This window comes from Furipterus horrens, unplaced genomic scaffold (assembly GCF_987537825.1).
Source record: "Furipterus horrens unplaced genomic scaffold, mFurHor1.1.pri manual_scaffold_6, whole genome shotgun sequence".
NCBI classification, from domain to species: Eukaryota; Metazoa; Chordata; class Mammalia; order Chiroptera; family Furipteridae; genus Furipterus; species Furipterus horrens.
In genome coordinates this window covers 176784313-176928491 of record NW_028327176.1, presented here as the reverse complement: position 1 = coordinate 176928491, position 144179 = coordinate 176784313, and the positions used below count along the sequence as shown (strand labels likewise).

The window sequence follows — 144179 nt, the reverse complement described above, 5'->3', positions numbered from 1 at the left end:
TTGCAAGAGAAGGAATTAAAAATAAGATTTTAAATGCAAGTACCCACCTTGATCCTGAAAGAAAACAAACCAATGGCAACAGCAACAATTGAATAGTGTTGAGGTTAGAAACCAAATACAACTCCCTGAAGTCAATGTGAACAAAGTTGAGATCAACTATGTAAAACACTGTATGTACCATAAGAAGCCTTTTAATCAAGTACATAAAGTATGTGTAAGTTTTAAAAAAGAAAAAAAGCATATGTATTATACATATACTTCTTGAGCTTTCATTAGTCAACTACAGCAGAGATATGGTGATTCAATGAGAAGAGTATATAAAGTACCTTCCACAGGAGTGTTTCTTTCATTACATTTGTCTTCGTTTATCAGTCCTTTGGGGACAAATTATAAATCCATTAATCTAAATTGCAGTAGTATTAATAATCTATATAAAAAGCAAACACATAGGGCTGGCAGAGCAAGCAAATGTGTAACCTGAACACATATTTAAAAAAGCCATTTATTGATTTTGCAACCTGGTAGTTCACATGGAGCAGGTGTAGTTTCCAGGGCCATGGGTTTGCCGTGGTACCGAGCTGGGGAAATTTTGCAGTGAAAATTCAGAAATACAGGTATTTCTGAGGCACTTTGATCTCTCATGGGGGATTTTTTTCCTTTTCTTGTGTATACAACCAGTCATAGTAATATATTTCCATATTAATATTTGTAAGGTGGGATAGTGGAAAATCCGGGGACTTGCAATGTGGCAGAATTAGGTCCTGGGTGACCCCGGGCAAGTGATACGACTTCTCCATGCCTTCGGTTGTTTTTGAGCTGTAAAACTGGCCTAACGTTTGTGCATGAATCAAGTTCCACACGTATTTAAAACACCTGGCACACAGTTGACAATCAGTGTTACTTCCTCCCCCACCCTGTGTCCACCTGGCCTGTTACAAGGACATCACTCCGTGGAGAACACCTGCTGAGCTTGCCAGGCCCCATTCCAAGCGTTTCACAAGGTTCACCTCATTTAATTCTCGCCTGAGGCGCTGGACGCATAAAGCTGAAGTGTGAGCCTCGGGCCTCTTCACTTGTACAAATCCCTTCCAAAGCCCTGGGGCTAACTTTGTATTTTCCTTTTAAGAAGGCCGCCTCTTCCCCACGTTCAGTTGCAGGCCCCACAAAATCTGGATTTGCCCTGGTTGGGTGCTACCTTTTCCTCACTTTGCAGAGATGAGTAAACACGTTGTCTAAGGTTACACTCTAGTTAGTGGAGCAAGATTTTGACCTAAGTAGTCTGACCATCCCAAACTCTTAGCCACTACAAGTAATAACAATGGTGTCCTTGGAAACCAGACTCGCCAAGGCCCGGGTCCCTCGGAGCGGCTAACGCGGGTGGGCTGGGGTCGGAGCGGGTCGCCCCGCCAAGGTTCCCCGCCCCCTTCCACCCCTTCCTCTTCTTCTCCGTGCTGCCTGCCTGGTGGTCGCCCAGAGTGGCCCGCTCCTCCCCAGCTGCTGTGCCTGGCCTCGGGGTCCAGCTCGAGACTTTCCAAGGAGGAGAATGTGAGGCACGTGGCGGGACACAGCTGCCGCGGGGCCGGGGCGCGCCGGGCAGGACCATCGCCTGGTGGCGGGTGGCAGGTGCGGGGCGGGGCGGGGCCGGGCCATCGCGGGGCTGAACACCCACCAGGCGAGGCCACCCCACGTGCTACATGCGCGGCCGCCTTTGTGCAGCACCGGGCGCGCTTCCCTTTTCTCCGCGGCTCTTTGCTTCCTCGGGGGGCTGAGCCAGGCCCAGCGGGAGACGGTGACCAATGAATGGAGGAGCGGCCACCTCCCGCCAGCCCAGGGGTCCCCGGACAGGGGGCGTGTCTTCTCTGATCCAGATTGTGCGTGCACTGAGGCTGGGGAGCCGAGGGCGCGGGGATGTCTGCGCCTACTGCAAAGTAATTTGGGAACCACCCCAAACGTGAGAATCTCAAGTTCAAGTGTAGCCAGTCCCCAGAGGCTGAGTTGACGGGAAGAAAATGACCAAGTGACAGCAGGGGAAGTCCCCGCAGACTAAAGGGAGAAAAGGGACCGGGGCCGGTGGCGCCCCCAGGACCCTAGGGGACCTAGAGGGAAGAATCAAGGGGGCAGGGTGTCCTTGTTGGGTGGCGGGCGGGGCACGCTGCCCGCAGCTGTGGTCAGGATTGCTTTTGCAGGTGTGCAGCTGTGTTATTTTGGAATCAACGTTGGCGCGGGGCTTCCATGGTAGTATTGGGAGGGGACGTGCTTCCCTGAGTGTGAACAGGCCAACCGGCCACTGAAGGAAAGAAGAAATAACTCCAACGTGTTCAAGGAATACATGCAACATTACAAGAATTGCGGTGTCCGGTTCGGCTCCCTAACTTGAGGTGCCTCCCAGAAGCATCAGGAGAGTTTTTCAAAGTACACCTGCTGGGCCCACCCCAAAAGTCCGGAGTCAGAAGTAATGGGCTGAAGCCCTGGTCTGTGCATTTTTGTAAAACCTTCCTCTGGGGATTTTGCTGGGGGCTCCTGGTTGAGAATCAGGAGGCAGAAGAACTAGGTTCTTACTCAGTGTGACTGTTACACAAATGTTAAGCACAGTTTCCTCACCGATACAGTGGCCCCTATGAACTTGTTATAAAGATCACATGGTAAAGGACGTGTGGAAGTGTGTCAAAAGGCTGAAATTGGTTTGGTGGCAACAAAAGGACAGCTTGCCTTGGTTCTGCAAGCGATGTTTGGGTTAAGTGAGAGGGGAGTGGAAGAAGAGCTTTGCCAGGGAAAAGGGAAGGAGGGTTTGTTTTCACGTGATCATATCTATAACAGTGTTGGAGTAAACTGTAACTCAGAAAATCAATCTCATCGGGGTAAAAAGGAAGCAAGCTGCAGCCTGAGCCCTGTCTATAGATGGTTTGAAAAACGCACTGTGCACCTTTCCTCTTCTCAGGTACCAAAGGCTTTAAATTATTTTTATTTAGGCAAATCAAGAGCCAGTCATCACCAATGTGTCCTATATTGTGGTAACCCTGGTCCGTTTGAAGGCTGCATGTTTTTCTGCTAAATATGAATTTTTGTTCCATTATTCAACAGATCTGCCTTGAGGATCTTGATGTACTAGGCATCCTTGAAAAACAAAGATGAATAAAACGATGGGTATGCCCTAGCCATCTCTGTCTAGTGGAGGGAACTGATGTGAAAACAGGCCACAATATGACCCAGTTATGATAATAAGGGTACAGAATGAACAAAGTGTCATGTGGCTCAGAGGAAAGAGCAGCTCTGTCAGCCTCAGGGGAAGGGCATCAGGGTAAGTGACGTAGGAGCTGGGTAAACAGTGCCCTTCTGTAAAAAGCTTTGAGAATTTAGAATTCTGTGTAAAGTCAAATCTATGTTCCTATTTTTAAATCTGATAAAATTCTGGTGTAATCATATGCTGACAATCTAAAGTAGAAATGACTTGGTTTCGTGATGACTCGTAAACATTTACTAGGCTTTCTGTCATCTTTGTAAAATGTCTAAAGTTAATTCAAGAAAGGGGTTGGCAAGAAAACACAAAAGAACACTTTTACATGTCCTGCATTCTTACTAAATATTTAATTTCACTTAAAATATAATAGGTAGATAAGCCTTTTAATTCATGCACTTTTAACAGTAGTGCTATTTTTGGTGGGTCTCATCATGTTTCTTATGAAAACTGAAAATGCTTTAATAGAGGAGAGGGGCACAAAAGGAAAACTGAAGCCCTGGCTGCTGTGGCTCAGTGGATTGAGTGTCGGCCTGTGAGCCAAGTGTCACTGGTTCGATTCCCAGTCAGGGCACATGACTAGGTTGCACGTCAGGTCCCCAGTTGGGGGCATGAGTGAGAGGCAACCACACAGTAATGTTTCCCTCCCTCTCTTCCTCCTTTCCCCTTTCTCTGAAAATAAAAACAAACAAATTATTTTTAAAAATTATGAAGTAGTTGTTAAAGAAAAAAGGAAAACTATAAGAGGAATAAAGAGGGGATAAACAGAAGAGAGACGAGGGGAGGAGAAAAGAGATTGATGAGTGTGGTGATGGGAAGAGGCAGAAGTAAGCACTATTCGGTGCTAACCTACAGGTAGAAGGCTTTTCAATGTGAGAGGCAACAAGCATTTATTGAGATCAATAAGAACAGCTCTTCAGGAATCATTAATTCAGGCAGAAGCCCAAATAGTATTCCAAAGAGGAGAAAAAGGCAATAAGTATGAGAAAGGGAAGGGCGACAATCAAGTCACTAGAAGGAAGGCATTTTTAATGATACAGATAACATAACAATGATGTTCATTCTAAGCAATTTTTTAAAAGTTTTCCATCCAGTCATCTTCAGTTCAGTAATCATAATAACTGCTTTTTTGTTATCTCTGCCAATAGTTTTTCAGGAAACAAGGTTATTTAGGCCCAGTCCAAAGGTTATTTTGCCCCATCTTAACATTGCGAAGTTTGAGACATAAGACATGCAAAAATAGCTCTTCTGGCACGGCAACTCCAGCTCCATTTTAAAGTGACTCATTTCTTTTATGATTTACACTGGGAAACGAGAGGAGGAAATAAAGGGGTGGATCAAACATGGCTGTCAGCTCCTTCAGGGATCCATGATCTTTTACACATTTTGATTGAGGTTGCATATAGACTCTTACTTTTCTAAGTTATTTCAAATGTATTTGAAAGGGAGGCAGTATAATGTGGTAGTTACAGTATGGATTCAACAGCCCTGAATTGGAATAAGTTCTGGCTGGAGGCTTTGGGCAAGGGTCTTAACTGGCTGTGTGTGCTCGTTTGTGAAATGCGGGTGATATCTCCAGGAGACCTGAGAGAATAACAGCTCGGAGGCTTAGGAGGCACCTGGTCATGATAAACCCTCTGTCAGGAGCGGCCTCTGCTCCTGTTCTTATCTGACTTGACCAGATCCTCATGGAAGCACTGGTAAGCTGTCAGATAACACTGTCCTGCAGGGGTTGGGAGAGGCTGAAGTGAGGAGCTGTGACTTCCGCAGTGTAGTCCTGTGCATCTCTCCTGCTCCACGCACACCCTTGCTCTTCTGTTATGGTTGAGGTGGACTCCCCCTGGAGTTTAAAAGGGCAAAACTAGAATCATGGGTGTCTGTGACAACTGTTCCACTCCCAGCATCGCCCAGAGACTCTCCGCTTCTCATCGTTGATTTCTGTGAAAATTACATTTTTATTTCAGAGGCTTATGGTGGGAGTCAATTCCTGCTTGGGGGGTGGAGTGAGGAGACAGTGGGAAAGCCATAAGGAGGTCATATATGGAAACTTTAAAGGGGGAAATCCCTCTCTCCAATGAATAGTAATGTATTGTAATGTGATTAGAAAGATTATCAGCTTCATTGCTCAGCAACTTAACTGCTTTTATCTGCAGCTGATGGTTCTGGTGCAGAATTAGTACTTTCTAGCATACGCCCTTTCACATATGTGTGGTCCCTGGAGAGGTGGGGAAGGGGATCATGTCTTTATAGAGAGCTCATGGATGTGGGTCAGATTTTAATTAGAATGTTAATTGAAAATTTGCCACAGGAAAGTCTGACCAAGAATCTCTTCATTGTACAACAAGGACACAGAAAAGCATGAAGGAAGAATGGTTTTGAGAGTAGCTCCCAATGTTGTTTGTTTTTCTTAGGAAGGATCATCCTTGGTCTTCATAGACCACCTTTCTCCTTTCACATGCAGGTGGCCCCAATTTCATAGCTTTCAGTGCAGCAGTTTTAACCTTCACAGTCAAGCAATCAAAAAATGTTTGTGCTCAGAATAGTGTTGGGTGCTACAGGTGATACTGGAAGGTAGAAAGTCAATATTTAGCCTAGGAACAGTGGGTTTAAATGCTAGATGGGTGCAGCACAACATATCCTCCTGAAAGGAAAAGATCAGGAGGTTCTCAAAAGGTTGGAGAAGGCTTCCAGGAGAAGCGGAGGGGACTCACCTCCCTACTGGGGAAAGAATGGCCTTTCAAATCTTGTCCATAGGGGCACACAGGAACCTTGGGTAGCCTTAGAGACAGAGATGAAAGAGGAAAAGTACAAAAAGCTGGGACCTTGAGGCTGATCCCCTGGAATTGCCCCAGGTATCCCAAAAGGCTAAAGCAGGTTTATGTGCTGGGCAAGCCTCCAGGATGATGCCTCTGTCAAGCTCCCTGAAACTCACAGGCGAGATATAAGATTTAGTGAGCGGCCATAGTAGGCAGTATCTATTTGTTGAATACTTTTGCTAAATACAGGGTGGGGCAAAAGTAGTTTTACATTTGTTCACATGGAAAATAATGCAATACTTAATAAATAATAATACGAGAATAAACTCTGTATTTCTCATACAACTGTAAACCTACTTTTTTTTTTCAAGTTATAAGAGAAAGTTTATTTAGAAAGTTACAGGGGTAGTAGAATGGCCCTTGCAACTTAGGAGAGACAAAGGAGAGGTAATGGCTTAAGGGAAAGAAACGGAGGAAGGGAAAGGTGTGGGCAAGCTCCCTAGTGGGAGAGCCCGCCTGTATACCTACTTTTGCCCCACCCTGTATATCAAAAAATATCTGGGAAATTTAGAGTTAGAATTAAGGGTGTGACTAGCACTTGTCAAAACATAAATGATTGTTGTTTTTTTTTTTTTTCCCTATTAGTAGGAAAATGGGTTAAGAGATCAACAAGACACAAGGTTCCCAGGAAAGGGAACTGAAGCAGAAGCATCTGGCCATAACTTTGATTGGGATTCTTGTTAGGCAGACAACAAGGTCCCCAAGTCCTGTGCAGATGTTGGGTGAGCCTTAGAAAGGCCTGTGGGTCTGAATCACACAAAGTAAACTCATAAGACTCTGTCTAACACATCCCATTTTCAGATTATTAATTTACATCTGGAAGACAAAAGTGCCTGATAGGCTCATTTACTTTTTCAGATAGTAGGTGTAAGCATTTTCATCACGGTAGGGAAACCAGTTAAAGGCTGGAGGGCTGCTTGTTGAGAAAACAGAGAAGAAGAGTTGACTGATTGTCAGTGAAAGCCCGTGAAGCCCAGGAAGCCTATGATATGTCCTTCACCTGTCAATGAACAGAGACGTCCTTGTTGGCAGACAGGCCACGCTCTCCCTTGCACTGTGGTAGACACATTGACTGATAAATTGCTCCTCTTCAAGTTTCCCTTTCCCAGACTCCCAGATCACCACCAGCCTTTGATTGTTTTTCAACCACATGTCAGAAGTTCATGATTTTGATTTGTTTAGTTAGATTGTCTTCTCGTACACACCCGACAGGGGATCAAACCCGCAACCTAGGTATGTACCCTGACTGGAATCAAACCTGTGACCTTTCGGTCTACTGGAGGACACTCCAACCAGCTGAACCACACTGACCAGGGCTATTTGGAGTCACTCTTAACTAGAGATAATCAGGTATTGGCTCAGCCTAAATTTGCATTGACATCTAGCTAAAGATACAATTGTAATAATAATAGGTTCCCTTGGGCATTCATTTGAATGAGTCCACATACCTGAAGATTTTGAGTGGAAGGAAGAGAAAAGAAGCATCTAAAAGTAACATAAAGGGGGGGGGGATGGTATGGAGGGGATGAAAAAGGAGAGCATTTGACCCCTACCTCTGCTACCCCAACAACCCCTCCACCCCCACCCCACCGCTGCCCCCACAACAACCCTTACCCCAGGGGCCTAATTACCTAGACTGAGTTTTGGGGGAAAGGTGCTAAAAGCATGAGCTGATGAAGCTAATTTTTGTGGCATTTTTGTTGGAGGATCAAAGGGAATATAGTGTCATCTAGCAACTTGAAGATTGGGCCTGAGGGTACATTGGGAGGTGGCACCAGGCAGGGAAGGGTACAGTTCTCTGGAGCCCTGTGAGCAGAATGCCTGATGAAACCAGGGCTGGGGCCTGCACTCCTCCCACCACTGATGGAACAGTTCTTGGCCCCAGACATGGGTGGGGTGTATCTGTGATCAGGAGAAAAATTATGTTTAGTATATACATTACCCGAAACAGAAACTGTCGACGTGAAAAATGTCCACACCTGTAGAGAATTTTTATAAATGTTTATCTGAGCCAAACTGATGACATATGCTGGGGAGCAAGATCCCCTGATGCTCTGGAGAATTACAGTTTTGCAATTTCTTTTATGCATTTGGAATAGAGGGGATTTAGGGAAGATTACATGAAGGTGAGAAAAAGCAAGGCAGAGATTAGATCACAGTGTAGTTAACAAGATTAGCTGCTCTCTTGAGGGTGGTTATGGTTTATGTCAAAGATGTTTTAACCTAGATACACAGAAACAATGGACAAGGCTTACTTAATGCAAAGATTAACCTTTTACTGAAGAAGTTATGTGCCTGGGGTGTGACTACCCACCAGGACCTGCCCACTGAGGCATTTATGATCATAGCACCTTGTGAAGATACTTTCCATAGAATGTCTTTCTTTTTTGTCCACAATATTTATAAACATGATTGTTTGAGAAACATAAGCGTATGAAGTTTTTAGCAAGCAAGAGATAAATAGAACACTACCCACGATTAACAGTTGGCAATGTGTAAAATGTCATTTATCCTGTTTTTATATAAATGTTGATATTATGTAATAAAGATGAATGCACAAAATACATGAAGTATTGATAGTTCAAACTGGTTCGGTGAAGTTCTAGGGTTCCTCAGGGGTGCCCAAAGCTGAGTGTGTGCTGGGAGAAGAGAGGAGGGAAAGTAAAATGAATATGTGTTTTTTACCATGCTGGTGTTTCAATTCACCTGCTGTACTTTTCTCTGTTTTATGCTTGGGCTTCTGATATGATGATATTGTGAAAAAGAGTGTGCCTACTTTCAGAAGTAAGAGCACCACTGTTATAGAAGGTTTCAAAGGTTAAATTTTAGCCCGAATTGTAGGGCTGCCATGTATTTATTTGGAACATGAACCTATCTCTGTGAATATTGTACTCAAATCAAGACACTGACTACATAATCCTTTTTGGGGATCAAATTCTTTGTCCCAGGCCTTGTTACCATGAATAATAGAAATGTACCTTTGGTTTTCCTCAACGCACCTGTGCTTATGATTTATCTCTTTGACAACCGTGGCTCCCAATCTGGAGATGCGTACGTTCAAATTTCACTTTTTTGAGCCTCAGGATTTTGCTAAGGATGAATATGAAGAGCAGGGTTCTGGGAAGAGAACAGATGGGCCAGCAGGAGCGTCGCCCATGGAAGAGACTGTATAGAATCCAGTGTGGAGTAGGGAGAAAGAATCGCAGGCGTGAGGGTAGCTGGGATAGAGGCAGTCGGGGTGCTGAGAAGTGAGATTTGGGGACAAAGGCAGTTGTTTTGAAACCATATAAAACGTCATCTATATAACACAATTCCTCGTGATAAAGAATGCTGAGAGACCGTGTGGTTTTGTACAGCAAGCAAAGTAAGAGGGAGTGAGTTGTGGCTGAGGCTCTGCCTCTGTTCTTGGCTCTGTGATCTTTGAAGCTGCTTCCTTATACCTAAAATGAAAGCCTTATTATACTAAGCCTTCTGCAAGCTTCCTTCTCTGCTAAACAGCCTGTTTTCCGGGCAGGTGTGTTTTCATGAATATCTATGGACATGAATATCTATGGATGTACCTTTCAGAGCTCATTTCTCATATTTCTCATAAAATAAGAAATTAGAGATTTCTTTTTCCATATATGTAGTAACACCATATGTTTAGGATTATTTTTCAATAGAGAGGTTTATTTCTTGGGCTTAAACAACATCTGGGGTGAGTCTTTCATTATAACAATTCATGATTTTAAAATGCTGGGATAATAATTTATTTTTCCCTTGTTTTATTTTGACACTAAGCGGTGTTGGATGTAAAATAAAATGGCATTAAGACAAAATAAAATGGCATTAAAATTGCATTAAAACAAAATAAAATGGCATTAAAATTTGCATTATCATTCATCTGTTATTTAACTACTGTATTTCACTTACGAATTTAAAAGTTGCTAGAAATATTTTGGTAAAGAATGTAGTTCACGCATAAATACACACACATATTTCTTTTTTATTGTGTAAATATAAAGAAGGTTTGGAAGGACATTTGCCTAACTTAATCATGGTTACTTCAGAAGAGCTGGTAAACTTTCAACTTTTACATTGTTACAGTGAACATATATTAATTTTTGTAATTTCATGTAAGTGGTTTGCTACAGATTGAGCCTTCATTATTATAAAGTATCTTACTTTATTGGATTTGTGGATACAATCACCATTGGACCACATAGAGAAATGAGTACCTCTCACTTCACGGGTTTTGGAATTGAAGGTATACTTTTTTGGTGTTTTCTTGGACAGGACTCATGTGATAGTTAATGTAAACACTTTTCTCCAACCACATAAGAGGCTTAAGACCAGACATGAAAAAGAAGTTTCATCATATTTGTGGCTTCCTAGAGGGATGTGTGAGAAGGATCCCAAGGTCATGTCTGTGTTCACTAGGCAAGAATACCAAGATCAGTAACTGGCCTGACATAGGTACCAAGGATGAAGAAAATAGCTGATCATTTGCCTTGTAATTCTTGAAGTCTAGAATTTTAAGTAATAAATTTCTTTTTCTTTTTGTTCAAATCTCTCAAGGACTATACTCTTTATTATACTTACTCAGATAATATTTTGCACAGTTCATGGACAATTTTGTGATAAATCAAGTTAAGATTTCAAGGACTGGAATCTTTTGTATTTCTCATAGAAGCTGGCATGATGCAATACCCGAAAGAACTACTCAAAAATTAATGACTAATTGATATATTTTGGCAATGTGAAGTTATAAGTACTAAAGATAAACCAAGACAATTGAACATGAACTAAAATAAATTCATCCTTATTGATCAAAACATCTGCCAGTATTGATGTTAAGCTGAACAATTGAGTATTACGACTTTCTTTCTGTGACTCTCTTTAATCATCTCAGTTTATGATACCAAGAAAGAATAAAACGGCTTACACACATGAAGAAGGAATAGCTTAAGTTTCACATTTGTGGTTTAAAAGGGTACCAGTGTTGCACATACCCCGGATGTGGAGAGAAGGGTACCTATACTCTTCATTTTCATAAGGACTAGCTGTTGGAAAGGAAAAATACAGAAAGTTCTCCCTTCCCTTTTTGTCTTGAAAAAAAAAAAGAGAGAGAGAGAGAGAGAGAGAAGCACTTAATCACACGGTAATATGAAGCTGCCAGCATATTGGGTCTTCAATTAAACAGACTGAATTTTAAAACAAAGTCATGCATTTGGATGACATCCTGCTTGCAGCCAGATGGACAAGATATTTATTCATCCAGTCACCACGCACTGTTCCAGACTCCGGGAACAGAGTACAGACAAGAGACTGAGCCCTTGCTCCATGTCGTTCATTACAAATGAGGAAATTAAATCTCTGCCACGTATCTTGACCAGCACAGTAGAATTGGGACTTGACTCTAAATTCAGAACTCTATCCTCTACATCACATCATTTTGGAGGACCCTGGTTGAACGTCAGTAGGATGGATCTGTCTGCCTTTTCTTCGTGCTTCTTTTGGTGGTGGTCTACTCTTTTCCACCCTATGTGGTCTTAGGGTGAATCATATTCAATTTCGGAAAAGCAATCTAGGATTGTGTTATTAAAAATAATATGGGACTAAAGCAGTATTTTTCCAAGCTCTTAAGTTTTAATTTGGTAGAATGAAATCAGAATTTAAAAAAGGATAAAACAATATTAGAGTGCACCACAAAGTAAATATTATGTAAAACTTTTATTCCATGAATATATCTTTGTATTAGGTTACAACATGACTATTTCCCTTACTGTTGATTGTTGTCCAAAACTTTTGAAACATTTTGATTTAAAGAGCATCAGGGAAGATATTGTTTGTGACAAAAAAATAGGGATATAAAATTATCTTTACCATCATTTGAGTGTGCGTGTTATTTAACAGGCTCATAGCAATAAAGTAGAATGTGTCTGATGAAGTTCTATCAGTTATTTGTCCCCTGAATATTTGCCTGAACAGATTTGTTTTCATTAAACACACACAATGCAATTACTGGTTTCCCTGTGTCCTATGCTTTTGCTTATTGTGGTTTCCTGTATTGAATGGTTTCATTATTTTTTGAAATACATTTATTTTGTAATTTAATTGCATGTTATTTAGAGAAATTTGGGGAAATAAAGTACCAAACTGAGGCAGTATCCTACACATTATTTGATTATGATGAAGTCTACAGCTGATTAGACTTTAATGTAAGTTGTTAAATATTATATATGAACTTACTTTAAAACTGATTGAATATATTATTTTTCATCTAATTTCTAACTGTTGGTGGATTTTGCCTGATGATACAATTTGTAAGAAAAGAATAACAGATATAGTTTTCTAAGTTGTGGTTTTTCATAAACTATAGGAAAACATCATTAATCTGGAATTTGTGATAATCTGGACATGTTGGACCAATACTTTGGAAATATGAGAGCTTGCTGTTAAAAAATAAACTGCAAATACATTTTAAGTGTTTTAAATCTGTGTAAAGTACTTTTTTAGAGGTGCATACAAATCTACTTTTGTATGTTATAATTTAATTCAGAAATATATGTAGAGTCTCAATTATTGAGATGACCAGTATGGAGATGTATTTAAATATTTTATGTTTATTTTTTGCAAGAAGTTACTCCCTAGAATACATTTATAATATATGAAGACAGAAACGTAGAAGAAAGGCTAGGCTTGAAAGAATGTAGAGATATTTTTCTCTACAGAACAGACAAGGGATAGAACGTAGAAAAGATTCAATTTCCTGGAGAAGGGCTCTGGGCAGAAAAGCTGAGTGAGCTCTGGTTGCTGGTATCAAAGACCTGACAATGCAATTGCATTACTGGCACATTAAATTTACTTGAGTTCAAACAGTCAAGGTCAAGAGAAAGGAAGAGAAGAACAAACTGGTTATCAGTTCCAGAGGTACTAGCATTTCGTGCAGCTGGGTGTATGTCCTGAAAGAGCATGTCCTGGAGGATGTGAATCTCTTCTTCCTTTAGTTGGTCTCAAGTCCACTCAACTCTCACCAGATACAGAAATAATTTTAGTTCAACCCAGCCTGCACCCCACTTACTCCACACAAACAAGCTGACTTCTCACCTCATTCAAAAACAAAATGGCAGCTGTAAATTGTGAGCTGCTTCCTTCCCATTCACCCTTCCCCACCCCTGCCTGTTATCTTCCTCTTCTCCAGCCTCAGAGGTATGTGTCTGAGACCTGTCTTCTCTCCTCCAGGACTTGGCCCCTCAGTTACATTCTCCCTGTCATTACTGGAGGCAGTCTGCACAGAGGATAAAAATCCTGACTATGCAGCAGAGCCTGTCAGGTTGGGGTATGTTTTTCTACTTTCTAAATGTATAACCATGGGCATGTTGCTTAACCAATTTGTGCTTCAGTTTTTCCATTTGAAAAAAAAATGGGACTAGTTAATAGCATTTACCTTAGAGTGTTGAGAGCCTGCCATGAATTAAGGCAAGCGAAGGGCTGGGGCCAGTATCTGGCACAAGCTCTCAATGAACGTTAGTTTCTACTGTTCTTACTACCATCATTAACCTACAATCTCTAAACCTCTCTTGTTTTGCACCCCTTAGCCCATATATTTGCTGAACCATTTCCTACTCAGGAAAAGAATATAGCTAGACCTTCGCTTGACCCTGGTTTCCTTCTAACAACTGTATTGTCTTCTCATCCCATCCAAAATTATCCAAGGTTTTCTTCATCTCCCATTTGCTTTTATTTTCTTTTTAGAAAAGTTTTAATAAGATATTAAATGATAAAATATGTTCTATTCTGAGTACTCTGAAAACTTGTTTATCTGCTATGGTGCTTCCTATTAACTTTGGAGTCCCCCTGTGAGTCCCTCCCTAAATCCTTCCTTCCTCATTTCCCTTCCATTGTTTTCACTGCCCAGCATTCTATACTTATCATTCCCTCGCTTTCCTCATAGATTTACCTAATATTTGTGACTATTTAATTTTGCATATTGTTAAGCTTTAAAGTAAAATTATATAATATAAATAATCGGGAAGCTTGCTTTTTTGAGCCTAGCTGTAATTTCATTCATTTTTTTATTGGCATAAAGGATGTCATTATATGCCACAATTTATTCATTTTTCTGTTGATGAACATTTGTTTTTGAAAGATTTTTTTAAATTTATTTTTAGAGAGAGGAAAAGCAAGGGAGAAAGATAAAGACAGAAACATAGATGTGTGAAATATACCCATTTATTGCCTCTCTCATGCCTCCAACTGGGAATCTGACCCACTACCCAGGCATGTGTCCTGACTAGGAATCAAACCAGCAGCCTTGTGGTTTGCAGGCCAGCGTTCAATGCAGTGAGCCACACCAGCCAGGGCTGATAAACATTTGGATCTTTTGCTTTTATAAACAGGCTTGCTATGAACATTCCTGTATATATATCCTGGCACACATATACTCAAGTTTTTCTAGTATACATACCTAAGAATGGAATTTCTGGGACATTCAGTATATACCCCTTTGTATTAACTGAACATTAAATATTGGTGGTCAAAGTGGTTATGCTATTTGATTCTCCCATCAGAAGTGTAAATGCTCTGTCAGACTTTTTAATTTGGGGCTGTGAGATGGTATCTGACATTTTAAAATTACATTATCGATTACTGATAAAGTCAACCATCTTTTCTTTTGTTTCTTGACCACATTTTGGTTTCTACTCCAGTGATGTGCCTCTTTATATGTTCTGCTCACTTTTCTTTCAAGTTGTTTATCTCTTGCTCTTATCTATTTATTTATTTATAGAAGTTATTTATAATATGGGATCATCAGCCTACCTCCAAATTTGTGGTTTACCTTTTCACTCTCTTTATGTCCTCTCTCTATCCCTAGCTGCTTTTGAAATATTTCTCTTTGTTACTGGTTTCCAGAAATTTGATTACAATGTGCCTTGATGTGGTTTTCTTCTCTTTAAAAAAAAAAACAACTTACTGAGATATAATTCATGTACCATACGATTTACTCACTTAAAGTATGTAGTTGTATGGTGTTTATATTTATAATGTTGTATGTCTATCTCCATAATCAATTCTAGGCTATCTTGATCACCTAAAAAAGAAACCTCGTTTCCCTTAGCCATCATCCTCAAGCATTCCACCTCCTCAGCCCTGGGCGACCACTAATCTGCTTTCTGCCTCTCCATTTGCCAGTTCTTGGCATCTTATATAAATGGAATCACACAATGCGTGGTCCTTTGTGACTGATTTCTTTTTTCTGCAGAATAATGTTTTCAAAGATCATGCATGTTGTAGTGTGTATCAATACTTGGTTTCTTTTTGCTGCCAAGTAATATTTCTTTGTAAGGCTATATCATATTTTACTTATTCATGAGTTGACTGTTCCCCCATTGTGGTGTCTTGTCACTCTCATAAAAATATATATATATATATCAACTGGTTGTAGGTGCATGGGTTTATTTTGGACTTTTAGTTCTATTCTATTGACCTACATCTAGTCTTATGCAAGCACCACAAAGTATTGATTACGGTAGCTTTATAGTAAGTTTTGAAATTGAGAAGGCTGAGCCCCCCGAGTTTGATCTTGTTTTTCAGGGTTGTTTTAGTTATTCTGGTTCTGTTGAATTTCCCTATACATTTTAGGAGCAACTTCTCAATTTCTGCAAAGAGTTTAACTGGAATTTTGATGGGGATTGTGTTTCACTTGTAGATGAAATTCAGGTGTGGTTTTTTTTTTTTTTAATTTCCAATAACATGCTTCTCATTTCCTTGATTCCTCACTGGTCGCACCTTATTGTGCATATTTCTGATTGTCTGTTCAAAGAACTCTAGGCTTTTTCTGTCACATTTCTCAAAACTCTTCCAGACTTCATGCACTGCCCAATTCCAAGGCCATTCCATTTAGGTGTTCATTATAACAGCACACCACTTCCAAGCACCAAAGTTTACATTTATTTTTCTGTTGTACCATAACAAATTAACATAAGCTTAGTGGCTTAAAACACTTATGCTATTACACCACAGTTCTGTAGGTCGCAAGCCTGAGGTCCCTTTACTAGCTCTTTAGCATTATCTCTGGCCATTCTTTGTGTATTCTAGGCTCTAGTGATAAACCGCTGCTAGGTCCCTGAAGATATCATGCTATTAACATATCTGGGCGTTTCTTGTGGTCTTCCCTTTATCTAGTGTTTTAGTCAGTTTGGCCTCTTGTAACAGAATACCATAGCCTGGGTGGCTTAAACAAACAAGTAAGGCTGGAAGTTCAAGGCCAGGGTGCCAGCATCATTAGGGTCTTGATGAAAACCCTCTTCCTGGTTATGTCCTCACATAGCCTTTCCTTAGTACTTGCATCCAGAGAGCAAGAGAGCTCTAGTCACACTTTTCTCCTTATAATTTTTTGATAATTCAATCGTCAGGGCTCTACCCCCGTGACTTCATCTAAACCTAATTATTTCCCAAAGTTCCCCCCTCCAAATACCATCACATTTGGGGGGTAGGCTTTCCACATATGAATTTTGGGAGGACCCTAGTTTTCAGTCCATAGCATTCCACTCATGCCTCCCCCAAATTCATGTCTTTCTCACATGCAAAATTCATACATTCCAGCCCAACAGGTCTAAAAGTCTTAACTCGTTCCAGCATCAACTTTAAAGTCCAAAGTCTTATCTAAATATCATCTAAATCAGCTATGGGTGAGACTTGAAGTATGATTCATCCTGAGGCAAAATTCCTCTCCAAGTGAGAACCTGTGAAACCAGACGAGTTATGTGCTTTCAGACGACAATGGTGGGCCAGACATGAGATAAAAAACATCCCCATTCCAAAAGTGAGAAATCAGAAAGAGGGAAGGGATGGTGGGTCTTAGTTTAATCCACACCCTAACAAGGCAAACTCCCTCAGACTTTAAGGTTCAAGAGTAATCCTCTTTGGCTGGAGGTTCTGCCTTAGGGATCCTCTGGGACAAAGGTCTTGACCCTTGGCTCTGCCAGGCAGGGGTCGTGTCTCCACTTCTCTGGGTGGTTCCACCCCCACGGCTCTGCTGGGCAGTGGTCCCACCCTTTGAAATGAAGGCTGGGGAAGCCTTGCCCCCACCCCGTGGACCCACGCTGGGTCTGTAGTGGGGGTGGCATCCCTGGTAATCTCTGAATCAATGAATCCTCAGCATCGTTATTCCTTTGTCTTGAAGAATAACTCATGTTCACGACTGAGTAACTTCGTGGCCTGGTCCCGAAGGATCTGAGAAGTCCAACAGCCTCTGTTCACTTGTCCCATCTCTACTCCCTTTATTTCAGACCAGCAGTGTTCCTGCTGGGGTGGGGGATTCGGTCCATGATTCATTTCATACTCATCTCCTTATCAAATGGTTGGTCAGTCCCACCCTGGGTATTCTCTTCTGAACATACTTTCTCATTTTTTGCATTGTGGATAATCTGAGTGTTTTCTAAATCTTTAAGTTCTGGTTCCTTCTTCAATTCGTATCTCTCTTTTGCATTTTACTATAAGCCATTGGGAGGAACCAAGCAGCTCCTTCAAAACTTTGCTTAGAAATCTCTTCAGATAAATATCCAGTTTTATTGCTTGAAAGTTCCACCTTCCACAAAACATTAGAACACAAACACTGTTGAGACAAGTTCTTTGCCACTTTATAACAAGGATAACCTTTCTCCATGGTCCAACAGCCTGTTCCTCATCTTCCTCTTAGACCTCATCAGGGTGGCCTTTACCATGTACCTACCAGCATTCTGTACCGCATTCCTTATGTGTCCTCTAAGAAGCTAGACAAAGACTTTTGTACTGTTCTCTCAGCTTTTTGAGCTCTCACCACAATCTCCTTTAACAATGTCTTCACAGTAATACCAGCTCTTCTAGCACACACCTCAAAAGGCTTCCAGCCTCTACCTCTTCCCCAGTTCCAAAGCCCTTTCCATATTTTTAGCTATTTGTTCTATATTTTTTTGGTATTTGCTACAGTAGCACCACACTTCTCAATACCGATTTTTGCCGAGTCATTTGGTCTTCTGTAAAATAATACAGTAGACTGGGCGGCTCACACAACAACTTACTCCTCACAGTTCTGGATACTGGAAGTCTATGATCAGGGTCCCATCTTGGTCAGGGTTGTAGTGAGGGCCGTCTTCCTGGTTATGCCCTCACATTGCCTTTCTTTGGCGTGTACATGCAGACAGACAGAGGGACAGAGGGCGAGAAGGAAAGACAGGGAGCTCTTGAGCTCTGGTTTCATTATTCCCTCATAAGGGCCATCGTGGGGGCTCCACTCTCAGGAACTTCTCTAAACCTAATTATCTCTCAAAGACCCCATCTTCAGATACCATCCTATTGAGGATCAGGGCTTCAACATACGAATACTGGGAAGACACAAACATTCGGTTTGTAGCACCTAGCTTGGTAGGGATGGTTTATTGGCTAATGTCTTTATTTTCTAAATTAATCATGGAATAATTTTGCCTAAAAAACTGAGCTCTGCTGCCAAGTTGAGCTAAGTGACCTGACTTTGTGTGTCCATAATAGCATGTGGTCCTTCATTTTCACTTTCCATGTTATATCAGAATTACCTAACACGTCAGTCACCCCTAATAGACTGTACCTCTCAATTCTGGACTCCCAGGGCTTAATTGTTGCCTGGCACATAGTAGTAACCAAAGAATGCTGGGAACTGAAGTAGACTGAGGAAATTATGACTATAATTGACCATACAAGAAGTTAAAACTTCTGTAAAGCAGCTAAAAATCGAAAGACAGATAAGAACTATTTTTTATAAAGTTACAGAGAGAAGGCTGACATCTTAGGGAAAACATTGTCCCCAATAAATCAAGGGGGAAAGGCCATGACTAGGTATGTCACAAATTATTAAATATGAAGACCTTTCAAAATGTGAAAAATGTTCAAACTGATTTGTAATCTAGATATGTCAATCAAAATGATGCTGTTTTTCTAATCACTTTATCAACTGTGAAGATCTTATGTTGACTGTAATGCCTACGAAAAATACTCACGTACTGCTACCAGAAATAGAATTGGGGAAATCTGGGAAAGCAGTTTCACAGTCAAGAGTCTTACAGTGTTTAAACTCTGACTGGATAATTCTACTTCCAGAAAGAACTAGGTATCTTTTAGATACCTATCCTAGAGGAAAATTTAAAATTTTATTTTTCTAAGAGGAATACATTAAAATGTTTTTTTTTTTTTTTAATTCAAAAGGTGCTAAAGGGTAGACAATGAGTGTCTATAAAAACAAACAAAAATGCTTTCTTATCTTTTCAGAGGTATATTGAGCATTATTCACCCAGATCCCTTCTCCACACTCCAATTTTAAACAACCGGTTACATGCTATCTAAACTGGTCAGTATTTTGATTTTTTATTTGCTACTACATTGGAGCTTGTTACATAAAGAGCTTCCTTTTTAAAAAAATATGTTTTTATCAGTTACATGTCAGTACATGAAGAGCTTTCTCTCTTTGTTTAACCAGCTGCATCCTATTCCATTGTATGTATGTATGAAAAATTGTATCTCTTATTGGGCTTTTGCTATTGTAAATAATGCTTTATTGCCTAACCTAGCAATAGAGCATGCTAGTTTATCTACAGGATACATTCTTAAAAGTGAAATTGTGAGAGTAAAGGTACACACATTTATACTTTTAATAGCTATTGCCCAATTGTACGGCTCTATGAATTTATATCTCCACCACCAATTCATGAGGGGTCAGAGTACCTCTCTCCAAACTCTTGCGCACAGTATGTGTTAGAGTCTTGGAATCTTTGACAATCAAGTAAGTGAAAACTCTTAGCACAGTTTTAATTTGCATTTCTCTTATGATGAGCATCTTTTAATAGATTTAAAGTGCTCTCTCTCTAGTCTTCTGAAGGAACTGTGCCTGTTGACATCCTTTGCTCACTTTTCCATTGAGTTGTTGGTCTTTTCCTTTCTAATCTATAGAGGCTCTTTCCTTATTAAGGAAATTAGCCCTTTGTCATGAGTCACAGCTCATTTCCCTGTTCCCCCTTGCTGTCTTGTAACTGTGCTTATGGTGTGTTTTGTCATGCAGAAAATTTGATTTTGTTAATATGGTTGAATTGATGTTTCTTTTCTTTCATGGTGTTTAGAATTTGTATCAAACTTAGGAAGGCTTTCTTTACCTCAGGAAGTAATTTTAAATATGTTGAAAGCTTTATATATAATGGTGTTTCTTTAATTCTTTGTAAATTAAAAAAATTGATAACAACATAGAAGTTTAATAATTGTTGAATTGTTGTGATATAGCTACACATGTATTACTATGCAACCTGTATAAATAATATGTACAAGAAGTTGCTCACATGTTTACAAATGAATGTCATGAGAAGATGTTTATGTTCAGGTTGAGACCAGAATCAAGACTATATTTATTTCAGATCATCTCAATAATGTAAAAAATGGAGAGGAAAAACACAAGACATATTAATAATTGTAATTGAATAGTGAGATGATGATGATAATTTGATTCGATTTTTTATTTTTATTTCTTTGATAATAATTTTAAATTTCCTCCAGCTCTTTGTAAATTTTTAAAAGTGAGCTTTTTTTTTTTTTTATTTACAATAAGAAAAAAGTTACAATGTGGATGGCCCTGTTGTTCCACTCAAATCATAGACTACGTGCTTTGTAGGATCCACTTGCTTTGAGTACTTGACATTCTCCACACCCTCAGCAACCCAGAAGTTGGGCAAAGAAAACAGATGGTTGTTTGTCCTGAATAGAGCTAGTTTATCCAGATTTTCTTCTTTTTTCCCCTTCTATTGTCAGATATCAGGATCTCAGGGAATGTTGTCTTTTATGTATTTCACTGTAGGAAAGGTGCAGCTCAAGTTACAATGGTACCCTAAAACGAGCACGTAATTGTGAATTTCTATTTCTCACGTTTAAAATCTGAATTTCTATTTCTGACTTTAAAATTCTTCCTCCTATAGTCGTCTGGCTTTCTTTTTTAAATTATCCTTCCACCCCCCCTTTACCCCCCTTTTTTTTTTTTGCTTTCTATATCCTTATGACACATCATAGAGCCTTCCCCCGCCTCAATTGGCTCTGTTGAGTTATAATTTCCAAACAATAAAATGCAAACAATCTTAATGTGCAACTTGATTTTGACAAACGTGTTAACCCTTAGAGCTGTCACCATGATTAAGATAGAACATTTGCATCAGGAGAGGACAGAGACCTGAGTTTTTAAAAATACATTTAAAAGAGATGATGTGTTTTATACTAATATATTCTGGAACAGTTACAAAAGTAACAGTTAATTTTAGATAGAGTGTTCAAAAGAGGTAAAGATTTTGAAAACTTAATGGTTTATACAGTAACTGTATATAGTTCAATAATTAACTTCACAAAGAAACCCTTGCTTTGGTTATAGTATAAAATAGAAATAAGTAAATGTGATAAAGAACCATATGAACCACTAGTTGGTTGAATTCTTTCAGGTGCTGGGACTTTAAAGGAACAGTCCTATGCATTTTGGGAGTTCTGATTCTTTACATTTCCTGCCCCCCCCCCCCCTTTAAAACATTGTAAGGCATTTGTTTATTCTCATATCAAAATGAATGATATGAGGCCATAGGGGATCACCAGCAAAATTCTTTCTTTAGGAACTTATTAGATGTGAGTCTGTATACATATCAGCGACACTAGAGACATTGAGATAATTAGAATGGATATGTAATACTAAGTTTAGCAAACATGATTCAGATTTCCCCAACACAGCAAAGTGTTTCCCAGTAAAGAGACTGTTTTAAATATCTAACCTCATTTCAAAAGAGGAACACTTACAGAAGCTTTCATCTGTGGGAGCCAGAGGTTATGTTTGTGTAAATCTAACCATTGCACAACCTCAATCTAAACGTGAGACTCTCCTAGATTCATCTCAGCGTGTGCGGTTCATGCTGTAGCTTGGGGGTAGTGGGGATCAGTGCCGCCATTTTGACTGCTTTCCTTTTGTTCCCTCACATCTGAGTGGTTTGTGTGCCCTCCTGTCTGTTTCACCCATTAACTACTTCTCCCCTCTTCCTTCCTGTTCTTGTGTCCTGTTTTCTCTTCCTCCTTAGCCTCTTTTCTGGAAACTGCGGAAGAAACGAAAAGGAGGCTCTCACTCACAGTTTCACTTTTTATCCCGAATCCTTCAATTTCACTTCTTAAAAAACTTTCTACTTCAGACTGTTTTATTCATATGCTTAATCTGAATTTGGGAAGCCTAAGGTGAATTGGTCCAACCTGGAAATCTTAAATTGAAAAATTACTTCTTCAATCTTTAGATAGAAAATTTTCCATCTGCTTGCCAGTAGTTACAACGGTTGGCCGAGCATCCAAAGGCTAAAATGCTGACTGATCTTAAGCATCGCTATGTGCTTGTGGAACTGACCTGGAGATTAGAAATGTATGTATATTCTGACTCAAAATAGCAGCCAGATAAATTTAGTAAGCCAATCTGAGCCTTGGGTACAATTGAATTATTGAAAAACCATCAATGTTTGTATTTCTGTAAAAATATACCACGAGTCATGTTTTTAGTCCATTTGTAGAGAAAATTTGTACAAGTGGTGTTAGGTCTCTAAATTTCAAAGCCTGGGTGACTACCTTAGCTAATTAGCTGCCTAAATTCCTTTTGGAGGTATAGTGGTGTATTTGTCTGCTAGGGCTGCCCGAACAAAATACTACAGACTGGGTGGCTTAAACAACAGAAATTTATTTTCTCACAGTTTGGAGGCTTGAAGTCCAAGATCAAGGTGCTATCAGGGTTGGTGTCTGGTCAGACCTCTCTTCTTTGCTTGTACATGGCTGCCTTCTCATTATACTCTCCCATGGCCTTTTCTCTGTGGGTGTGGAGAGAGAGAAAACTCCAATGTCTCTTCCTCTTTCTATAAGGACAATAGTTCTAGCAGATTAGGGACCTAGCTTTAGGGCCTCATTGAATCGTTATTACCTCTCCAAAAGTCCTATTTGCAAATATAGTCACATTTGGGGTTAAGACTTCAATAAATATATAAATTTGGAGGGAGACACAATTTAGTCAATAGCAGGTAGAATGAATGGTAAGTGAATAATTATACATTTGCAGCAATAGGCTAGATTGTGTGAACTGATTAGGGTTGTACTTTTTTTCTTTTTTGTAGGAATCACAAAAAAAACAGTTTCATTATGCTATAGTTAAAAAAAAACAAAAAAAACTTTTCTCCATGATTTACTTGACTCTTTTCCTCTACAAAAGCTCCTTGAGGCCAGGAACATAACATAATGGGGTAGCTTTTGACTTTAACCTATATTACAGAATTGATTTACTGTCATAATCCAAGATGAGCACACACATACCCAAAATAATTTCCCAAAGCAAAACCTTGGTATGTAAATTGCATTTGTATATTTTTTATCCTTTCATTTCATTAGGAGAAAATGACATGCTATTATGAATGCATATTTTACTAATATTATATTGTTTTTCCCCCTAATGTCCTGTATCTGTTCAAGGATCCCATCCAGGATAGCTCATTACAGTTAGTCTTCATGTCTCTATGGGAGCCTCTTGGGAGTGACAGTTTCTCAGTTTCCTTTTTCAGATCACCTTGACACTTTTCAAAAAGTCCTGGTTAGGTAGTTTGTGGAGTGTCCCTCAATTTGGGTTTGTCTAGTGTGTTTCTCATGGCTAACTGGTATTTTGGGGAAGACCAGAGAGATAAAGGAAAAGGGTACGTACTATGAACAGGGCTTATCACTGTTGATGTTTACCTTGATCGCCTGGCTGAGGTCGTGGTCATCAGGTATCTCTCCTGCAGCGTTACCTTTTTGTGCCTTTTCATACCGTACACTTTGGCAGGAAGTCCCCGTGGGGGTGGTGAGTCAGTTATGGCTGATCTTCTTGAGAGCAGAGTATCTACACAAATGATTTGGAATTCTTCTGCACAGAATTTGTCTCTACTTATTTATTTAATCATGTACCTTAGTCCATACTGACATAAACACTGATATTGATTTTATACCTTGGCTTGATCTTTGGGAACTCTTTCAGGCTAGCTCCCGTGTTTCTTTGACATGAGCCATTATTGTTTTGTGTCTGAGCGCTTTCTTCCTTTCTGGCATTACAACATGCTCTAGGTTCATCTTGTGCATTGTGCACCCCAGCCCTAGAATGAACAATTTCTCCAAGGGGGCTGGCTCCTTTTATTGGAGAATGGTATTAGAAACAAAGACCTGAGTACTGGGTGTGCTTGTTGCTATGGGGTGTCATTGCATCTGGGTCTCCTCAACAGACAGGGCTAGAAATCTGAACCTGTGTATCACCTATATCTATAACTATTTCTATATCCCCTGTGTTGTTCTTCAGCTAAGCATGAGTTACTAATGACTTCTTCAACTCTAATCCAGTAATACATAGCTTATTTTAGCCTTTCCCTCTTTCTTAACTTCTGTCTCCGAAAGTGAGAGAAGCCTGGCTTCCTCCATTTATTTTACTAAGTTTTCAAGTATACATGTGCGGTGGTTTCCGAATTATTCACTTGTACCCCCGTGGGAATCAGCTTTATCAAATGGGGTGCAGTGCTTAGGTGCAGTTGCTTTTTTCTTTAGTCATTTCCAAAGCTACTTAGGTCAACACCTTTTTTCTCCGTCCTCCCTTCATTGAGATTATACCATACATACATTAGTAATATATAGTTAGATTCTTTTGTCACAGTCTGCATTACATGACCTCCTGGTTGATATTTTAAAAAATGTTTGCATACATTAATATTTACTTTTTATGCTGTATAATTCTGTGGTTTTGTGAAATACATAGTATTATGTATCAACTACATAACCATACAGAATACCTTCACTGTTCTAAAAAGAATCTCTTGTGCTTGACCTAGTCAATGCTCTTCTCTTTCAAAACTGGTGAGTTTAATCTGTTTTTTATCTCTCCAGAGTTTGCTTTTCCAAAATACTATCTGAATGGAATCATAGTGTTTGTAATCTTTTGAAACTCTTATTATGCATTTAAGGATATTCCATGTTGTTGTATGAATTAGTAATTCATTTCTTCTTATTGTTGAAAAATATTCCATAGTATGAATGTATCATAGCTTGTTCATCTATTAGTCTATTGAAGGCTACCTTGGTGGCTCCCAGTTTTTGGTGATGAGGAATATGACAGTCATAAATATTTATGTGCAGGTTTCTGTGTAGATATAAGTTTTCCAGTCAGTTGGGTAAATACCAGAGAGGACGATGGCTGGACGGGATGGGATGGGTGTGTTTAGCTTTGTAATAAACTGCCAAACTGTCTTTCCAAGTGGCTGTTGCATTTTGCATTCCCACCAGCAATGATGGATTGTTGTCCTGCATCCTGGCCAGAATTTGGTACTGTCAGAATTTTGGGTTTTTGCCACTCCAATAAATTTAGGGTGGTATCCTGTTGTCTTAATTTGCATTTCCCTGATGATAAATAATATTGAGCATCTTTTCACATGCTTTTGTGCCATCTATATATCTCCTTTGATGGATGAGTGGTCTGTTTGGATCTTTTCCCCATTTAAAAATTGGGTTTTTTTGTTTGTTTGTTTGTTTCATTTTAAGTACTCTTTGTATATCTGAATACAAGTCCTTTATCAGATATGTGATTTGCAAATATTTTCTCCAAGTCTGTGGCTTGTCGTGAGCATGAGGGTTTTAAAACTTCTTTGGGTGATTCTAAACCCCTGGTTGAAAGTCTCAGATCTGATTGAGGGCGGAGAGCTGGATCACCTCTACCCTCTTCTCTCCCTTTCCATTTCTTACTTGTCAGCCTCTCTGGCTCTTGATGGCCTCATCTGTAAAATGAGGAATATTAAGTTACCTTCCAGGGAGCAGGTATCTTTCAATTTTCAGTTCTATGATTCCATGAGCATCTGACCTTTTGAAACCCTCCTGGAATGCTACCAATATACAGTTAGATCCCCTTTCCTTTCTAATTGCTTTCACAAAGGAAAAGAACTGCATGATCCAGACATTGAGAGTCTTTAATTTCTTTGTGGAATTTTATTACTGCTACTGCCTAAAAGCTCAACTGTTATGATGGTGTGCCAGGGTGAAATAAATCTGTCAATAGGAGAAAAATGACAATAGGAGAAAAATTTACTGGATCATGTCTAGGAGGTGCTGCTCACAGAAGTGACCTCCATGTTTACCATGTATTACAAACTTTGTACATTTGTAGGCAGGTGAAAAAACAATGTGGCAGTTTAGAATTTCTCTATATCCTTCCTCTGTGCAGTTACCACATCAGTAAAAAGCAGACCCCATTTTCTGTAAAACTTGTGTTCTTTTTTTCCTCTGCAAAAATGTCCCTGGAATGGCAGAACAGGAAAGCAACTAGAAGAGATTAGAAAGATTCATAAAGAGTGAGGGTATAGTACTTTGAAGACTATCTACAGATGGAATAATTTTAGAAAATATATTAATAAACCTTACAACAGCAACACAAAAATAACAGTGGCAATTGCTAAAAATTTCCTAATGAAATAGAACTTGTAGAAGCTTATACTCGACCCCGTGGTGTTATTAAGTGACTACAGAACATGAAGTTCTTTTTCAACTTCAGTTTCAGTGTAAGGCATTGGGACTCACTCACACCTCATACTCATGATGTCCCATTACCCGCTGACTTTTTGTTTGGTCCTCTGCCATTATGCTTATGTTGTCTTAATGGTTTTGTGGGAGTCACATAACACAGGCTCTGGAATCAAAAAGAGAGGGTTTTACACCTTATTACTTACTGACAGAGATTTTTGATAAGTTCCTTACCTCCCTAAATGTTCTTTCCTCATGTACCATGTAGTTAATATAATAGTACCTACTTCGATTGCTATGTCAAAAAAACGAATAAAACTTAAAGAGTGCTTAGGGCAGTGCCTGGCATATACTTGTTGTATCTTCTGATAATCATTAGTAACTGTTGATAAAGCCACGGACCAAGAGCGCAGGCTATCAGACTGCTAACACCAAATGGAAAGAGAAAATTTAAGATGAACAATGAAGAATATGATGAAGCAGACATGCAACTAGTGCAAAGTTTGTTTTATTTAACCTTGTAAAATGTTTTTAAGTTTTTTAATAAACATGTATAATTGATTGAAAACCAAATAATATATATGGTGCCCAGTTCAGGGTTTTTGTTGTTGTTGTTAGTTTTTTTGGGGGGGTGGGGGGGGGGGTGGGAGGGTGGTTGTGGAGTAAATTTTTGTTATATTAAATGTATTGGATAACATTGGTTAATAACATTATAGAAGTCTCAGGTTTATGATTCTATAATTCATCATCTGCATATTGCATTGTATGCTTACCACCCAAAGTTTAAACTCCTTCTATACCCATGTATTTGACCCCCATGACCCTCTAATACAGTGTTGGTGGGAATGCAAAACAGTACAGCTATTCTGGAAACAAATTTTTTTATAATGTGAAACATACAGTTACTCTATGACCCAGCAATCTGACTCCTAGGTATTGATCCAAGAGAAATAACAGGTCTACACAAAGACTTACACATAAATATTCATATTAGCCCCAAAATGGAAATAACTCAAATGTCTGTAATAAAATGAGCAAATTTTTGATCATTTCATAGATAAATCTAAAAATTATTATGCGGAGTAAGAGAGGCCATGCATAAAAGAAAACATACTCTGGTCAAGATGGAGACACTTTGCCTCCTTGCACAACCATAGAAAGAATTACAACCAGGACTCAAAACAAATAACACCCAGAATTGTCAGAAAAGTGAGCTGTGTGGAAGTCTGACAATCAAGAATTTAAAGAAGCTACATTCATCCGCATGGATAGAAGGGTGTGGAGTGGTGGAGACATGCAGAGAGGTCCTGTGGCATGGAGAGGTGGTGGCAGTGGAATGGACAGTCCTGTATTCACATATGGTGGATAAAAATCAAGAGGGATACCCTGAAAGTAAGCAATCCCAGCCCCAAGCCAGATTGCATAGCCCAGGATTCTAGCACTGGGAAGATAAATCTCGATTACCTCAGGCTGTAAAAACCAGTGGCAGCTGGAGTGGTGGAAGAAACTGTCAGTGTTTTGCCACTTAAAGTTCCCTTTAAGACTTAGAACGTATGCAGACCTACCCACTCTGTGATGCACCACGAGGGCAGCAGCTGGAAAGGTGCCAAACACATGTGAGAAGTGGGTGAAGTAACTGGAAATGGAGTGAATGCCAAACAAACCTCCAGAAACCAGTCAGCACCATTGTCCTTTCTCTGAGTCCTCCCCCCACACAGAGCCACAAAATCAGTAAAGGAGGTTGCCCCACCCTGACAACTACCAAAGGCTCTGCTCCACACAATTTATAGGTACCTTTTCTACCTAGGCCATACTACTAAAATGGGAAGTAAAAGCAGTTCTACCTAGTACACAGAAACAAACACAGGGAGGCTGCCAGACTGAAGAGACAAAGAAATAGTGCCCCAAAGGGAAGAGAACAAAACCCTAGAAAAAGAACTAAACAAAATGGAGATAGCTAACCTATCAGATGTAGAGGTCAAAACACTGGTGATTGGAATGCTCAAAGAACTCATTGAGTATGGCAACAACATAAGGGAAGAAATTAAGGTTGCACTAAGTGAAATAAAGAAAAATCTACAAGGAATCAACAGTGGAGAGGATGAAGCCAAGAATCAAACCAACTATTGGAACACAAGGAAGGAAAAAGCATTTAATCAGAACAGCAGGGAAAAAGAGTATTCAAAAAATTGAGGATAGGTTTAAGAACCTCTGGGACAACTTTAAACATACCAACATCTGAGTCATAGTGGTACCAGAAGGGGAAGAGGAAGAGCAAGAAATTGAAAAAGTATTTGAAAAGAATAATGGAAGAAAACTTTCCTAATTTGATGAAGGAAATATACATATAAGTCCAGGAAGTACAGAGAGTCTCAAGCCAGTTGGATTCATAGAAGACCACACCAATACACACTGTAATTAAAATGCCAAAAGTTAAAGAGAGAATCTTAAAAGCAGCAAGAGAAAAGAAGAGAGTTTTCTACAAAGGAGCTCCCATAAGACTATCAGCTGAGCTCTTAAAAGAAACTTTGCAGGCAAGAAGGGGCTGGCAAGAAGTATTCAAAGTGATGAAAAGCAAGGATCTACAACCTAGATTACGCTATCCAGCAAAGCTACAATTTTCCCACACCTTGGCATTATCTGTCTTAAATTTTATCTGTTCCATTGGGTATGTAGTGGTATTTCATTATGATTTTAATTTGCATTGGTCATTGGGAAACGATGCTGTGTGTCATGCATGTACTTATTGGCCATTCATATCAACTTTAGTGAAGTATCTTTTGAAATCTTTGCCCATTTTTATTGCATTATTTTTCACATTATTGAGTTGTTTGAGTTCTTTAAATATCCTTGTCAAATATATGTATTATGAACATTTTTCTCCTAACTGTATGCCTTGACTTTTCAATTCCTTAATAAATTATTTTGATGAACAGAATGTATGTTTATTTTTTTATGGACATTGCTTTTTGTATCCTACCCAAGCAATCTTTGCTTATTCCTACATTTTCCTCTAGAACTGCGCTGTCAGACAGAAATACGGGATAAGCAAAATAGATTTACAGTTGTTCATATGGAAAATAATACAATAACAAATAATACAAGAATAAACACAGTTTTGTGTACTCACAACTATAAACCTACCTTTGTCAGCTACATAGGTAATTTTTTCTAGTAGCTACACTAAAAATAAGTTGAAATTAATTTAAATTATATATTCTATTTAAACCAATATATCCAAAATATTATCATTTCAGAATGCAGTCAATATAAAAATTATTACATTCTTTTTTTAGCCAAAGTCTTTGAAACTTGGAGCCTAGTTTACATTTACAGCACCTCTCAGTTTAGACTGAACACATTTTAAGTACTCAATGACCTGACTAGTGGCTACTATATGGGACAAGGCAGTTCTAGAAGTTTTATAGTTCCTGCTTTTTATTTAGGTCTGTGATCTAACTTGATTTATTTTTTTGCATATGATGTGAAGTGTAAGTTTATTTTTTCTCCTTATAGATAACAAGCTCCTCCACCATTTATCTTTTTCCAATGGAGGTTGTACTTTTATCTAGAATCAATAGATCATATATGTGGGTCTATTTCTGGACTCAATATATTGTTTTTTGTTCTTATGCCAGTCCCATCATGACTTTATAGTAGCTTTATAGTAGGCCTTAAAATCAGGTAATACTAAGTCTTGCAACTTTGTTTCTCTTTTTCATTTTTGTTCTTCTAGGTTCTTTCCATGCTATATAAAATTTAGAATCTGCTTGTCAATTTCCACAAGAAAGCTGACTGGGATTTTCTCCATTATAGAAGGTAGAAAGATGGCCCACACAAATCTACAAGGTCTGTCTGAAAAAAGTCTAGCCACTGTTAATATAATGAAAACAGATTGCATGACATCAATGTAACCGGACAGCCAAAAAGAGTGGACTGGAATATGTGTCTGTGAACAATGATGACTTCACTGTACTAGTCAGTGGGGGCAGTAGATGCCATTAAGTAAGCATGTATACTATGCGGCCGTTGCATTCAAAATAACTGAGTGAGTAGAGCAATGAATCTGCATCCAATTTTGTGTTAAGCTTGAATATTCCTCAGTGGAAATTATTCAGATGATTCAGAAACTATTTGGATGATTGGCAGCTTCATCATGACAATGCGCCTGCTCATACATCATGTCTTGTGCAGAGTTTTTTGGCAAAACATCAAATCATCCAAGTGACTCAGTTCCCTACAGCCCAGATTTGGTGCCCTGCGACTTCTGGCTTTTCCCGAAACTAAAATCACCTTTGAAAGGGAAGAGATTTCAGACTGTCAGTGAGATTCAGGAAAATATGACAGGGAAGCTGATGGCGATTGGGAGAACTGTGTGAGGTCCCAAGGTACCTACTTTGAAGGGGACTGAGGTGTCATTGTCCTATGTACAATGTTCCTTGTATCTTGCATCTTCTCCAATAAATGTCTTTTCATAGTACATGGCTGGATACTTTATGGACAGACCTCAGATGTTCATGTCCTAATCCCTGAAACTGTGACTGTTGCCTTATTTGGAATAAAGAGTCTTTGCAGATGTAATTAGGTTAAGGATCTTGAGAAGGGGAGATCATCTTGAGTTATTCACATGCGTCCTAAATCCAACGACAAGTATTCTTGTAAGATAAACACACAGAGGAGAAAACACAGGACACATACAGAGGGGAAGATGATGTAAAAATGGAGGCAGAGGTTGCAGTGATGTAGCCAGAAGCCAAGGAGGTCAAAGGATGCCACCAGCCACCAAAAGCTGGAAAAGGCAAGGGAGGATTCTCCTCCAGAGCCACTAGAGGGAGTGAAACCTCACTGATATCTTGCTTTCGGACTTCTGGCCTCCAGAATTGTGAATCAATTTATTGTTTTAGCCACAAATTTGTGGTAATTTATTGCAGCAGCCATAGGAAACAAATACACTGTTATCAGGTTGAGAAATTTTCATTCTTTTCCTAGTTTTTTTTCCTCCAAGAATGGGTGTTGGATTTTGTCAGATGCCTTTCTGCATCAATTTAAAAATATTTTCTCCACATATTTTGTTAATGTGATCATAATCCATATAGATTCTCTGCTCACATGGTATTCATTTTAGCTGGATCATAGCCACCACCCTTAGGAACACCTGTTTGTGAAAGCTCTGAGTCCTGACATGTTGTATCAAATTGTAAATGTGTCAGCATGAATCTTCTTGCTTTATATTTGCTAAAGTCATTTTAAGAAGTCATTGAGGAGTCTGTAGAACAAAACTGTATCTCAAAATACTTAGAAGAGAAAAACAGCAATCATGGAATTTATTTTGAGTGGTTCTCTATAACAGGGGCCAAATGGGTAACCCTTGGGTCCAGTTTGGCCTCGAGAGATACTTCATCTGGCTTCCGCAATGTTTCCGAAGTTAGGAAATTTTATATTGAAATACTAGATATCATGCCTGCCCTGAAAATTATACAGATTTGGCAACACTGCCCTGAATTCCAGGATGGCAGCAATTGGCCCGAGCTGTACAACATCTGCTCCTTTCCCAAGGAGTGTTCTTTTCACTTTACCATAATTTAAGTCCTTATTGTTTTAAACTTCATGGAGATTTGAGTTTGCAACTTCTTCTGTAGAACCTTTGTTAGGGCACAGCATGATACCAAGGCATACATTACTAAGGGAAGACTCAGGGGGAAGGAGGGTGTCATAGTTACCAAGTTAACTTATTCATGTTTGAGGAGAAATTTGTGGAAATGACCTAAAGATGACAAAGGATTTTCATGTAATTCATGATCAACAAGACAGTCTGATTGACTGCCTATGGATAAAGATGGTACAAAGAAGCACTAATATATCAAAAACAAAACCCTAAACCACTCAAAGAAAAGAAGCTATGATAAAAAAAATACCTCACCTGCTGTAACCAAAGAAAAAAAAGTTCAACCTTATAACGTAAAATGTGAGAAGTGATAGTAAAACAAAGATACGAAAGACTCTGAGGAGAGGTGTGCCTACCACCCTCCCCCCAGCTCTTCCCCACCCCTGCTGCAAGACATATCAAGGAAAAAGATGATCAGATTAAATCCTGAGAAGTTTCACAAATGTCCTCCAATTGGGAAAGAAGTCTGTAGCAGCTCTGTGAAACCTTAAGGAAACTTTACATACCATTGTTGATCTTGGCACAGCAGGAAAGTCTGCCACTCTCTAGGGTACTGTGCTGAATTGGTCAAATGAACTGAAGTTCGTGGCTGGCTTGAAGGTGGGCTGGTGGGGACTTAAGGAATCTCAGAGGTGGTGGCTACTTCCCCCAGCCAGCACTGTGCTCAGTCTCAGTCTGAGTTTAGGGATCCCCCATTGCCTCCGCCCTTGTCTGAAAACACCCAGGTCACAGGAAAAGTAGAAACAACACACAGCCCCCAAAACTGAAGCTCAGAATATGAAAGACAGACATGTCTTGGGAATTCAGTTGCAGTATATTTGCGTAAGCAAGATACATGATATGATATAGCTGTTATGCAAACATCCTATAGTGTGGGAGATGGGGGTATAAAGCTAGGAAAATAGCATACAGAAAACAGATGAAGAACCAAGTCTGGAAGAAGACAGAATAACCAAGAAACAGAAATTTATGTTTCTTATATGTGCTTCACTCTACAGGGAAAAAAAAAAAAAATAAGAATGGAATCCTCAGAATAGCTCAATGACAACATGAAAATGCAATAAAAAAGGAAATCGCAAAGCTAAGAAAATTGAGATTCTAAACAACATGACTTTAAAATCTAGTAAACTGAAAAACCAATAAACAGAGTATTTTGAGAGTATCAGAGTGAGTTTAAATTTTAAAAAAAGATGGATGCCGAAGAGAAAGATTAAGTATAAGGATAAATGGTGACTGAAGTAGAAAACCCAACCAATGAAAGATAAACTTATTCAGATATATAATATAAATGAGATACTACAGTAAGAAAAAAAGAATGGAATCCATAAACTGAAAGATAATACTATACACTCGGGAAAAAAAACTGATATAGAGTAATTGGCACTGAAACATAGCCCAGATAAGGACATAAAGTATACTTTAATTTTTAAAAAATCCTCACCCAAGGATATGCTTATGAATTTTTAGAGAGAGGTGGGAAGAGAGAGAGAGAGATCCATGTGAAAGGGAAACACTGGTCGGTTGTTTGCTATATGCACCTCAACTGGGAATTAAACCTGCAACCTAGCTATGTGCCCTGACTGGGGACTGAACCCACAACCTCTGGGGTACAGGACAATGCTACAACCAACTGAGCCTCCCCGCTAGCACTAAAGTGTACTTGAATGGTAAAAAAATTCTTAAGGCATCCAGGAAGGAAAATCACATCACCTAGTAGGGAAAATCCACATAGGATTCAGTTCTCTCCTTGGAAATCTATCTCAAAAATCAGTGAACCAATGGCCTTCTTGTTCTATTACGTGTTGAAGGAAGGTTTCAATCCAAAATGTTTACCCCACAAAGTTTTTATTTACACATAGAGCTAAACACACACAGATAAAATGTTAAGGTACTCCATGGCCCTCTTTAAGAAAACCTCTTGAAAAAAAGAGAGCAGTCCACCAAAAATAAAAAAAATTTAGCAATTAATACTATAGTGAACCTTGAATTCTTTTCGATACAGAGTTGTGACTGAACATCTGGGAGAATAAGGTCGTAGAGCACTGGTAAATGTCCGAAATGCCAGTAAGCAAGAGTAACATAGGCAGCGGGAATCGGGAGATTGCCGTGAAGATGGGTGGACGTGTAATGTGCTATTAACCTCCTATTTCAAACCTTGGAGACACTGAAAAAATGTACTGAATTCCTTATCTTTCTAAATCGTTTTCTTGATTGTTTATAGGCCTCTTAGGAATGTGTATCTGGTAAAGAAGAACGTGACCGCTGGCGATTTGCTTCAGTTGTTTTTTTTTCTCTTAAATCCAAAAACATTGAAAAAAAATTAAAGTAACTTAAAGCCTATACAGTATGATACCATAATGATAAAATTATTTCCATGTGATCTTTCTGTGCCTTAGTGTCTTCCTCTGCAAGATGGGAAAAACAGTATTTCTCACAGGGTTGTCGTGAGGAGTAACTTATTTACCTGCGAGGGGCTTAGAATGAAGCCTGGCTCGCAATGAGTGGTCCCATCTAAGCTGCCACTATTTCTGCACGGCGCGAACAGGACGTAAGTTAAGTTCGGCCTGTTCTCCTAACATCTGCCGTGCTTCTTGTTTCTGCTCTGACTCAGGGCGGCTCATCTTGGTGGTGACTTAAGTGAACAGTCTTCGATCCCGTACGGGGCTTCGGGCTGGTTCGGGGCTACCTGCGCCAGCGCCGCACCTGGGCGACCTTGGCTTTGCCCACACGGATGACTCAATCGGCCAGGCGTCTGGGCGCCTGTGCTCTGCCTCCGCCCAGGCCGCCGACCCCCTGGCTCCCCAGCGGGGCCTCCTCCTGCCACGTGACGCCCCCGCCAGGGGCCCCAGCGCCCTCCTCGCGGACGCGCCGTTCCGGCTCCCGGGCTCCGCCTGTGCGCGGCCTCCTCAGCGCAGCCATCCTCCCCGCTGCTGAGGGCGGCAAAGCCCACGGCATCTGCCATTTGTCACTCAGCCTGTTGGTACCGCCCCGAGCCTTCATTTAGGCACGTCTGGGGCGTATTCTGGCCTCACTCGCTTGGTGGACGGACCGAGGCACGGACGGGGCGGCTCTCCTCCTCGTCCTGCGGACCACGGGCCTTGGCGCGCGGGGCGCTTCCCCAGGTTGCAGTCATGGCCGCGGAGGCGGCACGCCCGAGCTGCCTCGCCTGAGTTCCGGGGCGCTGCTGACCCCGAAGGGTAGGTGGTGGGCTGCCCGTGGCCAGGCTCCGTGGCCGTGGGGCCCGCTGCGGGCCGGGGTGGCGGGTGGCGGTATTGCCGCGGAGCGACGATTGTCGCGGCTCCGTGCCGCGCTGGGAGGGTGTGCCGGTGCCGACGCGCCGCGTACGTGACGGGGTCCGGGCTCCTCGGGACGAAGTGTGAAACTCTGACAAATTGTCACCGGGCAAGCCCGGTCGACTTGAACAAAAAACGCTTTCGCCTGGTCGTTTTAATTGCTACTTTTTGGAGCATTCGCGTATATTGGGCATGCAGTAAATAGACTTATTTTTTGAAACCTGGCACTCTTAAGTTTGCTAAAAGGCAAAAAAAAAAAAAAAAAAAAAAAGTGTTGAAAGTAATAACGTGAGTAAACACGAAATGTTTGCATGTTTGTAAATGCATTGTGGAAAATACGATTAGTTTTATGCTTTAATGGTATGGACTGTATCAGATAGACTCTTTAAAACTTTTAAAATGTGGACTCTTAAAATTTTTCTAGATTTGGATGACTGATAATGCAACTTTGGTTATTTATTCTCAGCATCAGACTTGGACGCTGGTGGGGATTTTTACTTCTTAATAAATATACTCCTGTAATTTTGACGTTTTTTCCCCTTCCCAACAAATGTGTTACTTTTATGTTTTAGGAAACCAATAAAAATTAAAAATAGAAACACTCAGCTTAGGTCCTCCTTCTTCCAGGAATCCTTCCCTAACCCCTCCCTCCCCAGGCAGGATCCGAGCCCCTCCTTGAGCTTTCTGGGGCCTCACTGGGGTCCTGGTCCCTAATGTAGCCCCCCCGCCCCCCACCCCAGTACATTAACCCATCAGTTTGGCTCGGAGCCCCGTGGATCCTCTGCACATGGTAAGTGATTAATACTGTTTAACGACCAAAGGAAACGATAAAACGTCCTTATGTTTCACAGTTTTAGCTCTGAAATTATTCAGTGGTAAATTTCGAGAACATCTGTTTAGAAGTTAAGGATCTAGCAAAGTTGACAATGTCCGATGTCCGTGTTCCACGTCTTAGCAGTCCCACTTAGGTATTTACCCTAGAGCGATGTTTTTCAAAGTTCGAAGCCCATTTTAGTGGGTCGTGCAATCAGTTAAGCGGACAGTGATCAGCATTTGTAAAACACGAATTGACAGAATAGAAAAATACCCGAATGGATCTCAGGTGATAGGGTGTTTGTTTCATGAAACTTTTTTTTTTCCTCTCAGTTTTATACATACAGAGATGTGTGTCATAATGTAAAACGTCATTCCTTGGTATGAGTCACGGTCAAAAAAGTTTGAAAGCCACTGCCCTAGATAAATTTTCATACATGTACACAAGCAGACGTGTACACGGTTTACTACAGTGTTGTTTATAAGACCCCCCCAAAGCTGGAGGCAACCTTCCTGCCCATCTGATAGGAGAAAGGAAATTATACTGTAGTCGAAAAAATGAGACCCACCCAGTACAGTGGGGAATGAAGTAGTTTTGTGTTTTTTAATACAAATGGGTCTCAAAGTTGAGCCAAAAAAACCCCAAAAAAAACAGTTGCTGAAAAATACTGTATATCATCTATGTGAAATTCAGAACCTGTTGAAATAAAGCTGTTGTTAAGGATGCATGCATAGGCATTGAACGTAGTAAAGAAAGTAATACCATAAAAGTCAAGTTAGTGGTCATCTCCTGGGGGAGTGAGGGCAGCTGTGAATGTGAAGGGCCACATTGAGGGCTTTTAGGATGCTGGAAATGCTTTATCCCCTGACCTAGGCAATGGTTAGTTCGGTGTTTTTGCTTTATAACTCTTTGCTAAATGATACATATGTCTGTATATTAAATTTCCCCCAAACTATATTGAAATATGGGCATCTCAAAATGAAGAAACTTGAAGCCAGAGCTCTAGTCTATTATTCATATTTTCCAGCTGCTCTAAAAAAAAAAAAAAAAAAAAAAAGTTGTAACCGGAGACCAGTATCTAGGAAATCTAATATTAGTAAATTTTATCTCATAAATTTTATGGTAGATACACCAATGCTCATTACATTTTTAAATGTTTTTATATCCTAAATAATTTATAATATTTTTTAAAATCTGCAGAATAAAATTCAAATCATTCACAGGTAATTGTGTAAACATTTTGGTGTGTTTGTTTTCTAAAATGCAATTTTTGTGTATTTTTCACAAAACTGAAATTATATTTTATATAGTAATTGAAAATAAAATTCTTTTGTGAAAAATTAAATACTGAAAAGCATATAAAAACATAACAGACCTTCATCAAGGATTTTAAAATGCTAACATGCTGTCATATTTACTTAAAAAATTTCAATTCCTCAGTCACTCTGGGCTACATTTCATGTGTTCAGTAGCCAAGTGTGACTAGTAGCTATTATATTTTATTTTATTACTTTATATTTTACTATACGGTTTTAACAGAACATTTCCATAATTGCAGAAATTTCTGCTGGAAAACACCGTTCAAGATACAAACCCTTTGTTGGTTCTATAAACTGCAGACAGTCTTTTCTTTGTGCTTTTGTGTCTATAAAGATATTCTCTACTATTAAGGTAATATATTTTGAAAAATTTTTCTAAAAGTTTTGAAGTTTGTACTTTTTACATACTTAAATCTTTAATTTACCTGACATGTTTATGTATATATGTATAGGTAAATGTATAGTTTTTATTAATGGTGTGAGATTAGATTAATCTGTTTTCTGTTTCCTGCCTGGAGCAGCCCCAGCCCCAGTGGTCTGCAGTGCCACCACTGTCACAGACATATGCTTGATCTCATTTCTGGGCTCTTTACACCGGTTATTGATTTATCTCTGCAAATTCTACAGCTTTTTTTTTTTTTTTTTTACTGTTGTTTTATATTTAGTTTATTTTTCAGTTCTAAGAATTAAAACTTTTTTCATTATATTTTTTCTTTTTTTTTTAATGAGATTTTTAGAAGTGTTTTCTGCTTCCACACATGGAAGGTTTTGTAAGTTTTCTTTTTGTTACTGATTTCTAACTTACATTGTAGTCAGCAATTGAGGGCTCTCCGCTACTGATTCTTTGAAATTTGAGAATTGCTTTATGGTCTCATGGTTACTTTTTCAACTGCTCCTTGAATGATTGAGAAGAATATGTGCTCACAGACATTTGGGGGCAAAGTAGGTGTGTGTATAGACACACACACACACACGCACACACACACATGCACACACACACATATACACACATATCTGTGTCCTAGATCAAGCATAAGAATTGTGGTGCTCAGTCTTTAACCTTACTAGTATTTTGATTTCATCTATCAATTACTGAAATAAGTGTAATAAAACCATCACAATAAAATAACACATTTTCTCAATTTCATCTTGTAGTTCTGTCTACTTTGCTTTATAAATATGGAGAGTATATGCAAGTTTGGAATTGCTGTAGCTTCTCCGTGGCTTGGACCCTTTGTTATTCTATAGTGATGGTTTACACTACCTCTCCCAAAAGTCTTTTTACCTTATAATCTCTTGTTTTAAAATACTATAGTCACACTTTTTTCTTAGTTTGTATTGGCTTAGGGTATCTCTTTCAAATAGGTCAAACCTGATTGTTTTTCTAATCTGCACTAACAATCTTTGTCTTTTAACTGGAGCTCTCAAACCCAATTCAGTTTAATATAATTACTGATATATGTAGGATTAAAGCTACCATTCTGTTTTATGGTTGTTTTTATCCTATCCTTTTTTATTTCATTTGCAGCTTTATTCCGTTTTTCTGCCTCTCAGCTAGTATGAAAATTATATGTTTGATTTCATTCTTTCAGTAGTTTCCTATAAAATTTTAACAAATAAGCTTAACTTACTGTAAAGTTTATTAATTCTGTTCTTCTTCCAAATAATTCAAAAAACCAAGTTTGCCAGACTCCAGTTAATTTCCTGGCTTTCATGTTATTGTCATTCAGAGTTTTAGTTCTGTCATAATTTTTTCTCCTATAAATTTTATACTTTTCCTTTTTATGGATCCTTTGCTTGTCATTCCTTCTTGTATCTCAGATCTTTCTTTCTTCCTCAAGTATATATTTCGGAAGCTTGTTCATTAAGAGGCTCTTGATGTCAAACTTTATATGGAAATGTCTTTATTTTGCTTTCATTCTTAAATAATGGTTTTGTTTGGTATACAATTCCAGGTTAACAGATTCTTTCTCAGCCCTTTGGAAGTATCATTTCATTGACTTAGACTTCAATGTTATAGTTCAAATAACTGCTATTTGTTGGTAATCTTTTTTTTTTTTTTTTTTGTCTGATTTTAAGATTTCTTTTTGCTTGTATTCTACAGTTTTACAACGGAGTGTGTCTAGGTGTGGACATTTCATTTATCCTGGATTGACTGTGTTTCCAGTATCTAAGGTTAGTCTTTCATCAATTCTCAAAAGTTTTTTCCTTTATCTCTTTTAGTATTGTTTGTCCTTCTTTCTTTTCTTTCCTTTAAGAACTCCGGTTTGACGTCTGTTAGGCTTTCTCATTCTGTCATCCATGTCTTTTAATTTTAATCTAGTTTTTATATATTTTTATCCATGTTGAATTCTAGATAATTTTATATCTGTGTTCTGATCTTTGTCTAATTTTTATTTTCTTCTCCAAATTGAGCTATAATGTACATACAATGAAAACAAAAATAATGTGTATAACTTAATGAAATTAATATATGTATATGCCTGTGTGATCACCATCCAGATAAAGATGTAAAACATTTTCTTCCTGCAAAAGTTTCCTCCTCTTCCTTCCAACCAATAGATCCACTCCTCTCCCCGAGTCAAGGACTCTCTTGACTTCTACCGCCATGGACTATTTTGGGGTGTTCTTGAACTTCCTATAAATAAAATCATATGGTTTATTCTCTTTGTGTTGTTTTCTTTTGTTCATAGGATATTTATGAGATTCATCCGTGTTACATACATCAGTAGGGTTTGTGGGTTTTTTTTTTGTTTTTGCTCTATAACAAGGGGTGGCAAACTATGGCATGTGGGTCAAGTCCAGCCCAGAACATATTTTATTAAAATATTATTAGACATAGCTATGTCTATTAATCAGAGGTGAGTAGTAATAACAGAGACCATATGACCTGTGAAGCTTAAACTATTTTTTATTGGATCCTTTAGAGAAAAACTTTGATTTATATGGATATACCACAGTTTATTTATTTATTTTTCTCTTATTGATGAACATATGAACTGTTTTCAGTTTTTGGCCATTATAAATAAAATTACTACAGATGTTCATGACACTGCCATTGGTGGATATATACTTATATTTCTTGAATATGTACCAAGGAGCTGAATTGATGGTCTTTGGGTAAGTTGGTTGTATTTCTGTGAATGTTAATAATGTTAAACATCTTTTTATATTTTTATTGGACATTTAGATCTCTTTTGTGAAGTGCCTGTTTAAATCTTTTATTAGGTTTTCTGTTTGTTAGTGATTTTTAGTTCCTTATGTAATCTGGGTATGAAACCTTTGTTATGTTTGTAAATAATTCCTACCTGTGTGAAATCTGTCTAACCTCTTCATGATGCCTTGGAATGAGCAGATTTACTTTTATGAATAAATATCCCCAATTTATCAGTATTGGGCAGGGTGAGGTATTAGTACTGTTTTCCACCCTGGCCACAAATTTTCTCTCACCCTCATATTTGCCCTCTCTCAAGGTCCTAAAGACATTTGTCTATAGTTTCTTCTAGAACCTTTATTCTTTTAGTCCTCACAGTTGCCTCTTTGATTTATCTCTAGTTGATTTTTGTGTATGATGTGAGGTGAGAAACGATTTATTTTCCACATGGACATCCAGCTGCTCTACACATCTATTGAAAATTCTTTTCTTCTCCATCAAGTTGCAGTGAGGTCTTTGTTAAAATGAATGATTATATTTTGGATCCTTTTCTGGACTCTATTCTGTTTCAGTTGAAATATTTAGTAATTCTTCCATCAGTACCACTTATAGTAAGTCCTGGCATATGGTAGCGTAAACCCTCCAATTTTATTCTTTTTTATCTATTTAAGTGCTTTGCATTTCTATATAAATTTTAGAATGATCTTGTTAATATCTATTAAAAATTGTACCAGACTTTTGATTGCAATTGCACCATCTTTACAGAACAAACTTTGGAGAACGGACATCTTAACAGAACCTTTCAATTTATGAACAAGGTATATCTCTTCACTGAATCAGTTTTTCAATTATTTATAGCATTTTGTGTGTGTGTGTGTTTTAGTGTAGAGAACTTGCACATTATTAAATTTATTTCCAAGCATTTGATTTTTGATGCTATTATAAATTATATCTTTTTCTTAATTTTATTTTCCAACCATATTGCTGGTATATAGAAATACAATTGATTTTGTATATTGAGTTTGTATTCTATGACCTTGCTAAATTTACTCTTCAGTCTGGTAACTTGTAGGTTGTTGGGAATTTTCTAAATGTACAATCACATCATCTGCAAAAAATAAAATTTAATTTGACTTTCTAATCTCTATTTCTTTTTTCTTTTTCCTGCCTTATTGCACTGGCTGATAACACTGGAAGAATATTTAACAGAGGTTGTTAAAATGGACGTTCTTGCTTTTTTCTAAACTTAAGGGAAGATAATTCAATATTTCACAATTAAGGATAATGTTTACTGTATTTTTTCTGTAGTTGCCTTTTACCAGTTGAGGAATTTTCTTCTATTCCTGGTTAATGGAAATTTGTTTTCAATAATGGGTATTAACTTTAAAACAACCTTTTTATTATTAAATAATTTTAGATTTATGGAAGAATTGCAAAGATAGTATAGAGTGTTGCAAATGTCTTGTTTCTCCTTTAAGTTTGCCACTAATTTTAGCATTCACCTGATCTTGTCTCCAGCAATTATTGTGGTATTCTAATAGTGATCTTCCATTTTCTTCGTTCTTTCTACATTTTATTAATTGAAATTTTGACTCTGGAGCCAAATTGCCTGGGTTCAATTCCTAATTCTGCCTCTTCCTCCTCTACAGTGTAATCTTGGACAACTACCTCTCTATATTTCATTTTTCTCATCTATAAAATGTAGGTAAAAGTGTGTACCAAGAAGGTTGTTGAGATTATTAAATGAGCTCATACTTAGAAAGGGCTAAGAATTGTACTTAGTCCCTAGGAATGTATTTTTTTTTCTTTTCTTCTGTATTTCTTAATATGATAGGTTATTTTAATTATTTAAATATATAAATTAATTACTAAATTATCTTGTACTCCTGGATAAACCTTACATATATTTATATGAATTGGGTTTAACTTACTGTTTCATTTTTTTAAATGTAATATTCATGAATCATACAGTGGCTCTCCTTTTGCCATAGCAAATGACATAATGAATGATAGATTCCTAAAAAAAAAAGATTACACAAGAGCTTAGCAACTGAGGTGGCAACATTCCCAACTTTCTAGAGCGATTTATATCTGAGTCTTTGGGTAGAGATAGAGATCAAGATAGTTCTTGCAAATGAGTCTTTTTCAATACTGAATTGAGCAAATTAAAAACTTGTCATATATTATGAAAAATGGCCCCTAAACTGGAAGGAAAAATGATCTTCACTTTTCTGCATGTTTCTTCTTGAACAGTGTATTATTATAGAGGTTTCAATATTTGGAACCTTTTAAAAGATTCATTTGCCAACAATATGTATTGAGCACTTGATTTGTCAGGCAATATATTTTGCTTGTTTGGAATTCTTCTTTACTTTTGAGTGTATGGGCCATGTCAAAGATTGAAGGCAGACCTACTTGAATCATTCAAGGAAACACAATGTCTGTTCATTTTTAAAAATTGAATTCTAGTATCTTTTCTATCTGTTTCTTTCACTCCTCTGTGTCTTAGATTAGGCCCTTATCATCCTATGCTATTTTTCCCTGTATTGAGGTTTTCCTTTCCTTTCTTGCGTGAGTAATGACCACTGGCGTAAGTTCCCTGAGAAAAGAAAAAAACTTCAGTGACATCCTGGGACTTGACAAAACAGGATCTTGACTTCTTAGCCTGACAATGGTCTTTCTCTGTGTAGTGCCAACTTGCTTTACTACTAGCCTGGTAGTCTTACTCCTCAGAATTAGTCCATTGACACAGTTGGTCTTAACTGCTCATCAGAATCTGAAGTCACTGTGTTTGAGGTTCTGCTTTTATTCATGCCATTTCCTATACTTTAAGTGGATTTTCCAAGCTCTGTTCAGAGGATACTCACTCCAAAATCCTACTAACCAGGAACCCTGTAATTTGTAATCTGTAGCCCTTGTTAAATTCTTACCTTTCATCAACAATCTTTATATCTAAATGTCATTTCTAGTTGGTCAGGTTCTTAGAGATACGGTTCTAGTACCCACCATGATACTTTGCATACAAAAAGCTATTGCTAAATAGCTGCCATTCTTAAGTACCTACCATAATTGTACTACAGTTTTACAGAGTAAGTATTATTGTCTCTTAATTTGTGAAGAAATTCAGTATCAAAGAGATTAAGAAACTTGCCCAACAAGTGGCAAAACTGGTTTGTCTGATTCAAAAGCTCTTGCTATTTCTTCTGTGCTGTACTACCTTGGTATTAAAAATAAATAGTTAAGTACAATTATTTAATAGATATATTTATGGTAAAATACACTACTGAAATTTCTTTACTTACATGGTCAATATGCTACTCGGAGGCTTTCTTTCAGTGACCAAGCCACTGCTGTGGACTAACTGATGTACTCCTACTATCTTTGGATTTTCCTTCTAAATTTTTATTGATACCAATTGGTAAGGTTTGAATAGAAACCTTACCAATTAGCTTATTTTAGGGTTAGTGAAATGGTTAGAAACTTAGGTACAGTTTGTTTGGTCTCTGTTTTATTTCTAAGTAGAAAAATTTGCATTTGCCTAATAACGTTTAACTAAGACAGCTGATAAGATAAAAGTTTATCTTTTATGAAGTACTTCTTTTTCCTTCTATTGAGTACATGGGAGAAAAGGCATATAAAGTGAGCCAATCCTAAATATACAGCTTGATGAATTTATATATATATATATATGTAGACCTGTGTAACCACTAGATTAAAATAGACAATATTACATCCATCCAGAAAGAGAAAATTCTCTCATGTACCTCCCAGCCAGTACCTCCCCTAGAGATTATACTTTTCTGATTTCCATCACTGTAGATTTGTTTGGTCTGTTCGTGAACTTTAAGGGTAACCAAATAGTATGTATTCCTTTGTGCCTGACTTTTTTCATTCAGCATACTCTTTTGAAATTCATCCATGTCGATGCACATTTAAATACTTCATTGTTTCTCATATATATTTTTTCTGAGTAGGATTGCACTGTATCAATATACCGCAATTTTTGTTTATCAATTGTTAATGTGTGGGTTGTGTCCTAATTTTGGCTATTACAAATAAAGCTGCTATAAGTAGTGTTACACAGGTCTTTTGGTGGACATTTGCAGTATTTTGCTTGGGAACGTATTTCAGACTAAAATTATTAAAGTCATAGAATAGCTAGGTGTTTAGTTTTAATAAATTCTGCCAAAAGGTTTACCCACAGTGAAAGAATATATACTCCTATTACCAGGGAGAGTAAGAGTTGCAGTTCCACATTTTCACCACCACTTGATATTATTCTTTTTTTTTAATTTTAAGCCCTCTGGTGGATGTGGTGATATCTCATGGTTTTCATTTACATTTTCTTTGTTACTGATAATGTTGAGCACCTTTTGATACTTAACTTAGATAATTTGGATTTTTTCGTGACTTGTTTAAATTTTTTGCACATTTTTATTGGGTTGTTTGTCATCTTGTTGATTTATAGAAATTTTCCAGAGGAAATATGTAGTATTAGTAGAACTAATACTTTGCTTGATAGTTAAGGTTTAGGCCTACCCGATGTTAAGTGTCCTTCCTTCCTTTCATCCCTGGGAAAGATACTCTGAAATAACCAGGAAGGGTAGATATATTAGTCTACTTGTGCTGCCATAGAAAAAAATTTAAAAAAATCCACAGACTGGGAGGCTTAAACAATAGATATTTATTTACTCACCGTTTAGGAATCTAGAAGTCCAAGATCAAAGGGCCAGCACTTCTGCTTCCTGGTGAGGCTTCTCTGGCTTGTTGATGGCTGTTTATTGTTTTGTGCTATGTCATCACATGGCCTCTATGTCTGTGTGGGGGGAGAGAGTGGTCTCTGGTGATTCTTCCTCTTCTTAAAAGGACACAAGCTCTGCCCTTATGATCTCATTTAACCTTCGTTACTTTTTAAAAGTCTCTTTCACCAAATATAATTATATTAGAAGTTAAGGTTTCAACATACAAATTTTGGAGGGAAAAAACACTCCCTATAACATTCAGCTTTCTGCCTCCACCCCCTCCCCCAATTTAATGATTTTCTTGTATGCAGAATACATTCATTGCATCCCAACAGACCTAAGAGTCTTAACCCATTCCACACCGATTCTGAAGGCTCGAGTCCAAAGTCTCAACTAAATATCATCTAACTCAGGTATGGATGAGACCTGCAGTGTGATTTCTGTTGAGGCAGAATTCCTCTCCAGTGGTGAACCTCTGAAGCCAAGCAAGTTAGGTGGTTTCAAAATACAATAGACAAAGGCTATACATTTCCATTCCAAAAGGGAGGAGTTCAGAAAAAAATAAAAAGGGATTGATGGGTCTCAAACTAGCCCCAAATCTAGCAAGGCAATTCCATTAGACTTTGAGTCAAGGATAATCTTTTTTGGCCCACTGAAATCAAGCATGGGGGCCCCACCCACTGAAACTAAGGGGGAAATAGCCTGAACCCTTGGGTTTATAGGAGGGGTGGAATACCTCTGATCTCTGAATTGCCTTGGGGGTTGGCCTTTTCTTAAAGAATAAAACATGTTTGCAGCCAAATAGCTTATCTTCTAGCCTAGTCCTATTCAATCTCAGAAATGCAAAAGCATTTATTTTATCCCATCTAGGTTTCCTTTGGTCCAAATTGGCAGTGTTTCTGTTGGTATAATCCCAACTCTATTCCTGGCTTTTGCTGATTTGGCTGATTAATCCCAGGCTAATCTCATTGTGGAGTGATTATCCAGCCACACCCTTGTGTTCTCTCCTGGATGTGCTTTCTCATTTTTTTGCACTATGGGTGGATTGAGAATTTTCCAACTCTTCAAGATTTCATTCCTTTTTGTTTAAGGATTTCTTCAATCTATCTCTCTCCTCTCACGTTTTACTGTTAGGAGAAGCCAGGCCATACCTTCAACACTTCGATTAGAAATCTCTTCAACTAAATATTTAATTTCATCACTTTCAAGTTCTTCCTTCCACTAACCACCAGAACACAATTCAGCCAAATTCTTTGCCAGTTTATAACAAGGGTCACCTTTCCTCCAGTTTCCAATAGGATGTTCTTCATTTCCACCTGAGTTCTTGCCAGAATCACCTTTAACGTTCGTATTTCTACCAACAGTCTGTTCAAGGCAATCTAGACATTTTCTAGCAAGCACCACAAAACTCCTTCAGCCTCTACCCATTAATTACCCAGAACCAAACCCACTTCCACATTTGCAGGTATTTGTTAGAGTAGCACCCCAGGTCATGGTACCAAATCTGAGTTAGTATGCTTAGGCTGTCGTTAACAGAATACCATAGAATGGGTGGCTTAAACAACAGAAATTTATTTTCTCACAATATGGAGGCTAGAAGTCCAAGATCAGAGGTCCAGCACATTCAGTTTCAGGTGAGACCTCTCTTCCTGGCTTGCAGATGTCTGTTTTCTTGTGTTTTCATGTGGCCTTTCCTTTGTGCATGCCAGAGAGACTGGCCTTTGGTATCCCTATCTTCTTAAAAGGATACCAGTCCTATTGAATTAAGGCTCCACCCTTAACCTCATTTAGCCTTAATTACCTCCCTAAAGGACCTATCTTCAAATAGTCACATTGGGGGTTAAGGTTTCAACATATGAATTTGGAGAGGCCCAGTTCAGTTCATAACAATGGGTCTTGTAGAAATGCATACAGCATTAAAGTACTGGGACCGAATATAAGCTGCCTTAGTGTTCATGCTACTCTCATTCTTTGCCATATTTTTTAAAGAGTAACATTAGCATTTATAATGCAGCCCATTTAGTTTAGCTCCCGCTGGAGATTTTGAGAGCTTGTGTGAAGTAGAGCTATTATGTTAATTCTGTCTGTACTTCTGTGAAGCATGAAGTCAGTGTCATACATTTTAAGAGTAAAACCTTGTTGCATTCAAAGAGATCTTTAAAACTGCAATCTTGAAAATTGCTTTTAAACAGTTGGGGAGAGATATACTCTCAGAGGACGTGATTTAGAAAATCATTCACTGTGAGGTTTTAGAACCTGTGTTATATAGGAAAATTGTTGACTTCTGTGACACCTTTTTTGGGGATATTAATATAATACAGATCCAGACAGTCTTTGGAAATTGTAAATTACAAATTTTTCCAGTACACTTTAGAGTTTAGGATTTTTTGTTGTGTGTGTGTGTGATTTACCTGTTTGTGTTAATTCTAGTTTTTCCTCACAAAGTTGAAGAAATAGATGATGGAAAATATCCTAATTTTAAATCATAAACATATTACTTAGATCTTTAATAATTGGAGTAGCTAGTATCTGTGTGTATGTGTAAAACAAGTAAGAACATTTTTGTTTTAATTAGGCCGACAACTCAAAGTCACTGAATTTCCCTGTCCCCTCTTATGCTGGCTTGGATTAAAATAGGGAGAAAGAGAAGGAAGAGACTTGGTTGGTTCATGAGGATGGGATATTTTGAAGGCTAGATTGATCAGAGATTATATATATTAAGAACATGTTTATTTCATGAATCTTCTCTTAGAAGCTTTTAGCTATTTAAAAGCTAGCATCCCTATTTCTGCCATTGTTTTAATGGTAGTGGTATAGTCTTTTCCATCTCTTGCTGGGCTATTTTATCCAGAATTACCTATATATGTTGTTTTAAAAATGGGAAATGTCAAACCTCGCTGGCCAAGTAGGATCTAAGACTACAAAAAAATCTTTGCAGGGGGCTTAGGAACAGCTAATGTAGAGCTAATTGCAGCAAAGATGGCAGCATCTGACCTCCCTATTTATAGCACAGACTAATGTATAGCATATAGTTCCTCCTGGACTGTCCCTTACTGCTCCCCATTTTTAAGGGGGTGTTTTACCTTCCTTACCCACATTGGAGTGGAGAGTAGAAAATTTGCTCTACTTGGGAACAGGGAAAGTATTTCTGCCCACTTCCTCCATTATACAAAGTGAGGTGCCAAGGGGGCATTTGAAGACTTCGGTAGATAAGTTGGTTCTCTTGGACGGCACAATTCTGTTCAAAATCTAGTTTTCTTATCTGTTTCCATTCAGTTCTGTGTGCTAGTAAACACACCCCTAGTTTTTCTTTTGTTTTGAAACCTGGTTCTTAGGTCTACTACAGTGATACGCTTTCTGGACTTAATGTTATTTTGAGACTCCCTGTCCTCTCTTGGAAGCTTACACTTACTCTTATCTTCTTTTCTCAGTCATTTTATCAAATAAAATAATTTAATGGATACATTATATATTCTTGCCCTGAGAAAATTTAATTTTTTGAAAAAAGTTCTTTCTGGGCTTAAGGTCAATTTCCTCACCACTTCCTGACCACTAAACCACGTATCCTAATTCTGGTCCCAATTCTATGTAGTCATTATGGGCTAAAGTTATGCTGTGCTAACAGGCCATCCCAAACCTCAGTGGCTTCACTGAAGAACAGTTTAGTTTTTTGCTCACACTGAACCTCTGTTATGGATTTCTGGGAGACTGCTCCACACTCAGACTCAAACCTGCGACTGCACCACCATCTTGTATGTTCTCGGGAACACTTGGCCTTGATTGCCATGGTGGGGAAAGAGAGTATTAAATGGCAGCCAACTGTTTATTAGCAGCCTGCAACTAGTTACGTGGCCCTGCCTAACTATAAGGGGGTAGAGAAGTTCAAGCAGGAATATAAACAGAAGGACTTCTACCATGCATAGTTCAAAGTTGCAAGTTAAACTAATGAACTAACTAAAAATATAATATACTCTGTCATTCCTTGACAAGTTTATTCCATAGGACCCGGAAAGTCAGGTTTGAATGTGGAATTCTATCCCTCTAGGACATGGCAGTATAGGGAGCGCTGGCCTGTCTTCCCTTCTTTTTATGTTCTAGGCCCAGTTCTGCACCAAGAAGGGCACATATTTGAGCTCTATCTATACCTCGGCAAAAAGCCACACCCTGGCCACTTCTTGGGCCTAGGGTTGGGTTGCATACACAGTGGCATGACCTGTCCTCAAAAAACACAGGACTGGGAAGGAGGGCTGTGCAGTCCTGGTAGCAGGCTCAAAGCTATTTGATCAAGGAAGTCCATGGTTCCTAGGACCTGGAGCATAGTCGAGAAGGGACATCTGGGCCCGCATGGCTATGTCCCCTTAAATGCTTAAAATTCTCCTTCTAGAAGGAAGGATTAGCTGTGACCCCTTCTACAGGTTTAATGGCACTACTGAGCAAGTGTAATGCCTGTGTGCATACAAAATGGGACTAGGATGTGAGTGAGTGCACAAATCTGTACCATACCTTGTGCTTACTAATCTAGCATGCTAGACAGAGCCAGGGAGGGAAAATGTCCTGATCACCAAAGCTGGGTGTCATGTCTTGACAATTACAATTCTCATTATGAAGTCCTGTTATGATATATAAATCAGTTTTTCATGTGTTTGCTTATAGCAAGTTTGTTTGAACACTAGGTTTTCTGACCTTATGGAGGTATTGGGACTATGTCACATCTCTCTGAATGATGCCCTTACCATGTTACCATGTAACAGAAACAACTAAGAAGCTATGAGATCCAACCATGATGATGGGCCAGCAGCCTTGGGCTAGTATGTCTCAGTAAACTACCTCAACCTGGTCATCTCTCTTGAGCTTCACTGTCCTACTTTTTTAAGTGAGGTTAATGAGAATTGCTTTGGGGACCTTGATAAGGCTCCTTTGATAGAGTGGTAGAGATAAAAACCAGGGAACTGAGTTGGATAGTGAATAGGTGAGGAAACGGGGATTATCTCAGTTTTCAAGTCTTTTCAGAAGTTTGTCTGAGAAAGTTAGTCTGGGAATACAGGGGGAGACGCTGAGATGTTAGTGAAGGCTTTCTTAATTCAAGCCTGGGAAGCACCAGCGCATGGTTGTCTATTGAGGAGAGGTAGCTCTAGTAGAAAGGGAAAGGAAGATAATGTAGAGGACACTGGGAGAGGTAGGGTTGACCTCTAGGAAGGGGAGTTGGTTTAGCATTGGAAAAATGAGATGTTCTGTTCGATATATCCAGTAGCTTTTTTTTTTTTTTCAAAGAAGCATGGAATGAGGATGTTATTTGAGCGAGTTGTGTACCAATATTGGGAGTATGGAGGCCAGTTGGCAGGTAGAAGAGAAATTGGGAAATAGAAAGAGTGGAGAAATGTTCTGAAGTTCTTAGGCAGGTTCTAGAACCCAAATGAGCCTGAATGGACAGAGGTAGGGTGAAGTCAGCCTCCTTGGCTCTGAAACCCACCGCTGAAGCCTCTCTCCCCATTTCTACTGCAGTAGCCTTTCTAGTCTGTTGTCTCTGAGCACTTTTAGATCCCCTGCCTCACTCTCCTGTCGCACTGAGCCGCCTTTCTGTTCAAATCTCGACTGTGGTGGTAGCTATGTGAGCGACAGGTGATAAAATTCTATAGAATACGCACGCACAAACCAGTGTCGTTAGACTGAGGTAATCTCAAGAGACCAGCAGGTAGCATTAATATAAATGTACTAACTATGACATTGTACTTCAGTTTTGTGAAATGTTACCATTGGGGGAAACTGAGTAAACGGTACTCAAGATCTCTCTTAAAACACCATGTGAATCTGCAATTATCTTAATGAAATTCAACTTGAAAATGAGTGTGAAACTATTATATAAAACTAATAAATTTTATTTTCAAATGTATTTTCTTTTTAGGTTGTTCCTGCCGGACTGATAACATAGTCATCGTTGGCTTTTGTAAGTTTATATTTTAATTTCTTATTCTTCGCCCTGACATTTGCACTTTCTAAAGTAATTACACCAGAGTACTTTTCTAGAGAGCCTGGGGCAAAAATTGGCGCAAAACTTTTTTATTGTGTGGTTCTTGTAATATTTTAAGGTCTGTTTTACTTTTTATGATGCCATTAGGTGACAAATAGTTATTTTGAGGAAGTTTGAATTACACATCTTGGGCTGGGGCCAGTTGCTTCTTTGGAGTGACTTCCTCTCAGGGCTATGACTAGCAGAAGCAAAGTGCTGTCTGTGGAGCTGAAAGTGTGTCTATATAGCCATCCTGTTGGACATTGAAGTCTTCACTCAGGCATCTTTGTGACAGATGATAGGTACACAACACTCTGGGAGAAAGCCACTAGTGTGAGCATTTTGACTAGTAAGGTAAAACGAATCCTCTTTTATTTACCTGTGAAAACATGGCCGTTAGATGAAATGAGAGGATTCCAGATTCAGAGAATTTAGCTTTATTCCCATTTTATTATTTGGAGTAGCTATACTTCTGTTCCATAACTTTTTCTTTGTGTTCGGGGATAAAGGTAGAACTGTTTTAATAATTTTTTTTTAAATTCAGTGAAATCCAAACTTTTGAAATAGGATTGAATAAACATTTTTAACTTAAGAAAATGAATTATTCCATGTATCACTGAAAACATTTATGGTATTAAATGGGTTTTATTTGACTGTCTCTTAGAATAGAGACTGCAGTGCCAGTATGAAAAAATAAGGTTATGAACCATAATATACGGTCAGTAGTTTTGATTTATATGTCATAATTTTGATGGATAAGAATTGAAATATGCTAAAGAAGACTTCTATTAGAACTATTGTCTGAAAATGGCTTTGTTTTCATCATGTTACCAATAATTGGAAACTTAAGATAATAGGTTCATTTCTTATGGCTCAAAAGAAACTAACATACTAAGAACAGTACAAAGAAGAAATGTATACTTCAAAATTTTCTACAGTAAGTATATATAACATTGTTATATAGCATTGTTACTAGAAAATAAACAATAAGATCTGAAGGAAACAAAATATGTTTTCAATACTTAGATTTAAGAAAAATCTGTTGGAGCTCAAGTTCATCTGAATTTTATCAATTGTAGGCTTTCCAAGATAGCTCAATATGGAAGTTAAAACGCCTGATTTGAGAACTCTAATTAGTTTACATATGATTAAAAAGCAACTGAAATCTCAGTCACCTATATATTTCTATATACTTCATTTTCTTGTTCATTGGTTGTTTGATTAGAAGTTCTTTGGTAAAAAAAGAAAAGAAAAATGAATAGATCTCAGTACTCTTAGTAAATGGTTCCTAATACCATTTTTTATAGAGAGCTTGGAATGTTCTATCAATATTTAGTTCCAGAAGCTCTCTTATTATGATCTATAAATTAGGGAGCAGATAGCATGGTGGAGAACACAAGTTTTAGACCAAGCATGGCCTGGCTTCGATTCTGGCTGAGATGCCAGTAAGTACATGACTATGAACAAGCTAATCAACCTTTCTTGGCCACAGTTTGTCATTTGTAAAATTGAAATAATGACAGCGTGAAGTTTATGAGAATTAATTCAGGTGATAGACCTGGCCATTAACAACATTCAGTAACTATTAATCTGTTAACTAATTCTATATTTCTCAGTACTATAAGCTTGAGAGACTAGTAATAAATAATTTTACAATATGCTTTATAGTTATTTATATCATTATATATAATAAATTTTGAAAAATTATATATTCTTATAGAAGAGAAAATAACTAGGAGACATGGGCTGATCTGTAATGGACCCAACAAGTCACTTTTTGCATTTTGTTGAGCTTTTAGGTAATCTCTACATCTTAGCAAAGTGGACAAGATGAAATGAGATGATGTAGATTTGTCAGTACTTATAAATATAAAGCACTAATGCAAATGTAGGAAAGTGGAACTTCATAATGAGGGGACTTCCACCATGACTTCCATCCATGATGTAGTAGCAGGAATTGTATTTATTCTCCTGCTGAGCAACCAAGAATAAAGAACCTCGTAAAATATATGACACCAAAGTTTTCAGACATTGGACAACAAGCACCATAAGAACTTAACCCTGAGAGAAGGGAAACAAATGATGAGCACAAGGCCGCAGCATAAGAAGGGGTAGAAACAGATCCCAGTGGTCACCCTGAATTGAGGTGATAGAATTGGGATTCAGGGATGCTGAGGAAGCTAGAGTCCATAGGACTGCGTACCAGAGAAGAGAGGGTTGCACAAAGAGAACACTTTGGAGATCTTCAGCTGAGTGCTGGTTCATGGCATGCATGTAAAAGAAGTATCCAAGGCTGAAAAAAGGACCACTGGAAAGGAAAAGCTAGCTCACATATGACTGTGAAGGCTGTGTTCCCACCTTTGAGAACAGAAGAAGTTTGTAATAAAGGTGGCATTAGATGGAGTACTCAGAAGGGTTTTGTCTCAATAGTGAGGCAGAAGTAGCCCCAGATAGTGGTTGCTCTGATTCTTCCTAAAAAATCTTAAAAGTAAGCCATTTTTTTGTAAAGGGCCAAAAGGAAAATATTTTAGGCTTTGTAGGCTATATCATCTCTGTTGCAACTATTAAGCTCTGCCATTTTAATGTTAAAACAGCCATAAGTAATATGTAAATGAATGGGGATGGCTGTATTCAAATAAAACCATATTTACAGAAATAGGGTGTGGGCCAGATTTGACATGTGGGCCATAGTTTGCAGACTCCTGGTTTCAGGAATGACATGGTTTCGAGTAGCTTGAATCCACCCCAGAACAAAGCTCAAGATTAAAGAAATACCAAATATCCAGCATCTAACAAGGTAAAGTAAGCAATGCCTAGCGTTCAATCAAAATTTACCAAATATACAAAGAAACTGGAAAATTCAATCGTAAAGAGAAAAATCAGTTGATAGAAATAGACTCAGAAATGCCATAGGTTTAATAAACACATGTAATAAACAGATTTTAATTAAATAAGAAAAGATATTTACTAAAAAAATATATTAGAACAGTTACTATAACTATGTTCCATATGTTCAAGATAGTAGAGGAGAGCATAAAGTTTGTTCAGGAGAGACATGATAGCTATAATAAGACCCAAATTGATCTTCTAGAGACAACATAAATATGAAAAATACACTGGATAGGATTAGCAGTAGACTAGATATTGCAGGAAGAAAGGTTTTGTAAACTTGAAGATATGGCAACAGAACTTATACAAAATAAAACACACAAAGAACTGAATTAACAAAAAAAAAACAGTTCATCAGTGAGCTATGGGACAACTTCAGTCAGCCAAATATATGTGTAATTGGTCTCTTCAAAGGAAGGAAGGAAATGAAAAAACAAATAATGGCTGAATGTTTGCTAAATCTTATGAAAGCAATAACCTCACATATCTCAAAAGCTCAGTGAATACCTAGCAAGAAGAAAAAATATAAAGAAAATTAGACCAAGGATACCATAATCAAATAATTTAAAACCAGTAATAAAAGATTTTATAGCAAAGAACAGACACTATAAATTTAGAGGAACAAAGAATGATATCAGACTTTTCATCAAAAGCAATGCAAGTCAAAAGACAGTGGAGCAACATCTTTAAAGTAATGAAAGAAAATACTGTCAAATTAGAAATATATAGCTAATAAAAATATCTTTAAAAAAGATAATGAAATAAAAACTTCTTTAAACATACAGAACCTGCAAGAATAGATTACTCTTAGACCCACACTATAGGAAATGTTAAAGGAAGCCCCTAGGAACAAGGGAAATAATATCAATTGGAAGTAAAGAACATCAGAAATGGTAGCCACCTGAGTAAATATGTAAGATTTAACAAATTTTAATCTTTTTAAAAAGATAATTGATTAAACAAAATAGTAACCATAGGGTTGGGTTAATAACATGAAATGTATGATAGAATTGCACAAATGTCACGAGGTGAAAAATCGAAATATAAAATTATAAAGTTTTCATACTATATGAGAAGAGGCATAATATTTCTTGAAGGTACATTGTAATATGTTAAGGATATGCTTATAAACACAAAATTGGCCACTACAACATCAAAAACAGTTTTAAGCCTAGAGATTAAATTAAATTAAAAAAAAAAAAAATCAGTCCAAAAGAGGTAGGATAAAAAGGAAAAGGGGAACAGAAAACAGATGGGACAAATACAAAGCAAATAGCAAGATGCTACATTTCAGCCTAACAATATCAATCACATTAAGTATAAATGGTCTAAATACTCTAGTTAAAGGACAAAGAATGTCAGAGTAGATTTTTTTAAAAAACAAGAACTAACTATACACTGCCTGCAAAAAATGCACTTCACATATATAAAGACACAAATAGCTTATAGACTAAAGGATGGAAAACAAGATATATTTTAGCACTAATTCTTAAAAAGCAGCTATATTAATATCACAAGGTTAAAAGTAGAAATTAGAGCAAAGAATATTATTAAATAATAAAATATAATATTTTAAAAATTAGATGGTAAATTAATCAAGAGAACATAATCTTAAATGTTTATGCATCTAATGATGGAGTTTCAGTATACACAAGGAGAAGTACACAAATTCACAATTATAGTCAGATTTCAATGCCTTTCTCTCAGTCGATGATAGATCAAGTCAATAGAAAATCAGTAAGTACATAAAAGATTTAAATACCACTATCAACCAACTGGACCTAGTTGATGTTTATAGAACACTCAACAACAGCAGAATGTACATTCTTTTCAAGTATTCACGGAACATTAATCAAGATAGACCATATTCTGAGTAAGAAAACAAGTTAATTAATTTAAAATGATATAAATCATATAAAGAATGTTCTGTGACCATAATGTAATTAAATTAGAACATAAAGATATCTGAAAGAATATCTTGTCACTGAACATCACACTTCCAGCTAACGCAGGGTTATATTCTAGGCCATAAAAGCATCTTAAATTCAAGAGAATAAAAGGAATACAAAATACGTTCTCAGACTACAGCAGAATTAAACTGGAAATCAGTAGTAAAGATAGCTGAACAATTCTCAAATATTTATTTGGAGGTTAACCTATGGGTCAAAGAAGTTTCATTGAAAATTTTAAAATATTTTTTAAAAAATGAAAATAAAATTTATGAAAATGTGTAGTATGTAGCTAAAACAGTACATAGAGGGGAATTTATAGCATTAAAATAATATATTAGAAAAGAAAATCTAAAATCAATAACCTAACTTTCCAGCTTATGAAACTGGAAAGATAAACAGAGTAAATCTAAAGCAAACAGAAGAAAGTTAAGAAGACTTTTGAAAAGTCAGCAAAATTGAATATAGGAAAACAGAGAAAAATCAACAAAATGAGAAAACTGTTATATGAAAAGATTCGTAAAATAATAAACCTCTAGCCAGGTTAACTAAGAAAAAGAAAAGACAAATTAACATATCAGGAGTAAGAGAGGGGCCATAACTGCTGAACTCACAGATATTACAGGGGGTCATAAGGGATGACTACCAAAACCTGTGCCCACAAATTTGATTACTTAGATAAGATGGACCAATTCCTAGAAAGATATATTCAAAATAGCAGAACTCACTTGAAAAATAGACCACCTAAACAGTCCTCTATCTATTAAAAAAGTCAAATTAACATAGTAAAAGAACAAAACAACAACAGAATCTCTCAGAAAACAAAGCACCAGGCCCAAATGGTTGCACTGGTGAATTTTACCAAATAACCCTGGGACAAAAAAAATAAAAAAATGAAAAGGGAAATTGGAAAGTATTTTGAACTGCATTAAATGAAAACATATTACCAGATTATTAGGATGCAACTATAGCAGTGCTTAGAGGAAAATTTATAGCTCTATGGTCTATATTATGAAAGAAAAACAGTCACAAAATAATGACTCAACATAAAGGATTGTTAAAATTGTCTCAAATATCAGCATGACCTTTATTTAAAAATATGCTTGTTTTATGTTATTGGAGAAGACAATTAGGGTTGGTTATCAGAGGGCAACTCTTAGCTCTTAACAGGAAAGAAAGAACCATCAGACTTCCCCAGCTACAGGCTGTTTTTTAGCAGGACATGTTCCCCCAGATACCTTTTGATCTCTTTCCATCTGTTAACTTCTGAGATAAATGGCAGTGAAAGGAAAATATATTTTGCAATGTTAAGAGGCTATCGATTTACACACACATTTAAAATGATGTATTAATAGTGGGTAATACAATAGCAGAATGAGCAGTATTTTTTAAAATTACGAAACTATAGAATTAGAAGCACCCTTAAGTGGTGTGCAGGCCAACAAACCTGGGATGAACTCCTTACCTTTTTAATATTAAAGCCTTGTGTAAAAAATTTTTTGAAGGGGGGTTTATTTCCCAAGTTGGAAAATCAACAAAAGCATTGAAGAAGAATTAAATCACTGAATGAATTCAGTCAGAATTCAGATAAAAAACTGTCATCAAGTGCAGGCAATCAATAATGAACAAGACATGCTGGCCTCTGTCTTTCCACGGCCTTTTGTGCATTGAACAATAGCATCTGCATGTCCCCATCTATTGATGGGGCATTATGAATGACGCAAGGAGTGGAAAACGAGGTTTTGTGTTTGCCACTGGTGGTCTTTTCTTGTGCTAGAATGTTAACCTGTTTTCTCCTAGTCAGTAGTAGGGTGGGGGTCAAATTAAGTAAGATACGAAAACTTTAAACTACTAACTATATGCAACAAGTATACCCATTAGGTATTTTTCTCTTCACGTGGCAGCAGCCAGTGAACTTCTGCCTAGAGCCAATACATTTCTACTTGCAGTAGTTAAATGGCAAGAAGTAAGAGCTGATTGTACAGAAGAACCAGCTTGCTGCTTTATAGCAACCGGGGGTTTGCCTCAATTCGCTCTTTTAAAGACAATTCAGTTAGTGTTTGTTTTGTAGAGTAGCATACCTTGTATGACAGTTTGGTCTTGCCTGCTTTAATTGTTGGCCCCATTAAGTCCTAGGCTTGAGTATTAAATATTTAGTGCTAGAGGGAATCATGTAATCCACAGCTGAAAATTAAATTTTGTGTCTTTTTGTTGAAAAGGAAGCATTTTTCCCATTTTAACAAGTTTTACATTGGTTTGATTTTCAACATCAATGATTGTAGCTACCCTTAATGAGCACTTATTATATGACAGCACTGTTCCTGGTGCTTTATACAGGTTATCTAATTTGATCCTTCATAAACCCAATGAGGAAAAGTATTATTATTCCTGTTTTACAAATGAGGAAACTAAGGAAAATACTGTTAATTGCTTAATTTATGAAACTATGAAAAGGCAACACTAAAATTTAAATATGGATCTCTCTAACACCAGAGTGAGTGGTACAATGCATAATTGGATTTAGAAATAGAGATGGGGACTTATTTAATATAGCTATGGTGAGAGAACTTCAGTGAATAATTATATGCATGCATGGTAGCTAGATACAATGGAAACAGCATGAGATTTAGAAACAGAATACTTCAAGTTCTAATTCTGTGACTGTAAATCAATTTATTGCCTCTCAAGTCTGTTTTTCTCATTCAAAACTAGAAATTAATAAAACCATGTATCTCAGCTGCTTGAGGTGAAGATCACATGGATGTTTCTAAGTGCTCTGTACATGCTTTTGAAAGGTATATAAATGAATTGATGAGTATATTTCATCACTTGCCATAGACTTTCTTTAAGTAGTACATTTTTGAGTGCTTTTAAAAATGATTTGATTTCTAGAAACTTAGTGAGTTTCCAGAACAGCTCTCTTAGATTACAGAGTGATTTATTATATGAGGAGTTTCTACTCAAGAGACCTGCTTTCTTCATTGAAGTGCAGTGTTTTGGAGGAATGGTTATTTCACAACACCTTGTAAAGGAATTCTTGATCGTTCTGCCTCCATTTTGGAAGAGGAGGAAGACAGAGAGGCCCCCAGTGAACCAGTGCCAGAGTCAGCTTTAAGGTTCCTAACATAGCTGTCCCACTGCACTTACTGAGAAGCTACATTTTCCGTGCAAGTGGGAATTCTGTATTTTCTAAGTTCATTTCTGTCCTTACTTGATCAGTGAAAGTCTCCTCCTGGAGGGCTGTTCGGCAGCCTGTACAATGGTGTCCTCGGCAGTCAAATGAAGAATTGGTGACTGGATCCCCTAGATCAGTACTGAAGCTCAAAAGATGGGCACACGGGAAGGTTATGTTCTGTTCCCCATCCCTTTCATTCCAATATTGTGTGTGTGGTTTTTTTTTAGGTTAGGAATTTTAGAATGTAACTAATCTGTTCCTATGTTCACTCAGGATTAGTGACAAATGGTATGGGACACAATAAAAAGAACACATTTTGTAACTGGTTTTCATGAAGGTTGTGTCAAAGAATCGATACAGAATTCAGAGGAGTTGTTGGAGACGCCTTAATTATGTCTGTTCAGTGTAGGTAACCAATGAGGATAATCCAGGTTCTCTCCAAGTCCCTCCGCACTCCCACCAACACCCACACGGCTCATTCACACACAGACTGCCATTCAGGGGCTTGGATTACCAGTCTGGGTGATCACCCAGCTCAAATAAAAAAGCTAACAGTTTGGTCGCTGTTCACGGTTTTGTTTTGCAAACAGAATTGACGCAAACTGACTCTTTTTTTAGGTCCAGTGGCCTTTGCTGGAGATCAGCCGCAGGGGAAGACGTAGGAATTCCAGCTCTAAAGTCTTCGTCTGCCATAGCTTACCGGGTACCAGCCAGTAGGAAGGGCTACACCTGTAGCCACGCTCCTGTCACCAGTGGAGCTATTAGGTTGAGAATGAAGTGTCCCCATAGTTTGGGAACGCTGACACGAAAGAAATTGCAGATTAAGTGAGACCATTGCTTGTGGGATTGCTGGGTGGAGGAAGAAAGGAAGAGTGAGCAGGCGAAGTTTATTTATGGAATGTCAGGGGGCCATTGAGGCCCAGCAGGCCCTAGAAGCGGAGGACTTCCCTCGGTGCCTGTTTTCTCCCTCTGACCTTGGATGAACTAGCGCGCAGTATATTATGCCGGGCGATTGTGCTGGTTTGTCATGGTTAGCATTCTGGACTGTCACTGGAATGTAGGAAACGGATGAATTTGAATTGAACCATGAGGTGGTCTCTGGGCCTTCTCCTTGTCTCAAGGAAACCTGTCGCTGTTTGTCTGGGCCTGGCCTAATGAAAGCAATGGAGGGAAAGAGAGGTGGGCCTTTGATCTCTTTGTTGCAGCTGCGCCCTGGGAACTCGCTGAAATCAATGCCCTGTTTTCCTGAAGGAATGAATGGCTTTGCCTAACTAGCTTTGTGAAGCCGTGGGGGAATTCACTGCCTCTGTTTATTGACAGCTGAAAAGGAGCACATGGGGTGGAATGGACCTTCTTGTGAAAACCAGGCACAAGGAAAATTAGACCTCAATTTAACACAGAAGAATTTGGAAATTCACCCCAAAGGAGACGGTGGTTTCTCATGCTTACATTAGAATTACTCAAGTTTGGGGCTAGTGTGTAATGGACAATGGAGGGTCTGTCACAACTGTGTTATAAGTAGGAATATGGTATGCATAATAAATGATGTTAAGTAGAAGTTGATCCAACACCCTTTTTCTTTTTTTAAATACAGAAGTAGGGAAAGACAAATATTAACCATGATATAATCAGGAGATTATTTTATTTTTGTCCGAAGAAAAAAAAAGTGATATTTAAAATATGCATTATTAATATAATACTACTAAGTCTCTAGAGTGTATCTTCTATTAGTTTATGTTTCAAAAGATCTTTGAACTTTGTATATCTAACTCTCACGAATGCTAGCTATTCGTGCTGTTGTGGGTTATATGTATTGCGTGGGACTATTACAATAATACATTTATTTTTCAAAACTTATTATTCTTGGGCCATTTTAACCGAAAGTCTGTATCAAACATAAATGACTTTGGCTAATGGACCAAGGTAGCGCTTGCATTTGGAACAGTTCATCAATCCTAAAATTAGTGCCTTACTTTTGAGAACAGAGCATGGAAAGCCTTGAGTTTGTCTCAAGGAAACATCAGCATACCTTCTTTTACATCTTCGCTCGCTGGCTTGGTTTCCCAGGGAGAATTTATGGCGTCTTCCTTTGGCCTCCAGCCCTTTGTGCACACCTCTATTATAGCACTTAACACATTGCCCTGTAGATCTTTGTTTAGGTGTATTCTTTTAGTTGGAAGTAAAGCAGCTGTGTCGTATTCATTTCTATATCTCCAGGCCTCGCAAAGCTCCTGGCTCGGTGAATGCCTCCTGAATGAATGGGGATTGATAGCTCCCTGTACATTACTCTGAATGTAATTACTTATCCAGGCTTCAACTGCAAATACTACATTTTAAGAAAACTTGATTGATCTATTGTTACCTGATTGGCGCTATAGTCTTTTAAAACCTTTCTTTTATGGAGGATTATTAAACCTTTTTTTTTTTTTTTTTTAATTTGGCAAGTTTGCTGGGCAGTCCATCACCTTCTGAGCAGGAGGCACAAAAAGTGCATGGAATTGTCCTTTTCAAAGCGAAGGTCTCTTCTCTAACATTCTTCCCTAAAAATAAACCTCAAGACATTGTTTAGACATTTTCAGTAAGAAGATGAAAAAGCTTTTGATTTAGAGTTTTGTAGACTTTCACATAACCAGATTTAGTGATTGAGATGGACAAAGCTTCCATTTTACATGATTTAATTCTATGATGTAATGTTAAATAATTCAAAATAAAACATCCTTTGACAATATATTTAGCCAGATTTACTACCACTGTATGTTATGAGCTCCATATCAAAGGACGCAGACACCTTCATCTCTCAGTGACAAGTGTAAAGGAAATTTTGATTCTCAAGGATTACGGAATATGATTTCACAGAACCCCAGGACAAGCCCAATTTCTGAGCTATTCTCAAGTTAAAACATATCTCTTTTTAAACCAGGGCTTTAGGTGGGAACTAGCTGTCAACATTCTTTGGGAAAAATAACATCTTAAAATTAAAATGGAAAATTTTAGAAAATGTCGGTGGGGAGCAGGTAAATAAGCACACAAGTACGGGAACGTGCTAACAGTTTACGCTCTGTGTTATTTTTGTTTTATATTACCACCATGATTATTTTTAAAGACATCTACTTGATCTTCTGTTCTGATGAAAGGTAGGGATGAAACTTAAAGCCCAGGTTTACAAATCTGTGAGTTGCGGTAGCACCCTTGTAGAGGCGCGGCGATTGCGCTGCTCCTCCACGTGTGGTAGATACAGCAGCCTGCGATTCCGTGGAGATTTTTAGATTTCTCATGAAATGCCTTGGTCATTGATAGGCTCTTGCCCCCATAAGTGTTAACTTGTGGACGAGAAAGCAGGAAGCAGAGCACTGGGGTTTATCACTTGGCTGTACGTGAGTGCTCCTTGCTTACCACTTGCTGTTGCGCACTTGACTCAAATGAACTCATTTAATCCCCCAAAGGCACTCATGCTGTAGGTAAGATTATTGTTTCCACTTTACAGGTGAGGAAGCTGAGGCAGGGAGAGACTCAAGAGATTGCATGAGGTTGCTCAGTGGCCCCGGGTGGCACCTGGATTGGAATCTAGGCATTCTGGCACCATGGCCCCTTCTCTTGACCACATCACTGTACTCCCTCTCGAAAACTAAAAATCCTTAAAGAACTTGAAGGTGTGCCTTTGGAATGTTGGAATATGCCACTATGGCGTGTTGACGGAGAGAAATTTTTGGTCCTGGCATTGCACTCAGATTCCGTATATAAACATCTACTTACACAGTACTAGAGTGTGTTTTTCAGTGCCCTTTTTTTTTTTAACCTTTGATTTTTTCCCCCCTCTAGGATTGCTCTCACGTCTGATGTGGCTTCTGTTTCATGTCACATCTAAAACTGCTCTGTACCTCAAACTGAGAAAGGTACGTATGTCTCTGCTAGACCGTCTGACTTCTGCCCCCTTGGCTCTCCGTGGTCAGTGGTGAGTCTGTGTTCCCGTTCAGTGTTCCCGTTCGCTCTGAGTTAGAGTGCTCACCAAAGCCTTCTGCCTCTTTCCCACTAGAAGGAGTTTTTTATACAGTTGGTTTATATTTATCATGACTTGCTTACTAGAAACGTGATGTCCCTCTCTTACATTTTGACAAGATGTTTTAACATTGTTTTATCTTACAAAAACAAACAAATACATACCAGGAGGAAAAAATAGGAGTGTTACTAGAATCACATTTAGTATGTTGCATATATTGCAATTCAGAGTCTCTAAATCATGTGCCTAAAAGCGTAATATGAGGTGATTGTCAATTTGCATGTTCTGTCCAAATTTCCTAATGTTGTGAAATCCGTGTTAGGAAATAAGGGCCCCTAAATCCAGTGTTTATTTGAAGGAACTCTTGGTTGGCAGGATCCACAGTTTTTATCTCTTATCATTCTCCATACATCTGGAGATTATGATTTGTATGAAACACCTATTTCAAAATAGCAATTCCTGCCTTAAATGTCACATTCAGCATTTTGGTTGTTTTTCCCGCACAACGTGCATTTTGTTCTCTGTTTCAGCCCATTGCCTTCTTCACCCTAAAGCAACCCTCCCCCCCTTTGCAGCTTTAGTGCTAGCAGTGTTGCTTAACCATAACTCTTGGCTTCACTCCAAACATTTTTTTTTTTTACAAAATGTCCTTGACTGTAATATGCCATAATTTTTTTTTAGTTTCAGTGTTCTTTGTAAGTTTCCTTATATTTCATCTTACACTTCAGTTTTTTTCCCCCCTAAATCTCTCACTAGATAAACTGCTTCCAAATTGAAAAGCTCTTCACAGTTGCTTCAGTTGGAAGGCCAAAGTGAAGAGAATATTAGATGTGTGTGTGTTTAAATTCCTGTTCTCCAAATAATTCTAATTGAAACTAGTTCACTTCCCCACCAACACATTTGAAAGAAAAATACTAGCAATAACCAAAAAATGCCAGAATCACTTCTATGTATCAATCATCCAGGTAACTTTATAACAACAATAAGACCAATTCATGCCAGACCCATTTTTGATTGTCTTCTTTAGTTAAGTATGGTATTGCCATTAAAAGCACAGCTAATAATAATTTAGAAATCTTTCAAATATACGACATAAAACTTGAAGCCTGCATGAAATTAGAAATTTCTTTTACAAGGACATGTTAGGATGTGGAATTGTATTTTGATGATCCAAATGAAAGATTATTGGTGTGAATCAATAATTTATACTCTTCCCGTTATATTGTATTCTGAAACAGGTTATTTAATGTTTTCTAATTGTGAACTTAACCCAGTTTGTAAAATCGTTCTTGATACTTATTAACAGACCACATCTACTTTGTAGATATACTTTAGACTCTGTCCCAGTCATTGTACCTCTATTTGTACATATGTAATGTATAATCTTTTAACAGCTCTACAAGGTAGAGAGATGTCACCATGAAGAGAAGTTAGGAAGCTTGCCGAAGATGACATACCTGGCAAGCAGCGGCATTAGTGTTCAAACCTAGAGCCACTGAACCCCAATGCCAGCGCCCTTCCTCCTGCGCCACCCCACCTTCCTTAGGTGGCTCAGGCACACCTCATATTCTGCTGCACAGGTGTTACATTTTTTTACTAATAGAAAGCATGACCTTTCACCAACACAAAGATTACAATTCACTGTATTGTGATATTTGCTCTATTGTGGTCGGAACCCTAACCCTCAGTATCTCAGAGGCATGCCTGGTGGGATGCTATCATTTGGTTAACATTTTTCATCTAACTGTACGACCACAACCTACTCTTGAGAAGAGTATGCTTTTCCCATAGTGGAAAAGGAGAATTAAATGTATTATCTTTCCACTTTTAGGTAAGAAAGGTTACTAAGAAATATCATTAAAATGTCCTTATTTCCTAACTCCCTGAACAAACAGGTTAAAACGAAGGCAGTTGCAGGGGTAGGAGAGTTAGGGGTCATAATATGAGAGTTTTAAATATTATTATTAAAATTAGTAAATAAAGCACCTTTCTCAATGTGTTTAAAATAACAGTAGGCGTTATGCATGTTTATTCTGTAGCAAAATGTACTTTAATTGGGAAATAATTGATCCATTTTGTGTCATTTCCCAAGATGTTTTCCTTTTTGTTTGAGCATAGGAATTAAAAGTGATTCATAAAACAGACACACACAATCAACATGTAACTTAGAACCACATCAAGGTGATCATTTTATGTTCTTTCCCTAAAATAGTTCCCATTTGCCCTGTACTTTCAACACAGTGCGTAAGAGTGTTGTTCATTCTGACTGACGGAAGCTTTAAAACTCTCCATGGACAGTTACTTTTATAGAGAAACTTCAATGTTCAGTTACTGCATTTATTCTTTTTGTGCACTTTTTAAATTTTGCTTTGGCTTTTTGTTTTTTCCTCCAAGGAAATTACCATTTCACTGATTTTTAAGGTATAAAATGGATAAATCCAGGAGCGTAGTCTATGCGTCTCCTTCTGTAACACAAGCCTGAGCATACTGCTCTCCTGATAAAACCTGTCAGTGATTCTGAGTACGCAGGACCCTTGGTTGCAATTGACAGAGACTAATGGGATCATTGAAGAATTTCAAACAAGTCAGGGGACAGGAGCATATTTGCACATTAGAAGAATCACTCTGACAATAGGTTGTGATTAGGATGAAGGAGAGAGCCAGTCCAAACACAGAGATTGAGGAGCCAACATGGCCTTAGTCTTCAGTGTCTAGAAACGTCCCTCTACCCTGACCTAACTGGACTGCAAGCTCTAGGCAGCAGTAGATGTAAAGGAAGCCACGTGAAAATTGAGTTTTGGCCAGTAGAGCGGGCTGGTCCTGCATCCTCCAGCGTACCTTCCTACCGGCCCTCACCCCACCAAGTTTCGGAGTACCGCAGATCGGAAAGTTGTGTCCCGTACATGGTTGCCCATGTTAGGCGCTGGGGATTGAGGATGGGCCCTGTGAATGTTCAATGTCTGTCTATTTCTCCATCATTCCTCATGAGCCCCACCTGTCCGGTGTGTGAAGGGAATCGAGTGTCCACAGAGGCCAGACCCTAGTTGAGACCAAAGTGGCCGCACATTGTGGCTGCTCTGATTTTCCAAACCTCTGCCTTCTTGCTTAACAAATCCTCACTGCCATGTTCCCTGCTTGCGAGTTCTCTTCTTGGGTACAGCTGAATACCAGCTACTCAGCTTCCTGATGCCCAAAGCAGAGAGGGCACGTCCTGGCACACTTCGCCTCTGCAGCAGGCCCCTGGTCCCCAGGCAGGTCCTCTCCCAGGTCCATCTTCCCTCGGGACCTGTTCCCCACGTGCTGGGGCAGACTTAGCGGGTCCTGTATCGCACGCAGGAAAATGGGGCTCCCTGGTTGCTGATTCTTGGATGTCTGAAGTTCTTCCTGCCCGAGCTCTCCATTCCCAAGTTCTGATCTCTGAATACGGGCTGCCATACCCTGCGTGCTCCGCACTCCGTGGGAGGGCCTTCCTAGGCCTCACCCGAAAGCCTCCGGCGTTCAGCCACAGGACCGGAATGGGATTGGCTCGGAAGTCTGGACCCCCGTCAGACATTTCATTCGGTGCCACACGCACCTACCATTACTGCAACATCTGAGAATCAACAAATGTGTCAACCACCTCACTAGCACTTCCATCTTTGGGAAGTCCACAGCCCCGCTCGGTGCCCCCGTGCGCGGCCCGGGGAGACACTTCTGAGCTCGGGGAGCAGGGCTGGCCTGTGCCTGGAGACCAGCAGCACTGGCCTCTCTTTCCTCTTCTTTGTTGACTTCCCGTTTTCCCCCACTTTGGTTTTTGATCAGTTCAGAGTTTAAGATAACTTTCTTTGCTCTCCCTTTCTAGGTATTTGCATAGGAGTCAGAGGAGTTAATCTTGTGAGTAAACACTTAACATCTGCTTGTTCCCTTCCTTCTCTGTCTGCCCTGCCCCCTCTCTCACCCTAAAGCACAGGCCCAACAAGCGCCCCTGCAGAGCCCACACTCCTCCCTGCAGCAGGGCCAGTGGGTGGGGGAGCAGGGGGTGCTTCTTTGGAAAGTAATCCGGCTTCAGTTACGGCAGCTGCCGCTGGTCTGTAGCACAGGTGGGCACAGAGTCTTAGCACCTGTGCGCGGCACCGGCAGGTCTGCATCTCACTCCACAAGCTCAGGGACACAGGAAGTAGCCTCTTTTTTATTCCCCGTAACTACCTTAATTCACACTACGGCCCCATTTGGCCAACCATGAGGGAAATGTCATTGCAGCCATTTTTAGGGGGCTTCCCTTCCCTCATGGGTTATGTCCCAAAACCTGGAGTTTCCACAGTACTTGGCAGATGAGGGACTTGCCTCTGGCCCTTGGCATTATCACAGTCAAGGTCTCTTGAAGCCTCAGGGCCACCAGTGGAGGCTGGAAATCCCTTGCTCAGGTCCCGCCTCCGGAAGGCACCCCACGCATGCCCTCCCGGGGATTCTGTACTGCCTTGGGGATCAGCTGTGCAAGGGCTCCCTTGCTGGGGGCCGACAGGTCTCCTCTTCCTTTCCACAGCAGGGGCAGGAGGGGCGGAGGGGAAAGTGTATTTTTCTCACCTCCTTCCCCACTCTCTCCTTCTCCCATCCTAGAAGTTGGGCAGAATCTGCTCACTGGGTTTAGATGTTAAAGACAGACTGCTTCTGCCATCATCTGGGCTAAAGTACCAGGACTTACAAAGCCTGCAGCCTGTTTTAAATGAACTAAAAAGGAAAACTGTTGGAAGGACAAAGTAAAGTTCCAGAGTTGTCCTGCCATAGTGGTTTAGAGGCCAACATGAAGACAAAACATCACCCAACAGTGGCAACTGTGGGCGTTAGGAGAAGGAAACAGATTGAGAGACTATAAGCTTGCAGATCTAATAGCGTAGCTCAGCCAGAGAGAAAAATCTTGTATGACTCTAGACGTTCTGACTAAGGAGAGGCTGGGAAGTGTCACACAGTGAAGACACTGACCTGTTAATAATGTGGACTCTCATATCACACACCCTGGATGCAAGTTCTGGCTCATGCTGGCTGGTTGTGTGAGCAAATTAGTGTAACTTCTAAGCCCTCGTTTCCCCCAAAGTAAAATGAGGTTGATACCTCCTACTCCTACACTGTCGAAGGCATTGAGTAAAGGGATTAAAACAATGGCCATCACTTTGTGAGCATCCAGTAAATGTTAGCTATTATTACATAGTTGGTGCCAGTGGCTAAAATCTAATTCTGGAAGAGGAGCCTGGAGGCTGGAGTGAGCTGTGTGGAGCCCCTGCTTTAGAACAGGTGACCTTCAGAGGGTACCGCGAGACATCGAGGCGAGAGGTAGGTAGGTGGATTTGTCTGGGATTTTAAAGTTGAAGATTAAAGATAAATATTTGGGAGGCCTGTGACCGCAAGGAGTAGTTGAAACATTGGTTTATGAACAAAGTCCCCCAGGGATTGCGTGAAAAGGAACAGGGCCAGGTGCCAGGCTCACAGATCATTCAGATTTCCAATGACCCTTTGTATCATGTTCCGCTATGTCATATGAGTATGACTATCTCATTTAGGGTCTTCACTGCAGAGGTATAATCTAGTTGTTCACTGGGGCCCACCTCAGTGAAGTAAGATTTAGCTGCCTGCAATGTACCATATCAGGTGGACTCCTTTCTATTTGGAACTATAAACTTCAGGAAGTAAAATTAAAAACCTTAGTTGAGAGGTTTTTCAAAAACAAACCTTATACATCTTCAGTCTAGAGGAGTCTTTCAGTGAAAACCAAGGCAGAATTATCAGTGTTTGGGGCTTGCTCAGTTCTTTCCCACTGAAATCATTAGAAATAAAAAAGTCAGTCTGAAGAACTTAAGCAAAATCAGGAGTAGCTAGAAGCGAATGAGCTGAAACTGGAAGAAAATCCCTTTGTTTAATTTGGTTTCAGTGAATGCTCAGCAGGCAGCTAAACCAGTTCATTAACAGGAAAAAAAAAAAAAAAAAAAAAGACGTGTTCTTAAATGTTTCTCTCAGAAGCAAATGCCTAGAAAAACATATTGTGACAACCAGAAAATGCATTCTAGAAATCATATGCTCTAGATTCATGAAACTTGAGTTTTTGTCATCAGTGAAGAACTAGGTCATTTACCCCCAAATAGTTTCCCTTTTATTTAACACAGTTAAATAGAATTAATCTGTCTGCCATGTGCCAGTCCCTGTTCCTAGAAAAATGTGATTTTTCTTGCTCCTCTGGAGCTCAGAAACATCTGTGTTTAGGAATGTTGAATGCTATAGGGTCATTTTTTACTGTATACTTTTTTATGTAATTGACATATTAAACCCTTCTCCTGTGATTTTGAAACCTAAGTTCAGACCTGAAATGCAGTCTGCAAGTAGCATCCTGTCAAACCTAGATGTGTTATTTTTCTGAACTGTCTCTGCTCCGCAGTATTAAATTGTCCTCCACCACACAGGATTATCCCCCAGGGCCATGCCTGCTTTCAGGTTCTCTGTTGCATTGTTAACTATTTAAGCATTGGACTGGTGCAGAGATGGCAGGTGGGAAAGGCCAGGGACTTGATCTCCTCCCGGCCAGGGTTCTCCTCTTTCACTAGTGCTGCTTACATTGAGCAGCTTAAGAATAAGCTCCTGTGGGAGCCCTCGGAGGCCAAGGAGCATTGTTGAATTCAGAAAGGAATCTCTTTCTTTTAGTGATAATTTGAATATTTTGACAATGAAACTAAGCTACTCCACTGCCTGGTTTGCGTACTTCATGTCATGCGTGCGCTTTCTAGTGAAGCAGAAGAGAGCCTCCGCCCCTCTGAATTCACAAGTCGGTATTGTCTGTTGGTGAGATGGGTAGAAGCAAAGGAAGAATCATCCAGAAGAATTTCTCTCTCTTACTTTAATGTTTTATAAAGACTTTAAAAAGAAATTAATCCAGGCCTTTGGAGACCACAGTAAATGTTGAGTATTTTGAGAAGAGAGATGGGCCATGGAGATGATTTGTGAAGTGTTTGTACATGCAAAGTGAGGAATACATTTAAAACAAATTCTCTGGATGATTCAGGCAAAGAATCTGCTCATCTCCAGTTTTTTCCTGAATGGTGATGGCCTATTTTAAAGATTTAGTTGTCTAAAATGGCCTTAATTTTTCTGTTTTTAACTTAAAATGATGTTCTTATGCAGAACAGACATAGCCTTTTTTGATCAAGTTAAGAAAAGAGGCAACCAAGTGAAAAAATTACTTAGGTGAGCTCTAATTGGCTTTATTTCATAAAATGTTTACCTTTGTACTGGGTAAGAAAACATTGAAAAGCTTTTCATCTAAGAGGATCAACTGGTTGGAATAGTCTTAGTTGGAAGACGCCAAGCTTTATCGTTAATTGGTGAACAGAGATACTGGTTTCCGAATGCTCAGCAGGGATCTGTAGTGCAAAGGCAGCTGCAGGCTCAGCCCTGAAGACTTGGGAAAAACGTAAATCCCAGGGCCCCGGTGATGCTGTGTCAGTCCGTGCCAAAGACTCCCCTGGCCTTCTGGTACATGGCCAGGTTTGGTAAACCACTGTGTTGACCCTTCCATTTAGAGCCTTAAGCCTCTTCCCCAGTACATTTGATAAATCTATACGTTTATACAAAACTGTTGTTGAATGAATGCCTACTAGTTATTACTGACTTGTTCTGTTCAATTCATAATTTGTTTCAGGTTTTGTTGTTGCATGGATTTGCATACCTGTTTTATGGTATTCTAATACTGTTGATTTTAAAAAAAATACCGTTTCCTCTGAGTGCTCTTTTGAATATTTTATGTAAGCAATTGCATGTTTTTTTTTCCTAGTTGCAGAAAGCAGGGGAAAATTTCAGGGTTTTTCTAATCCAGTTGCAAGTAGGACAAAGGATATAATAGAAATACTTAAAGGTCGTCTTGGGCAAGATTATATGAAATACTGAAAATCTTCTAAGTTACAACATTATGAACTTTATGACACCTTTTAAGTATAGCAGATGATTCACATGTTTTAAGACTTTTGCCATTTGGCATTTCGGAGATATTTTAAAATTAAGGGTGGTATGTCTACTGAGGTATTATACTACAGGATTCTGAAGTTTAAACGTGATCTATCACTTAGTAAAATGCATGGAAAAGCAATAGAAAATCTCCTCTCTGCTCACTGTCAATTGAGTGTGGGCTCTTGAAGTGAAGCTCCAGGTGCAGTGTGAGGGGTGGGGGGGAATGTCTTTCTAGTTTCATTCACTGAAGATGTGTGAGATCTCTTCTTACAGGTTTGGATCCTCCAGCAAGCTTCTGCGAGGAGTCTCTGACTGTCTGAATACTGACGTTTCCTGTCATCCAGTAGGTACGCAAGTGATGGTAGCTCTTTAACATTATTTCTGTCTGGGCACAGTGACTGCTTGGGCACACACAGTAAAATTAAGTCAAGGACGTGCAGGAGGTTCAAGGTACTTAAGAAAGGTTCTAGTAGAGAATAAAAATCCATTTCCCCCTCACACTATAAAAATACCTTAGAGCAGAATTCATAACCTTTTCTCTTTTAAAAAACGTGTTTCAGGGACTCAGAGGACACGATTAGCAACTTTTCATATCCTCTGCTGTGCCCCTCCACAGCCCCGTAGTATCTGCAGATCTGTGGAATTTTCTGCTGACAGCCCTGTCAGTTCAGAAGCTTTAAGGCTTTCTTGTCTACGCTCCTAACTTGTGTACACAAGAGGATGTGTAAAGGTTACCCTCCCCTTTGTGGAGGATGTTGACTGATAAGCTTGAAGAAGATGCTGGTCACATACCAGTAGCACTAGGAAATCCAGCCGTAGAGTCCGAGGCTTTATTTGGAAACACTATAGTGGAAGCTGCTGCTGCCTGTCCGAACGTCTTAGCTAGGCAGGGGCGAGCTGTAAGCAGGAAGAGTGCGGCTTAGCTTGGAACACCTGGGTTTGGCCTCTCTGGTCACCATCGTGGTCATCGGTAACGATGTTAAAGGAAGTGAACACCCTGGGGGCACTCACTGCGTGCTAGATGCTTCGCTTAGTACAGTTCATGACTCTCAGTATCGTACTCATCAGTGCCCGTGGGCGGAGAACTTAAGTCTCTGAACCTTAGTTTCCTCATCTGTTAGAGGGAGATGGGAATGCCTTCCTGCCTCTCACAGGGCTGGCAGATGGAAATCAGTAGACAAAAACAGCATGAGAGGGCTTAATGAGTTCACCTGAAATATACTATTGTTTCACTAAATATTATTTTGATTCTCTTTGAAATATAATGTTCTTACTAAATTATATTTTGACTTATTGGCTAAGAGATTGAAATTCATCCCAACCTGCCAGTGTATCTACTAGCAGTTCTGATTAGGTGAGGCAGGGCTGGTCTTGCCCTTGTAGCTCCTGTGGCCCACGGGATTGACGTTAGAAGGCCGGGCATGATAACCAGTAAGCTCCTGGAATGCATCTGCCCCGTAGTTGCTGGAGAGTCTGTGGGCTGAAGACAGGTAGGGGGTGGCTCACACACCAGGCAGTAGACACAGGAGCAGAGTGGGACAAGCCCAGGCAGGAGGGAGAGGACAGTCGCTAGGTGAGCAGGAAAGGAAGCCCAGCGTGAGACACTGCTATAGGCTACTGGGAAGGAGCAGCAGGCATGCAGCAGCAGGGACCTGGGGCTTCTTGTAAGCACGGTGCCGGGCCTCTGGGGTGGCTGGAGCACAGGCCAGCACATTGAAGCCGCTTCGATGGGCTGCGGAGGGACCACACATGTGGGCTGTGAGGACAGCTACTTAGGGAGCGCTCATTGCTCCCCATTGAACTGGGTATAATTGCAATGGTTTGTTAAACAAACAAAGGACCCAAAGCTGTGAATGGGGGAGAGAAAAGCCTTAAGGTGAAAAGGAGAGGAGGCCCTGCTCGCTAGTGTTCCACTCTTTTTCAGCTTTCCCTCTTCGTTTCCTTGACGTTCCTTTCTCCCTTTCAGAGAAGCTGGTGCAGGGACTTGGAAAAGTTGCCTTGTCTCTCTCATGTCATTTCCTTTTGAGAGGGAAACCTGATGAAATGTTTATCATCTTCAAAGGGAAAAATGAAACACTGGGGTCATCCTACAGGATAAATATTTATATTTACTTCCTAAGTAAAAATCCTTTTATATTTCAAATTAAGTATTTCTGGATGAACAATTTGCTTTGCATTTTGAACTTATGGACGTGACATGGGAAGGCAAAGAGAAAATTCTCATCGAAGCGTCTCGTAGTGCAGTGGCTAATAAATAAGGCACGCGGCCGCCGAAGTGGGCTTCTGCCGGAGAGGCCTGAGCCTGGGACCTGGGCAGCAGTTCCGTTTTTCTTTCTTAGCTGTGTACACAGTTTATAGTAAAGTGAGTTCTGGCTGCCCATCCGTTGCAAAAGCTTGAAAAACAATAGCTAAGTTGTCATTTAAAACTGCCAGTTACATTTGTGTCCATTTGGGTAATCAGATTTGGTCTCAGGCTCCTTTCGTGGCAAAGACCAGTTAGCATTTCAGAACAGTACTTCTGAGTCAGCGGTGCCCTCGGGGTACTGGAGCTATCCGTGGGGGACGGCTAAGTGATTACTTGGAACTGTTTTCTGGTGTAAAGCAATCTGTTGATGAAATGTCCTCACTTTCCCTGACTCCCGGTTCCCTATAGGATAGCCCTGAGTCCTCTCCTCGTGCTCCCAGGGCACTGCCCCCTCTCTAGGCCCCCTGGACTCACACCTGCATGCCAGCCAGCGCGAACCCCTATTTCTGCTGCCCTGTGCTGCTTCCTGTCTGAGCTTTTGGACGTTCTGCTGTCTGCCGAAAGCATACCGCCTTCCTGCGGTCCACATGGTCCACTCCTAGACTTGGCCTAGGGACCCATTATCAAAATTGAGAAAATACAGATATTCAAAAAGGAAAAACAAAGAAAAACTATCTCTAATTCCACCCCCTAGAGATATTTTGTTGGCAGTATTGTTTTCTGTACATTCAAGCCTTTTTCTGTTTATTTAGAGATATTGTTTTAGAATCAAACAGTCCACCCAAGTCTTGAGCATCCTTTCCAGATCTCATATAATTTTTTAAGTTTCCTTCAAGAGATGTTTGACTCATGAATCTGGCTTCCTGTCACCAGTGTGACTAGTCTGCTTTTCTTGTTTCTTTTCTCAGTTGAGCCTTTACCCTCACACACTTCCTGGGAAGGACCCAGGCTTTTCTTTTCCCTGGAATGGTAACCGTATTAGGACAATAGGCCCTGCCGCTAATTAGGTAGTTTTGGTTCCTCCATGCCCTTCTCTTAAAGTCCCAGGAAAAGAGATCAGGCTGTCAGCTATAGAAGCTTACCCTAAAAAGGGCCTGAAGGGTTTGTTGGGAGGGAGGAGGGGGATCTATTTTCAGCTGTCACAAAGGACTAGTCCCCATCACTGACTTTAATGACTAGAAAATCTTCTCCTAATACCAAAGGCTGTTGTCTGGATTTCAGGACAGCTCTCTGCCCCTCACCCCCACCGTGCTACCTAGAGTTCATTAATAGTCTCCTTACAGCAAGGTCTGCTCCACTTCAGCAGCAAAACCAGCCCTGGACCTCACACATGCCTCTCTGGGTGCACATACCTATTTTGCTTGTTTGTAGACATTTGATATTTTTCCCTAAATGTTTATATTTAAAACTACAGTGTATGTGATGGGAGAGGAGGCCTGTGGAAGATTTAAGAATCTGTAAAGATGCTTCCGTCCCTGTTTTCGGCTGGATGGGTATTAATGCGAAACAGCCCATCCCGAAGTGCTTTGGCCCTGTCTGGGGACAGCCCAGTGGTGCAAAAACCCTGCCTCCACTCCCTGCGGGCAAGGGAAGGGGCCTGGGCGCTTACAGATGTCTTTAAGATAAAGCACCGTTGTGGTGACAGACCCTGGCTCAGTAATCCTTTTCCTTTGCTAGGGTAACTTCCCTTAGTCTTCTGTGACTCCCTGAGGCTCACGTTCCTGGGCCTCTGCCTTTTCCATTGCTTCTTCGTGCTTCCCCCCAAGTCCAGCTGAGACAGCGCTAGGGGCATTCTCTGCCTGCTTCTCCCTCTTCTCCTCCCACCTTCCTCACCTCTCTTTCACATAGGCTGGAGTGGCTGGCCTCCACTATTACACAGGTTAAGTATTATGTTCAATTTGCTGAACATACTATAATGAAGAAAGGCTCCCACCTGTAAAAACCCTGCCTTTTTTTAGTAGAGTGGGCAAGCAAGCAAGGATTTTGAGCTATTGGGGTCTTGTTTTATAGTATTACCAGTTAGAAATTATTTTGTAACATCTTAGCACTTTTCTTTCAGTGCAAACTTAGTTCTCATTTTGCTTATTTTTATCACCATTGACCTGTCACTACACTGTCTTACCCCAGAGGAACTGGGGGAATTTAGACGGAAGGCTTCTTCTATCCTTGGAGCCCCGGAGAGTTGCATGTCCCCGCAAGCCTGCTTCCATCCTGTCCCACAACGCAGAATAGATATCCTAAGGGAGGTTCCGTCTAGCTGCAGCCTGCTGGAAAGAAAACAAATTCCTGCCCCCGCCCCCCAGGACAACCCACTTCACAGCACCACTCTGGGCTGATCCTGTGAGCTTCCCAATAGGAGCAGAGGCCACCCATGTAGAGCTCGCTAATTTATGAAGTCACTTAGAGAAGCAAGATTCACAGCGGTCTCTGCTTCTCTGAAGCCCAAGTCTAAGCATCATTTGCTCTGCTTGGCTAGAAGAGCGCCCCAGCCCCGCTTTCCCGCTGTAGGTCTCCTTGCCGACTGCCTTTAGGCTCCATGAAACCCAGCACGTCCCAAACAGAACTTGGAACTCCAGTGCTTTGCTGCATTTTTCTCTGGATTCTCACCCTTCCTTTCCTTGTCTGCCACGTCTGTCACCTCTTTTCTCTACCCTCACTGAAGTTCTAATCTAACAACTCTGTTTACAGTGTCCTTTCAGCCTGCCCTCCCTTCCTTTTCAGGCCACTGTTACCTCTTCTGGGACAGGGCAGAAGCCAAATGGGCTCACTGCCCCTGGTCCCACCTCTCTACAGTGTAGCTTACGTGTATCCCCGCCATGATTATTGTTCAGAAGTGTAATTGGACAAGCCTGTTGCTTATGATGGATTCCTGCTGCCCGTCTCCCTGGTCACGAGCCTTGGTTGTCCTTGCTTGGATTTCTGGGCTTACACCTTTCCCATTGCTTCTCATCTCCCCTGACACAGTGTTTTGTTGGTGTTCTCTGCCTGGTTCTACTCTTCCCTCCCCACCTGCCTCACTCCACCTCCACATAAACTCCGAATTAGTGGCTAGCCCTGATTAAATAGGTTAGTCATCTACTAAAATATTACAACAGAAAATCCCACCCTCTCCCAGTGGGATCCAGCCACAGATCACTGACCCTTCCTGATTGGTTTTTGCTTCTCTCTCCAGCCTGTATGGCCACAAGTGTTCCCATATTTGAATCTAATTCCATTTCTACTGATCTACATATTGTCAGGTGGCCTGTATTGATTCACTTCCTTCGCCTGAAATAGACCACTTCTCCCTTGGACACCAGGTGAACTTACAGGCTCAGCTTTAACTTTGGCTTCTCTGTGAATTGATCACATCTTACACGAGTAACTGTATTCCTTACCCACCTGGAGAGTTATTAAGTTTGCCTTTTTTATGCAAACATCTCCATAGAGCAATTTAATTGACGCCTGTCTGTAAATTCCTAAGGAAGAGCGCCTCTGAAGGCACATGTCCTGTCCATGACTCCAGTCTGATGTATGGCCTCTTTCCCTTAGCGGGTTTCGCCTCACTTTCTATTTTTGCCCGTCTGGCTGGTTTAAATGTTGAATTTTATTGCAGTGTGGTTGTTCGGAGGGTGGTGGGGTGTTAAGAAATAAAACAGAAAATTCAGATGTAGTAAGTGTATGACAAAAGAAAGAAAAAGCAGGGACAGAGGGAGTAAGGAGTGCCAGTGGTGGGGGCGGGGTTGGCCTGGGATTGAACGGGCTAATGAGGATTGGCGTTCTGCCAGCCAAATACAATGAGGAGGGAAGGCCACAGACTCGAAAGTACAAGGGCTGTGATTTTAATGATGGACCAAGAAATCTGTCTCTCTCTAGGATATTAATGATAGTTGTTTTTGAAGCTTTGTTCTCTGTAGAGTCTTTTTAATTTTCTTCTTTATCCTAGTGTCTTTTTGGTATTTGTTTTGTGTCAGTTTTTCTTCTGATTTCTGGTGACCCCTGGCAGCTTAGGGGTTTATGAACATGAAGCCGTGAAAAAGCTGCTGTAGGCTTTGTGTGCCTACACAGGGCTTGTCGGCCAGGGCCGTGTTGTAGGGTGATGCAGGTAGGCCCTGGGGACTGCCCTTGGTTCTGGGTGTTAGTGAATTTTAATGATAATGTTTGGTTCTTTATTGGAAGATGCTGAAAAATAAACCCCTATGATTTCGAGGGAAGCCTGCTCCCTAGTCAAAAGATAGGCTCTGTCAAATGATCTTCTCTACCCATATTTGAAATGACATTTGTATAAGTGGTTTACTGCTTGAATTTCAGAAGAACGTTATCATAGAACCTTTTTTAAAAACTTGATAAAATGTAGCAATTGAGAAACAAAATATGAATCCCATGGATTAGGAAATAGTATCAATGACTATGTCAAGAGTCAAACTGAATTAATAGCACTTTTTTTTCATCTAAATCAAAGTTTCTTATTTTTGTGAGTATAAGGAGAAACAGAAGTTTATTAGCGGCCCTTTTTAAATTGGCCTTAACACATTTATATAAAAACAATCCCAGGTTTCGGGAGCATGAAAGAGAGAAACATTTGGAGTAGAACTTCCTTATCCACAAGGAATCGTGATGAATGGAGTCAGGAAAAGAACGTGGAGTATCCAAGTTGGGAGACTAAAAATGGCAATTCAATTTCCTCTCAGAAATGGGCCTTGCATTGTGTCACTAGTGACAATGGAAATAAAAGCCAGAAGTCAGAGTTTATTTTGAGATTATTGTAAAACATTTGTCCCCCATTAGATGATTGTGTTACGCAGCTCTGGGGACGCCCTGAAACTACAGTTGTGCCCTGGCCTCTCCCTCGGCCATCATATACCATCAGCCCTCTCAGGGAACACAGTCCTTCCTGGCTGTTGCCATATATATATGTTCTTATTCCAATCTGATCCTCTCTTGTCCCTAAAATAATCAGCATGAACAGAATGAAGCAGATGGCACAAGCCTTCTTTGGCATACTGGCAGATCTGTATCACTCACTCAGTATTTTTAGAACCAAGGGGATTGAAAATTATGTCCTGAGATGTTTTGGGGGAAGACTTACTATCTTCCTAGGGTGACAGGTGTTGAAATATTACCGTATTTAAGACCCGAATGCAATCTGTATGTCAAGTCACAGAATAGGCTGATTATCATCAGGACATCCCTTTGTCAGTTCTCTGTTGGGATTGTTGGTGGTTTGCCAGATAATAGAAAGTTAATCACGAGTCTGTTTGAAGGATGTGGCCACAAAGCGCATCAGGTTTCAACCAGAGATTGGAATCAGCAACAGCCAGCCAGCACTGGTCAAGTACGTGGTGATGGGAGATGTTGTATTATCCTCACGGTTTATTTTTAAAAAATAGCTGAGCTTTGATCCTTGGCCACAGTGAATTTATAGTCTGTTGGGGAAGATTATTTTTATAGGAGTTTGTGACTGTATCATGAAAACCATGCAAATATTTATATTTGAAGGTCCAAATTAATGAAATACAGAGTTAACGGTGAATGGAATAACTATTTGTGAATTTGAATTCATCGTTAAAAGAGACTTCCTGAAGAATTTAAAGAATGTTTACTATCATAAAATTAATTCAGTTCAACGTCTGAGGACCAACTTTGCACTTAGTGTTGGGCTAGGTGTATTTAACCTACAGATCTAAAACTCAGATGAAGTTTTAGTAAAATACATTTATGAAGTAAGTTAAATAAGTGTTAACACGTTTAACGGACTTTCTGTTGTTCTTTGGGATAAAGTTGGAGGAAATGTGCCTCGGATTTAAATAAAATGTGGCCGTGTATGAACCTCCCGTTTTTGAAGGCCCATGAGCAACATAGGTAATGATGTCTATGACTGTTGGACTTCTGAATCTAGGGAAGTGGTTGGAGATTGGATCTGGGAAACCTTATCAATGCTAAAGGGCAGGCACCTTTTTAAAAAAAAATTTGAATTAATTTTATTTTTCTTTGATATTCTTGATGTGTTTGGTAAGCAATCAGTAAAAGTTGATATCTTTTGAGAAGCAGAAGAATGTCAGCTAATTTATACTTGTACCCTCACGTGTCCTTCTGTGTGTGTCAGCGTGTGTATTATCCAGACTACCGACTGGATAATGGACAGCGATTTATACATAGGAAGAGGACGTGTCTTTTTTCCATTATATGCATAACTGAGTGGCTAAAATCATGTGCCAGCTGATGGTTTCTACTTTCAATGCCAGTGTTTCGTAAATCCCATGTATTTGTCCAGTGTGTTTTTAGATGACAGCATGCGTGCAGATCCAACTTGTTTTAGTTGGTTGTCTCCAACAGCCCATTCATATACCTACCCAGAGAGTAAGCTGGAGTTTGAACTGGGGAGTCCTTCCAGTGTACTCATAGAACAAGTGACTGGATCCACATAAGACTCCTCCCTTGGCTCAGGGAAACCTGAGGGTGAGTCAGCACACAGTGTGTCTACAGCAGGTATAGCCTTGCCTTCGTCTCTTCTGACAGGGAACCTAGGAGCCTGCCTGTGCCATCCGTCAGCCAGTAGCCACTGTGGCCACTTAAGTTAATGAGAAGTTTCTGTTTCTCAGTGCCGTGTTTTGAGTGTTCAGTAGTCTTTGCCTATGTGACATTTCCATCATCGCAGAAAGGCACTCTTCTGAATGATTAGTGCTACTTTGAGGTCAGCTATGAGGACAACAGGGAAAAGGTGAATTTCACACTTCATATCGTGTGTGCATTTTAATCTTATTTGACAGACCAGGGAAGAATACAGAGCGATTTCGAGTGAATGAAATGAGTGTATTTAAGGGTGATGACCAACTCCACGCCTTTTATAGCTGGGCCAGTCCTAGCCAGACTTAGGCTGGAGGAGTAGGTCACATCATGAGACCTGGCAGCAGAAACTCGGCCACACAGCGGAGATTCCTGGAAGGAATTATTTTGTGGCCAGGGCTGTCGGGGACGCCTCAGAGCAGGGCCGCAGGCAGGAACTGGATTACTGTGAGGGAGCAGGGAGGTGGGGAGAGGCGTTTGGACAGAGCCAGGACAGGGGTTCGGTTCAAATCATCACACTTAGTCACAGAGGAACGAGGTATGTGCGAGCTGCCCTCAGAATGAAGGTTTGGTGCCAAGATGCTGGCTGAGAACGCGCGTCCCTGGCTTGGGATCAGTGCCGAAGCTCCGGGCCAGAGTATGCACGTCAGTCCTGAAGGTTCCGAGCAGGTGGGGCATGGTGGGGAGGGGTGTCAGCCTGGTGCCAGCTCCTGTGACTGACCAGACACTGAATGTCTGCGTGAGTTGATGAGGAGCGCAGAAGTTTGCTACAGTTTTGCCCATAGGAAAGAAGTGTATGTTCGCCTGTGTACTTGTGCTGTGAGCTGGTATAATTAAAGATGCATGTCCTATTATAATAAAATTCCATCTAGCTAGATTCCAGCTTTCAATCTGAAAGTAACTGAAAAGGTAAGTAAAGACAAACTTTGCACAATACAGAGCAACTCTAAAGACTTGGCAGTAAATGAATGACTGCAGGAACAGGCTCCTTGAAGGCCTGCTGTGATTGGTCAATTGGCCGTGAGTGCGCTGCTTACTTGACAAAGTGCAGAAAGGGCTGGCCTGCGTACAGAGCTACTTCAGGTTGTTTAATGGGAGCATATAGTACTCTAACTGGCACTTGAAAAGTTAGCGTCCACCCGCCTGAGAAGTACTCTCTCTAGAATAGCACAGGACTGTACTGTACGTTGCCAGAGTTGTTCTGTGTTGTTCAAGATGCTGCCTCAGACTCTTAAAGCTCCTCAAATGATGGTCAGTTGGTAGAAAAAGAAGAGTGTTGTTTTTGGTTACTTTGCCTGAGTTGGAAGGGTGGTAATAATTTGGGTTTGAGGCAGTTGAGGTTGAAGAGTCAACAGGCCCACGTTCTAGGAGTAGCCTACCAACAGGCGTCTTGGCCCTCCAGAATGGGGCTGGGGAACGAGGAAATGCCCCTGTAAACAAAAGGGGAAGAGATTAGCGAAAACAATTTACTGGAGGACGGTGCCTACGTATTTAAGTGTAGCCTGAGCTTCTTGCCTGCCCCCCCCCTCCCCCCCAACACCATCAGTTTTGTTTCCTTGGCAATACTCTGTTTCCCCTCCAGGGGCACATCAGTGAATAAACTAGTTTTATTCACATCATTTTGTTTACGTCGTTGAGTTCTTCTGCATGGTAACCTTATAAGCAAATGAACTTAGATGTATACAAATTATTTTGTCTCATCCCCTAGAAGTTTAAACAGGTGTGATAGGCAACATATGTTATGCTGAGAGTGAGTCAAGAGGAATAGCCCGTGGTTTGAATAAGCAGGGATGATTTTTGTTTCTGTGCCAGGAAAACACTCGGACATCAATTTTTTTAATAGGTCATCTGAGCCTCACGCTGACCTGAGATTGTGGTTTGAAGTAGATTATACTGAATCTACGGAAATAGCCATCTCTGTCACAAAGGAAGCTGTGCTTCATCCACCATCGAGTCACTGTGTGCTTGACTCCTTGCCACTCAGGAGAAGCAGGCAGGCGGATTTCTGTGCAGAAGGACCTCTTAAACACACAGGGAGGATAGAGAACTGTGCTGCATTAGAGCCATTTAAAGGAACACACTGCTTCTGGGTAGCTGATTCTGAACTGGTGGGGGAGGAAAAGCATTGTTTTCAAATAGCTAATGCAAGAAAACGGTTTCTCTTCTCTCCACAGACAGTCTGGTGTTCCAGGACTAGCCCTGGCTCTAGTGATGCAGATTACCTTTCTACTCCTGGAATCTCATCTGTGCCTCAGACTTTCTCCTCCCAGCTTGAGACTGCACACACACTAGGATGTGGGACAGCAGGAAGCAGAGCTAGTGGTCCCCAAGAGGCCTTTGTCTGGGTAGAACCAGGCCCAGGACGCTGCCTTTCTCCTGGGCTGGAGTTCAGCTGGGGGGCTCGGCGCACGTGCTCAGCACCATCCTTCCCTATGTACTTAAATGGCACAGCACTTGGTCAGCGCCTCTGAAAAGGAAGGTGCGAGAAGCCAAGCCCATGGCCACCTACCCCTGCCAATTATGTGGCAAGATGTTCCTCACCCTGGAGAAGTTCACTATCCACAATTATTCTCACTCCAGGGAGCGACCTTACAAGTGCTTGCAGCCAGAGTGTGGCAAAGCTTTCATTTCCAGATATAAATTAATGAGGTGAGAGGCTTTAGAAAAGGTATGTGCTTTTACATATGCCTCTAAATGGCTTTGCTCGTCCTCAGACAAAACACTGCAAGGAAAAGGGGTGCAGAATGTGGTTCATTTTAGCTTTTAAAGCTATAGGTCTAGTGATGACTAGTTTTATGTGACAGTCTTGCTGTGCCATATCTGTTCATTCTTTCAGCAAATATGTCTTGTGCTACTACAGTGTGCCAGGTCTAAGAACAGAGAGAGGAAAAGACCCACGCTAGGGAGATAGTCGTGCCAAAACAGATTCCTTGAAATTAACATGCAGTCTGAGTGCTTTGACGGAGTTGTGTAGGTAGAGAACGTAGTCTCCACTGGTGTGGTGATGTCCGGAAGGCTTCTCAGAAAGGTTTCTCAGAAAGATACAATCTTAAGCTGTGGCATGAAGAATGACCAGGAGGTGGACAGCGATGGGGTTCTGGGAAAGCCCTAAGCCTTGGCCCTGAACCCACATGCGCAGAGGGTAGTGTTGGAGGAGCGGGTAAGGCGCACAACGTAGGCAAGAAGGAAGCAGGCCCTTGCCCCTGTTGTCGAGGATTTGTTTATTCTAATGAGTCTAGGTAGTGAAGAACATGGTCTGATCGGAGTGATGGCTCTGGTGGTCATTTGGAGAATAGAGAGGAGGCAAGTAGACTGATTGGAAATCTGTTGTAATAGTCCAGGTACGAAATACGGAGAGCTTGTTCAGATGCTGACACTGAGGACGGAGAGGAGGGAACACCTCCAAGTGGAAGGTTTTGGAGCAGTTTCTCAACTCGGGTCTCAGAGCAGCCCCCTCACAAGTAGAAATCTGAGGAGTACAGAGATGCTGAGTGTGTGCACTTACTCAGATTTTCAAAGGCATCCATGCTACAGCAAAGGATAAAAACCACTGGTTTAGCAGATGTTTTTTAAAAAACATCTAGTACATTTAGTCTAAATTATTTCTTGGGTGCCTATTAGGGACTTCCATGGGGGAAGTGGATATGTGAGATGCAGCTTTTTGCCTCCAAAGGATTCCTGTATTGGAGAAAAGACACAACACACACAAAATTGATTTAAGTTGCACGGTATCCAATTCACAGTGAATACTGTATGTGCTCTGTGTGTAGTTCCTCAGAGTGACACATGCAGAAACCCCACAGGTGGACACTTTTGACACCTGGTTAGGGGGCATGCATCATTTGTCTTTAATCTTCATGAAATGAACTTTAAAGCTTCAACTTTCAGATTACTCACAGTTCAATACATAAGTGATGGGCAAAATTCAAGAGAGGATTTACATCTGAGTGGTATAAACACGAGCCACATTACTATTAAATCTTGGAGTGCACCAGGGGCAAGGCACTCGGAAGAGTTTTAAAAGAGATATAAATTATGTTCCTGGACCTTAAGAATACCACTCTTATAAATAATGTCCTATAATAAGATGATTTTTAAAAATGAGATGATAAATGCTTCGGCTTTTAAAAATTCAAGTGTGTTCTCTACCTGGGACGCTCATTGCCATCCGTGTAAGTGCTGAGTGCCTACTGTGTGCACCGATTTTGTTGCAGAGGCTTCCTGTTTTGCAACAGGCCTCTAGCGTGTGGCGCAGTTACGATCCTCACCCGAACGCAGAGGGCCGCGGGCGCTCAGCGAAGCCACGACGAGGCCATAGTAACTGTGGAGAAAGACCAAACTGCGCACAGGAGATAAACAGTGGGAAAGGACCGCGGAGCTAACGGCTTATTGGAACGGCAGGAGTTAGGTGGCGCTGCTGTGGTGAGCCGCGCTGAAGAAGGTGTCTTAAGCAACACTGAGGAGGTGGTAGTACTGGACACGGGAAACGACTTTGTTCAGTTAAGAGCGTGACGTGAGGGGAGAAGGGGAAGCAGTGTGCTTTGTGCAAGACCTGCCTGACCCGCCACAGCCAGGTCTTGCCTCCCTGGCCTGAGGCAGTGATCGGAGGCCGGGCTAGGAAAGCGGGGAGAGGACAGGCTGCTTTAGGGTTTGCTTGCGCTTTTTTTTTTTTTTTTTTTTGAGGGCAGCATTCCATCCCATTTCCCTCAGTTGCAACATATACTCCATTTTATAAGCAGAGGTTGAGGGAGAAAATAACTGACTTGCTTAAGGAGAAAAGAGAACGTGGATCTCTGTGCAGCAGTTAGGTGGAGGCAGCAAAGACAAGAGACGTGGCAGATGGAAGCCGCAGTTAGAACCCCTGGTTCCAAGTCTGATATAATTCTAATTCTGAAGAATTCTAAGATTGTTGACGTGGCCCTGGTGACACCCCCAAATGGTGGTATTTGATGCTGGCGGTAGGGCAGACACAGTGTGGTTTCACGGATTGGGAGGTGAGCGGAGAGGTTGAGGGAAGGAAGCAAGTTCTTGTAGGAGCTTCAGCTCTAAGAGGATTCTGTCCTAGGTTGGGACGGTGGCATGCGTAAGTAAGGGATAAGTTAAAAGAGGACGATAGGGTGCTAGGAGGAGGAAGAAGGAAGGAAATTCGGAGAATGGGAGCTGGTGGCTGTGAAAAGTGGTGTTGCTCAGGGGCTAATAGTTGTCAACCTGTTCCTTTCTCATAGGTGGCACAGCAGGAGGCAGGAAAGCGTGCGGGGACCCCCGGCCCAGGGTAGTTACTGTGGCACTGATCTGCCCCTGGGTGGTAAAGGAAATCTAATCAGACCAAAAAAATCTTCCACAAAGAAAAAAGCAGAGAGAGGCAAGACTAGAAGATCCAGACAGAGCCTGGGGTTCTAGTCACTAGTATTGGACCAAATAGAAAATGACTTAGATGCCAAGGGTGTAAACCAGTTGCCTCCCACATCTGTTCCCAATGATACAAGTATCTATGGATATCTTGTATAATAAGGATGTGGTTATTTGTTAGAGGCAACAGCCTCAAAAACTCTTCCTGCAACCCACGAGTGTTTTTAAATACACCTGGAACTTGTAGACATCAACATCACTTCAGTCTCAAATGCCTGTCGCACTGACTCCTGCTCCTCAGCATTGTGTATGCCTGTCTTTCTCATCTGTATCCCTGTGCTTGCTGAGCTCTGGTGTCCTGGAGGGAAGGTGGAACTTACTTTTCTGTCTATCCTCTGCACAGAGCAGGCTATTTTTATTTTATTTTATTTTTTTTAGGGGCGAGAGGAAGAAGATGTAAGGTTCTTGCTTTTTTATATTCAAGAAAATGACAGACCCAGATCAGCTGTTTTGAACTGGTTTCTGATCTTCCTCCTAGTAGGGACCCACCACTGTTTTCTAAACAGCTGCTACTTACTAAGTCTCCTTCTAGAAAAGGATCCGGATTGGACAATACAGGGTAGAAGGCTGGGTACACTTTTGATTTAAACATACTGTATTTTAAGGAAGTTCTATCTTTTTTTTTTGCACAGAATAAGTTGTTAGAAATTCTTTTGTATGAAGTCAACAAGCTCAATTGCCTTGAAATTGTCAATAGCGCAAGCTTTAACTCAAGACAAAACACCTAAAGGAGTTAACTGTCAAAAGGGACATGAAGCAACCTATGTCGTATTTGCAAGCCACGAGCTAAGAGCGCTATTTTGTTAGAAATACTAACATATAGGACTTCGTACTTTGTATGACAGTTATTAAAATGACCCTTTTTAAAGCTTTAAAGATGACAAACTCAAGGTTCCTTTCTATCATGGAGTTTTTAAAAAGCAAGAGTTTAGATTTTAGGAATTCAGTGGAACTGTAATAGAAATGGAATGGTGGTGGTTTTCCAAAACTAAATTGCGCTTTACAGATACAAGTATAAAACAGCTATTTTGAAATTCCAGATTGACTAGGATGACTACGGCTTGTCCCCGAAGCTCAGTTAAAGAAACACATAACTTGTGCTGGGGGTAGTAGGTTGGTCCTTCTAGAAAAAGCCCTTTTGAATTCTGCCAGCGAAATTACCAGTGACCTTCAGGAAGAGACAGGGATCTTGAGGGGCTGCATGAATCTGGGATGATGATAGCTGATAGGAAAGTGTTAAACAGAGGAAACCGAGAGGTAAGTGTCAAGATCTCATGGGAGGCATGAGGTTCAGCGCACAGGTGGTAGGGTTGGCGTTTTGGGGGTCCAATTAGACGCTCTCTCTGAGGTTAAGGACAGACTTTTTAGTATTATGTCTATGGCCTGAACTTTTGGTCTCAATCAGTAAAAACCAAGCAGGGATTGTATTAGAAACAATAACCTAAAACTGGAGGCAAATTGAGTCACTTTTGGAAATCCAGAAATTTTCAGAGTATACCCATTTAACCCTTTCCTGAAAAATATTTTTATGATCACATTTTAAAATACTTGTATACATTTAGCAGTCTGTGTACTCAAACTATATTCCTCACAGGTGTGAAAATCACATTATGGCCTTAGTAGCACCTGTTTTTTTTTTTTTCAAATCCTGAAGTTTTATGTATGTATAGGATATGGAAAATATAGAAAAGTATTTTAAAACTGAAAACAATTTCTTACACCACCACCTAGAGAAAACTATTAAGATCTTAATATTGTTTCTATACCTTTCTTGGGCTCTTAAAAAACAGAGTCAGTTGTGAAATTTTCCCTTCTGCTCCTAGACACATGGCTACCCACTCACCCCAGAAGTCTCACCAGTGTGCTCACTGTGAGAAGACGTTCAACCGGAAAGACCACCTGAAAAACCACCTCCAAACCCACGACCCTAACAAAATGGCCTTTGGGTGTGAGGAGTGTGGGAAGAAGTACCACACCATGCTGGGCTACAAGAGGCACCTAGCTCTCCACGCGGCCAGCAGCGGCGACCTCACCTGTGGGGTCTGTGCCCTGGAGCTAGGGAGCACAGAGGTGCTGCTCGACCACCTCAAAGCCCATGCCGAAGAGAAGCCCCCTAGTGGAGCCAAGGAAAAGAAGCACCAGTGCGACCACTGCGAAAGATGCTTCTACACCCGGAAAGATGTACGGCGCCACCTGGTGGTCCACACAGGCTGCAAGGACTTCCTGTGCCAGTTTTGCGCCCAGAGATTTGGGCGCAAAGACCACCTCACTCGCCACACCAAGAAGACACACTCACAGGAGCTGATGAAAGAGAGTCTGCAGTCTGGAGACTTTCTAAACACCTTCCACTCCATCTCTCCCCAGTTTCAGCTGAAGGCTGCCCCACTGTCTCCTTACCCGATAGGGGCTCCTGCACAGAATGGGCTTGCTGGTGGCTTGCCCCATGAGGTACATGGCCACCTCCACAACCCCGCAGAGCAGCCCTGCCCCCCTGTTGGGCCGCTGCCAGAGGGCCTGGTTCCACTGCACACCATAGCACCTCCCAGCTCTCCCCCTATGCCCCTCCAGAATCACAAGTATACCGGTTCTACCTCTTACCCCCCACTTGCAAATCTGCCCATCAAAGCAGATACTAAGGGGTTTTGCAACATCAATTTGCTTGAGGAATTGCCTCTGCAAGAGCCTCAGTCACCCCACAAGCTCAACCCAGGTTTTGATATGGCTAAGGGGGGTGCTGGTAAAGTAAGCCTGCCCAAGGAGCTGCCTGCAGATGCTGTGAACATAACAATACCTGCCTCTCTGGACATTTCCCCCCTTTTGGGTTTCTGGCAGCTGCCCCCTCCTACCCAAAATGCCTTTGGGAATGGCCCCCTCACCCTGGGGCCTGGGGAGCCTCTGCCCCATAGGCTGAGCTGCCTGGGGCAGCAGCAGCAAGATCCCTCACTTGCCATGAGCACTATGAGCCTGGGCCAGCTCCCGCTGCCCCCCATCCCCCATGTTTTCCCGGCAGGCACCAGTTCGGCCATCCTGCCTCATTTCCATCATGCATTCAGATGACTGATTTAAAGCATACTTTTCTTATTCTGGAGGATGTTTTTAAGAAGCATTTTAAACGTCAGTTATAATACAAGGAAATATTTGGAAAGCAGTACTGGGAATATGGCTTATTCAGTAATGACCGGCTTGAGATAAGACTTTTCTCGAATTGCATGTATCGTGCCAATCTGTCCTGAGTGTTCATGCTTTGTACCAAATGTAATAAGCAAGTATTCTTTAATGGAATTGCGACTATTGTTATAATCGACATCCAAACGAGGGCTGCTATATCGAGGTGTCTGTCAGATTGAGTTTAATCGTAGGTCATGATCATCATAATGTTAGCTAAATAACTGTATGTGGCACCGCCTAGGAAGGGAATGATGGAAAGGTTTGGATTTCTCCAAAATGGGAGATTTTTTTTTTTTAATACAAAAATAACCTTTATATTACATATTATAACTAGGTTGTGTATTTCTTTTCAGGGATTTTTCTACTTTCAGGGTTGGATGTAGTTTTAGTTACTATTACCATAGCCAACCTATAGTTTTATACAAACAATTTCTTGTGGGATAATAGCTGTCTCCATTTTAAACAAGCATTTTAAATGTAGTTTGAATATTTTCCACAAGATGCTACAATATGAGTTATCACTTCATTTATCTTAAAGGCTAAACTGGTTGTGTCAGTTATATCTGACAGAAAAAAAATCACTATAACCAGGTGTCAGTCAAAAAAGCCTTTTGCTGACTTTAATATTGATTATATTTTTAACAGGAATTTAAAAATATTACTGGAATTTAAATACACACATATATATATATTAAACAAGAATTTTCTTTGCTCTGTCTGGCTTAAATTACTATTCTGCTTAAGTATATTTTTAATCACCAATAAGTAAATGCATTTTAAAATTCTTCATTTAAGTCAATATTAGTTTTATTCAGAAAGTAACATTTTGCAATGTATAACTATAATCTCTTTAATTTGATATTATCTAATGAGTTTTAAAAATATGACACTTAACCTTTTTGTTAAAGCTCTTTTGTCTTTTGTGTTTAGAGGCTTTCTATATGAAGATATATCTTACATATAATAAACTTTACAAATGCTGACTGTGGCTTGTTTAGTTTTTCATGTGGCTCCACTGCCTAACCACCCAGATTGGGATACACAACATCCCAGCGCCCTTGCTGGCTCCCTCATGCCCCTTCCTGGCCATTACTTCCCACATAAACGACTAGTCCAGCCTCTATTCAGCATCTACTAGAGACGAACTTCCTTTTTTTTTTTTAATTAACAATATGACTTAAGGTAGAAGCTTATGTGCTTCAGTTAAATTTACAGCACTAAGAGCTTATTTCTTAGCATTATGTACTGTATAAAATTCTGAATCCTTCTATATTATGAATTTATTTCTGATGTTGAGGGCAGAAGACTCGCTATTGAAGCCTAGTCTACCCTGGGCCAGTTTTACAGTGGTGTTCACCATTCATGTCTAGCATGAATTAGAAATCTACGTATTCCTCCCTGGGCCTGGGCCGTCTTCACAAAGTAATCCCCACCCCCAATCTGACAAGCCTGTTTATTTCTGTCTGTTTTACCTCTAAACAGGGTAGAGGTAGGCAGAGAAGAGGAAGCCTTGAGTTCATTTGCCCAAATGTGAGAACCCTTGGCTCACAGCCCTGACCAGTGGTGCCGATTACAGTAAAAGCTACCTGGGGGTGGGGCTGGCACTGTGCAATCGACTTAGATTCTTAAAAGTACAGTGGAGGGAGGAAGGAAGGCAAAGGAACACAGGGTGCCTCACCAGTAGGAATCCACCGCTCTGGGGTGTCCAAGTCAGCGCCCGTAGCCCCCACTTCTCCGAGGGAGTCTCCCAGAGCAAGGGGAGAGGGGGTTCACCTCGGCTAAATCCTCCCAAGAGCCTTTCATAGATGCTTCCACAGACACGTTCCCAGGGCCCAGGAGTCTTCCGTCAGTTCCAGGAAATACACCCGATTTTCCTGAGCACGAAGCATAGTATTTGGTCCCCAAATACAGACCCGAAGTGTTTGCGTCGTGCTAGCTGCACTGTAGGCGGGAGTAGCTTGGGGTTCTTCTACTTAAATTTAGGCATGAAAACTGGCTTTAAAGTCTTCATTAAAAGCCCCCAAGTTTAAGAAAAATAAAAATTAGGAGCCCTGGCTGGGTGGCTCGGTTGGGTGGAGCATCATCGCGCACACCAAAAGACTGCGGGTTGGATCCTGGGCCGACGCATACCTAGGTTTTGGGGTCTATCCCCAGTAGGGCACGTACCGGAGACAATGGGTCAACGTTTCTCTCTCTTACACTCTCAAATCAATGGACCTATCCTTGGGTGAGGATCAAAATAAATTAATTAAAAAATTAAGATCATCAGATTAAAAAGCACGAGTTGAGTACAAATGCCTTAACGAAGAGTTTATTAACCCTCACGGCAACAACTAGAACGACACAACAGTTGAGAGACTGCCTTCCCGCAGAGCTCCATAAACCAGCCATGAGAGGAGCGCTTGCCTCCTGATTGGTCATGATAACAAAGGGCTTCGGGCCACACAGAACATCTGCCCCACCGGGTGGGAAGGCCATTCTAACTGGTTCCCTCCACTGCAGTGTTTTCCCCCCAAAACAGCTCTGTGCACTTGGGTACGTGAGACAATTCTACGTGGTATACAGACGGCTATTTAAAACAGTTGTTACTAATTACACTTTAATGCTAATTAGAAGCAAATATCAAAGCCGGGAATTCATGGCTATTAGGTAGCATGAAGCTAGGTAAAAAAAAAAAAGAAAAAGAAAGAAAAAAGATTTTCCTAATATAATGGTAGTACTCCAAAGACAGTTTCACTCAAAGTTTGTGCTATCAAAGCAACATTTTTTTAAAAGCCCATTAAATGTCCAATTTAGAAAATGCTTCAAGTGAATCTTTAAGTCAAGCATGATACAGATGAATGTGTTGTTGAATGATTTTGTTTTGAATATTTTGAAGGGAGCAAGTAAGAAATTTCAAGCTAGTTTTTACTTGTTCTACATGATGTCTCGAGAGGAATCATAGGCATTTAAACAGACATCCACCGTTCCTGCGTTGTGGGTGGCATTCCTGGGAACAAGGCGATGCGGGCGGATGAGTTTCAGGAAGCCAGCCTGGAAGCAGAAAGAAAAGATATTTACTAGAACTTCGATGTTTCCACACTGAGAATGTTAGATAATACAAGCCTCTCTAAAATATAATGGTTTTTAACAAACAGTTCACAATATGAAACATGTCTCCAGCTTCCTACCAATCCTACTCCGTGTCAGTCTCAGGAACTGTCTCTTTGGGGACAATGTGTTTGGGGAAAGGGACTGGTGGTAGCCTTGTGGGTCCAAATGAAGAACTGTCCCTTTTTCCTATTAGGTCAGGCATCAAACTGAATATCATTTTCAAACTGTAGGATTAACAAAAGAGTAAGTTTCAAGAGCATACATTGTATTAACCTAACTCAGGGTTTGCCCATGTTTCTCTTTGGGTTGCTTGCTATGAGGTCATTCCCTTAAAGGCTCATTAACTGTATCTCAGACATTAGATGATCAAAGACACCTGGATTACAGTTTAAGTTTGTTTGTTTTTCTTACCTGGCCTCTAGGAGTTAATCTTTTTTAGAAGGTTTAGTAAACCCTTGTTTGAGTTTTGCTCCAGAAGCAGGGTCCACTGCTAATCCTTTACAGACATAAACAGATTTGTTATTATGTAAAAGCAAACATTAGCAAGAAAAATAAAGGAAAGATTGTGAAATCCTCCCATTGGATCAAAGTCTCTGTTCCATTTTGTTTTGTTCTGTAGCTATAGACAATAAATACTCAGTTTCTGTCCTGAGCCAAATAATAAGGAAAGCCAAGGGCTGTCGCAGGGTTCTTCTCTCCCCGCTGCTAGCCGTCCCTCCACTTACCCATGGATCGGTGCTTTGGACTGCTACCTCAGGTAGCTCACCATTTATGCAAGCTGACCCTCAACACCTCTCCCCGCTACTGTACTCTCAGCATGTACCCTGAGTAGTTCATGCCTTCCCTATTCTTGACCTGCTCTCGTGAGCCTTATGAAAGCATGAGATGCACCCCACCCCCACATACACACACCCATCCTGGGTTATTATATAGCAATGGACTCGCTTCACAAACAGGATTCTTTTCCTTTGTGTCCAGAAGCTCTCTTAGGTACACAGAGAGGCAGAAGTTTATGGGTACAGGCACACCACAGTCTGTTTTAGACCACATGGTATGGGGCAGGATTCTCAGATAAATCTTTCTTTTTTTTTTGTAAAAAGGACTAAGTCCCCTCTGTCCTAGAGGCCTCCAGTGTTTTATGAAGGGGGAGTCACCAAACAACCCAAGGAAACTGGCAATCGAAGTATCAAAGGGCATAGGAATAGAAAGAGCTTTCACGTTCATTTTATCCAAAGATCAGCAGGCTTTATTCCTGCCAAAGGATCATCAGCTGACCCTCAGATACTCATTACATTTGCTAAACAATGAAGCTATAGGTAAGGGGGCCCGATGATGTTGGTGCGGGGAAGATGCTTAACATGAGCAAACCCTCTGGTTCCTGAAATAAAAGCAGAGCCCACCCAACAGTGTTATAAAACGCAATTCACTAAATATATGAAGCAACACAGCTCTAGAACCCAGAACTACATTTTCACAGTGATCTTAATCTGTCCAAAAAAAGGTAGTGGAGAAGCTGATATGCAGAGGTATCTTCTCAGCAAATCAATCACTCATATGTCAAAACCCTTGAGAAAATGCCACCAGAAGATATTTGCTGACTAGGCTATAAACTCATTTCCAATCTGAACTGTGTCTCCTTAATGTATGTATTTTTTGACCCAGTTTTCCCAAAGCAGACAAAGATTGGGTTGGCTCTACCATTTCCTGTTAAGAGTCCTTGTGCAAGTTGCTTTATCTCTCTGTACTTCTCTCATCTATAAACTAGGGATATGAATAGTCATTTACCCCCTTGTGAGGATTAAATGAGGAATAATATATGGACTGCTCAGAAGAGGGTACAATTAAGTATGGACTATTGTCCATGAAGAAGGAAGTTATTTAGTAGACCAAAAAAGTAGACACAATTTACTGGTTTAATGTCAGGAAAACAGCTAAATAAGTTATATTGTATTCTTGTGAGATATGTTTTTTAAGGAAAGTTTTGCCACAAAGAAATGTTCAAAATTAGTGAAAAAGATCAGGATGTATACATGGACTATGATCCTAACTTTGATAAAAGGAAAAAGAAAAGATTATAAATAGAAAGAAAATTTAAAAAATCAATGTTAACAATGGGCATGTCAGGTGTGGAATTATATATGATTTTTTTCTTTGCACTTTTTCTCCATTTTCCAATTTTTTTTTTACAGTAAGCATTAATATCAGAGAGGATAATTTTTGGAAAGCTCTTTCTTAAAGAGGCGAAAAGTGAAAAGTCCTCAGGCCGTCATCATTGCCTAACTCACACAGTGTCAGCATCAATGACAGAGCCCTCCTTGCTCTAGAGCCAGCCTAACTTTAATTTCCCTTCACACCCCAACTCTTCTCTATGCTTTGGCCAAATGGGTCATTTGTTCCCACAGCTTGTCCTCTGCATTCTGTGTTCAGATCTTTGTTCATTCTTTTTGCAACTTTTCTTCCCTGGTCAAAGCTGAACTCGTCCAGAAAGCTCATCTCAGACGCCTCCACCTCCTCGGAGCTTCTTCTCTCAGACTGTCGCCTCCTCCTAAAAGCCTCCTGGGCTAAGCTGACTTCTTTCTTGTATTCTCTTAGGGCCTTTACATCCCACAGTTAAATATAGTTTACATCCCACTGTTAAATATTGACTGCTATCCTCCTAGACTTTTAAGAATCCATGAGCATAAGAAACAACCATGCATAATAATTATGTGTTGAATGAATCTTCTTAAACATCCATGGCAGCTGTGCACCAAGTTCATGTAACATCACATGCTCTTTTGTATCAGATTCTCCTGCACATGCATTTTTTTTTTCTCATAAGACTCTGGGATGGATAAGGATTGAGACATGTATCTCCCCTGACTGGATTTAGAACATAATGTTCTAAATTGGAGAGGCTAAATGCATATTTTATGCAAGAAAGTTGAAGAATGAAAGCCAGAGTTTTAGGGGGTTAACTACCAGCTAGATGAAAAGACAATCATAGGATTTATGTGGAAGGCAAGTGATACCGAATGGCCTAAACTACTATCAATCTAGATATAGCAAAGCTCAACAACAACAATTTTTAAGAGACCATCATATTACAAATAGGTTAATACTGACCAGGATAAACAATGGAGAGTAGATGCAAATCTGATTCACACACTGGTCTGTTTACATTAGCAAAAACACTTAGTGCTTTTCTCCAGGCCCTAAACATTTTCTAGAATGCATTCCCCTCTCTCCAATATACTTCTGCCTCCTTCCCCGAATGGCTCTGAATGAAATGTGACTAATTTAAAGGCACACTAACGGTGGTGATTATGGTTTCAAATGTAAGCAGGTAAGATCACAGGAAAGAATAAGAAATTAAATTGAAAATGCATCTTAGGTCCACCCATCTCCTGCACAGATAAAGAAGTCAACCACCATCACAAACTGTTCCAGCCATTCCCAGTCATTCAAGCTAAAACCCTGCATACCTAATCTCTGGTCAGGGTACCCATATCAATAAAGTCATCCTGATCCAAACATTCTCATATGTATTCCTTAGGTTTTTGTCAGTGAAAATTGTCAAAATATTGGGGGGGAAATGCATCTTAAATTGCTATAATACATAAATATGATAAATCAAAATGCTCTGTCTTAAATCTAATTAACATAACAATTCAACGCATGGGCCAATAACTTACGTGAGAAAGTACACAAACTACCTACTTTTTCCCACACACTTCATTCAAAAAGTGTTTATTGAGCACCTCGCATGTTCCATGAACATTTCTAACAGGTAGGGATGTAGCAGTACAATAAAAAATAGACAAAACAGACAGATCCATGCCTTCTTAAAACTTACATTCCTTTTGGAGTGGGAAGACAAACACATATACATTGACTATTAGATGGTGGTAAATGCTATTTTTAAAAACTACAGAGGGAATTGCGGAGGGACTAATTAATTTTAGATGGGGGGGTGCTTCACTGTGAAGACGATACTCAGCCAAGAACTGCAGGGAGTGTGTCGGGGGGGCAGTGCAGATCAGTGGGGGGGAGTTTTGGTTTTCAGCAGAGAGCAGCCAGTGCAAAGGCCCTGGACCAGGGATGTGCAGGTCTGTGATGCTCAAGGAACAACACAGAAGCTGCAGGAGCTGGATGGAGAGGACACAGTGACAGGTGAGGTCAGGTGGTGGTCCAGAACCCAGTGTGAGCCATGCTAAAAACTTTGCCTTTTACTTAGCAACATTACAGTGGTTATAAACCACCATTAACTAGTCAAAGTAAATATAATACCATTTTGCTGAGATCGACTGGCCTACTAATCTACTTTCTAATGTATCCAGATGGTGTTTTAATAATGTTCTGCTTAATGTACTGAGACATAGGACTTCTGAGTCTTCACTTGGACCTTGCTGCTGTTTTTAAAAAATGACTTAGTTCAAGGAAGGAAACTCTTATTTTCAAAACCACACCTGACACGCTGTCCTCTCCCATTCCCAATCTCTTTCCAAGTTTACTAGGCCAGGGAATGAAGGTCTTGGGCTCCGTTGCTGTACTTGGATGTGACTGCGCGCACTGTCAGAGTTCTCTAATCCTGATGAATTAAGCAATATTCCCTCTTGGCAAATACACTCTGACCGCAAACTCAAAGGAGTTCTTTTTACTGGAAAGGAAGCATTATAGCATATTCTTTGAAAAAATAAGAAAAGCAACCATAATATAAAGAAACTGTCTTTTCTGAAGGACATTAATCATTATACATTTTTTAAAAGAGCTTGTTAGTAAAAGTTTTACCACACAAGTACATATATTATTTGAAGTGTGTGTGGAGGGGTGAAAACTAAAATCTACCTCATTGTTAAGTTTTTGCAGACCAGGAAAAATCTAATGACTTGGGTTTACAGGGCTATGGGGAAATTTTAAAATATTAATTCAGTTTTTAGCCCATGATAAGCAACTCAGGAGGAATTTTAAAACTAATAATAAACTTTCTCGTGCTGTTTATGAACTGTGAGACTGGCAGTTCTTACTCTGGTTCTGATTATACATTTAAATTAAGACCCCTGATCAGAGGTGCCATATGGTCATGAATCAATTCACACTGCCTTCCCAAGTGCACGCTGATCATAAAGAAGAATGCCACGTTTTCTAATGTAGCTCAGAGAAGGGGGAGAGTACAGCAGGTATTTAATCCAGCTCTGCCGTTTACCACTTGGGTGCTTGGGACAAATAACCAGCACCCTGAGCCTCAGTTTCCCTTTTCACAGATAAAAGCATTTGGAGGATCACTCTGGGGATTAAGTGAAATGGGTCTTGTGTATATTAAGTACCGTAAGGGTGGTTATGTCGTTCTGTTACTTTGAAGGAATGATTTAGTTCCAGAAAGGAAACGCTTCCCTTTTTCTTTTTCTTTTTTACAGCTTTACTGAGATATAATTGAATATAATATTGTGTAAGTTTAAGATGTACAATGTCATGATTTGATACATGAATGTATTGTGCAATGATTGCTAAAGTGAAGTTAGTTAACACCCATCAGTTCACATAGTTAACTTTTGTGCCTGGGGTGGTAAGGATATTTAAAATTTGCTGTCTTGGCAACTTTCAAGTATGTGATAGAGTATTGCTAACTATAGTAACCACGCTGTGCATTAGATTCCCAGAACTTATTCCTCTTATACCTGCAAGACTGTATCCTTTGGCCAACATCTCACCATTTCTCCCACCCCACCCTCACCCCTGGCAACCACCATTCTATTCTCTGTTTTTATGAATTTGACTTAGCATAATGTCCTCAGTGTCCAGGCATGTTGTCACAGAAGGCAGGGCTTCTTCTTTTTTAAAGACTGAATAGTTATTTCATTGTGTATGCTACATATACCATATCTTTATCCATTCATTGGTCCATGGGCACTGAGGTTGTTTCTGGATCTTGGCTATTTGAAAAATGCTATAATCAACATGGGAGTACTGATATCTCTCCAAGATTGTGATTTCATTGTCTTCCCTTATTTTCAACATATCTGATAAGCTGCTATCTCCCATTCTTTATCTTTGTTCAGTTTTACTAGTCAGAGAATGGTGGTTGTAGGCCCTACTGCTGTGATTGGATCTGACTTTGTATTTTGTCAGAGTTATCTAAACCCGATATATTAGGAAGTGTTCCCACTTGGCAAATAAGCTTAAACCTCAAACAAAGCCATGTATCTTTATATCCACGAGGAACGTTGGATATCATGGCTTTTGTCGACTGCCCACAAATCCCAAAGCCAACAGTGGTCGCCTCTGTCCCTGTCCGTTGAGAGCTGAGATGCTTACGCTGACTTACCTGGCCTGGTTGGGGCCACTCTTGTGGCCTCAAGCTCCCTGTTCTGTAGCAGAGCTCCCACGGCACTGGTCACAGTTGGTTCTTTTTTGGAACTCATCTGCGCCCTACCCTACAGAGAGAGAGGGAACAGATCTCTAGCCCCGGGTAGCACACACAGGCAGAGCTTCCCATGTAACGAGCAGCGATGGAGTCCTTACAAGGGACCTGCTGTACTCCGGGGGGAGAGGACACGCACATCCTGCCCCTCAGCCCTGTTCCTAACCTCCCTGCTGGTGCTCAAAGCCACATCAGGCTTTAAGAACTTTCATTCTACAATCGAGCTGTTGGGGGACTTGCAATATGTTAATCCTGTAAAATTAGTTGGATAGAGCCATGAGAACTCACTTCGTGTTAGAAAAGATAGTTATGAACATCCTAGTTTTTCATTACACATGGAGATGCCTTTGTTTTTAAATACATGAGCAGAGAAGAAAAACAGACATTGGCAGGCAGCAAATGTTTTAAACATGGAATTCCAACATCCCCACACCACACCCCTCCCTGCTGAGCCGCAGGAGCAGAACAGTCACGTTAATGCAGCATGAGACCCCGATGTTCCTTGCTGGCTCCTTTTTACCCCACTGCGGAGCCCACCGGCATCTCCATGGAAACGACATCAAGATAACCTGTTACTCCAACAGAGAACTCTCACTTGGGCAAGAGGAGCTGGGAGAGTATGGCAGGCAGTTCAGCCCCAGCCAAACAAACAGAGCTATTTTCAGAGGGTAGAACACTTTTTTAAAGTTGATTTTATTTAAAATAGAAACACATTTCAGCTGTGCTGTTAACAGCCCTACCCAACTGCAACCAGCCCCCCCTTTCTGCTCCACTTGTGAATAAGCCCCACTATGAGGCCGGGCCCCAGCGTGGTGAGGCTGGCATCGGGAAAACAAGCACTGCTGTTCAGACACACTCGACAGCGAGTTTACTCAGAGAGCAAGCAATTTTTCTTCTGTGTTCCCAATCACCACTTAGCTCTGCAAAACAAGGCAAGGAACGGGGCCAAGTCACTGGTTACAGTCAGCACGGCCAGCTGGCCTCCTTCAGGAATAAAAAGCACTTCCGTTGCTGCTTCCCAGCGCTCCCTTTGGCCCCACTAAACCCCGACTCACTTCGTGAACTGGCCAGAAGAGCCATTCGAAGAAATGTACCGCGCCCTGTACTGCCCTAGAGAGTGGAGGCAGGGGTGTGCTGAGAAAACCTTGCCAAAGCGAAGTTGAATTGAAGCCCAAAGCAGTCATATCCCCTCAAAATCAGGGTGGCTTTCCCACCCACAGGAAAGGGCCCTCAGAGAGGGGAAGGAGGGTGGGGTAAGGGGGAAGAGGAACGTTGGGGGAAACCCTGTGTTAAAGTGCTTCACTTATATTCTCTATAATCCTCCCAACAACTCGGTAAGGTAAGGATGAAAGTGAGTCTCAAAGAATTTAAGCAACTTGTCCAAGTTTACCTGCAGGTAGTGAATTATACACCTGAGAGTCAAACCCTGACTACTGATTGCAGAATCCTGGCTCTTTCTACATCGCACTGCCTCCCACGCTATTTCAGGTGTGAAGATTGAATCTCTACAACTATATTTATCAGCCTGCTCCACCACCACCACCGTCTCCTCCCTCCGGTGTTCCTTTATCTAGATGTACAGTATTGTTATCTGCCCAGGTTCTGGAGCTCAAAACCTTCTTGTCAACCCCGATCCTCTTTCGCCTGATATCCAATCACCTTCTCAGCCCCAATGATTATTTCTTAAATTCTCTCTCCACGCACCTGCCCCCATTAGCCTTCTTATTCCAGCCCAAGAGTCTTTCCCTGTTGTGTGGCTTTTAACTGGTCTCCTGCCAATCCATCTTGAACACTAATGGCAAGGGTGATCTTTCTAAAAAACCAGTTCCATGCCACTCCAGTCTATACTGTCAGCCAGACAACACTGCCTGTAGAATGACACACGAGGCTAATAATAGACTGTTAGAAAAGCCAAGGAGGTCAGCAAGAAGAGAAAGTGGAAGCATAGTAGGAACAGGTGAGATGGGGAGGTGGAAGAGAGGACTTCCCGGGTCCCTGGGGACCTTACCATTCCTGCTTCCAGGCCCTCAGGCGGGCTGGCCTCAGATTTCAGGGCACCTAGCCACTTCATTCCCCCTTTCCTCCTTTCTGAACCCTCTTGACTTAACACCCTTCTAGATCCGACACCCACTCGGTCTGTCCCGTCCCTTGTCACCCTCCCACAGGCAACTGTGCTTTAACCCCACAGGCAACTGTGCTTTAACCCCACAGGCTGGGCAGGCTCTTCAGGCCACAAGCTGGATGTTTGTGAGGAATGGCCTCATAAGCTCCAACTCTGTGCTGCTGAACCCACTGGATATTTTCGTGGAAAGTGTCGGCCCCTCTTTGAAGCCATCCATGAATCGCCGTGGCCTCTTCCTCACCTTGTGCTCCTATATATGGCAACTGCCACACCTTCCTACTGCATTGCTTCCAAGTCCTCCTCTTCCTCCAAATGACAAACCATTGATCAGCCAGCACCTAGCACAGTGCCAGGCACAGAGAAGGTGTTAAATACCTGCCTAAAATAGCAGAGACAGAGCTCGAGGTCTCAGCCGTGGGATAAGCTATTTTTGGAGCAGGTCCACCCCATTAGGTACTGCATTTCATGGAAATCTTTCTAACCACATTTCATGCCTTTTAAGTGTATTCATGCCAATTTAATCTTTTCTTGGTGTCTGAGCTATGTCGATAAGACTAACAGTTTTCATGCTGTACAGTTAAGTGATATCCCCGGGACCTGTGATCTGCACAGAGAGCTATTCGCTGGCTTCAGTTCTGTTTTTATAAATATATAGTCTTCCTGGTCAAGTTGTCATTTTACTTATTTGTATCTATACTAGTTGCTTCCATGTCGCCCCTTTAACTTGCTGACTCTGTCGCTTTTAGAAAAGGCTGAATACCTTCCTCTGTAGAGCAGAACACGTGGCCTGCAGGGCGGGCCCCCTCGTGGCAGCTCCCTCACTCAGGCCTGTTTCACTTCGGGCTCGCCATTCCTTTCTGCTTGGTTAAGGCTGATGACCGCCATTGGATAGACAGAGTTTTACCATGATACTATAGAAATGCTACTTATATAGTCAAGTTTTCATCCTGAGAAGCTGCAAACACCATAGAAATAATTGTTCTACAACACCCAGAGGTGTTGTAAGCTGGCAGCTCAAAAGGAGCCCCCTCCCATGAGGCTCAGGGACAGTGATTGGCGACAGGGATCCTTACATTTCTCAGGATGGGTAACTTGGGATCCCCACCAAACTCGACCTGCTGGCTTCAGGCATGCCAGGGCACAAGAGCCAACACCTAGGGAGAGATTTTTACCTGTGTTCTGGATGCCATCTTGGCTGCTGTCTGGGCGGGATCAAAGACTCGGCGAGAAGCCTGATCCTTGCAGAAATTAATATGTCGACTGGCTGCATTTTCATTAAACCTCCTCATGCAATAGGGGCACTGAATATAATCTGAATGCAAAGATAACAACAAAAGGCAATTAGCATTGCAAAAAAAAACCCCTCTGAAATGGACTCTAAGAAATGAAATAGAGAGGATACAAACTCTGCTCCAGCACGAGAGAACAAGGTCCCAATGCTGGTTTGAGACAGCCTGTTCCAGAGGGGAGGCCTGCAGGGCTCAAATAAAAGACATGAGAGGGGAAATGGTTCTACCTGTGCACGTGCTTCAATTAAGACTGTGCCCTTAAAATGTTCACACAGCCCTGGCTGGTGTGGCTCAGTGGACTGAGCACTGGCCTGCGGACCAAAAGGTCGGTGGTTCGATTCCCAGTCAGGGCACATGCCTGCGTTGTGGGCCAGGTCCCCAGTTGGGGGCATGAGAGAGGCAACCCATCACTGTTTCTCTCACACATCATGTTTCTCTCTCTCTCTCCTTCCGTCCCCCTCTCTTTAAAAGTAAATAAATAAAATGGTAAAATATATATATACAATTAAAAAATGTTTACACAAATGAGACTTAGGAACTTCCTAATTCAATGAATTTAGTGGAACGTTACATAAAAAGTAGTCCTGGAATCACAAGAATGTTAATACTGATGATTCAAAAGGCATTTAGGTTCAAAAGCCCAGGTTGCAGTACTGGGTGTGACAAAGGCATACAGCAGTTATGGGGCTGCTCAGGGAAATAAGATGTTTCAGAATGTGGGTCTCAGGATGGGATTTGAAGCCAATGTCACTGGCAGAAAGACACTGCTTCTGCAGTGCTAGATTTTTTTCACTAAACTCCTAAGTGAGGAGGCCAGTGTCCCAGGCAGCTAAGCAGGCACTAGGTCCCGTGTGGGTCTGTGGGGAATACCCACTCATCTCAAGTTGGCTCTCATTTGCAATGACCAGACAGACAATGAGGACATGGGAGGTGAGCAAGATCCCAGGTCTTCTTACAACATGGAGATGCTCACAGCTAAGCCAGGTTGCATCCTACCGCCCCCTAAAGCAAGCAGAGAGAGGTGTGGGGTTTTGTGTTCTTTTAGGTACCTCTCTAAGGGATGACAAAGCGGATTTGAGCAACATGGGAGAATAACTACTCCCCCTGACCCCAAAAGGACCTGAGACAGCATCAACTTTAAACTCTGCATGGAAGTTTGGGTTGGTCAAAATTCCCACACGTGCGGTTGGATATTTAAGGCAATGATGTCTTCAAAGTTAGGAGTCTTTTGAAGGCAACTTTTAAAGCATGTCGGGGAGCTTTCTATTTTAACAAATCATTTCCTAAAGTGACTACTCATAAAATGTAAGAATTTGGAAGAAATTGGAAGGAAATGAAAGATCAGCATTTATCCTAACCCCTTTTTTCACACACTGGAAGCCAGTACCTAATTATTAATTCAATACATATCGAACACCTTGTTCCATGCCAGGTACTGTTGTGTTCTTGGTGGGAGAATGTCTCTGTAATCAAGGACTAAACATTCCAATACAGAAGCAACATTTTCCCACAGTGATAAATTCCTTGAGAAAAAGAAAATAGGGCAGCGTTGGGAAAGGACGAACGCTCTGCAACCTGCCGGACTGGTTCTGGGCCCCAGCCCTCCACCTGCTTGCTGTGTGTGAGCACCAGCGAGTTACCCAACCTCCCTAAGCCTCCATTTCCCCAGTCACCACGTATCACCTGCCTCATCGGGTTGTTGTGAAAGCTAACTAAAATAATCTGCGCGAGGGCTTGGCGCAGTGGGTGGGGCGGAACATACGCTTACTGTAAGGAAACAGGCCCAGCAAGCTTGTGTTTCCAACAACCGAACAACGGCGAAACCGCTGAGAAAAAGTAAAACACCAAGTTGCTCCTACCATGCAGAGCTCACGATGGTGCAGGGAACCAGCTAGAACCCAGCTGTCAGGTCATGGCTCCGGCAGAAATGCTGCTGCCGCGGATCCAGCCCCAGCAGCCACTGCGTTGCTTACTTGATCCCGCTTGTTCATTCAGTCATCGCTGCCCCTCTGTGTGTCTGGCACTAGATGCCACCATGGAGACAACACAGCCGAAGTGTATTTCCCTGCCAACAAAGGCTCAGAGGGGACTAGGGGACTAGGCAAAGGAGCAGACAATCACCATTCCGTGTGGTGAGCTGTGTAAGGAGGAGGCACTTCGTCCTCCGGGAGCGTGAGGAGGAAGCCCTAAACGAGGGGGCAGAGAAAAGGAACTTCAGATCCTCTGAGAACGGAACAGGATTTCTCAGTAACAACGATCTGAGCACAGCGTGACTGAGCCACACGCTCTACTCTCCTCTCAATCTGAGTCACCTCTTTATCAATCTCAATGTCACAAAAATCACCATGCACTATTTCAATAGAGGATGGTTTTAAAAGTCTGATTACAAATGGGTTTTTTAAAACCCTCGCTTGAGGACATTTTATTCGTCGCTCTTAGAGAGACAGAAACATCGATGCGAGAAGGAAGCACGGATTGGTCACGTTCTACAGGCGCTCAGACCAGGCATGGTACATGCCAGACCAGGATCGAACCCACAACCTTCCCTTACGGGACAAAGCTCCAACCACGCTACCCCAGCCAGGGCAAAATGGATTCTTATGAGGACTGTGGGGTGAATGGTTAGATCTCATTAAAAAGTAAATAAAAGTAGAAAAGCAAGAATCATTTAAAAGTGCGAACCTTTTGTTGAGTACCTATGTCTACAAAGCCCTGTGAAATGGTGACCAAATGTCCCAGGCCCACAGAAAATCCCAATGATAAATATTCAATATCAACATCCCTATAAACTCTCACAGCATCCTGGGAAGTTGGATGTTTGGCAGACTTAACTCAGTAAGAATTAGAATAAATATACACATGTCACAAAAACTGAGTCATGAAATAGGGAGTCATGCTGAAAAAAAAAGGAAGAAAAATTACTTGCAAACTCATACATGCTAGGCCATATTCTGTATAACTCTATAGTTATTACCTTATACATTTTCTACTGTTTTAAGCCTGAGAAAATATGGGCTAATATAAAATTCCTGATCAGAATAATTTTATGGTAATTAAACTGTGCTATGGTATATTAATCATTTTGCTTGGTGCATACAATTATAAAGAGAACACAGAAAAGAATTTAGTTATGAAACTATATTTTAGCATGAAACTGTTAAGAGCAGAGAAATAAAATTCTATGTTTGATGATGCCTTACGTGGGAAATTATTTATTTAAAAAACAATAATGCATCCCCACATTTTAAGTTCATCATGAAAATAATAGAAATTCACATGTCTGACATGGTTTCACTTACTCAGCTAAAGAACCATCAGGTAATTATTCAACTCTGTAGCTTCTGTTGTTAAAATAAAGTATTTCTCATAAAAGATGTTTTTGTTTTATGAAGCTTGTTGCCAACATATTATCAAAATCACAGTCATAGCTCTTTCTATTGAATGTCTTAAGACAACACATTATTTTAACAACATTTTCATTAGCACCAAACAAAAGTGGAGCACTTAGTAAAATTATTATTTGGTAAAAACGATCAGATGATTTATTTTTCAGATGATTTTTATTTCATAATCACATGGTAGGTTTTTGGGATTTTTGTTGTTGTTTTTTACAATCAAAAATAAACTTTGAGAAATAATTTACGTGCAATAAAAGGCACGTATTTTAAATGTCCAGTTCAATGAGTTCTGATAAATGTATACTTTTGTGTGACTACTCCAATTAAATATAGAACAATTCCAGCACCCAAAAAGTTCCCTCATGCCCCTTTCAGGCAGTATTCCTCCAAACCCAATCTCAAGCAACCAAAGATGTATTTTCCTGTTACTAAAGAAGTTATAATTTCATATAATAGAACATCTACCATGCTCCCTTTGTAGTAGCAATTTCTTCTTACTGTTGAACTGTGTTCCATTTTGTAAATATTCCACAATTTATCTGTTCACTTGGTAAACATTTTCAGATGTTTACAGTTTATGCTGTATAAAACTGCTACGAACATTAATTTTTTAAGGACATGTTTTCAGCTTTCTGCATAAATACCTAGGATTGGAGTTGCTGTATAGTTTTCTATGTTTAAGAAAATATCAGTGTAAAGTGGCTGTACTACTTTATATTCCCATCGGCAGAGTATGAGACTTCCCATTATTCCACATCTAGCCATTACTTATAATCTCAGTCTTTAATTTTAGCCATACAGGTGGGTATGTAGCGGTAGCTACTACATAAATTGATACACCAATTCCAAATTGTAATGACTACAGTAACATTATGGTATGTCCTGATATAACATAGTCTAAGTCCTCCAATTTTATTCTTTTTCAAAAACTATCTTGGCTATTCAGAGCCTTTAAATTTCCAAATAATTTTAGAACCAGCTGGTCAATTCCTACTTGGCGAAGAAGACTTGTAGGGGTTTTTTATTGGAATTAGCTCAAGGCCACAGATCAATCTGGAGAGAACTGACATCATAACACAATAATAATGAGTCTTCCAAACCATGAAAACAGGAAATCTCCCCATACATTGTGCTCCTCTTTAAGTTCTCCAAGCAAAGTTATAAGGCTTTTATTTTACAGGTTTAACATATTTTTAAATCATATACCTAAGTATTCAATGTTTTTTCCATTATTATAAGTGGTATTTTTAATTTCATTTTTCAGTTGTGTGTTCCTAGTATATGGAAATACAATTGGCTTGTGCATATTGACCTTATATCTTGAAATGTTAATTCACTTTAATTTCAGTAGCTTTTTTTGTATTTTCCAACAACTTTCTGTGATTACCCGTTCATGATTATGTTGCCTGTGAATAAAGATAGTTTTACTTCTTCCTCTTCAATCTTTAAATGATATGTATTTATATCATTTACATATAGCAGATAAATATGAATTATATATATAATTTTTTCCTTATTTACACTGGGTACTAGCTTCGGTATAGTATTAGATAAAAGTAATCAAAAAGGACATCCTTATTTTTTCCCACTTTTCAGTAAGAAAGTGTTTAGCTTTTCCCCATTAAATGTGGTGTTAGCTATAGATTTTCAAAGATGTCTTTTATTAAGGAAGTTTCCTTCTGTTTCTACCTAAGTGCTTTTAAACATGATGGGTATTCCATTTTGTCACAGACTTTACCTATATCTATCTATTGAGATGATCATGTGTTTTTAAAAAAAAAACATTTTGAAACATTTTAACAAATTTTAACAAAATTAATATGATGAATTACATTTACTATTTTCTTGTGTGTTATGTGCTGTTGAGTCAGTTCTGACTTCTGGCGACCCTCTGAATGAGTGATGTCCACAATGTCCTGTCCTCACCAGCTCTGCTCAGTTCCTGTAGACTCATGCCTATGGCTTCCTTTATGGAGTCAATCCATCTCATAGTTGGTCTTCCTCTTTTCCTGTTGCCTTCTAGTTCTCCCGGCACTACTGTCTTTTCCAAAGAGCTCTGCCTTCTTATGATGTGCCTGAAGTAGGACAACTTCAGTTTTGTCATGTTTGCCTCTACTGCTATCTCAGGCTTTCTTTGCTCATCTTTCTCATGGTCCTGGGTATCCACACAGCTCTCCTTCAGCACCACATTTCAGATGAATGTATTTTTAACCTGTCAGCCTCTTCATTATATAACTTTCATATTTCCACCTAGTAACTGGGAATATGAAGGTGTGGATGATCTCAGCCTTGGTCTCTAATCACATCACTGCTCTGGGTGACATTTCCTAATTCTTCTATTGTTGCCCTTCTGAGTCTCTGAATTCTCCAGATTTCTTGGCTTGCAGTCTCCATTTGAACTGATGGCTGAACCAACATAAGCAAAACCTTTATTTCATTGTCTATTCCACGTCTTCATTAAAGCTGTGTATTTCTTCTGTGGTCATGATTTTTGTCTTCTTGATGTTTAAATGCAATCCTGCTTTGACATTTCTTTCACTTTCATCAGAAGTTGTTTCAAATTGTTCCTACTTTCTACCAGTAAGCTGGTATCATCTGCACATCTTAAATGACTGATATTTCTCCCATCACTTTTCACTCCTCCTTCCTGAGCCTAGCCCAGTATCTTATATATGCTCTGCATACAGATTAAACAAATAGGGAGATAAAAATGCAACCTCATCTGATACCTTTGCCAATAGGAAATAGTTTCTTCCTCTACTTAAAATTATATTCTTTCTTCTAGTCAATTTAGGTGTAATTTGTTCTTCTTTCTTTTACCATGAAGCTAATTGATTTAAATTCTTTTACTTTTCTAATATAAGCATTTAAAGCTCTAAAATTCCTTCTAGTCAATGCTTTAGCCAAATCCCACAAATTTTGATGTTTTTATTACCATTCATTTAAACATATTTTTTAATTGCTCCAGTGATTTCTTCTTTGATCCATGGGTTATTTAGAAATGAGTTGTTACTTTCCAGATATTCAGAAATGTTCTAGATATATTTTCATCATTAATTTATTTTAATTATTTTTGTTGTATTTTTTCCATTACCATTTATTCCCTTTACACCCTCTTCCACTTCCACTCACTCACCCCAGCCCCCCACGCCCCGCAATCACCACACTGTTGTCCATGACCATGAGTTCTTTTTCTCATTCTGAAGTGGTCAAATAATGTGGTCTGTATGGTTTTAATCCTTTTAGACACACTTTATGGTCCTGCACATGGTCTCTGGGTGAATGTTCTATAGGTACTTGAGGAAATTTATTTTGCTCTGCTTTGTGTCACATTATAGTTATAGATGTCAATTACATCAAACTGGTTGGCACTGTTGTTCAAGTTTTTCAATATCCCTACTGATTTTCCAGCTGGTTATTTCATCAGTTTCTAAGAGAGCAATGATAAAATCTATAATTGTAAAATTATCTACTTTTCCTTCTGGTTTTGTCAGTTTTGTTTCATGTTCTTTGAAGCTCTGTTACTAGGTACATAAATATTTAGGACTGATGGTCTTCTTGAGGAATATATCTTTTAATCATTATCTCTGCTAATAATACTTGCCCTGAGGTTTACTTTGCCTGTTTTTAATATTAGCCGCTGCAGTTTTATGATTATTATTTGATGTATATCTTTTTTCCATGCTTTAAACATCCTAATCAACAGTTGTTCTGACATTGCTGGTGTTTATTTCTCTTCTTTCCTTTTCATCTAAGAGGAAAGGCACAATCGTAAGTGTATGGCTCTATGAAATGCTCAAAAACTGCACATAACCATGTAACCAGTCCAGATCAGCACACAGAATGTCCTTAACAATCCTCCATTTTTCCTCTTCTGGTCCTCCCCATCTGTTCCAAAAACCACCATCTGACTTGTAACCTGAGATTTAAACTTGAAGATGATAAAAAATTGAGTTTCTGATCAACTGTTCCTTAGCAAGGGCGATACCTCTTCTGGTCCATGGGGCCACCAGTTCGTTCTGTCACTTGCCTGGTCCACTTGTTTGTGTCTTTTTATTTTAAGTGTGTATCTTGTAGAAAGCACATAATTGGACCTTGCTTTGTTTTTCAGTTTGACAATCTCTGCCTTTTATCTGAAATTTTAGGTCATTTCTATGCAACTGTCCATATAGTTAGGTTTAAGTCAACCATCTTGCTATTTTTCTTTATCCCATCTGTTCTTTGTTCCTTTTTTTCTGTCTTCTTTTTTGAATAATTTTCTTTTCATTTTATCTCTCCACTCCATATGTTCTTATTAACTATATGTCATATTTTGGGGTGTTTAGATTTATAATAGGCATCTTTACAATATAGTACTCTACCTTCAAATAATACTTTGTCTATTGCTGTATAATGTGAACCTTTCAACAATATACAAGGTCTGTCTGGAAAAAGTCCAGCCATTTTTAATATAATGAGAATGGCTTACACAACATCAATGTAACCTGGCAGCCAAGGAGAGTGGACTGGAATGTGTATGCATGAACAACGACGACTTCACTGTACTAATCAGTGGGGGCAGAAGACGCCATTGAGTGAGCATGTGTACTGTGTGGCCCTGGCATTCAAAATGACTGAACAAGGGTAGAACAACAAATCTGCATCAGATTCTGCATTAAGCTTGAACATTGCTCTGTGGAAACTATTCAGATGATTCACAAGGCTTTTAGGGATGATGTAACGAGTGCAGCACAAATAAAAGTGTGGCACAAACACTTCAAAGATGACTGAGAGTCTGTTGAAAGTGATGCACATTCTGTAAGACCTGCAACAAGTAGAACACCTGAGAATGTTGAACATGTATGAAGCTGATTTGGGGATTCCAAAAACTACTGTGTCTGAGATTTTGATGCAGGATCTTGGCATGAAACAGGTCATGGCAAAATTTATTCTGTGCCTTCTGCTACCAGAGCAGAAGAAACATTGTGCTGCATTTGCTAATGACTTGATTCAAACCCACTACCAATGAACAAGATTTCCTCAGGAAGATCATAACTGTAGATCATGTTCCAAGGTGCCTACTTTGAAGGAGACTGAGGAGTCATTGTCCTGTGTACAATGTTTCTTGTATCTTGTATCTTCTTTAATAAGTGTCTCTATTTTTCGTATTACATGGCTGGATACTTCCTGGACAGCCCAATCTCCATTTTCCTCAACTTGACCAATTGGTTTCATACATTTCATTTTCATATGTTATAATTCCCCCAATTTGTTATTGTTTATGCTTAAATACTTTATTATAACCCTCAGTTAACATTGTACTCAATGGAAAACAAGACAAGGATACCTACTTTTGCTAGTGCTATTCAACGTAGTATTGGAAGTTCTAGCCAGAAGAGTTAGACAGAGGAAATAACAGGTATACAAATGGGAGAGAAAGAAGTAAAATTATCTCTGTTCATAAATGACATAATCTTATATGTAGAAAACCCTAAAGATTCCACACCAAAAATAAACAAACAAAACTGTTAGAGCTAGTAAACAAAATTCAGCAAAGTTGCAATATACAAAATCAACACAAAAATCAATTGTATTTCTATGCATTAACAATGAACAATCTGAAAAGAAAGTTAATTCCATTTACAATAACATCAAAAAAATACTTAGGAATAAATTTAACTAAGGGTGAGAAAGACACATGCACTGAAATCTACAAAAAATTGCTAACAGAAATTAAAGAAAACATAAATAAATGGAAAGACATCCCATGTGCATGGATTGGATGACAATATTTTAAAGACGACAATAGTACCTAAACAATGTAATCCCTTCAAAAGTCCCATGGCATTTTTAGAAATAAAAAAGAATTCTAAAAATTCATGTGAAATCTCAAAGTTCCCCAGATAACCAAAACAATCTCAGAGAACTCACACTTTCTGCTTTTTAAACTTACTACAAAGCTTCGCTAATAAAAATAGTGTGGTACAACCATAGGAGAGGCAGCTGTATAGACAAATGGAATAGAATAAAGAACCCAGAAGCAAACCCTCTCACATATGGTCAACTGACTTTTGATAGAGGTGCCAAGATCATTTAATGGGGAAAGAATAGTCTTTTCAACAAGTAGTGCCGTGAAAACTTGATAGTAACATGTAATCCCCAATACCAACTTTCAGTGAAGCTGGGATCTTATTTTACACCACATACAAAGATTTGCTCAACCTGACCAAAGACCTACGTGTAAGAGCTAAAGCTATAAAACTGTAGAAAGCATGGGGGAAAGGCTTCAGGATATTGAACTTTGCAGTGATTTTGGTGATGGTGGTGAGGGAGGCTGGCATCAAAAGCTAGACAACAACAAGAGAGATTCGTTGGATTTTTATCAAAATTAAAATCTCTTTTGCACCAAAAGATACCCTCACAAGAGTGAAAAGACAGTGTACCAAATGGGAGAAAAAAAATGGAAAATCCTGTATCTGATAAGGGATTAATAGTAATATGAATCTAGTCAGGCCTCTAGCCTTAATTTCCAATTTACAGAAATAGGGGGGATAAAAGAACAAGTTAAACACTGATATGACTTTAAAAATAAAACAGAAAAATTCAGAATATGAGAAATTCTAAAATATAATTGGCCTGGTATAGGTTTATGCAGGATTAAAAGAGACTAAAGAGACAACAAAGGACAATGCATAAACCTTGATTGAATCTTGGATTGTGGCTGGAGGAAGAGGAGAGAGCTTTAAAAGACAGTCTTAAAATAATTGGGAAAATATGAGTCTATGTGTTAAGTGCAACAATAGTATTGTGGTTATGCAGGAAAATGTACTTCTACTTAAAAAATATACACTGAAATATTTAAAGTGTTATAGACTTTGAAACTTACTATTAAATAATAAGTTTAGGGTAAAAAAAAAAAGCCGTGGACCACTAAATGATACAACTTAAAATGGTTGAAATGGTGAAGGTTATGTTATGGGAATTTTATCTCAAAAAATTAAGAGTAAAAGGAGCTCTAGGTATCTGCCACTGGGGAGCTATTACAAAACTGCTTCAAGTGCTCTGCACAGCTCCGTCCTCACAAAGCATGATGTGCACCGCATCCCCTGCAGTTACGGAAGGTCATGACCCTGGATGCTAACATGGTTCTCATACTGAGATAGGGGTAGAAGGAAACACAGAATCTTTGCGCAGAACTGAAAGAAAAATAGGATAATATAAATTGTATGATAAAATCGTTTTTGCATAATATAATTGCTATTGTTAACTTCAGAGTGCATTGGAGGAATGGTAGTTGGGCCAAAAATCAAGCACAGCCTGGACTGGTTGAGAACGCCAAAAGCAAAGCAAACCAAAGCAGCCACACACCTGGGTTGATGGATGGAGGGGGAGGAGGTGGGAGAGGCCGGCCTTCTTTAACGGCGAGGGTACACTGCTTTGCTGATCGAATTGCGTTAACGAAGTCTTCATGTTGTTGCCTCCAGTTAGCTTTCCTCACAGGTTGAGGCTATAGAAAGAACAACAAAACAAACAAACAAACAAAAACTAAAATATACTAAACTATACTATATACCTCTCCTTTTTTGTTTGTTGCAGCTGGGATTTGCATTTACAGGAAACAGGACTGTGAAAGTTTGGAAAGGAAAGGGGAATTTGTTTTTCAAAAGTACTAAAAGAGGTTTGGAAAATACAGTAATAAAATTCACAAGTCACAGGAGTGAAGGAAAACACAAAATAACAACAACAAAAAAAGAAACTACAAAAATTTAAAGGAAGATTTAAATGTAAGATTAAAAGTGACTTTCTTCCAAGTTAATTGGTAGATTTAATGCTACTCTAATGAAAGTATAAACAAGATTCTTTTTGCCACATCTGGAAAGTATCTGAAATACATTTTGAAATCTCAATGAGCATGATTAAAAAGAAAACAGTAAAGGTGGATTATACTTACATGACATTACACTGCTCTATCAAGCAAAAATGAAAGCAGAGAGCCAAAAAGAGGCTTTAATGTACTTAAGGATGTAATCAAGAGCAATAAGGAAGAACATGATAATACCTTGGATTGAGGAGTCGTCCTCACAGTGAAAATGTCAGTGCCCTGTAATCTTTGTTTTAAGGAATTGAAAGGTTTACGCTTTTTGTTGAAGAGTTTTTTACATATTGGTCCATGCCTTTCCTAGAAAAGAAAGAATGTGGATTAAAATTTTTTTCAATGTACAATCACGAAGTTTGGAACACTGTGTTGTTCTCAGGCATCCCCCACTACAGTGACTGAGTTGCACCTTCAGAGCCAAGTTCATTCTCTAACTCTCAAAACACAGCAGAGCAAATCCATCTGGCTCCCCTGACCCATGTTACACATAACTAGATATTATGTTTGTCAAGGTCAAGAAAAGGCCTCTAGAGCTAGAGAGACTTACTTCAGATTTGGTTTTACACATTTAACTCTACTTCTTGGGCTGTGTGAATGGTCCTTAGCATTAAATAATGTTGAAAAGACAAACTTTGTAGTTGAAACTGAAATAAATATTTCTGATAATTGAGCTGTTTTTAGTTACTCACTGAAACCAACAAAGTTTTGTTGATTACTTCTTCTATTCTGTTTCCTGCCTTCTCTGTTACTGACTTTCAAAAGCAAGGCATCCAGTAATAAAACAGGAAATTTGAGTCCCAACAATCTTCATATTCAGTTTTACCATTCTTTTGAAAAAGCCCTTTGCAAACAGCAAGGGGAAACATAACTTCCTATCAATAGAACCTTCTCAGAAAAACACTTACCACTCGACATTCCAAAATTTAGTTTAAATGGGCCACTTTTCTACATACAGCAAATTAAACCACTTAACTCCTGAATAGGAGCAGAGAGGTTTTTCAAAGAAATAGTTGAGAACATCTACAAAAGACAACTGGAACAACCATATGAATAAATGAAGAACACACCGATTCCATTTAAGTTATAAAGACATGTCCCTTGAATTTCCCCAAACATTCCACATGATTAGTGAAGTCATTTATTTCAGAACAAAAATCTAAGCATACCATATTCAATTTAAAAACACTGCAGTATTTACAAGACAATCGGCAGGGAAAGCATTCTTTATTCCAGCCAGGAGTCCTCAGCATTTCTGGTACAAAAACCAGGGAACAAACACATAGAGCTCTGCCCATGTGTCACGTCTATGAACTCTCTCACTGAACCACCATGAGATTATACCAACGTCTTTGCCTTCTACTCGAAATCCTCTTCCTTGGGGATACGTAACTCATAATAGTTATCACTTACATAGTTGCTTTGCCCAGACCCAACAAAATACAAGCTGTTTGAAAATCACTGCACCTGTCTATAAACAAGCCATACCTTTTTAAACTAAAGGGGAGAGAGAGAGAGAGAGATCACATCAGTTGATCAGGTGCTCCCTGCGGCCCCAAGATAGGCCTTGGAAATAAAACTCAAGAGGACCCAAGACGTACTTGGCATTTAGTGATCCCTCTTCAAAGGGTACCTCTGAGGTCTCATACCCCCTTCCCAACGGCAGCGCCCTGGGAGCTTCCCTACTAGATTCAGGAAGCTCTAGCGGCAGTTAATTAAAGGAACAGACACTTCATTTTTGAAATTCCCCAGAGAGATAAAACCTACAACCTCCTTTTATAGTCTTTTGCCTCAAATGTAGTCAGGTCTGTAGTACAAATCCTTGTAGTTCCCATGCAAGTCTCCTTGATCTAGTATATCCCAAATAACAACTGCATTATCATAAATTTTTTAGAAGATTTTATTTATTTATTTTTATAGAGAGGAGGAGGAAGAGAGAAAGAGAGGGAGAGAAACATTAATGTGTGACCGCCTTTCACACACCCCCAACCAGGGACCCGGTCCACAACCCAGGCATGTGCCCTAACTGGGAACCAAACTGGTGACCCTTTGGTTCACAGGCCAGAACTCAATTCACTGAGCCACACCATCCAGGGCTGTATTATCATAATTTTTTAAAATCATTTTTCCTTGGGATATTTTTATAACATGGGGGTCTAAAACCTATCTGACTCCCTAACTTTGAAATAAAACAAGCTTTAACCCAGTTCATAGGCATTCATCAGGAAACAAGATATGCAGTTAGCTTGAAATTAGCTTAACAATTAAATCTTGGAAAAGACCTCACATCCATTTTGTTCAAATCACACAAAACCCCTGAAATTGGAGGGTTCTATCTGTATACGTGGCAAAGCAGGAAACAGAGGGAGGTTAAAGGACTTGTCAGAATTAGTGACAAATTTGAGGCTAAAAGCCAAGTTTCCAGATGCTCTAAATTCAATGTTCATTCCTCTTGACTAGCTAATTTCCCTGGTGCTTTGGCCTTAAAATTTGGATTCTGATGCTTATAGAAAAGGGGAAAGAGCCAAAAGCTCTCGAGAGACCATCAGCTGTGCCAAGACGCTTTCATCTGGCATTCTTTCAGTTAAGAGGACCAAGTTTCAGGAGTTCCTCTTTGAATGGGGCAGCACCGAACAGCCTTGGTATCCTGTGGGTCTGCCAACCATAGGTTATGCACTGCTCTTCTTTTGCTTTCCCTCCACATCTGTCTTTAATCTTTGCCACTGCGGCCTCCTCACTAACTTGACAGTTCATTTAACTCCAATGAAACACATCTACAAAATGTCTTTATGTTTACCAGAACATCTGCTGCAAAGCGTCTTCCACAGACTTCACAGGGAAATAATTCCTGATTGCCATCTGTATAAGATCCAAGAGCACATAATGTTAGTTTCATGGAATTGCCTGCCTGAGAAGAAATGACTAACTGGAGACCTCAATAGCTTGATCTCCTCACTCTTTTCTCCCCCCTTCCCCACCAACTACTTCCTTCTTCTAGAAAGATCCTCTGTAAACTCACCTGTGTTTTTCTCTCACTTCACTGGACAGGTAAATTCCACATCCTGCAGGCCACCAGTGTATAATTATAACTACTTGACATTTAATATATTCTCAAAGTGCTTGATAGCTTTGCTTCAGACATAAGTACAATGCTGATACCTTATTGTGAAATCATAAATAATCCAATGGTAATGTCCTGAGTGTTGCTACTAGAACAGAAGGTGTATGTGTGTGCTAAATGAAGGCAGGCCAATTTGTCCGACCATGTGAAAAGGTCACCTAATCACTGAATTCAAGGTTAGCTTTCCTGGGAATGGCTTCTTCTTTCCCGATAAACTCTTTGCTGCGGGAAAAAACAAAAAACAAACAAACAAAGTAAACCTCCTACATGTGAAGAAGGAAGCAGGAGAGAGTGATGAAATGGACCAAGTAGAACTGCTGGACTTTTAAAAAAATCCCCACCCAAGGATATGTTTTTATTGATTTGGGAGAGGGAGATGGAGAGGGAGAGAGAAAGAAACATCAATCGGTTGCCTCATGTGCGCACCCAGACTGGCATGACCTACGTATGTGCCCTGACCAGGAATCAAACCCACAACTTTTGGTATAGGGACAACACTCCAACCACTTGAGCCACCCCACCAAAGCAGAACTGGTAGTCTTTCATCGAAATCAGGAGTGAGGTGCCATTAACGTGAAGAAGCATACGAGAATGATGAACATCACTGAAGGGGTCATGCTCAGGGTCAGACTTCCCAAAGGCGACAGTGGATAATGTTTACTACTGGTATTTTATAAGCAGTGGTGAGTGAGTGAAAGATTATAATCATGTTTACTGCTAGCTATTGTTTTTATTTTAATATTTAACCACAGAAGCATTTTAAAAGTTAAATGAGGAATAAACTCAAGTATAAAAGAAAAAAAAGGCTGAAACTGTGCCCACCATGTCCCAGTGCCTCAGAGTAGCTGACCCAGAGTAAAGCGCTCAATAAATACTTGCTGAATGTACGGGCCAAACAAGAATTGAGTTTCTACCACAGGACCAATCATTCATTCAATAAATATCTGCTACATGCAACGCTGGGGGAATATTGAGAGAAACCATACGTGGGTCCAGCATAGAAAAGGAAAGTATGCACATAAATTAAGTGAAGTTAGAAAAGTGTCATGAGAAAAGGAAAACATTATGGGATTCTGGAAAAAAAAAAGTTTTACTTCATATTATTTCCTTTCTGTTCATCTGGAGTTGAGTATATAAAGATTTGAAAAGCAGTTTGATCATGGAGAAGATTTTATATTAGAATAAAAACCTGGGCTTTTTTTTCTACAAACGAGGGGAATAATTATGAACACTGGCTAGGACCCTCTGGCCGGGGTGGGCTCAGTTGGTTGCAGTATTGTCCCATATACCAAAGGTTGTGCATTTGATTCCTGGTCAGGGCACATACCTAGGTTTGGGGCTCAGTTCCTGGTTGGAGCATGTATGGGAGGCAACCGATTTCTCTCTCTCTCAAATCAATGAACATATGCTTGGGTGAGGATTAAAGAAACAACAACACAGAGTAGGAAGAACCTGACCTAGAGAAAATTCATGTGACAGAAGAGAGGAGGGATGAACGGTTGGTGAGTAGGAAAGGTAGGATTTTAGGTAAAAAGCTAAAGTCCTAAGCCTGAAATGGGAAGGAAAAAGGAAATGAAAGATGCTGAGGTCAAAGAATCAACAGCACAGCTAGATCCGGGGGGAGTTGGGTGGTGGCAGAGAGAGGATGCCCCAGGAAAGAGAAGACGGTAGAGCTGTGGATAGAAATGGAGAGTTTGAAAAATAGTAGAAATGGAGAATTTGAAAAATAGAACCATCTTAGTTAGAAAAATGACCTCAGATTTGGAAATAGTGAGTTTGAAATAGAGTCAGCCAGCCAGCAGGATGGAAAGGAGGGAGGTCAGGGCTAGAGACACAGCTGTAGGCTTTGTTTGGAGAGTGATGTAAAGGCACGAGATTGCCAGAGAAGAGGTCATGGAAAGAGAAGTACAGGGATGATCCCGAGGGAACTCCATATTGAAGGGCCAAGAAGATGCTGATGATAAGCCAGAAGGAGAAGCAGAGGAGAACAGGGTCATGGAAACCAAGGGAAGACAGTTTAGAAAAGAAAGCCCTGATTAACAGGAATCAGATGGTAGCTCATTACACACATTGTTGATTTAAATGATTTCTTCTCACATCTGCCAGATGGTATTGTATTTGCAACACAGGTTATCCATTACAGCGCACAGAAATGCCTCTCATCCTCTGTGTTTGTTTGGCCTCCTCGCTCAGTAAAAGAAGTGTCTTTTCTTTTTAACAAAGATATCTGACTCCTCCACCTACTTACTTGTTAATAAAAACTACTCATTCTGATTATAAAACTGCTGCTTCGTCTAAAACAATAATGAAGATTTACTTGTATAAATATTACTTTAACATTTTATACTGTTTTCCTGGTCTCCAAATGCTTTTCCTGTGTAATCTCATTTGCTAATCACAGCAATCCTATGGGACAGAGTTGGTATTATTATTATTAGATAAGAAAACAGGTTCAAGGTTAGGTAACTTCTCTAAGACCATAGGTAATAAGTGGTAACAACGACACTCAAACCTGATACAAGTATTAAGACTATTTAGTCAACTGTCACCATAAATATGTGTCAGCACTAACCTGTAAACCAAATGTGAAGTCCTTGGAGAAACAACAGCCTTGGGTTTAAATCAGTGAGTTTTAAAGAGTTCAGTGAATTTAAGATAATGACAGATACGATATGATTTCACTGAACAACTAGAATACATGGAACACCACATTCTGAAAGACATTCAACTGGGAAGCTTGATTACAAGAAAAGAAGGGAAAACCTGCCTACGTCAGTTGAACCAAACACGTTAACTAATGAGGTCCGCCATGCTTGGTACAGAATGCTCAATTACATGGAATGCATGATCACTAGAACCTTAAAAGAATTCTTTGAAATAACCAAAACACCCTTTGATGGATGAATGGTTAAAGAAACTGTCACATGCATACCCTGGAATACTACTCATCAATAGAAAGAAAAACTGTTGATAACATGCAATAACCTGGATGAATCTCAATGTTGAGTGAAAGAAGTCAATCTCAAAAGGTCACACTCTGTATGATTCCACCTGTATAACATTGTCAAAATGACAAAATTATGGAGTGATTGCCAAGAGGTAAGGATGATTGGGGAGGGAGGTGGTTGTGACTGTACAGGGGTAGAATGAGGAAGACTGTTAGGTGATGGAATAGTTCTGTATATTATGATGGATACACATGTATAAAATGGTGTAGAATTATAAACACATGTATATTTCTTGGTTTTGATATTGTACTGTAGTGATTTAAGATATAACTTGGGGGAAACCAGGTTAAAGGGCATATAGGATTTCTTGTATAATTTTGAAACTTTGTAAACTATAATTATGTCAAAATTAAAAGTTTCAAAAATACCTAGGAGTTGACAAATTGCAGCCCATGATCCATATCTGGGGCTGCATGCTTTTGTAAATAAACTTTTATTGGTAAGTAGTCATGCCAATTTATTTGTTTAAATAATATATATTGCTGATTTCACACTACAATGGCACAGTTGAGTGGCTGGAACAGAGACCATGTGGCTTGCAAAGCCAAAAATTATACTTCTTGGCCTTTACAAAAAAGATTGCCAACCAGTAAATTAGAACGTAGTAATTAAAAATTATCTTGGAAGAATAATATGGAAGATATCAATGATACATTATATTTAAAAATAAATACTATAAAGATGGAGGTGTAGACAGACACGCTGCATCTTCCTCCACAACTAAGAAGGAATACAACTACCTCAAAACTAGAAACAACCAGAAGTTCCAGAAAAATCAAGCTGCATGGAAGTCCAACAAAGATATAAAGAAGAAATACTCATCCAGACAGACAGGAGGGGTGGAGCTGGGGCAGAGAAGGACGCAGTGTGGTGGTGGCAGCAGCAGCGGCAGCTGGCAGGCTGGTGGAAAGCAGTTACATGTCTTAAAAAGTCAGGAGAGACACCTGGGGAGCATCCCCAGCTCCTCACCAGACCGTGCAGTTCACAGGCCCAGCCCCAGGGAAAATCAAGCCTCATTGCTTCTGACTGTGCAAACCAGTGAGGGTTGAGTCTGAGGAAGCAACTGCCAGTCTCTCAGCAGAGTCCGCTTGTTTAAAGGACCCCAGGGTCCTAGAACATCCACAGACCCACCCACTCTGGGAATGACGGTCAGGGCAACAGCTAGAGGGGTGCCAGGGCAACAGCTAGAGGGGTGCCAGTCTCATACAAAAGTGGGAGAAGTGCCTGAAAAAGGGACGAGTGCTGGGCAGGTGGCATTGTTCCCTCTCAGACCCCTCCCTCACATATAGTGGCACAACGTGGTGAAACAGGTCACCCTGTACCGATGAATCCCTAAAGCTTTGCCCCCCACAACAGAACAGGTACGACAGCTCTACTAAGACACAGAGGCAAACAAACACAGGAACCTGTCAAGTAGAGGAGAAAGAGAAGTATGGTCCAAAGGAGGGAACGGATCAAGGTTCCAGTGGGAGAACTAAGTGATGAGGAGATAGCCAACCTAACATGCAGAGTTCAAAACACTGTTGATAAAGATGCTCACAGGCTTGACAGATATTCTTGAGTATGGCAAATGCATAAGGGAAAAAGTTAAGTCTATGCTAAATGAAATGAAGGAAAATCGACACAAAACCAATGGTGAAGGGAAGAAAACCGGGGTTCAAATCAATGATTTGGAACATAAGGAAGAAAAAAACAGTCAACCAGTACAGAATGAGGAAACGAGAATTGAAAAAAATGAGGAGAGACTTGGGAACCTCTGGGACAACTTTAAATGTGGCAACATCCAAATCATGGGGATGCCAGAAGGAGAAGAGGAAGAGCAAGAAATTGAAAACTTATGTGAAAAAATAATGGAGGAAAACTTCCCAAATTCTGTGAAGGATACAGACATACAAGTCCAGGAAGCACAGAGAGTCCCGGGCAAGCTGAACTCAGAGGGGACCACACCAAGACACATCATGATTAAAATGCCAAAGGTGAAAGATAAAGAGAATCCTAAAAGCAGCAAGAGAGAAGCGGAGAGTTGCCTACAAAGGGATGCCTATAAGACTATCAGCTGATTTCTCAAAAGAAACTTTGCAGGCAAGAAGGGACTGGCAAGAAGTATTCAATATGATGAAAAGCAAGGACCTACAATTAAGATTACTCTATCCAGCAAAGATATTATTTAGAATGGAAGGGCAGATAAAGTACTTCCTAGACAAGGTAAAGCTAAGAGAGTTCATCATCACCAAGCCATTATCATATGAAATGTCAAAGGGACTTAAGAAAAAGATCAAAACTATGAACATTGAAATGACAACAAACTCACAACTATCAACAACTGAATCTAAAAAATAAAAACAAAATCCAACTAAGCAAACCAGAATAGGAACAGAATCATAGGTGTGGGAATCATTTGGAGGGTTATCAACTGGGAGAGGGAAGGGGGAGAAATGGGGAAATGGTGCAGGGATTAAGAAGCGTAATTGGTTGGTACAAAATAGACAGGGGGAAGTTAAGAATAATATAGGAGAGGGTGAAGGCAAAGAACTTAGATGCACGACCCATGGACATGAACTAAGGAGGGTGGGATTGCTGGAGGGAAGGGAGGTACTGGGTGGAGGGGAGCAAAAGGGAAAAATAATTGGAACTACTGTAACAACATAATCAATAAAATATACTTAAAAATAAAGACTTTATAAACCTCTATAGACACACACATATTACATATATATAAATATATATGCAGTAATTACCTCTGAGTTGTAAGAATAAAGGTGATATTTCTTTTTCCTACATTTTCAATTTTTCTACAAAGATTATACATCACTCTGAAAATTCAGAATAAAAGATTTAAAAACAATTGAGCTATTTCCCCAGCTCCCAGTTCGGTGCTCAGTCCTGAGGAAGCTAAGGCTGCTCTGGGGGAGGCCCTCACTGCAGCAGGCGCAAGCACTCACCCGCAACATGGCCTCCGCCTCGGTCTGGGAGTTCACGTGCATCTACTCAGCCTTCATCCTGCATGACAATGAGGTGACTGTGATGGGGGCTAAGATCAATGCCCTCATTAAAGTGGTGGGTGTGAATGTTGAACCTCTCTGCCCAGACTTGTTTGCAAAGTTTATGGCCAATGTCAACATTGGGGGCCTCATCCACAAGGTGGGGCCCCCTGAGCCACTGCTGCCCCAGCAGAGAAGAATCTCAGGAGCCTGATGATCACATGGACTTCGGTCTTTTTGACTAAATCTCTTTTGTAACATGTTCAATAAAAAGCTAAACTCTGAAAAAACAACCCCCTTTGATAGAAAAGATCCTAAAGCAATATCATTTTAGCTATTTTTATCTTTACCTGTTCTAATTGGAGTCTTAGGTTTTGAAAGCAGCTATTACTTTTCTCCATTGGTTTATAATCTTAGAGAATTTTTAAAATGAGGAAAGTGATCTGGAAGTGATCAGCAGTTTTGTTTAGCATGCTTACAGTGATAAATAAGCATTCAAGAGCTCAGTTCAAAAATTTATAAGAAGCCTGGAGAGGATTATGGCTGTAACAAAACTAGAAAAAAATTCTAGCTCTGACTTGACATTCTCTTTCTGAGCTGGAAGAATGCTTTGTAAAAACACCTACTAATTCACATTTCCTTATAAAGGCATGGTGAAGAAGGAAAAAGGAAGATGTTTCCTCATTCCCTTGTTAGCAAGTCAAAGAACTCTTAAATCCTTTACAGTCCAGAACTCGCAAACATCAGCAATTTCGACATCTTCCAAGGCCACATGGCAGAAGTGGTGGCACACTGACCTCAGCTCATTACCTTATCTCAGGGACAGGACTCATGCCACAAGAAAGGGGATGAGTTCGGATGGCAGACAGAGCACCCTATCAATATTTGCTTTCTCCCAAAGCCCTGAAATACCAAAGTAAACGGACAAAAGGACATAGAGAAACATAAAGACAGGGACAAAGGCCAACAAAAAAAAAAACTGGAAACTGGAAAGCTGATGGACATGGTAACCAACTTGGAGGACTGAATGCCACAACACAATCCCCTTCCCTAGCAGACAGGGGGGAGAATGGAGAGCCATCCAGGTTCGTACTGCAGAGTCCTTTGCAGTCATAGGTGCCCCTGTCACAGGAGGCACCTCTGGAACTGAGACAGTGAGTGAGGAGGAAGAGGAGGCTGCTACCTATGGAGGATGAGGGTGCAAGTCTCCTAGACGGCCTCATTCACTCCATGCCTGCTGGATGATTGCCTTTCCCCCAATCTAGCCTAAGGCTCCTCTCCAGAAAGGCAGAAGAGGAGGTCGGTCTGTGCAGCAGGGAGCACGAGGCAGAGCTGATGGTGTGGGTAGGTGGATAGAGGTACATACACACCTACGGTGATTCTCTGGATTTGTGGTAGGGTCCAGTCCAGAAAGCCTCCGTGAGCACCAAGTGAGAAAACACTGGACTTAAGACACCACGGGAAACACAGGGTTATATTTCTGTGAGCCTCTGGTCAAAAGACACCTTATTTAAATAAATATTGTTGACTCAATAACATTGAACTCACGGCCAGCACTGGAACCCATGCCTGAACGAAGCTTATCTAATAGACCTATTTTCTCCATAAGGCACATCACAGCCTTCCTACGCTTAGAAACACATATGCTTGGGGGCCATTTTAAACAGTGAAATTACCGAAAGTGCAAAAACATGAAAAATGTGACACTCAACAGACTGTGAAAAGGACACTTATTTACATATGAGCTGAAACTAGAAAGCAGGGCATCACCTTGTTCTCCCTTAGCCAGGAACATGCATGTCAGGCGACTCAACTTTTAACTGCCTGTCAGTGAATGACCAAGAAAGCACCATGAGCTGTGATTTTAGGGTTACAACCTTCAGTGAGTAGGCCTATTTGCAAATAGGGACTCCATGCTGAGGACTAACTGCATATGTAGTTGTATATGCATACACACACACACACATATGTATATAATCTAGTGATTAAGCTCATGATAGTGATGCCAAAAGTAGAGAATACCCCACACCTCCCTTCCTCTACCTGATTCACAGAACTCTGCCTGCTAGCCCCTACCCCCATGGCAGACTGTGTTCTCTGGGAATATATAACTATTCCACAAGAAAAGAGCAGAGAGGCTGACATTGGGGAGATTCCCAAACAGCTCATCCAGATCACCTCAATAAAGCTCAAAATCCTCAAATGCTACTCATCTATTTAAAGTTCCAGTGTTTTCTTTCCTTAATCTTAATCATGAACAGACAGAAATGAATTTCCAAAGATCTGAGGAAAGTACCTAGCATGTAAGCCCAAAACAAACAAAATGCAATTTAAAGGAAAATTAAATCTCTTGGGAATTAGAGACTTACAGGAAACATTAAAACTTCAATAGAAGGCTGGGAGATAAAATTAGGGAACTCTCCCAGAAAGTAAAGTAAAATCACACAGAAATAGGTGAGAAACATAAGCAAATATAGAGTACCTGCCCAGAAGGTCCTACTCCAAATAATAGGAATTCAAGAGAGAAAATAAGAAAACACAAGGGAGGAAAGAAAAATAATTTTTAACCATTTCCAGAAGTGAAAGGACATGAGCCCCCTGGCTAAAAGGATAAAAATAGACCTATAACAATAACCATCATTGTAAAATTTTCGAACACTGGAGACTAGAAATTCTACTGACTTCAAGACAAAAATAAAGTAACATACAAAGTGTCAGGGATCTGAATGGCTTCAGGTTCCAAACAGTAAAAACAGAAATGGGACAAATCCTTTAAACTTCTAAGGGAAAATAAACTACAACCCAGAATGTTATACCCAGTTAACGCCATCAGCCAACTATGGAGGTAGAATACCTTTCTAGACATGCCGAGGTTTCAGTTTATATCCTGTGTAACCCAACTCGAGTTACTAGAGGATGTGCTCCACGAGGTGAGCAAATACACAATTCCACACAGGACAGGAGGGAGAAGGGAACTCCCGGGAAAACAGCTAGGCACCAGAATTAGAGCTCCCAGTCCAAGGTGGAGGTGTGTGATTAAAGACACAGACATGCTGAGGACTGTCGTGATCAAGGTATTCACAGCCTTTATAATTTGAGAGCAGTTAGTGTCTAGTGTACCCAGCTTCCATTGTTTTCTGCTGGAGTTTTTTGAGCATGCCCTGATGAAATGCCTGCTCTCCGCTTCCTCTTCTGATGTCTAGATCAGCTGAGGTTACTCATTTCATGTCATGGGAAGGTTCTGCATTAATCTTCCCTTGAGAGATGAAGGGAGGTGAGCATAGAGGCAGAAAATATAAAACGAGCATACAACCTCTGAGGATATTTCCACAGAACCAGGACACTCCAGCTGTGGTGACTTCTGTTCCCTAGGAGTCACTTAGCACCTTGCTCACTGACGCCTTCATCAGATGGCAGCAAATACTGCCTTCGTAGGGCTGGATTTACACTTCTCAGGTGTTCCAATCAAAACAAAGTACTGTGTTTGGGGTTACCATAGAGGTGATGTAGTCTACATAGCACAGAAGTGTGGAATGAAATTGAGGATGGACCCACGGGGGGGGGCGGGGGGCGGGGGGCGCTGTGTTCTATTCCTTAACTTGAATAGTGAATATGTGTTTATTATAAATCTCTTGTAAGTTTCACAACTAAAATGAGGCCATTAGAATTTTTACCTTCTTTGTTAACCGGAACAAACAGGCTGGACAAAAACAGTATTGTTAACACACACGAAGAAGCAACGAAATTACTGAAGTATCGATAATGTAACAGTAGTTACAAGATGCTAGATAAGAGTCCTGTCCTTCACCTGAAGTGATTTGATGACATCACAATCGAGGTGTGGATACATGTATCTCAGGTCATATACACAAATGGTCTTTGATACTTAGTTTGATTTGTAAAATAGTTTTAAGTATCTGAAAACCTGGTTTTATACCACTCACAGACAGTGCTTAAACAAAATATGTCCTCAAGATAAAGCAAGAAATTCACTTTGCCCCCTACCTGGGATGCCTTAGGCCTTCCTTAGCCTTGCTAATATTAGGGCTATTTCACATTGTTCCAAGTTTAAGCAATTCGTTCCTGAAAAATCTTTCCTAACTATCCATTCATGTATATACAACTTAGTGATCATTTACGAAAAGCCAGGCACTGTTCTAGGCCCCAGGGATAAAGTGGTAAACAAATTCCCTGCCCTGTTTTAGCGAGACTGAAAAATGTCTCCGATGCCAACAGGTGCTATGAACATAAAACAGGAAGGAGCAGGAACAATACAGGGGAGGGTTGTGTGCACTGTTTTTAAACACGTGGTCAGGGGAGTGTATGGGAAGGTGGGAACTGAGAACAATTTTGAGGGGTTTATTTGCAGTAAAAGCACTTCAGGGGGAACAGCAAGCATCCAGATTCTCACGTCAAGTGATCCTTTATCAGTGAGTTAACCTTGGTAGCTGTATTTTGCAGCACATAACCTGCCTCCTCAGACGACGCAGTCCTTGAAGGCAAATCCTCCTTTGTCACTTTTGACTTCCAATACTTAGCACAGAGCTTATGTTGTTTCCAACCACTGTTTGTAGATGACTCAAAACATAAATATTCCAAAATGTTATGAAAAAAATCAAAACACTGTGTAAGAACTTGTTCCCCAGAATACAGTTAGGATCTTCAAATTAGGAGGATAATCACCCTAAATCACAATTTTTCATCAAAACTCATAGGCACATTCTCTTAACTGCAAAAAATGTGATGTGCTGATATAAACCCTTTGGGTAAGGTGCAGTGAAATGAGAACTCCTAAGATGAGATCTGAATAGCACCAAGTCAAAGTAACATTTCACCTCTGTAAGATTCCTGCTGGTTTTTAGAACCTTCAGTTGAGATAGCTACCAAAATAATGGTCAATTCTTTTAGGATTTAATACATTCCCAATACTATCATAAACCATCTGACCCTTTGCTTCTGCAGGTTACCATTTAAATACACCCTCCAGCGTTCTAAATACTTTTGTAATTACAAGTTCCTCAGCCAAGTTTTTTTTTGTATCAATGTGGGTAGAGAACTGAATGCTACTGTTTTTCATAACTTTTAAAACTCCTACAATAATTACTTAGATTTAAAGTTAATAACATAGAGAACAAGATAACACCGACTTTGGAAAAGCCATAATCAAATGAATTACAAAGAGAGCTCACCTGCTAAAAATGGTTCTGGCCTAGCCATTCTGTTCCCAACTCGGACCAACAGTGTTCACAGATTTCTTTTCCAGAATAGTCCAGATAACACATCAGTCATGGAAACATGAACAAGGGTCACTAACAACTTGTCTATTGCAAGGAAGTCACAGTTTACCAAATAATTAACAATTGTGATGGTGTCACTGCTTTAGCCTTGAAAAGTGTGAAAGCAAAAAAAAAAAAACAAAACAAAACAACAAAAAAACTTAAGTCACCAAAAAGCTGGAAGTTTTCAATTATGTATTTTAACCAAGTACAAAATAACGTTTAAAAGACAAACTTTCTAGTTTAAACTGGTGTTTCTGATTTTGAGCCAGGTACTTACTGAAGCCAAGGCAGTTTTCTTCCTTCTTCTTCTGTTTTCTGTCTTCACTGTTCCTAAATTCCAAAAGCAAGTCATCCAGTAATTGAGTCCCAAAACCTTAATATTCACTTTTACCATCCTTTCGAAATAACCTTTGCGTCAGCTTCCTACCAGTGGAACCTTTTCAGAAAAAACTCTTGCCACTCGGCATTTCAAAATTAGTTTAAATGGGCCACTTTTCTACATACAGCAAATTAAACCACTTAACTCCTGAAAAGGAGTGGGGAGAGTTCAAAGAAATAGTTGAGAACATCTGCAAAAGGCAACTGGGACAATCATACAAAAAAAAAAAGAAAGAAAAGAAAATGCAACAATTCCACTTAAGTTATGAAGACATTTTTATTTAATTTAACCACACATTTCACATTCAATCATTAATTTCAGAGCAAACCTAAGCTTACCATATTGAATTTCAAAATATTACAATATTTACAAACTTGCTGGGATAAATACAAATACCACACTGTTTTCTTTTCAATATGTGCCAGTAAACACGGCAGATCAGTTTCGTCTCAGAAGATTCGCGTTTGTTCTTGAACATGATGAGGAGCCCCGCAGGAAATGTGCGGAGCTCTGGAAGTTCCACTGTCACAGCTTTAGACCCTCAACATTCTTCTTCAGGTTCAGCAACTCCTTTTCCTGCCTTCTTTTCTCCAGTTTGAAGGCTAATTTGTTAGCCTTCTTTTCTACTCTCCGTTCCTGTACAAGAATATATTCATGTTATTCAAATCTTCAAACTGACGCGGATTAATTTTACAGAAGAGAATTCCCATGACCTCCCTGCCAGCAGCTCTTCGTAAATCTCACACCTGAGGAAAGCACTTTACCTTGCGCTCTTCTTTTATCGCTTGCTTTCTCGCTCTTTTATCTTCTTTGCTTTCATTTTTAGAGCGTGGCTGGGTTGACACCTTAGGCAGATCACCGCCATTAATCATCTGCATTCGTTCAACCTGCTTTGCTGTGAATCGCTTCTCAGGTAAGACATGGAGAGGTATTCCAGTTTTAGAAGATATTTGGATTTGTTTGGGCTGAAATAAAGATAAAATGGCATTAGGGTCATTTCCCACTCCTATTAAAAAAGAGCTCACTTATGAGACATGATGGTTGCTTTTCCTAATGGTTTTGGTAGTCATTAGAGATAAAGCCACTGAAGAAAATAATTTTTACACTTCCTTTCCTGAACTGCATTATTTCAAACAGCTCGGGACATCAGAACTTACCTTTGGTTCATATTTGATAAGTAGTGGATGGTTATATAAATTCGAGTATGTACCTAAAAAAAATAAAAAGTATGTATCACTAAGTACACTTCCAGTTCAGCAAAATATTGAGTTCCTACTACATTCCCAGCTTTAGTGTTTTTATAGTTCAAATTAACATTGAAGTCTGTTATGTTTTTACACTGTCTCTAACTTAGAAATATTTTTTCCAAATTATTTTCACAAAATATATACCCTTTCAAAAAGTTGATTCACTGATTACTACTTTAAAATTACTGTGAAACTTTTAGCAGTAAAACAGACCCTAAGATACTTACTACAAATGGACTCACAATCCCACTTCTCTTTGCCTTCTTCAAGAACCACAGTAACAATCTCTTCCCCCTCAGACCCATCAAGTTCCTGCACTGGTAGGTCCTGGTCCTCGAAGGGTTCAAGAGTACTCAGTTTTACACAGCTTTTGGTTCAGTTTTCAAAAATGACAGTAAGAGGGGAACAAAGAACACCACCCATTATTATATTGTATGTTACTCAACCTGCACGTAAAAAGCTATGGAAACAAAAGCATTTTTTAAAAAATTCACATACTCAAGTGTCCTGTTTGTCATTTCCTGTCAAAGTTAGCTTAATCTAGCCCTGCTTCTCCCTTCCAGCAGGTTCTGGACATTCACTCTGCTGACAGCAAGGAAAAATCTATCTGCATCTTTGGAAGGATATAACACATTAAACAAAAGAGCTGCTTTCCTAAACCATAATCTTTTTTAAAGCCCTGAAACGCATTAGCCCATCTGTCTCTCCAAAGTATTCAAATAACTCACTCAAAGTATGTAGCTCTTATCCTGCGGGAAGATCTGCATATGATAGTGATCAGGGAACATCAGCCCCTTCTGGCTGATGTAAACAACTCAGTAGTTTCTCCCAGAGAAACCACCTAATGTGGATGCTGAATCAACAAATATTTGGCTGGAAAGTTCTACTAATCTGGCTGGAGAGATGAACTCTTATCTTTCTTTAAGCCATAAGTATCTACTTCTGAGAATGCCTGGCATTTTGGGAAGATTAAGAGTGTACATACATAAGAGGTCAAATAATTCTTTAGCCAAAGAGGCTAGAAGCACCATCTTATTCTCAAGTAGAATATAACCTTGAATTTCCTACTCTAACCCGTAGTCATTCCATCGTTACTCTTAGGACAAATTACATTGTTACGTTTACCTTCAGAACTCTGAATATTAAAATGTGAGCCAAAAGTTATGGAGTATGTACCATCCTCTTCATATAGATTCTGACTAGGTGATTTTTGATTCACCTGTACAATTAGACTTTATTTGAAAATGAAGAAAAGGAGGGAACCCAGGAAGGCGCCGTACTTCTCTGCCTGCTCTTTGTAGTAGTCATTCAGAACTTCCTCTAGGCGACTGCTGTCTGCTTGAATGGAACCTTCCAATTCAGCATTATCCAGAGCTCCAATCTCATCATCGTCATACTGCTCATAAAACTTGAATACAAAGAGAAAAGATACCAAGAAAATGAATGTATTCAGTAGGAATACAGCATTTAATGTTATTTTTTTACATTAATTTTATTCCTCCCACAAGATTACTACAGTACTACTATTAAAACATTAGCAGGCATTCAGCACCATAACAATACAAGAGGGAAGACATCCTACCGAGCACTTTATGACTGCAAATAGGCTGCCATTTAAAGTGACACCGAAGGCAGTCACTCCATTTAGCTTGGAGAGCAGAACACCAGGCAGAAATCTTTACCACAGAATATTTTACAGACACTTTCAAACTTATTAATTATGCAAACTAATATACAAATTTCATTTTTTTGTTGTTGTTCAGATGATGTTTACTGTATTGTTCAAATGCTGCTGACACAGCCAGGCGTTGTAAGAGTAGGCCGGGGATGATGGAACTCCTGAGGTGAGGTTACTACAGTACGAGTTTGCCTGCGTTGTTCAGGAAGGACGGAAACGGGCACTAAGGGAATGTGGCAGGGTTTGCATCCTTATCTTAGGAGGCCATTTATTCATTCCTCCGTCCATCGTTTACTGCACAGTTCAAAGTTTAAACTCCTACCACATGCCAGATAAGACTTGAGGCCTTGGGAAATATTGGTGAGCAAAACAGACACACACAAAAAAAATGAAAAAAATGGAATTTTGTTTATGCTCAGGCTAATGCTTGAGGAAACAGCATAATCTTGGGGCTTGTGACTGAAGAGGTTTGGAATCAAAATGTCAGCATTCTAAGAGGAAAGTCAGGACTTCTGATAAGCCACCTTTGACCTATATGCATTCTTTCCAAAACTAAAGGCAGTCTGTTTTAATAAAAGTTATAGGTTGTTTCTAAAGCTGAGTTCTAGCTTCAGGTTCCAGTATCATATTTTAAAAACACTAAAAGGCTCTTACTGGGGACCTTACCTTCTCAAATCTCTCATCATGTAGGGTCAGCTGTTCATTTCTCCTCATGACTGAGGACGTCATAGAATACTCAGTAAAGCGACTTTTTGTTTCCTCTTCCCAGAACAAGTGATTTTCTAGAGCCCCAAGAGGTGTCCCAGGGGCAGACACAGCCTCATCTGATACTGAGCCTGCAGAGTCATAGTCATTGTCATCACTGTCTCCTTCCTTCTCATCGACCACATCTTCCCACTCACTGCCATCTTCAGCCTCAAATTTCCTAAATGTCAGAGTCATAAATTAACTGTCAAAGAAACTTGAAAAACAACAGAACCGAAGGACTTTACACAAGCAAAATCTGAGGATGTTTCGGGGAGGATTCTTGTTTAGGCAGAACAGCCGTGCTGCCTGACCGGTCTGGCAAGACTGGAAAAGTAACGAACTAGCAACCAGGCATCTTGGACTTTAGCCCCACCTACTGATGGTTTGTAAAGAACTCAAGTCTCACACTGTTGCTCGGAAATACAGAATGCTCAGACCAGTCTTAAAGGTCTTTTTCAGCTGTAACGTTCTGTGGTTACTATTCTATTAAAGCAGCAGCAGTCAGGTTAACCCTGCTTTGAAATAAACCACACACAAAACTTCCGGCCAAGATGGAGGCTTAGACAGACACGCTCGGTCTCCCTCTACAACTAGAGAGGAATACAACTACTTCAAAACAAGATAACTAGAAATTCCAGAAAATAAAACTACACGGAAGCCCAATGTACAAAGTTATAAACCAGCGGCGCTCTTGGGGCAGGTAAGAGGGAAAGTGGGCGGTGCCGTTTGCGGTCGCACCAGGGACAGCAGCAGGGAGAACAATCCCGGCTGCAGTCGAACTCCGGCAGCTCCCGACCCCAACGCTGGGGAAAGCAGCCACCACATCACCTCCAACAGTGAGGCCCAGAGGGTGGGAGGACGGATCCCGGTCTCCTAGCGGAATAACGGCAGGAATCCATCTTGGACCCCCGCCCCCACACAAAGCGCCACAGCGCTGCGAAATAGGTTGCGGATCGCCGCCGGTCACTGGGTAGTGACCACAAAGGGCCACAGCGCAGCGAGAAAGGTTGCGGATTGCCGCCGGTCGCTGGGTTGTAACGAGTACACAGGCACTGCCCCCTACAGCCGGCCCAAGAAAACAAAACGCATCTGTCAAAATGAGGCAAACAACTATAGAAATCCCAGTGGTGTAGCTCACCAGGCAACAGATGAAGAATCTGACAGATGAACAAATAAGAAACCTGTCAGAGGCTCAGTTCAAGGCCATTGTTATCACGTGGCTTACAGAATTAACAAAAGATCTGGAAAAAGATGAGAAAGAACTGAAAAACACTCATACTGAAAGGAACAAAACCACATACGAGACAGATGGTGAGGAAATAAAATCCAGAGATCAAATCAACAAACCAGAACATAGAGAAGGAGCAAATAGTCAACCAGTGCAGAGAGAGGGGATAGAAAGCAAGGAAAATAATGAGAGGATCAGAAACCTCTGGGACAGGTATAAGAGACCCAATATAAGAATCACTGGTTTACCAGAGGGCGAAGACGATGATCTAGAAATTGAAAAATTAAGTGAAAATATAATAAAGCAGAACTTCCCAAACTTGGGGAAGGAAATAGACTTACAGGTCCAGGAAGCACAGAGAATTCCAAAAAAACTGGACCCAGGGAGAACCACTCCAAGACACATTATAATCAAAATGTCAAAAGTCAAAGATAAAGAGAGAATCTTAAAAGCAGCAAGAGAGAAGAAAAGAATCATGTACAAAGGGGTCCCAATTAGACTATCAGCTGACTTCTCAAGGGAGGCCCTGCAGGCAAGAAGGGACTGGCAAGAAATATTCAAAGTAATGAAAATCCAAAACCTACAACCACGAATACTCTATCCAGCGAAGCTGTCATTCAGAATAGAAGGACAGAGAAAGTGTTTTCAGGACAAAATAAAACTGAAAGAGTTCATCAGATCCAAACCACTATTATATGAGATGTTAAAGGGACTGGTTTAGAAAAAGGAGGATCAAAGCTATGAACACTAAAATGAAAACTGCATCACAAGAACAACAGCAGAAGCTAGGGAATCGAAACAAAGGCAAACTAAACAGGCAACGAGAGTGGAAAAAGAACTATAGGTACGGGGAGCATATTGGGGGGAGGACAGCAGGGAAGGGGAAGGGGGAGAGGGAGGGAGATGGTATAGGAATTAAGAAACATCGTAGGAGGGAATGGAATAGACAGAGAGGTTGAGAAGAACTATATGCACAAACAATGGACATGGACTAAATGGGGGGGACACCTGGAGGGAGAGGGGCCACCGGGTGGAGGGGAGCAGAGGGAAGGGAAATTGGGACAAATGTAACACTATAATCAATAAAACACATAAAAAAAAAAAAAAAGTAACCACACATACTGTATGTCCATGCCCTCTTTCTCTTCGGTTGGCTTGTTAGCCTGAAGAATAAAATCATCTTCCAGCAGATTATTGGGATTATCAAAGTCAAAATCATCATCAAGAGCTGCAACAATGTCAGGATCAAAATCCAGCCGAGGTCCTACACGAAAAACAAAAATCGAATAGTAATCCCCAAGAAAGCATCATTCCTTCAATTTAACCAGTATAATCTGAGGACCTATTATATGCCAAAGCATAAAACAATGATTAAGAACTCTAAGAAATGCAGTCTAGTGAGGGACAGAGATGGGTGACTAAGAAAATATAAAAGGTATCTACAATATTAACCTATTAAGCAAAATTCAAAGCTTTGACCTGCAGGAAGAAATGGACTTGAAATTTACCTGTTAGACATAACTCACCGTTGTTAGAAGTCACTCAAATGTTTGTAGCCTATTAAACTTTGCCTTTTCAGACTAAGAGACTTTGGTAAATTGCAACCTGTTTCTTCTGCTATGTTCTTCTATGAGTAAAATACTACGGTTTAAGAAAAAGTTTTAAGTTCAAACCTGTCAACTGCCATGGCTTCCAGCAGCCCTCATGATGTGGCTGATTCTCCAGCCATGTGCCAGTTACCCTTACGCTCCGTTTCAGGCCAGCTAACTGTGTGCATCACCTGCATTCACGCTGTTTTGCTCTGGCACAGCTTCCTCTGTCCACAAGATCCTCTCCTCACCACCCCACCCTTCATCTACCCGCTTAAGTTATACCTAAGAAATCGACTTAGATGTGATTTCCTCTAGGAGGCCTTGCCCAACACCCCAAGGCTTGTTTGGTGTTGCCCTCTTCATTCATTTGTACCGTAACCATCATTTCTCACTTATTGTCTCTCTCTCCAACTGACGGCCAAGTGCCTTGTGGTCAAGGATTATGCTTTGTACTGGTTTAAGCCAAGACCCTGTCAAACAGTGGAAACTCACAAATCAGTAGACTGGATTAATAACTAATGCTACATGGCAAGTGTTGGGGGACTGAGTTAAAGATGGGGAAGGGAGGGGGTGAAAAAGGTGAAGGGATTAAGAAGTACAAATTGGTAGTTATAGAGCAGTTATGGGGGCGTAAAGTACAGCATAGGGAATATAGCCAATAATGAATGTTGTAATAACTATGTATGGTGTTAAACTGGTACTAGATTTATCGGTGTGATCACTTAGTAAATTATATAATGCCCAATCACTGGGTTATATACCTGAAACTAATATAATATTGTATATGTCAGTTGTAATTGGACAATTGTGTGTAATTATTCTAGCATCTGTCCTGGCTGGTTTGGCTCAGTGGATTGAGCGTCGGCCTGCGAGCTAAGTGTCGCTGGTTCGATCTTCCAGTCAGGGCACATCAGAGAAGGAAAACTCTGACTCCAAAAAACCTCCGCTGCCTTGCGGCATACCTCTTCAGGGGAAAGGCTAAGGGAGTAAACCCCGACAGAAAATCCGGAGCCGGAGTCCCTAAGGCGGTTTGACGTTGTAGTCAACACCGGCAACTCCTGCGGCGCACCTGAAGCCCAGCTGTATTGACTCTGTCTTTCCCTTGGACCCTTCAGCTGCGAAGAGAGGGGGGGTCTGCTGCATGGGCAACAGCAGACCCTCCATATCACCCTGCCCAGGCTCTGTAGCTTCAGCTTCACTGGAGAGGACACTCCAGCGTCATCGCAAGATGTCGATTTAACATGGGAGGAGACAGATACCGTGTCACTCCCGAGTGGGACTGCACAGCCATTCTCGGTGGTGCAGATAGACTCTTAAGAAGCTACACCATCGTCTCTCGAGACGGACGGCTGCCGACGACGAATTGGACAATAAAAAATTATTTAAAGTAAAAAAAAGTTCTCATCACAACAAAAAAATTTTATAACAATGTGTGGTGATATTAACTAGGTTTATTGTGGCAATCACTTCACAATACACACAAACATCGAATTATTATGTTGTATACCTAAAACTAATGTAACGCTATATGTCTGCCAATTATATCTCAATAAAAAATATTAATCACTGGAAAAAAATTAAGGCAATTTAGAAGAAAATACCAAACATGACTTCTGCAGACTTCTGTGCTTGTTCTAAAATACAGTGTTGGTACTACAAACAAACCAAGAAACATGGTAATTTTCAATGTATCTAGAATAGATGGATAAGGAGGACTTCTATAAAATACTTCCATACTCTTGGGAGAACTCCTAAAAGCTAATAACTTAAGTATTTTCAAGATTATGCTATATTAAGGGAGGCTAACTGAATATCACTGTTTCCTTTGTTAGAGGTTATATCAAGGTTAGAATTCCCCTACGAGATCACCAAGAACAGTTTTCCCACATTCCTCGCCAATCGGAACTTCAAAGACTAAGAATTTGATGGCAATAAAAGAAAAGGAAGCTGATCCATCCATCCCTTCCTAATGCTCTCATCTGAATTCAGATACATCTCAATTGTTTTAACACTTTATCAGGAACAGAAAAATTCTGTATTACTACATGGGGGGGCGTACGTTTACAGTTGCGATACAAATAAGCAATATAAGAATAACTGTTTCATGTACTCACAACTATAAATCTACTTTTGCCCACCTGTGTCTATAGAGCCCACAGCTCTATCCACTTGAAAGGGTAAAGAAATAAAACACACCTGAAACAGGAGCTGCTTTATTTAACAATCCAACGTCTTCCTCAAACTCTGATGCAAACACTGATGAAGGCAACTTAATTCCAACACTCTTGAAAAAGAAATTACACAAATGGTTAGATTTAGCAATACTCTGAACTACTACACAGGGTTGAAATGTGTTACCTCAAAATTCATGTCCACCCAGACGCTCAGAATGTTACCTTACTGGGAAACAGGATCCTTGCAGATGTACCATACTTTTTGCTCCATAAGACGCACTTTTTGCTCCCCAAAGTGGGGGGGCAATGTCTGTGCGTCTCATGGAGTAAATATTGAGTCACAGACAGTGATGTGTATTACCTGACCTGTCAGTGGTGGTAACAACTGTTAGAAGAGGAAGGGGTGGGCCCACGTGAAACCCCTGGGGACGCTTAAATGTCCCACTTTACTGTTGAATCTCAGGGCGTCCATTCAGTACGAAGATAGCGAAGAAAGTGATAGGAGTGACTGTGAGCAACTGAGCTTCATAAATTCTGACACTAGCGATGATGAGCTCTTGGCATTCCCAGAAAACTAGAAGAGTACTTGAACCTTAAAGTCTCACCTCATTTGTTAATGACAATGATGATGGTTCTTAATACCGCTGTTGAATGCTGTTCACTTTACATGGTTGCAATAAAATTGTTGTATTTTATTAAATATTTTAGTACACCATTTGGTTCAGAATTTTTTGTTTTCCTCCTCTAAAGTCAGGTGTGTCTTACAGTGTGAAAAATATGGTAATTAGTTGAGGTGAGGTGATAATGGAGTACGGTGGCCTTACCCCAAAGGCTGGTATGTTCACACAAGAAGGCCACGTGAGCACAGGGAGACACACAGGGAGAACGCCATGTCAAGGTGGAGGAGACTAGAGTGATGCTGACACGAATTTTCTGTTTTAATTTCATCTTTTCAACCAAAAAGTTAATAATGTGAGGGTCACCACCACATGCCATCTGCCTCCATGCACCTCACCGTCTTCTTGGGCCTTGGCTGAGTAGCAGGCCTGAGGCTGAGATGGGGACAGTCACCGGCTCAGTCTGCAAGCTGCATGGGGAGCCTCAGGGGAGCACCAAGCAGAGGCTGCGTACAGCGGCGCGATTACAGCTCCCAAAGTGAGTTTCTCTGTGGCACCAACCCGGTCCTCGGCTGTAGAGTACTCTTTTACAAAACAGATTTACTAGGTATAATTCACAAACCATGCGATTCACCCATTTAAGGGGCACAATTTAACGATGTTTGGTATATTACATTATTAATTTTTAAAAATTGTGGTAAAATATATATGTCGTCTTTTAAAAAGATATTCTTTGTGATTATCAATCCTTGAAATTTAGGGGTTAAAAAAGGGAAAATCATCTTCTTTTTAGTGAGTTTACCTTTGGAGACTGTTTTCAAATCTTGAGAAACAGTCAAAGAATCACATACACAATTAGAGTTTAGATAGTAATTAAAAAGAGGAGTGGAGTTCTTTTTATCGGTTGCAATAGTTCCTACATACAGGGGTGGGCAAAAGGAGGTTAAATTACCAGCCATCATTACCCAAAAGATAAACCGTAAGTAAGGATACAAAATAATAAGACAAATACTACAAGAATAAGTAACACTTAAGAATAATCGGTTTCACCCACCCACAGCTGCAGACCTCCTTCTGGCCACCACTGCACACTGCGTTTGCCTGGCTTTCTACCACGGCAGCATCTGCTTTCCTTCACGGGAAAACCAGTACTAAATTTGTATCACCTTTCTGTAATGCCTTACCCTCTGTTGTTAGGGCTTATTCAAAATTTCTGGTTTATGTGTATTCAATTTAGGTGACTGGTTACGACTTACTTTAAGGTTAAAGAAGTACAGGGACTAATCTACATTTTTGAATTGTGCTACAGAAAATCAGCATTTTTGTTTTTAAACATGCACTTGTCCTTGTGAACGTCACTGAAGTGTCCATTTAAGAGCCTTATTCTGTTAAAAAGCCAACTGATTACTTTCACAGAACATGAATTACGGAATAAAAGCTAATCTTCTAGGGGCCCAGACAGTGAGCTAGGAGAACGTTGGAATTTTTCTCCACAAGATAAAAGAACCTGAGCCACGACCAGACGCCCCCTCCTCCCTCAGTGGTTTGCAGAAGGAAGTCAGTGCCCGGTTACGTATCGAACAGCCTTGGGGAAGATGGAGAAGGTAAGATGGTTTACAGGTGTGGTGGTAGTGGGGTGCACAGCCTTCCGAGAGAGCTATGACCGAGTGAGTGAATGAACAGGTGCAGTTATCACCCCTTTCTTTGGGATGACACCCTGAAATCTAATCCTTTGAACTCTCTTTAAGCAAGAAGCTCTACACTGAAGGAGCTATGATCATATTTTCCCTGAGGAAAAAAAATGCCTGGACCAGACAGGATTAAAGAATGGGAAGCAGGAAAAATTGGGGCCCCCTCCCTTTTTAAAATCTCTTCCCTTTTGTCAATAAATCCAATAAGGAATGTCTTTTTTGAAGTGCCAGGTGATGTAAAAGTGTCAGAGAAATTTATGCTAATACGAAACAAAAAGAGGCTAATGATGCCGTGCAATGTGGGTGGGTACCCTAAACATGAACAGGAGAAAAAAGGAACTCAAACTGGTAGCACTGGTGTTACGTAAATATGTGCTCTCACTGGCCCTTAAAAGATAAAGTATTAAAGTGCTACCTAACATCAGCACATCTGTCGAAGTCCTAACGCTGTCAAAAGCTGTCACTTTTAACAACTGCCAAGAGAACAGGTGGCCTCGTCTCTCCCGACTGCACACATGTGGACACACGGACACCCCCATTTTCGGTGAGGGCGTGGCCTCTGCTCTTCAGACTGACACCACCCCCTTGCCCCATGCAGTTACACGCTAGTCCCTCGCTATATCGCGGTTCACTTACCGCGGTCTCACTGTAACGTGGGATTTAAAAAAATATTATATTTAATTATTTATCACGGAGTTTTCACTATTATCGTGGGATTCTGCGGAACTGTACATGTATGTTGTTAAGAGTTACGTAGGTTTAAGGGTGTAGAATAAATGTAAGGTTCCTACTTTGCAGGGTGAGGGGGTCCTACAACATAATACCCGCGATAAGTGAGGTTAATACTGTAGTGACTTTAAAATGGTGTTCCTTCCCCCACATACCCCCACGCACTGTCTCTCACACTTAAACTGTTGAAAAGTCTTACTGAAGTTACTGGAGTTTCTTCGTTTTCATTTCTCCTGTCGGGCACACTGACGGCACTTGCAGGAATAAGCTCCGAGGGCCCGGACGGCTCCTTCAGGTGCTGCAGGTAGTCATAGTCGTCGTCGAAGAACACGCCGTACTTCCTCTGCTCTGCGCGCCGCTCTTCATCATTTATCTAGAATGATAAACAAAACGGAACTAGCGCCTCTTCCAAGGTTAAGGCACAGGGGCCTTCAGATGAGCACAGCTTTCAGAATAGGAGGCAGACGGCGCAGGGACATTTTGGCTGATAGGAATGACAGTGCGAAGCACTGACAAGTTCAGGAAGCACCGAGCTTCTAAACCACATAAAATTAAAATGTAACAAAACAGTTCCTCCTTTCACTAGACATTTCTGTGCAACAATTCAAGCCAAGAAACACACAGGCACAGCAGTCTGTTTTATCATGTACTTCGGAGGATTAGGAAAAAACACTAGAAGTTCCCGAAAGATTAAATACGATTTCTTCTATTTATATGAAAAGACACTTCTCAATGCACAACACTACTTTTACTTTAAAGCTAAATAGGCCCAACATTCCCCAACACTGCCTTTCAGATTACTGACACTTAACGAGCGCACTGACTGATAATCCCCAAATCAACCTTTTAAACGCTCCCTGGCATTTTCTAAAGCTAACCTATGAGTTTCAATGTTTTACATTTCCTGAGGTGAGGGACCAGGAAGCAAAATGCAGTTTGTGGTTATAAAACAAACGATCCTAGGGAAAGCGGACTGAACATTTGGTTGTGCCCTAAATAACATCATGCAGTGCCGTAGCTGATGGCTTACTAACTACTTACCATTACTCTATAGGATTTGCTCATTTTAACATCTCAGACAAAGATGCTTTATCCTCTCAACCAAATAAATCTGCATGATGTAAAAATCAGCACATTTACTAAAAATTAAGTCACAGGTTTTCTCCCCCCCCGCCCCCCGAAGATCAGTTATCTGAGAACAGCAGCTGGCTCAAACAATTACCAACCGTCCAACTACAAGCTTACTGGCCGAAGAAGAGCACCTACTTTCTGTGTGGGCAACAGAACTCTTTGGGGTGCAGTCTCATCTGCCGCTAAAGGATCTCGTTGGCTCCGATGGACCAGGTGAAAAGACACAGCTTTCTTCTTTTCAATAAAGGGCTTTTTCTTCCTGTGAGGCTTCAAAGGACAGAATCAGAACAAGCCATTAAAACAGAACCAAAACACCAGTGAACAGTAGCATAGTCCATGTAGGCATCTTCACTAAGTTGTGAGAAGGATCAGTTGATTTTTTGATACCTACACTTCTAGGGCAGGTAACATCAACTAGGTTCTATAAAATCTACACTTACTGTCCTCCAATGAACATTTGTCGGCACGTACTCCACAGGCAGACCTTGTCAGGTATGGGTGCTGGGGACACAGCAATGGGAAAGTTGGGCAAACCCCTAATGTTTTCTAGCAAATCATCATGAAAAATGATTTCACGTACGGAAACTAAAACTCGATGCTGTGCAAAGGACTCAAGAGTTACTTAAATTGGGTGTTCTGAGGAGGTCCCTGCCAGGTTGGGCCACAAGAAAATCCAGGCCAGGCAGCTGCAACCAGGGGACACACTTCAGGTATCAGCTACTACGGGAAACGACGACATGACAGCTGAAGCTCAGTAAGATTCCTCATTCATCTCTACATGTTTATTTCGCTGCCCAACCTTGATTTTCTAAACCGAGAGAGCATCCTCCCAGTGGAGTAAGCCGAACCTCAGACTCTCCCACAAGTTCCCTTCCGCAGAGCGAAGTAATGGGCAGACACGCCCCTCTCCCCCCGCCCCCCTGAAGCACAACGTGGTGCGTTTAGGTTCGGTGTCACCAAGGGGAGGCCATCTCTGACGTTCCTTCCCCAGGAAGCTCTTGGCCATGGGAGACACACTCTAAACTGCAGTTTGACCGAACAGGTGAGAATGACCCACACCAGGGCCCCGTGCCGCGAACCGCCTCCCCGCACCTTCGGTCCAGCCCTCCGAGACCCAGGCCGCAGGGGCGACCGACACTAAAGGGACCAGCCTGGCCTCTGCCTACCCAGAGCGCCCCGCCCCCCAAACCGGGATCGCTCACCATGTTACAGCCGCACGGCGCTCACACCAAAGAGCAGCGACTATAGTCCACTTTCCGAGTCCCGCAGCAAGTGACACGCAACGTTCGAGACGCCACCAAGCTCCAGCTCACAGCGGCGTCTTCAGGCCCAACCACACGTGCAAACCGGCAACCGGACAGGAAGTCCCTCAGCAGGCTGTAGAAATGGACCAATCGCTGAAGAGCTGCAGGGTCGTGACCGGTAATTACGTAGGTAGCCCTGCGTCCCAAAGATCGCGAGAAGCTCTTGGGAGATGGACTATTCCCACCCCCGGGAGGCGGGGCTTTCCCCGCCCAGGAGTTGAGTTCGCGGGGTAGGGGAGACCCAGCCACCAATGTGGCGGTGAGGCGCGAAAGGGGGTTTCTGTTTTGGGGAGAACTTGGCTTTTATATCGCCTGCTACCGAGAACAGAGGCGACGCATCTAGTACCACCATTGACAGTGGTATTCCTCTCCTATTTACGACCGTAAACAAAACAAAACGCTGTGTACACAGAAGGTGGCCACCCTCCCGGGTACCCGAGTTTTCAGGTTCCCTCTGTTTTGGGCTGGCGCGGAGTCTGTTGCCTTAGCAACAGAGGATCCCAGGGCCCTGCTATTCTAGGCTGCTCCAGGCTTAATCGGGTCTTTATTTTAAACGGTTTAATGAACTGCATTAAAACGTTCAGTCAAACCCCCAAGACTGTTGACACGAGAGGCATTTGAATTAATAAAATATATTCGGAATCTCTTGGGTATTTGCACACCCTATCTTATGAAGTGGAAACAGCTTACTCTCTTCCAAGTCCTTCCTCAAATGTTTTAACGTGGTTTAAGCAATAGGCGAGAGCGCACCCCAGGAGGATTTCAGACGGGGTTGGAGCACCCTCGGAGCTTTTCCTGGGCAGAAGTGGGTGGTAATGCATTCAAAGTTTTATCAGCAGACCTCTTCTCAAATTTGTATTTCCCTTCCTAATATCTAGAGGCTTTCCAATGTCTGAGTTATCTTGGCTTGTGTCTTTATGTCCTATTACCATTATAAATATTTATGAACTATTACTGTTGCATTACAATAAAAATTACAGAAACAATTTAGATTAGGACCACAGACATTGTCCTGAGAAAATGCTTTGCAATGGAAATAATACATAACACACTTTTATGTGCCAGACACTCATTATAATTAAGTTTCATGAGGGCAAGTTTAATTTGATTTGATCTGCTTTTATTTACTACTTTTGCCTGTTCTCAGGGCTTAGAGTAGTGCCTGGCACATACACTCAATAATACAATTTGTTTAAATGAATTAACGTACTGGTACTTTATGTGAATTATATTGTGTCTTCTTACCATGACATTATGAGAGAGGTGCTATTATCTTCATTATTTTCCAAACACTAAAGCTCAGGCATAAGAACGTTAAGTAACTTTCTCAAGGTCACACAACTAGTCAAATGGCAGAGCAGGGATTTAACTCAAGTCTACAGACTGGCCACTTAACCATATTACTCGCTTTTTTTTTTTTTTTTTTTTTTTGAGTAATATTCTGTTACTTTATATACGCACACATACACACACACATATGTCTAATACTAAACACATTGTGCTATGCATTTTATATTCACGATGTCCTTTAATTCCTTTGATAAGCCAGTGAAATACAGTTAGATAACACAGTCTTTCTTATAGATGTAGAATCTGAGGTTCAGAGAAGTGAAGTAACTTGTGGATGGTCACATAGTAAATGGAAGAGTCTAGATGTGTAACCCCATCAGTCTGGCTCAGAAGGGCCACAATCTTAATGCTACACTGCTTTGCTAAGGCAGCCAGCCAGTGATTTCTGTCCACCCTGTCTTCTAAATATCCATATGTATCCCTTTATTACCATTTTTATCAAATTTATCATGTTTAATACTCTAATCCAGTCATGCAATTTCTCTGTATAAAACTTTCAATGTCCACCTTCTGCCCTCAGGATAAAGTCCAGACTCTTTTGCATGGCAGCCAAGACTGTATCATCTGATCTCTACCCATCAATTTAGCATCTTGTCCCCTTATTCCCCCACATACCACTCTATGACCTAGCCTATCAAACTGTTTGCAGTTCTCAAACGTACCCAAAAGAGCGTGGCTTTCTCATGCCCATCTAAAAGGCTCTTCCTCTTCACTCCCCATTCTTCAAATATTAGCTTAGTTATTTCTGCCACTAGGAAACTTACACAGACATAACTTGAAGATATGGTGGGTTCCATTCCAGACCACTTTAATAAAGTGAACATTGCA

At 40.3% G+C, this 144179-nt stretch overlaps 3 protein-coding genes across 8 annotated transcripts; 1 reads left to right on the top strand and 2 right to left on the bottom strand.

Moving 5' to 3' along the window:
• Positions 1–35158: 35158 nt before the first annotated feature.
• PLAGL1 (PLAG1 like zinc finger 1) lies at positions 35159–89924 on the top strand. Of its 6 annotated transcripts, XM_090279938.1 has the most exons (10): positions 35159–35466; positions 39800–39870; positions 41615–41667; positions 51494–51535; positions 63431–63504; positions 67450–67481; positions 68794–68915; positions 71847–71920; positions 82539–83013; positions 87597–89924. In XM_090279938.1, exons 9-10 carry the CDS (start codon positions 82862–82864, stop codon positions 88828–88830), a joined length of 1386 nt encoding a protein of 461 aa, XP_090136064.1. In that variant the 5' UTR covers positions 35159–35466; positions 39800–39870; positions 41615–41667; positions 51494–51535; positions 63431–63504; positions 67450–67481; positions 68794–68915; positions 71847–71920; positions 82539–82861; the 3' UTR covers positions 88831–89924. The 6 variants fall into 6 exon arrangements, with proteins under 6 accessions (XP_090136064.1, XP_090136060.1, XP_090136062.1 ...); XM_090279934.1 differs by lacking the exon at positions 41615–41667; XM_090279936.1 differs by lacking the exon at positions 41615–41667 and having other exon boundaries at positions 68794–68919.
• Positions 89925–91767: 1843 nt separating this feature from the next.
• On the bottom strand, positions 91768–122175 carry ZC2HC1B (zinc finger C2HC-type containing 1B). The gene is made up of 8 exons (XM_090280834.1): positions 122145–122175; positions 115893–115954; positions 113282–113401; positions 112591–112729; positions 101729–101868; positions 98339–98447; positions 92446–92530; positions 91768–91974 (listed from the first exon to the last, which is right to left on the bottom strand). Exons 1-7 carry the CDS (start codon positions 122173–122175, stop codon positions 92460–92462), a joined length of 672 nt encoding a protein of 223 aa, XP_090136960.1. The 3' UTR covers positions 91768–91974; positions 92446–92459.
• A 5945-nt stretch (positions 122176–128120) lies between these two features.
• On the bottom strand, positions 128121–142076 carry LTV1 (LTV1 ribosome biogenesis factor). Its single transcript, XM_090279933.1, has 11 exons — positions 141900–142076; positions 140833–140964; positions 139766–139939; positions 136552–136639; positions 133886–134027; positions 131455–131713; positions 130391–130518; positions 129338–129477; positions 129021–129073; positions 128628–128828; positions 128121–128499 (listed from the first exon to the last, which is right to left on the bottom strand). The coding sequence occupies exons 1-11, from the start codon at positions 141900–141902 to the stop codon at positions 128389–128391; spliced, it is 1431 nt and encodes a 476-aa protein (XP_090136059.1). The 5' UTR covers positions 141903–142076; the 3' UTR covers positions 128121–128388.
• Positions 142077–144179: the final 2103 nt, after the last annotated feature.

Bases quoted from the DNA above. Each gene is read 5' to 3' on its own strand.
- ZC2HC1B (XM_090280834.1), bottom strand. From the start codon at position 122,175: ATGTTGCGGGTGAGTGCTTGCGCCTGCTGCA. The intron at 115,955-122,144 runs GTGAGGGCCTCC...GATCTTATACAG, and splicing joins GAGTGCTTGCGCCTGCTGCA to ATGGCAATCAGGAATTATTT. The intron at 98,448-101,728 runs GTAAAAATCTCT...CTCTCTCTGTAG, and splicing joins AGATGGCATCCAGAACACAG to GGTAGGGCGCAGATGAGTTC.
- LTV1 (XM_090279933.1), bottom strand. The intron at 129,478-130,390 runs GTACGGCGCCTT...CTGAACCAAAAG, and splicing joins TACAAAGAGCAGGCAGAGAA to CTGTGTAAAACTGAGTACTC. The intron at 128,829-129,020 runs GTAAGTTCTGAT...TCTTTATTTCAG, and splicing joins TTATCAAATATGAACCAAAG to CCCAAACAAATCCAAATATC.
- PLAGL1 (XM_090279937.1), top strand. From the start codon at position 82,862: ATGGCCACCTACCCCTGCCAATTATGTGGCAAGATGTTCCTCACCCTG. The intron at 83,014-87,596 runs GTGAGAGGCTTT...TTCTGCTCCTAG, and splicing joins TCCAGATATAAATTAATGAG to ACACATGGCTACCCACTCAC.